This window comes from Chelmon rostratus, chromosome 14 (assembly GCF_017976325.1).
Source record: "Chelmon rostratus isolate fCheRos1 chromosome 14, fCheRos1.pri, whole genome shotgun sequence".
NCBI lineage: Eukaryota > Metazoa > Chordata > Actinopteri > Chaetodontiformes > Chaetodontidae > Chelmon > Chelmon rostratus.
The window spans coordinates 23291919-23413814 of NC_055671.1; the positions used below are offsets into that span (position 1 = coordinate 23291919).

At 43.6% G+C, this 121896-nt stretch overlaps 1 protein-coding gene across 1 annotated transcript; it reads left to right on the top strand.

Moving 5' to 3' along the window:
• The first annotated feature begins 19893 nt into the window (after positions 1-19893).
• On the top strand, positions 19894-120291 carry tmem132e (transmembrane protein 132E). Its single transcript, XM_041952599.1, has 9 exons — positions 19894-20321; positions 20926-21892; positions 67513-67653; positions 77475-77667; positions 84940-85083; positions 92309-92514; positions 102348-102627; positions 113345-113539; positions 117774-120291. The coding sequence occupies exons 1-9, from the start codon at positions 20243-20245 to the stop codon at positions 118842-118844; spliced, it is 3276 nt and encodes a 1091-aa protein (XP_041808533.1). The 5' UTR covers positions 19894-20242; the 3' UTR covers positions 118845-120291.
• Positions 120292-121896: the final 1605 nt, after the last annotated feature.

Here is a 121896-nt window from a genome sequence, read left to right on the forward strand (position 1 = left end):
GCACATTTGACCCTTTGAACTTGCATCAGATATTTCACCCAAGAGCTGCAAAGATTAGTCAATTAAAAGAAAACTAGTTTGTTTATCGATGAATCATTTAAGTAATTTTCAGGCAAACACGCCAGACATTCAATGGTCCGAGGTTCTCAAATATGAGAATTTGTTGCATCGATTGGTCTTATGTTATTGGAAATTTAACATTTTTGGGGTCGGAATAAACAAGAAATTAGAGAATGCAACCTTATGCTAATCATCAGATTAATCAATGGTGAAAATTATCGTTAGCTGCAACCCTGTAACAATGTGTGTGTCTTAAACTCTGCAGGGATATGAGAACCTTCGTCAGTGCTTGGAAAGGATGATGCTCTCTATATCGCAAAATCCTGCCTCATAAAAAGATCCTGTTTGGAAGTTTTCTTCAGTAATGTTATTAAAAGTAATCCAGCGATTAAACTGCTCCCAACTAATACACAACAAAACATTAGCATCATGGGAACTCTAGTTTTTAAACTCAGAGTGTAATCATCCCAAATAGAAGTAATAAAAGAGCAACAACAGGAGTGACTAAACTACAAATATCTATATTTTCTTTACGTTACGAAGGCTGGATAAGCCCTCATCCCGGTTTTGAGAACCCTAAATATGCTATCTGGAGTAATCCAATAAAAGTCCAGGTTTTTGACCTCTGTCCTGGCCGGCTTGCAGGCGCATCTTCAACTGGAGTTAAGTGGGTCCAACCTTTTATGCTCTAGGTCTGTCAGCACAGAAATGCTGCAGGAATGCTTTCACTAATAATCACAAACCTCGATACTGTTGACATCATGTGGACAGAGAGATAAATTAATACGTTTGTTCCCTGTAAAAACTACACCTGCAACCAGCAAAACTGGGATATTAGTGTTAACACACAGTAGAAGTGCTCGCTGTAAGTTTTGCAGTAGTCGTGTTGAACATCACTGCTGCACAGAACATTGTATATATTTGCAGAAGAGCTGTTGCCATCAGGAAACCTGAAAAATGGACAGATAGATGTTATTTACCAGCCACAACGCTGGTTCTTAAGGGGACAAATTTGGGTCAGTTCGTCTAACGGTGCTTTCTCGTCTTATATTCAGTGCTGCACTTGCCCGGTGTTACAGTTTTCATTGTCATGGGCACGAGAAACAGCAGAGGCTAATCTGTCCATGACCAAGAAGATTAAGCTTACAAAGCATTTTTTTTTGTGCATAACAGGAGCAGAATTATTGTTTGCAAAGTGCGAAAGCAACAGCACTCTGACCTTGGCTGAGTGTTACTCACTCGCCCTCTGGCACAGCGTCAGATCCAGCATGTGTGTCTGCAGCTGGATGGCTAATTGATCTGTAAGAGGAAATTACTTTGGGATGGAATCTATCATTTTTTTCACTGTGAGTTTGCCAAATAGGCCAATACTGTATGTTGTGACAGCAGGAGTACAATTAATTAAATGTGTTCTTTTTGACAACACAGTGAATGATAATGGGCCTTGTGGTGCTCCTAATTATATCAGAACTGTGTCATCTCCAGGAACAGTTGTTGCTTCAGGCAATAATAGACTGTGTAACATCTGAAATTTGTGTATCTGCCTTGTTTGCATGGAAGCGCTGGTGTCATACATCAGTCCTGCGGATTCTGTGGCAAATTCTATGTAGATGCAAAGAAACAACACGTTTCATAAACCAGTCCTCATGGCTACGATCTCATGTTTATACAACCGTTATGTATATTATATTTTGTTATAATATTTGAGAAATGAGACATTATGTAAATATTGTGCTTTTAATATGTATTGTACCAACAGGGATTGATCTAAATTAAGATTAGGATCGATGATGAGATGTCAGTTCATCTACGAGGTGACAAGAACATCTTGTAAACTGAACTAAACCTGTGAGATCTTAGTGGGAAAAAGAGTCATTTCTAATAGACTTCTGTTTCTGGCTGAATGTGATGGAGTGATTCTTTGCTACTGATGCTTCTCTTTGATTCGTCCGGCCTCTGCACTGGTGGGTCCCGGCTTCAGGAAGGAGCCACATGCTTGACCTCTAAAGTCACACATGACCTTCAAGATTCACCGTTCAAGATTCTTTATTGTCATTGAGCATGACATGTCAATGAAATTTGCATTGCAACCCCCATGTTAGAAACAAGATAATAAGAAAGATAAGAAAGATTAGAAAGAATAAAATTAAGATAACTAGAATAAAATAAACCAACATGCAAAAAAAATATTTGTAAATGCAATTAAAAATATACCAGAGTGAAAATATGCTCAGGCAATAAAAATATACTAAACAATAAACAATAAAATATACCCGTGAAATGTACCGACAGCAGCTGAAATATACTAAAATGTATATAAACAGTAAACAATAAAATATACAAATATAAGTACACAGAAGGTGCAGGTGGTTTTTCCATCTACTTGGCTGTTATATGTTAGCAACCTACCTGTCAGCCATGTAAACTTACCTTAAACTGCGTTACGAACTCTCTCGTTACTGTGTGACAGTTTGGCTTTAAGCAGTCCAGATGGTGACTGACTGAATCGTGTTGTCCCCTCGAGGCTTAACTCGGCTGTATGCACTCGCCGCTGAGACCGTTCAGAACTACAGACCTGTATGTTCGACTCGGCCCGACCCGACTCGGCTCTCGCATGCTCACAACTCTTGACGCTGCTGTGCATGCCCAGCTTCAGCCTGTAGAATAAGGAAGAATACCGAAGGGGCCTGTGGGCTCGTTCATGTACCACAGTCAGGGTCTTTTGGATTTATTCTCTCTTTAGTTTTCTACTCTGGAACAAAGTGGTGCAAAGTCAGGCAGAATGACATCGCCACCTTTTGACACTTGGTCCTTACATGGCTTTAGTTTGCATTTTGGCATTTCAGTGCAGGTCTCAGACTGCTGCTAAACGAAGGCAGCGCCGTACATGTGATGAGCTCTGACCTTCTTGACTCTCACTTTAACAATTCACACATTCTTTGATGCGTTCACTGCGTCGGGCCATTCTGCTGCTCTTCTCTTCTTAGACGGCCGAGGAAAAGTCACACCGCCGCCACTAATCTCCCATTCACATGTTTTATCGCCACGACAGAGAGGGAGTTGTGATGGAGCGCGCTGCAGGCCGAGTAATCCTTCTGACACATCTGCAAGCACTGTTTATTCACCGCCTTTGACTGCAGCACAGAGCAGAGGCTTCGTATCCAGGATGGGAAGCACACACTGGCAACCTGGACACATCGCTGCGAACAGCAGCCTTGACTTTTTTTTTTTTTTTTTTTAGCCCTGTCTTGTCTATTGATGTATTGGTGTTTTGCAGAGTGCTGGCAACTTGAGTTGAAACGTCTTGATCCGTTGTCCCGCACTGAGGTTCAGATAAATACTGTGATGTCATTTTTGCCGAAGGCGTCTAAATCAGGCTTGTTTTATGTTAGACTTGTTTGGCTTCAGGAAATATCTGAGTCAGTATGTAGAAGTTTTCAATGCCAGTTTCAGTACGTGACAGTTTTTGATAGATAGAGAATAAAAAGTCATTGCAGGTCGTTGCACCTGGATATGAACTCCAGTATTAGCACAATGGAAAGCAGCTATCCACAAACCAAAAGGTATTCCTCCCCTCATGGTTTTTCTCCGGCGCAGTAACAGTCGAAGCCCTCACGTAGGCCTCAGACCCATTTAATGGTCTGAAAAAAATCCGTAGACTTCCTCCTGCACAGGGTCCATTAGAGAACAATGCCGAATCTGACATTCACAAGGTCCACTTAACCAGCGTCCATGTTTGCCAGGCTCTTCGTCATCCACGTATTCCTTTGTCTCGGCTCTTTGATCCCTAAACAAACAGTCTCCTTACCCTGCTATTCATATTTCAAACCCAAAACCATAATATCTCCCCAGACGACGAGCGCTACCCCCATACATGCTTCTGCAGTAAGTGGAGAGCTCCAGTGCGTTCCATTAGCCTCTCGAGCTGAGTGTTAACCTTAGCCTTTGCAGCGTGGCGAGGAAATGGCTCTGGAGGGACGACTCCGTCACCGTTCCTGCGCTCGCTGTGCTTCTTCGCTGCGTAGAAGTTCCATTCACTCCGCGGGTGCTTTTAAAGTCAAAAACCTGAGACTCTGTTGGTCTTTGCTCTCAATCAATAAAACATATGCCTCCACATGTTGGGGTTTCGTGAATATTTAATCTTACCACTTGTTTCCTTTTATCTGCCGAGTCACTAAAGAAAGATCAGAAAATCTTTCCTCGCCGGTGACTTTGAATTGTTTCCTTTTATACGCCCCATTTGAAGCAAGGAAACAATAAGCTTAGAATCACAAAGGGACTGGAAAAGCCTGCTGGAAGTGCTGTTCTTTTGTCAGGCGCACACCACCCTGCTCCATGTTTCCATCAGCGGCTCAATGTAAATGCATATCTACTGTTTGCTTTGGTTCACGTCTCATAAACAGAGAACTGTGTTAATGAGATGTAAATGTATTTCAGTTCTGCTCTCTCTGAAACATCTACGCAGCAGTTCAGTGGAATGAAGGTCTTAACCTCAATGTAATCAGTGTGAAATGTGAAATTACTCACAATTTCAATTTTTCTATTATGCCAGACTTTTGCAAATAAAGAGATCAATGCCCGAGCCTGCGGTCACTGGCAGATGCATGACTATTACACAGCGGTATTCATGGGAGGGAACAACAGTGGAGATAAAAGGTACAGTGATGAAAAGGCTAATGCAAAGGAATTTAGACTTTTCACTGAGAAAAAAAGATCGTAGTTATCGAAGACATGTGGGCAGATTGATATCAGATTCAATCACCTTCTATCATTCTTAATCAGTAGTGGAAATATTACAGGTAAATATGTGTATTTATATGAACTGTATGACATATTAGTGAAAGCATCAGTCATGCTGACAGTTTGGATGTCATTGTGCAATTGCTGAATTTCATATTTTGCAGAAATCCCCACCTTTATGCAAGCTGTCAGCAGCCAGTCTACATCGCTGCTTTCTCTGAAAGCGTAAAGAGACTCAAGAGTACAGAAAAAAAATGAAGGATGCCTACTTTAAAATGTATTATCTGGCCCCAGTTTGGCTACCAGCAAGTTATTTTCCAACTTTAATCTGAGGACAGGAGGAATAAACTACTAAGCAATATTAATTATTGCAGAGGCAGTGCTTTCAGTACACAGACTTTATTTTTCAAGCTCTACCTGTTCGAAAGCTGGCTTCCCGTCTTGGCCATATTTTCAGTTATCCATTATATTATTGCCCAGGTTTTGCAGCAGAACTCATAAAATTGTAAATATTAGATTAGTGTTGGGTCAGCTGGGTTTAGTGTCTGTTCAGAAAATGCTGCATCACATATACAACTACAAGGAAAAATCTCTCTTCATGGACTTACTAATTATGCAAAAGCTACTTGTGTGCAGTTTCTGATCTGTAGAGTGCAAATTCATCTAAGATTCCTCTGTTCTATAAGCAACAGTATTTATGGTCCTTTCACTGTGAAATAAGCACAGAAAGCTCCCAGTTTCTCCACCTGAGAGTCTGTAATACGATCCGTTCACTGGCCTGTCTGACGGCATCCCTTCACATCACATCACCTGATCGGAAGCTCTCACATTTAGCCACATTAAAGCTCTTATTATGCTCCACTGCATCCAAACCTTGCACATTCACCTGCTCATTATTATGAGACCTCTCTGTCTTCACTCCGACGAACAAGATTCAAGTCACTGTTAATTAAGGCAGTTCATTGTCATTTGTTCTAAATGATTACTGTTGTCTTTATCTATTTGCACATTCGTGAATTCATTATTTAGTCTGCGTGAATCAGTATTTGTGTAACAGCGTGTTCTGATCTTATCAGTGATAAGTGTGGTTTTGTTGAGTAATGCAGGAAATCAATATCAGTGTGGGAGTGAAAGAGCCTTGTATAGGGAGCATTGCAGAATATATGCAAACTGCACATTTTTCTAATTGTCCATCGACATCCAGGTCTCTCTCCGAGGTAAAAACCCAAAACCAAGCAAGAAAGACGACGTACAAACTCCAAAACTGATACTTCCACATTGTTTTCCTTCTGTGGAGCTTCGGGCTATGCTAATATTTGTTTTCATCATTTTGACTGAGGTATATTTAACACTACAAAGGATAAATGGCCTCCAGATTATAACTTTGTGGGGCTCATTCAGAGTGTCACAACAAATGAATTCAAAACTGTTTGCAGATTCGGAGTGTGCGTGATATTATGCACATAATAAATCAGCTTTGTCTTCGGTGAATGCCCCTTTAAGCTTTTAAAAAGAAACAAGAAATTGCAGCATACAGCTCCATTTACATGAGTGTTGTTAAATAACAATAATAAAATCCACCCGCTGCCTCGTTGATATCAAATCCTTTAGCTTTAATGATGTCGGCGTGCCTTGCCGAGGAGCCGCAGCTTCCCGATCTTCAACAGTAGAGCTTTTATTTTGAAGCCTGATTCGCCCAAATTGCATGAGCTGTATCTGACCTGCAGATCCAGGTTTTGGCTTTATTAGTCCAACACAATGGATCAATAGAAATACTGAAAAATGACATTCAGCAGCATCAAGTCCTCTGATAATCCACAGACCTCGCTCCAATTGGCACCACTTTCCACCGAAGAAAAAGCCCATCTGAACGCTGAGGAAATGACTTATTTGTTAAAATGGGTAGATCAAACCTTTAAGAGCTCCATCTGCAACCTCTGTCCGGTGTCATGTGATCACCTTTAATTCATCAGCTGTCGTGACTCCACACGGTAGCCGTGCCTTTCAATAAGTGACATGACAGCACCCCGGACGTCTCCTTCAGAATAAAATCCCATCAGAAGCGGACAGCAGAAACTCCCAGAATCAACTGTCTTCACTAAGTAGGCAGTTTATTCTGGGAAGTAAGACCTTTTATAGGGATTAATCTCACAGAGCAACATTAGCGAGCGATTATATGCAAATGTCTCTTTGCAGAAGGGCTGGCAGTAGTGTAACGGCAGGATATGGGTCAGTATTATAGAGAAATAACTTTTATGAAAAACATCCCCAGGCTGTGATTCTGTGGTTTGGACGCTATGACGGTCAGTAATGTCAAGTCGTCGCAGTTTCCAGACTATGTGGATGTTTGGCGAGTTGGACTGTGCAGAGGATTTAAATCCCCAAAAAGTGGAGCGTAACATTTTCATCAAATATGGTGACGCTGCAGCCAAAATTTCACAGCAGTGATCCAGCACAGATACACGCACTGTATGTTAGTGATGAGGGAGGACTGGTCTGCTGGTGCCGGTTCAGGATTGACTCATTAAAACCACGTTGACACACTGCTGTTGTGCATTCAACACCGTGAATGTGTTTTCAAGCCTGCCTCTGATTATCTGCACTTTCTCACTGTTCTGCTATGAGTTCATTCGGCCTCTGTTGCTTCTAGCCCGTCCGCTGAATGACTAAACATTTGAGCTAAAAGATTTTATGTCTCTTTAATCTGCCGCTGAAGAAAAGACACTGTGTTACCCTGCTGGCATGGAGATCTCGCGCTCTGAGCCCCTACTCGTCCGCGAGCAAGTGCTTTTCCTGACACCCCTTTTTCCGCTTGTTGTTATAACGATTTGGCAGCGAGTTGCGTATCCCGTCACTATGGGAACAAAGCAACTAAAAGCTGTGTGCTTGTGTGACAGTAATATGAAGGGAATCTGAAACAAAGATATCCTTTTGTCCTTCCTGAGAGCACCGAGGCATTCCACTCAGAGAGCTCCAGTCTGGCTCCGCGGAGGCTGTGAAGGGCCGCCGTACAATGGACCTCCACCACAATGGACCAAAGGCTGCTGTTGCTGCATCACAAGCAGCGGGAAAGCTGTGAAACCGAAATGTCACGTGGGTCCCACGAGGGAAAACTGGGAGAGTTGATTTAGCCGGAGCCTCTTGACCCGAAAATCAAGGGTGAATGATGTCATGTGAAAATATCCGACCCCGGTGCTGATGAGGCGTTCGGCCAACCTTTAAACAGAGGTACACTCTGTATGTTTAGGACTAGTGGTCTGCCCAGTCGTGGCTCCTCCTCCTGATGTTCAGATGATGAGTTAGTTGGAAAACATCTACTTTTCCCTTTTTTTTTTTTACAAAAGTCTTACAGACTTGTGAGAGAAAGTTTGGCTCATTCAGGCCTGCAGAGCTGCATAAGAAGCAGCAGAGGCGCCGATTACAGCACGGACCAACGGCAGAGCAACATGAAATCGAGGCGTTCACTGATCCTGTGCATGTTGCTGATTTAATTTCTCATCAGCTATCACCATGTGTCCTCCTGCATTTATATCGTCCAGCAGCGCTCACCCTTACTTTTTACTGGAGATAAAAAACAGACTTTTGGAGCAAAATAGTGGTGACATCAGTGAATGTAGCATTATTTCTGAGGGAGGCAGTGCTGTGGTCACACCGAGCATGTGTGCTGGAGGACGCCATCTTTTGTAGCACACAAGTGCAAGACTGATAGCAGAGACCAGGTTTCACATTCTGAGCACTTTGATCAACGTTAGAAGAAAAAGCTTCAGTTAAATGTTGCTAAACTAAACAGTTTATGTCTCGTTCTTCTACTCAGCGTTGATTTTTTATAACCAGAGATAAAGCAGAGTTGAGTTTAGCTGCTTTGAGCGAATGCTGCAGGAAAAACAAAGGAAGTGTGTCATCGCTCAACGTTTTGCAGACACCTTCAGCATCAAGGTTTTGGGACTTGGCGAATACAAGAATAAACAGCATGTCCTCATAGCGCTGATGGAGTTTGTGAACTCGGCAACATTATACGTCTTTCTGAATGGAGACGTTTACCAAGACCAGAATCTCTCCCCGACCTTAAAGGACACATCCAGACTGAATCTGTCTGATGAGAGGGGGCCAAAACCTACAGTCGTCCCTCTGAGTAAACAGGCTCCAGACATCCCAGTGAAACAAATCAGCTGGGTATTTTCCATAGTTACAGTCAGTAAGTCGGCAGTCCGTCACTGAAACTGTCCTGTGAATGTGTCTCCCGTCGGCCGTAAAGCACAAATCTGAGGAAGTTTTTTAAGTATTTCCGTTTCATGCTTCTGCTTCACTGCATCTCAGAAGCAAATATTGTACTTTTTACTGCGTGACAGCTTTAGTTACTTCAAACCCTTACTGACCAGTGAAAACCTCGCATCTGCAATTTCGGTGATGTGATTTTGAACATGAATGTTTGTGATAAAGTGAAGGATGAAAAATTCACCCCCTTCTTCAGCTGAATAAACTCTTTAAAAAGCCTCGTGGATCCGCTGGGAAATGCATCGTCACAAAGCTGAGAACAGGCTGGAGAACTACAAACTGAAATAAAGTGATGTGCACTCAGTTGCCTTTTTATTAGGTACAGCTAAACAGTGCAGTGTGATGCAACACTGCGGCAGTAAATCTCACCTTAATGACCTTATAATTCGCTCAAATGTTCAGCTTTTGTTGTTTGTTTATTCAACTTTGTGGACACTTTGGGGGACGTCAATGTAAAACCGAGCCCGAAGCTCCCATTTCAGATCCCACGTGTTTGGAAAAGTGAACGAGTCTCAGCGTCCCTCTCAGAGCGACCGCTGTCATGGTGCCTCAAGCAAGGAATCCAACCCCCCCGCCGCTCAGTGGTCAACAAAAAGAAGATGATTGTGTTCACACCAGGTGGCTCTCAGGTGTAAAGCAGGATGTGGCTGAAAGCATTCAGGCTCGCTAATAGCTTTCTTGAACAAACAAAGGTTACAAAAATGTTAATACCTTGACTAAATTAAATGCATACCAGAGCGGGGATGAAGAGTTTCCCCACCGGCAATGAAATTTAATGATCAGAGGCAGGAAAATCAAAAGCAGAGAGGAAATATCCAGCCCAGCTCCGCCTGCAGCTAACACGTATATCTACAAACCAATCTTATTTCCTCATCGCAGATTTTTCCCCAGGAGACAAAAACGAGGGCTCATTTCCACCGTGCCGTTAGAAAACAAAGGAGAATATTCGTAGATGCAGAGTGAGGATTTCTGCCACGGCTTCACCTACTTCTAAAGTGCATGGAGAAGGGAAAAGGTCCACAGAGGTCACAGCTACACAAGAGCGTCGTTTTTGTACCGACGCGCTTCAGCTCGAGGCCGCGATGAAGGCTGAACCTGATGAACCACGTGATGCTGGTGTTCTTAGCTGATCACAACAAATGATTCATTATTAAAGTATTAGATTAGATAATAGATACGAATCCAAAAATAGAAGTCCTGAGACGCTAACGACATAACTAATCCATAAAGGTGTGAATCTGTCAAAACAAAAGCTTTTCATCGACATATTACTTAAGACTAAAGTCGTAGAATTACTTTCATCTCTATGAGTCGACTAAGAAACAAGATTAGAAGCTTTACCAACACTGTGTTCGGGACAGAGACGGTGAATCAAAGCCTTTTCTCTGCGCACATCGAGCAGTGATCTCAGGGACGTGGTCAGCACTTATTTTTCTCCATGATTAAACGGCCTTGAAAGAGTCTTTTGTGCTTGGATTCAACCTGTTTGTAGGTGACGGAGGAGGGGCCACTGAGCTGCCCTTCAAAGCAAATTAGTTTAACAACCTAGAAAATTATTTCCAGCAGATCTTTGATATTGTTACTGCGGTGCAGAAGATGTCACAACCAACAAGCGAGATGCTTTCTGCTCAGTGAGACTCAGAGGGGTGGGAGTTTAGAGTCGTCCTGAAATAAGGAAAGTTCTGGACAGCTACAGCTTAGCAAAAATGAAATTGTACAACAAGGCAGTAAACACAAGCAGTCTGACAGCAGCTGAACTTATTAGAGGAGCAAACCTGTTGCATTTTTAGCCTGTTACAGGCCGACTTCCTGGTTCAGCTTAGACCTGTGTCTCGTTGGTAATTGCAATGTTGTCATGACCAATAGAAATCTATGAAAATATGGTGTGCTCAAGTGAAGTCCTTTTTGCCCCTGCCCTTCAAAAAGTCTGTGCACGCCGCTGTTGTTGACCATATTCTACAACTGGTCGGCCACTAACTGAGAGGTTTCCCTCAATAACCTGCTGATTACAGCTACAGTTACCTGAGTTATGATCTTAATAACCCAACCCTTTGAATAAATCCAGTGCTTTATAATGACTAGTAAAGCCCATAATATGTGTGGTTACCTTAGTGTAAAGTGTGACACTTTTTGGTTGGTTTTGGTCTCTTTTCCTTTTGTTGGCAATAACAAAACTATGGACTATCGCCAACCTTCTCCTCTAACAGGGAGCTTGTAGTTAGTTTTCCCCTGCTTCAGTTCCCCTGGGGTTAGAAAAAATCTCTATATTTGAGCTTTTTTTTTTTTTTTTTTACATTGTCTTTCCCACCCTTTCCAATAACGTAGCTTGCATTTAATCTTGCCAAGACACATTAATGGCGAACACCAGAGGGCTGAAAACATATATGGTAATGAAAAGTAGCTTTATCCAGTGTTGTATCCTGTTACAATGTTCAGCAGAGCTTTATTATCCCCAAAGGGCTGCAATTAGAGCCGCACTGCTGAATCTGGTCAAATACAATGAAAGACTGCCAATGTATAACCTACAAATCAGCATAATGTAGCATTAATTAGACTCACAGTGATTACAATAAAAGTGGGGAGAGCAGGCTTTGCAGGGCGTCACAGAGCTGAGACTTTGTGAAACGAGGATCCGTCCACATGAAGTTCACTTCAGTCTGTGAATGATTTGCCAAATAATGTGAGAGCTATCTTGTCTCAGGGAATTGCATGCATCAGCGTTATCCTCGCACTCCTCGGGGCAAAGCCATCGACAGATCGGTCAGAATGATGGCGTAAAATGGGGGTAAATTCAGCGTAATTCAGCACGCTCTCTCATTTTTATGGGTGTTACTTGATATATTTCTTTCATTCAAATCATTTAGGATATTTTTCCCTCTTTATTCGCTCGGTGCATGTGTGGCTCACTTCGGAAGCCTTGGCCTGCTCGTTTATAGAGATGTCATCGTTTTGGATTAAAATGTCTATAATGCACCATTAAAAAAAAGATAAGATGAAGCTTTATTGATCGCCATGGGGAAATTAGGTCGTTGCATCTGTAAAAATAATGGGATTTAACAGGCGAGTGAAGATGGAGGAAGGATGAGGGATTAAAATTGAATCTAAAACAATCAGCAAGACAGTAAAACAAAAACAAGACAATAAAGAAACAAACTGCACCATAAAAGGTTTATTCACACAGAGGATTTTGACATATGATGTATATGAGGGAACTTATAAACAACATAGACACCATAGAGATTAATTTACGTGATTAATAAAACAAACTTTTTCACAGCCAAAGGATGTGAATCAAAAGTTGAGAAGAGTTTAGACTAAATGCATAAAACTAATACAGTAAATCTTGTTAATATTGGAAAACCTTTTGTTACGGCGACTGTGTGAGGCTCAGTTTACCTCACACAGACTACCCCCTATGGGAAACCCTGTTGTCTAGAGCCCTATAGATTGCGTCAGCCTCAGATCGTATTGAGGCACAGATCATGCAGCCTCGAGGCATTTGCATCCTTTCATCAATACACCACTAATGCATGCGGTGCCTGCGCCTGCAAGACTCCATTTGGCAGCGGAGCAACAGAAGGCAGGGGCCATGTTGGAAGCCTCAGTCGAACCGCGCGTTAGCAAACATCTGCAGCTCCGTAGGTCAGCTCCAGTGTGCGGTTGTGGTCGCGGGGCGCCCCTTCTCTCCCACCCTCTGTGGTCCTCTCAGCCTCACACACAGAGGTTCAGCTTTCTGGTGCTTGTTGAGGTTGTTGGTGAGTCCCATGCCAACTGAATTTGAATGTAAAAGCGTCTTTGTTGACCTCTTCGGCTTCTAAATGTATTCAGAAAACTCTGCAAGGGTTAAGATATGAAAACTTTCATCCGGGGCGCCAGCAGTAATGAAGAGAAACAGGAACTAAAAAGCGAAACAAGACAATAAAAGCCTTAAAATGAACAAAGGCTCATGAGATAACGTCACTATATGGTCCAGAGTATACAGTGAAAAACTAAAGGATTTGTGTTGGACTTATCGTTTCCATCGTTTATCGTGAATCGTTTCCATTCATTTTGGTTCAGGGTGAAAATCTATTAGCTGCTGCGTCTCACAGCAAAAATCCAAATTAAATTATCATCATGAGGTCACACAGTGCTGACCTTTTAAAAGAGCCTGCATTCAAAACTGCATTACTACACAACTGCAATGTGACAACGACAAATAAGTTCACCGTGATGGATTACACAAGCTGCAGATTTTCATTCGGAAATGAACGGAAACAAACGGCTGCCTTTAACAGCAGGAAGAACACATGAAAAGATCCTGACCTGCAGAGCGTGCAGTTCCCCTCTGATTAGAGGCTAAAACCTGCAGCCACGCTGGCGTGTGCGCTCTGTCAGGACTCCAGCTACATCAGCTGACAACCCCGAAGCATGATTTCAATATTGATGTGATTATGCATGAAGGCTTGTAAAAGCTTTCATGAGAAGATTGAAGAAAAATCGCTGATTAAGGGCGGAGAAATTGACGTGTATTTGTATTTAAAGTCACTGAAAAGCGTTTGAGAGATGCTGTCAGAAGGTTCAGTGTTGGTTCAGTTTCGTCGAGAGACGTTGACTTCAGCTTTGTATGACGCTCACCAGCTCTCATGATCCAACAAGGAAGGAGGAAGCAGGAAGCAGGAAAGGAAGACTGTGACTGTGCTGTGCTTCTCTTTTGCCCTTCAATACTTCCTTTCATCAAAGCTCAGCTTTTGACTAATTGCTTGGTAAATATTTCATACCAGACAGTTGTGTTGGTATCTGTTCTGCTCATCAGTGAGAGTGGAGTGATAGATTCTTCTGGTCTTTATTCAGAAGGCTGCTTTGTATCCACCTCGGCTGTTGCTTCATCCAAACAGCCTCTTCTGGACCAGATAAGGGCGACTGATAATATAAATTATGGATGATTTTGTGAGTGCATGTAAGGGATCAATAATGAAATGTCCTATTTCCCAATGGTGGTGTCACACTGGTTATATATTCTTCCTTTTTAATCTGCAAATCATGTCTCATTAAAGCTGCACTACCCATTTAATGTGGAAATGCAACGTCATTATCAGCCTAAATTTCAGAGTGAGACTTTAGCAGAAAACCTTCTTTCAACAATCGAGAACCTGCAGATTGACCAAATTACATCCTTGTGTCAGACGTTTCTTTGCCACAGGAAGCTATTGATTGAAAATTGAGGGCGAGCTTCGAACCGTCTCCTAAAGCCCACATGGGGATCTCTTTATCCAGAGGAAGCTGGACTCGCCAGACTCGGCTCATTAACCCTTCACTTCCTTTTGCTATCTCTTTGTATTGCGAAGCAGTCAAGGCTCAGTTACCCCGAAGGCCTTCTGAGCTGGTAGAATATCTACAAGTGTCTCTCGTAGAGAGTTGATTTCGTGAGTGTTTCCCAAAAACACTTTCCTGTGAGTGCCAGAGAGTGGTGGTGATGCTGCACACGCACCCACATGGTCATCCGTACTTACAGGAAGCAGAAGATTAAATGGCAATTAGTTGCAAAGGTCGAGCGATGTTTGTGGACAGACAGGGGATAGAATATTAATGAGGGATTTGTTTTTAAAATCAAGGAGACTAAGAGGATTACTAGTGAACAACAGATAGCATTTAGAAATTCTACAGATTAAATCCAAGTTTTTTTTTTCCTTCAGGGAGAGACCTACATTTAAATGTGTTTAATTCTGTTTTTTTTTTATAGCATTTCCGAAGCACTGAATGTTTCAAGCACACATCTACCGTTCCAGCTAGCGAGGTTAGCTAGTCGCCCAGATCACATTTGATTGGATAAATGTTTGAACGCGCCACAAAGTTAAAGATGAGCCATCAAAAATAGCATATTAATAGCAGTTTACCAGAAAAAAAGCACATTTAAACACACAATATAACATAATTTTGGCGTAGAACAATTGACAGTTGGTTTTTTTTCTGTTTTTTGGGGGACTGTGACGTCTCCTCGTGCTGTTTAACGATCAAAGAGATGCAGCTTTGAACCCGTTTCCTGAAATCAAACAATGACTGGAAGGAAAATGCATCTTCATCCGTCAAATGTATTTGTCTTGTCAGATCTGTGGCCGTAAATTCACTGAAAAGACCAAGTGAAGACCAAGTCAGTCAGATGAGATAAGATAAGATGTGTTACATGCAACAGACAATGAAAGAGAGACATAGGAAGATCAAAGAGTCAACAGCAGATTTGTGATGTTTTACAGGAAACAGCATCAACACAATCTTATGTAAAGTAACGCTGTTCTACAGTAAACTAGCATTAGAAAGAGAAAAACATGAGAAGAAAGCGCCTCAAACGAACTTGTGGACGCTGCAGGTGGACCTGATGTGACGGCACAGACGCTGCCTTAGCTGTCCTCTCTGTCTGCGTTTCTGCTTCACTGTGATGTCAGATGCACATGATGCGATTGCTGACACGCTCATTCAAACCTTAGATGTGTTTAATCTCATGGAAACGTGTGAGACGTGTGTCCCCGCTACAGGGCAAACACAATGAGGCAGAATCTATGACAAGTAGCCTGAGCGATCTGATTGCATGCAAACACATGGACTGGACAAACCCTCCCCAGTGTGACTGAAATTTGAATATAATTTCCATATACATGAAATTTGATGAAACATAAATCCAGGCACAGTTTGAGTGTGTTCGGGATAATCCAGCTGGAGTCCGTTTGTAAAGGTAATCCAGGTCTGGCTGAGATGGAAATAGACATTCCTCAGAGAGGGGCAAAAATAGGACTCCACCAGTGTTTCAAGTGCTAATACAGCCTTCATCCCCGGGCTAACATGCCTTTTCATCTGCACTTTGTGTTGCATTCATAGCTAATTGAATGATAATGTGAACCATTTTAGATTTTGGGCCTTTATTTGCATACAAGTCTCAGCAAAATTGGAATCTGAATAAAGAAATTAAAAGTTGACAAGAAAAAGTGCAATAGCCGCCGTTGCTAAGTGTCGTCTCATGCTGGGATAGATTGTGATAACAAATAAGTATTGAGTTGAGAGGATTGAAAGGTGTTATGTCACCGCTCCAATTGTAATAGCAGAGTAGTGATACTCACAGCAGAGTAATAGAAGGGAGGGAAGGAAGGGTAAAGGGTAAAGATCGATAGGGAAGCCCTGGAACATTACTAATGCTGTAAGGATGCTCCATCTCTCTCTAAACCCTCTCAACAATTTTTCCTGACCTTTTACTTGAAGAGACATTTATACACTTCTCTTTCTCAAGATCAAATGTCTGCCCTCCTGACATCCCCTCCATATATTTCCTCTCGACTTGGCAGCCGGCTTTTGTGTTTGACAGCTGGTGTATGGGCAGCGAGACGTACAGTTAAGTGTTTCATTTAACTATGGAGCACGGCTTTTTCGCCTCAGTCTGCTCAGTGCTTTGGAGGTGAAACAGCGGATACTTCTTCTAAGTTTGAATGTGTAGAATAAGCCGCGTCCCTAAGAGGGTTGTACTGGTGGATTATTTGGGTTTTTGCCCCACCAGTCGCAGGCATACGTCTGCTCACAGCCACTGAATTTACTAGAATTTGAATTTCAACCTGCTGCTTTTTGTGCAAATGAGTACAAATTTGTTGCACGAAAGCTTTCCTGCATTAGCTTCTGAGAAGAAAAGCTTGTCGTGGATGTACTTCAAAGTTAATCTAGTTCTAAAATGCAAAAAAAACAAACAAAAAAACTCTCCAATAAGTGGATTGATGACTGAATTCTCCACTGGAACAAATCAGCGGTATAATTTGCTTTTTTTCTTCTTCTGTTAAGCGTCTGTCTTTGCAGAATGTTATCAGCGTAACAGCAGAAGTAGAACAGCACCGCCTCACCTCAGACTGGCCCGATACTTTCATTAATTGACATCAGACAAAGTAATCTGATGAATGCAAAGTGCCCTTAGACTAGACACCCACTCATTCCCCCGCCACACACACACACACACACACACACACACACACAGAGCAGATGTTTCGCGTAATGGGAGCACAACAGGAAGAGAATTCAATTCAATTTGGCCCGAGGTCTAATAGGACATCAAGTGGAAGAGGAAGGCGATAGGGTTTCACACTGGAAGCCCATCTGTGTCCGCGCTCCCCTTCAAACCCACCAACCCAGCGATGTTGTTAGACTGAAATGAGACAAGAGCACCCTGATGCATCGTAGGCCGTAATCACCTTCTCGAATGACACCATAAGGCCTCGGGGTGGAGAGGAAGGGGCAGGATTTGTTTTGTTTGATGGCATTCAGTGCATGTATTGTCACTGTACAGTTTCATTGCATTTAAACGGGATTAGGAGGCTCCCGGGCCGCGGTCAGGTGACCTTCAGGCACAACATGAGCTCACTCTCGATCATGTGCCTCCGCTGGAACGCTCGATGTGCATGCTAGCACTGACCCGTGCAGCAGGATGGACGTATTCATCAGTAAGAGTGGCACAAATCGCATTTCTCAGAATAGAGATTTGTTGCTGTTATTATTAAAGAAAAGGAAAAACACACATTTGTGGACTAGATGAACACGCTGCTTAAAACGCATTCATCGCAGTAGCGGGAGGGGAAATCAGCGTTTTTCCCGCAGATAAGTGGGACTTGCTGGGACTTGTTAATGCTCAGATTTTGAACGACAGTGCTCATAATCTGTTAAAAGCGTTAATACTGACTGAGTCAAAACAAATGAAGATGTTCGAAACAGTCCCCGCCAAAGCCAATGCAATTAAAAACGCATCTGCATGACCAACGCAGTGGAAAATGGGTTGATGGTGTTTGGAGGATTTACGTCTTATTTAAGTAAATATTGAGATAATATCTCGCATCAAGCCAGGATAATTGTGCAAAATGCTAAATGAAGCCAGCCACAATTACTCCTCTGTGAAGACGGATCTGCTCCCTTCGAATCTGAGTTGTTTTTGTGTACTTTAGTAATTTCCTCCGGTAGCTGCCTCACATTGCCAAACTTCAGCTCCTTACATTCATGCTCCTGCGCCTGCTGCACCCTGCTTGAGCTGATCCAACAGCTAGATTATATTGCACATCACCAGTGATACAAACAATCACACATTGTGTTGTTGTTGACTTGCACATGCTCAGATAATGTGAGCAAGCTGTTTGAAGTCAGTTTTACCTCAAGCTCCCTGATGTGGCCCCGCAGCCGCCCGGTGCTTAAACGAACAGATGCAGGAGAGAGAAGAAGTCACGGGCAAACTGCTTTAAAAGCTGAATCACCATTAAAAACAGCAGCGAGCTGGAAAGCGTTTTGTTTTGGGCTGTTTGGCCAGCAGCAGGTGCTCGTGGAACACATGGAGACGCGTTCCTGTAAGAGCCTTGCTCAAGGACACCTCGGCGGTCGTTTTCAGATGCGGGGGAGAACGCTACGCATTCGGTTTTAAGAGTCCCAGCTGGTCTGGAGATTCAAGGTTTCTCCGAGCTGCAGGCTACCGCTGCCTGGAGACACGGAGCGAGATCGAGCAGAGGCGTCTGCAGTGGCGTTCAAATATCTGCGCGTTTCTTAAACACGGCAATAAAATCATATCGAGCTGTAAACGGCTGAAATAAGATGCCTGTTTAATATTAACATTGGCAGGAAATGCTAAGCATGCATCCTCATACCGAGGCCCGCATTCGATCCTTTCCCGAGGCTACGATTGGCAGCAGAAGCTCACGTTTCTGGGATGTTGCCATCTGACTGGTGAAATATACGGTGACGCTGGGAGGTTTGAATTGTTGCTCCGCGTTCGGACCCGGGAGAGGGAAGCAGATGGCGCTCTGGTGGAGGAGCCCTTAAGGAAGGTGGTGGATTGCTGTGCATATTTGTTGCTTTTCGTGTTGATCAAGGCGAGGGCAGCACTTCTTTGCACACACACACACACACACACACACACACACACACACACATTCCTGTGAGGTAGAGAGCTTTTTGGTCGATAAAGATTAGACAGCCTCTAAGTAGCTTCTCTCATCATTATACTTCCTTCAGCCCTCTCTATGGCTACGACTGCTCATTTGTAAGTGCGGGATGTTTCCCCGGCTGGGGCTTCATCTTTTGTTGCCCCCACTGTTTGCCATTCAGTTTATGGGGCCCACACACACACACACACACACACACACACACATCCATGGATCCCTCTCTCTTTTATTATGGGAATTCCAGGCACATGTGAGCGAAGCAGGGAGGCCGTTCCAGATCCCCCTCCCCCTCCAGCCGGTACCCCCTCATTCTCATGGATTTCTCATGGGGCTAAAGCAGACGAAAGAGGGAGGGAGGAGGAGGGGGAGGGAATGCAGGAGATGGAGGAGGAGAAGGGAAGGGGAGCTAGGCTAATTCATCAATAATCTTTACCTAATCCCTCCCTCTCCCCTTCTCCTTCGCACTCTCTTACTCTCTCTCTCTGCCTGGAGGCATTCAAGCAATACATCCATCCCCCGCCCTACCTCACACACACACACACACACACACACACACACAGCCCTTATACACACACTTGCATGCACACACATAAGAGTCTGCCCGAACACGTCCAGAGGGAGAGGATGAATCGAGCTGCAGAGTGTTATTTCTTTCGCCTCCATGTGGGTGCCGGTGTGTGTGGTGTAAGTCGAGTCCTCTGAGGACTGTGTGTCTCGGCTCTGACCGGGAGCTAAAATGGTGATTATAGACCAGAGACTAGGTGTGGCAAGATGGGGCGGCGTCAAAGGCTTTGTCTATAGTTCCCGTTCAGCCCACCAACCGGGAGGAGGCTCTGCCTGTCTATCAGAGTCTGTCCTGGAGCCTTGCACAGTCTGGGATTGAGAGAGCTGCTGCGTGGGGCTGAACCACACTTAAACCAAGACCCAAGCCACGGGGAATTAGACAAGCACAAGTTCAAGAAGCTCGGTGGACCCTTTGTAGCCAGCAACAAGAACGTGGCCAAGTGAAGAACCGCTGGAGCTATTGCTGTTTTCTTTTTTTCTTCTCCCCCCTCATTTATTCTTCTTTTGCAACTCATGACAGAGATTTTCTAAAGAGAAACCAAAAGAAGGAGGCAAACTTCAGCGGAGCGAGGCTGAGCAACACAACGTTTTTGAAGAGGCTTTCCTTTTAAAAAGATCATCTTGATTTTTTCACATTTAAAGGATGCGATTTCAATGATAAAACCATTTGGAATATGGGACTTTTAATCTATGATTTGGACCATGGGGACAGGCAACTATGTTTTTGTGCTCAGCTCTGGGTAATTTTGATAAGTATGTCACTTTTATTCTGTTTGTTCTTCGATGGTTTTGCCCTACTTTGATTTCACTGTAGTAACTTCAGTGTGAAGCAGCGTTGATTTGTTGTTCTCAACAAGTGCAGTGCGTTACGCTGGATGACCGTGTGAACGCTATTCAAACGCAGGCTGTCACTCACGGCTACTTTCATGTCGCTTGTGAGTTTGTGTCTTTGTCCTTTTTGAAAGACTCGTGCGTGAGTTTTGTGTGTTTTCCAGTTCAGCTTGTTGAATAGCCGAACGCTGATTGAATGTGTTGTCGCGTCGCAGATAGAGATCACGTGTCGTGCACCTTGACAATGTGAACGACGTGTTTCATTGGACAGCCTGTGCTCTGGATGCTTGACATGTAATGACCAGTTATCGTCTGATTAGCATGTTCTGACCTTCTCCCCTTTTCTTCTCCACGGCTGACTGAGTAACGCAGACCTCTGTGACTTCCTGCTTATACCTCATTCATTTTGTTCACTTAGTCGTCCTCTTAGTGCCTCCTTCTCCCTCACAAACTCTTATTTCCTCTGAAAAAAAGCTAAACTTTATTTAAAGGTCCAACCTCTCTCTTCTCCTTCCTCTCTTCGCAGCTCTTGCAGGTAAAATCTCTCCAACCAGCTCAGATGCCCTCCTCAGTTCCTCACCGATGACAGCCAGCCCTTCACCACCCAATGTGTACCTCCCCGCCAACTTCAAAATGTCCAACGCACAACTGGCTTTCTTTTTGCGGGAGGCTCAGATCACAGGACAAACAGTTGGCGGCGGCAGTAAGAGCAGCAGCGGTCCCAGCACTGGACACCCGCTGCAGCGCTCAGAGAGTTTTGTGGTTTTCCAGACAAAAGACCTCCCTGCCATCAACATAAGCTTTGGGCCTTTTGCCCGGGACCAGGCCCTGTCCAAGGATCTGCTCCAGCCAGCCAGTCCACTGGATATTCCCGGCCAGCTGACGGTCAACTGGAAGGTGCGCGCCTTCATTGTCCAGGCGCGGGTCTTCTCCAACAACCCCACAGTCCAGGTGTTTTTCTACATCGCTGGCCGCGACTGGGACGACTTCAAGGCTCAGGACAAGCTGCCCTGCGTCCGCCTGCACGCCTTCCGGGATGTCCGTGAAATTAAAACCTCCTGCCGCATGAAAGGCAACCTGGCGCAGTGCTTGGCCCAGCTCGAGCTGCCGCCGTCCTGGTTTAACACCAATGTAGCCCCGCTGGGTCGGAGGAAAGGCTCCAGTGACGGGCTCTTGGATGGGCTAACCAGCGAAACCCTCCAGGCTGAGCTCTACTACAGGCTACACGGGCCTAATCTGGATGGGGAGTGCGGCGAGGGCTCGGGTCACAGGGGTGGTGGTGTTTCCAGGGGAGAGCCTCTGCCACAGCACCCCCTGCTGCGCATCGGGAGCATCAGTCTGTACCAGGCCAGCCAGGAGCAGCTGCTGGTAGACAAGCAGTTAGATAAGAACATGTTCCTCAGGCTGCCTGAGAAGCCCCTGAAGCCTGGAGAGACCCTCAAAATCTTCCTCTACCTGATGCCCAACTCCACTGTCGAACAGTTCACCCTCAAGTAAGTCATCTTTAAAATGTGTGTGCTGATGATGTGCTCTGTGTGCGCTGATCGCCTCCAGATTCATTCTGTTTTCTTCCTGAATCTCACATTTAATGTGTTTATATTCACACATTTACTCTGTGAAAAAAAAAAAAACATGACAAAACTGTTTGCATGCAAGCTCAGCCCGTGATTTTTCCTGTTTCCACGCAATCGTGTACACAAGAATTATTGGTGAATAGATTATTTGCCTTCTCTCAGTAGATTTCAGCCAACATTAGTTGTTTCCCTCCTGTCATAAACTACAGTCGTATATCTCCCTTTATAATTAGGCTCACACATAATCGTCTGCAATTTGTCCAAGGTTGAGGCTTAAGGCGCTAAGACTGCGTGTAAACAGAGCTGTGCAGTGAACAGGCGAAGAAATATATGATATGCACGTCCAAATAGCCTTCCATTAATGGAACAATTACCACTGCACTGGATGTCTTCAGTCCTGTCTCGATAAGCAGCTTCATTCACAGTGACATAATTAGATAAAGGTGTTTGACATTACCTCAAAATTAATTGTAGCATTTTATAATAGCAGAAGATCATGATGTGCATGTAAGTGTGGCCAGCGTTATATAACTGCAGTCCGTGCTGCTGGATTCTCCGTCTTGGGATTTCATGCACATGTGTTGCAGTACCATTTATGTTCATTTTAGGTCTAAGAGCCAAATGAGCATGTAATCACATATTTCATCCTCCTCATTAATTTCTCCTTCACACAGCAGTAATTAAATTCAGGTAAGATAAAGAGGGGAAGACAGGGTTAAAATGTAGCAGCGCTGTGCGGTTCACCTTTTCAAGTGGAAGCTTAAAACCCACAGATTTCTGTTTTTTTCTCTCAAAGCAGTTCCTGTACCAGCCCCAGCACCAGTGTGACAAGTTAATGGCTGTGCTTCACATACTGAAATGCCTTGCTACAGCACGCTGTGATATGCAGTGTTACTATAGACCAGAGCGAACTGAATCCACGATGTGGTCAACAGCACGCGCTGCTGATGCAGACAGTAACACACTGCATGTTTCCACAAACATACACGCTGCTTAAAATGGAAAGTTCATCGTGTTTCAGTACATATGAATCTCATTTCAACTTCAAAAAGTCCCTAAATCATTAAACTCTGTCGTCATAACTTTACATTCCATAGTAACATCTAACATGAATTGTTTTTAACTGTGATATAGCCTTTAATTGTGTGAAATCAACTTGGCTTTTTGAATATATGCAGTTTGTTCTCGTATTACCAATGCATTCCAAGTGTCCTCGTTCATTAGCATATAAATGGCAAAAGCCCATCAAGCTAAAATAATAGAACTTGATCTGTGTGCATACTGTACATCCATGTCCATCGTATCCGTGTGAGACTGAACCAGGCGTGATTGTGTACATTTAGCGTGATTTGCTGCCGTGTTTGCTTCACACAGATCTGTGCAATGGAGTATCATCAGGGTTTGATCATCACCGTCGTCTCTGCTAACTCCTGAGTGAAATATCCAGCTTTTTAGCTGCTAAATGTTCCACTGTGCTCATTAGCTAGTTGCTAACTGAGTCTGTCAGCCGTTCGCCGCCTACAGGTGGTTTTTAGAGCGTTTTTCGCTGACAGCAGCTGCCTGTTGACGCCGCTGTGAGAGCAGAGCGAAACAAAACAGTTCAGATGTTTGTCAGACGGCTGAAGGATGAGCTGAAGCTGACTTCGCTGCGAAGTCCTGCAACAACTAGAGGAGCTGCAGTGTCAGAGCTTCTCCACTGCGAGGGACCCCTTTCACCTGTCGTTTTATATGTTTTCATTGAAAAGAAATCGACTATAGTGGCTTTAAACGCTCATCGGGGCTTCCTGGTTTGTGTGTCAATGAGATTTTGACACAGTTTTTTTGGCTATAAATTTGCCAGCTGCTGTATTCTCTGTTTTGTTGGCACGTCTCATCACTCTTTCCACCACACAGCCATCTTTGCCATCTCTGAATTCCAGTTTTCACATTTCTGATATTCTTTTCATATTCTACAACATTAGAACTGTCTCAACTGTCTCCGGACCACAGCGGCTGTTCCAGTAAATAATATTTGCCGATGTTAAATTGTGAGATTGACCCTCCTGCCTATGGAATAGAGCTGAGAGGACACGAGGCTCGGCTCGGCTCGCTGGTCTCTGCACGTCTTTCCTCTCCTCGGCTGTCAACACAGTATTCAGGGTTAGAGAATAAATGATTATTTGCACTTGACAAAGCTTGAGGAAAGTACGTTTTTCTGAGCGCGTTGGCGTGAAGGCAGCGGGAAGAATAGAAACGCCGACTACTGGCTGACGAACAGGGGCGCAATGATGAAACACACTGTAAATAAGACTGTTGTAACCTTAACTGAATCTCTTACAGATCTAAATTTAGAGATTTTTGGGGGTATTAATTAAGCCTCAATGACTTATTAACCTCCAACAGAAAACCAACATCATTTCTCCCTGCAGAAACGGTTTATTCTTGTAGATTCATTCTAAAGGAAATGACCCAAACAGATCAATCAAATTTTAATCAGGATGATTCCAACATACATGTGATGACACACAATGACACAGTTGATGGGACATCTCCACAATGCTTCTATTTTTACTGTATTTTAGGTTTGATTTTCCTCAGTTTACCCACACACGAGCAGAAAAACAGTTGTTGCATCACCTATCTTTACACCTTTGCAGATTAGGTTCTACCTCATGAAGCCTCATCCAGTATTTTACCATCACATCCTTTGGGAAATGACAGTATTTTATGAACAATGCCCAAACATTGAATTAACAAGTGCAGTTTTGAACTTTAGCTTTGTGATTTCACTGCACTTCTCGGTTGATAATAGCTGCAATGCAAACCTGCCCTGTGTCACTCTCCAAACGTGTTTCTATGGAGACAAAAGTAATCATTTGATGTGAAACACTGATTAGGAAAACCAGAATAATCTACTGACTTTGGTACAAGTCGCTTTTGTGTAATTTCATGACTAATCAACAAAATGAAGCAGACGTCTTGACTGTGGCGTGATGTGATTACATCTGTTCTTCGCAAATACAAACGCTCATAATGCATTCATGGGCCAATCAGAATCCAGATGATGGACAGTTACAGTAAAATGAGTCTAAAATGAGTTTATTTTGAAAATTTTGAAAAACATTGACCCATTTCTGACTCGTTCGTGTAGTTTTTGCTTCTGGGGGAGCTAAAAACTGAAATGAATTTGTGAATTACTGCTTTGGATGGTGTTTTCTGTGTGTGTATACCCTCACAGTCCTCCATCTTGCAGCCAGAGTAGAGTGTTAGCCATTCACTATCAAAGTCCCAACCCCCAGGAATCCCAAACATTTGTCTTCACGCCGTCAGAGCAACATTTCCACTCCTCAAGACTCCCCCTCCTCTGCAAGACCCATGATCCAGTGTCAGTCATAATGCTCTGCTCTCACAAAGGCCTCCGCAACACAGAGCCCCCGCCTGCCGGGGCTCTCCGCTTCCACTGAAGTGTGCCTTAATCTGAAATCTAGACTACAAAATAGTTTCATTAAATCAGAGAAAAGAGTGGCTTTGGGAGTCTGTCAGTCAAGGCGTGGTGTGACAAAGTTACAGCAAGGCTTTGTAGTACAAGGGGAAGGCTTTGTCATATCCCCCGCCTCTTGAAACATTTAGCTGACCATGTTAGCATCCGTACGCCGCTGCAATTCTTCGGCAGCTTGCCTCTCCGAGCCCCTCACAGGGATGGAAATGAGCAGCGATAAAACAGGAGGGTTAAAAAAAGAGACGGGGCAGGGAGAAGAAAGCCCGGCCTGAGCCTCCTGAGTGACTCGACTCAATAGGGTGTGAATTCAATAGCTCTGGAAGCCAACTGTCGAGTCGCCCCTTCGCATCGAGGAAGATGATTAAAGATGCAATAAGGAGCGTCTTTAAAGATGAATCAGAAGGCCTCCTCTGACTCCCCCTTTGCCTCGTTCCTTCCGATTTTCCTCCTTTTCAGCCGCCCGGCTTTGAAGGTCTCTGACTTGTTATTGCAGATGACGGCGTGCCAGGCAGACAGAGGGCAGAGTCCGGGCCACTTGTGGAATATGCCCTAGTTTTCCTGGCGGCCGCAGCGGCGCCGTCAAAGGCGTGCGTCGTGTGTGCCTGCGTGAGGACGTGTCAGGATGGCGAGTGGTGGTGTGTCAAAGTCAGTTACCATGGCGATAATGACACGCGTTGCTGTACATCAGGCGTGTTCTGCTCGTCGTGGTGCAGAATGATTCGGCTTTCCTGCTCTCTAAATGTCATTTAAAAATAAAGCCTTTAATCATTTGAAGTGTTTTCTACTCACCATCACAGCTGATATACGACCACAGTAGTGACTCCATCAGTACCCGCAGCATGAAAGAAGCTTTACTCATCACCCTGTACTGTTCTGACAGGACATAAGCCAGGTGACGGATGTGATAAATGTCAGAAGGTTGAAATCATAGTCAGTGGTTGGAGATAGGCCCTATTTTTACAGGAGTATTATTACCTGGAGTGTTCATGTTATTTGTAATAATTGTGGAGGTCTAACTGTCAGAACTCCTCGTATTTCTCCAAACACAGAGGTCATGTGGTAACATTATGTGCAAATCAGCAACTCTGTGATTTGCCGACTTGATCGCGGCTAGTAACATGTTGAACAGCAGTCAGAAGCTGCTGTGAGATCGACTCGATCAACGATCAAAATGAGCGATGGCGGACAACAAAAAGTTGTCATGTTGGAGCGCGGCCACAAATCATTCGCTGCTTGATCCAAGTGAGCTGCAAATTCATGTGCTTGTAACGCATGCAGAAAGTGGGCAAAACAGCTCGGCAGTGTTTTATTAATGTGGCCGCTGCAGATCAGACGCTCGGCTTCTGAAAGCGCTCATGTTACACAGAGCGTCGACATCATATCCAGAGGATAGTGTCAGTAAGGTTCAGACTGTGATTCCTGAAACACATGACGTTGCCTGGTAATACGAGTCCCATGTGAGCAGGACTTGGCTCAGTACTGTCATGAAAATCAGCTTCAGATACTGGTTCACTTGTGGTTTTCCATTAATCAATATTTTTCTATTAGCAATGGCTCAAATGACTACATATAATGAGAAAGGCGGTAAACCCACAGAGAATCGTCGCCTGACTCCGCAGCTCTATGAATCTTTGTCGTGAATTTATGTTTTCCAGCCTCCACTCATTTCCAACTGCAGGAAACAGCTGTTTTTAGCCAAAAAAACAGACCCAAAAGCTCTGATAAAGCCACTGTATGTTACCTGCTCAGCACCAAGCAGCAGACAGGCAAAGCTAGTGGCTAGCTGGTGAACAGCAGCTAAATATCCAGATAGAAAGCGTTTCTCTGTGTCTGCAGGATGTGTGCTAAAACACTTTCCATAACACCTTTCTTAGCTTCTAGGGTTTGTTTGAAAAAAAAAAAAAAAAAAAAAAAAAAAAAAAAAAATATATATATATATATATATATATATATATATATATATATACACATCAATGCCGCTTCACAGAACAATAAAATGATGCTGTGGAAGAGAAAGCACTCAAATCTGTGAAGGATAAGCTGGTCTTCTTCCTCTGCTGCCACTGTTGGGTCGCAGCTTCAAGGACACATGAACAGTTTTCCCAACGACCACACAGCTTTGGCCGATAGATGATTCTGAAATGCTTGTGATGTCTTTACAGCATCATCTCATTGCACAGCATCACTTCTCCCTGTGCGTTCGAACACCACGCACAAAGGCAAACACCTACTATCGCTAATGACATGATAATTATTTCCACTGTACTTTAACTAACCCCGCTTTGCCACAGAGCTGCAGCGCACAGTGAGTCAGAAATATTGTGTTCATTGGTTTATTTATAAGCAGACGTTGTTGTGGGATATTAAAGGGTCATGTAAGAAGCTTAACCTGAATAAGATTTTAAACAGCAGCTAGGTCACCGCACGCATGTCGAATGTAGTCAATGGCGAGCCGCCTATTTACATGTTGGTGACTCATTCCATTTTCTCTGAACGCGGCCTCGTTGCAGCACGCGCACACACGAACTGTATTCATATTATCCTCATCGATGTGCGCGGTGCACGGCTCTTGGAAGCGGCGCAGTACTCCGGAGCCCTGGGTACAACATGCAGTATTCAGATGCCCTGGCTCCAAATGAAGGCTTGAGGAGAGAAGGCGCGGTGGAAGCCAGGCAGAGTGACCCACATTCAGCAGAAGTGGCTTCCACCCCGGCAGCTACGCGGCTGCCTGCGCCTCGTAGGGAACGCGGCAACTTCCTGACCTCAGCCTCTGCTTCCTGCCAGCTCTGCGGCCTCGCTCGCCGTCCCCGCGTCTCATTGCCGCTGTCAGCGCCGGCTCGTCTCTTCCCGACGCTTTGATGGGAAATGTCAGCACCTCTCGCCGCGGAGCGTGCACGCGCTCTGATCGTACGACTCAGGGAGCGATGCCTCCGCCGTCGGGCGTCTTGTCACGACACATCGGGCGACACAGAGAGCCGCTGTTTATCAGCGCTCATCTCTGATAACAGAGGAGGAGGAGGAGGTCAGGAGAGTCCTGCTGGCCTCAAAGTGCTTCCACTTTCAGCATGACAAAATAAAACCGAACCTCACTATTAGGCCATATTGGAGAGCACCACCACTGCTACTTCCTCTGCTTCCTTTCTTTCTTTCTCTTTCTTTCTTTCTTTCTTTCTTTCTTTCTTTCTTTCTTTCTTTCTCTTTCTTTCTTTCTTTCTCTCTTTCTCGGCTGTGAACAAGTAATTTGAGGTCAAGCAGCAGGGGAGAAAGTATTTACCATTGTGAACTTTAATGCGTGCGGATCTCCTCTTAAAGGCCGTTGGCACAAATCACAAAAGGGAGATATGCTGCATGTGCCAAGATTTTAATGAAATGGGCTGTTTTGAGCTGGAGTTAGTTTTTTAATGCTTAAAGAAAGTTGCATGTGTCAGCTCTCCACGCCGGGCGAAATGCAGATATTTATGCAGGTTTATTCAAGCGCTTGGCTACTACTAGAGTAAAGCAGCCCTTTTCTAACCTTGAACGAGCCGGCTGAGGAAACTTTGTTTGGGGAATTGGAGTTTATGCATTTGAAAGATTCTTGTTTTAGGCTCATGTCTGTTGAGGGCTTTCGGGTATGCTCAGCACGCCATCGAGTGTGGGTTTGGTTTTGAGACAAACGTTGACCCAAGCACAAGTAATTAAGTTAGGCATTCTGTCTAACTCCTCTCAAAGCCACAGAGTTCATGTGAGTCAAGTATGCAGCTGTAAACTCATTTACACATATTATATCTGCATATTCGTCCTTTTCCCGGCCTATCACCACAGCCTGTCCATGCTCACATTTGTTATCACGGTCCGCCAGAAGAGCCTCAATTTTATCGGTGGACCAGTAATTGTCAACTGCCGGCCCGCGGCCCAAATCCGGCCCACCAGTAGTATTAATGAGTTCAGAAAATGAGCACGTCTAACGTTTCTGACCAGTGGAAGAGGCCCAGACGCTTTATTTTTGTTGAGATGAGGACTCATTTACTGGAAGCTAAACTGTGGCTTTTGTATTGAGCTCTGACTGCCTCCTTGGTGGAGGTCTGAGAGCATTTTCTAGTTCAGCATCTCGCTGTAATCTTGGATTTTCTGTGTTGTTTAAGGAGTGTGTTTACACTCATATTGGCTCATACAAATAACAGTAAGTGAAAATGTGAAACAATAATAGGCTAATTAAGCCTAAATGCATTCATTAATTCTTATCTGAAAGTCTGGCCGCCGCCGCCGCTTTGTCTCCGTCTGGCCCTTGGACAAATGCAGTTGAGGACGCCTGCAGCAGACGCATCACCCTCTCTTCAGGGCACACGACCTGCCGCACTGTCACCATGAGCAGCGTCTCACTTCAGCTCTTATTCATTAACCTCTTCAACCCTGCTGGACGTTCCGGTGAGCTCATTAGACAAACATGCTCTGTCGCCGCCAAGCTGCTTTAAATGCCAGCAGAACCAAATATCAGGCTAAATGATATGAAAATGTCCAATACTGACTTCTGCGGCGTGATAAAAGTGCTGCAGGAGATGGAATAATCAGCGGCGGTTCTCCCCGTTAACCACTTAATCAAACTTCAGTGGTCTGTTTGACGGCGTTGATTGTGCTGGACCTTTGTGATGTGACCACGCTTTGTGGGAAAATCATTTCACATCCTTCGCACGTCACGTGATTTCACAGCTGTATGTTTGGAGAGAACGACGCACAGTTTCACCTCCGTCATCTACTCCCACTGCTCGCTATCAGCGCAGGCCATTCGTGGGCTTTCATTAATCCTTTTTAATTCACATGTTGTAAAATATCACCGAGCTGCTCTCTGCTCACTTCTTCTGCATCACTTTGAAATGCTTTCACTTAGAGTTACTTCACAGATTGTGGTGTGGTTGTGACTGGTGACTCGTGCGAATCTTCATCTCATTCATCATCTCATCAGCCTCTTTTTAACATTTTGTGCCATGATCAGGTTTTGTATCCATATATGCTTTCTCATTGATATGCTGATGTATGCCTCGTGTCAGCTCATCAGTTATCTGGCAGGTGTTTGTCTGACAGATGGATAAACACGGAAAGACCTGAGGATTTTCTGTACTTCCCCACTTTTTCCAAAGCCTATTTGAATATAGCCAGATCCTCCCGCAGACTGTGTTAGCTTATGGAGGGAGCCTGAGAGACAAATTGACAAAAGCTCAGAGCTCCTCATTTCCTTGGTCTGCAAGGTAATCAAACAAGCAGTCCTCAGGTAGAAAACGGGGGTTGTTTTTTTTTTTTTTTTTTTCATTTGACTGCACAGGCTTCCGTTAGCGTTTTTATCTTTGTAAATTCATTTTCCTGTGCTCCAAATGAAACGGCAAATCTTCCCGTCATCAAATGTGTTTGTTCTCTTTCCAAACACATTTCTTTGTTTTCATCTGGACAGCTTTATGTTCACTCTCAGCCTCCCAGAAAATGTGTTCGGCTGTGCTGTCGCTCAAATCGTGAAATGCTGTGATGTCTCTCCGGGAGCGTAGATTGAAGGAATGTTTTAGTTCTTGGTCTGAATTTAAAACTGCACGTTAGTGTATTTAGTCTTTGACATCTTCATCTTTAAAAGACATGTTTACATATCATTAAATAGTCCTGATGAAGGTGGCGGAGATAATCCTCTTAATTAGAATTTGTGACTCCATTATAAAGGTGCATCTTTCATGTGCTGGGAACTGCACCGTCAACACAAAGTGAGCATTTGTGGACAGTTTCGTACTACTTTCTTTGGCTCTTTTGATTCTTTTGATTGATAAAATTCTGTAGAATCAGTGGAACTTTCTCCTCTTGGCTCCATTCTGCTGTCAAACCATTCTGGTGACAAATGTGAGTCATGGAAGAGGAGCTGGGTCCATACTGCGATACGTATGCCAAGTTTACCAGAAAGAACATCAACTCTTGACGGACAGATTAGTCAAAAGATTACGTTTAAAAAAAACACACACAAATGAGCCGTTAATACTCAAAAACTCTGATTTACAACCGTGGACCGAATCACCCCACGCGTCTGGAAGAGACTGATTAATTCATCCGAAGAGTTTGGCTGCAGACAGCGTGCTAAACGCGCCGCAATCAGCCACCGAGTTCAGGGAAGTGTTGCTTTTTTACACTAATGAAATGGCTGTTGTGAAACTTGATTCGAGGAGGAAACGAGTGACAGAACGTCTTCGCTGTGCGTCACTTTTTATCTCAAAGCATATTCCGCTTCATGATTGGATGACAGTCAGTGAGGGAAATGCAATAATGTGGGAAATCAGACGAGGGGAATACAGTACGTGTAGGCTGATAGGCAGGTAGTGAGGCATCTGCCCCGAGAGGTTATCGTATTTCTCAGTCAGCATCAAATTTCTGTCCCCCTTCCTCCTCCATTAGATCATTTTCTTCCCGCACAAAGCCGCCCTCCTCCAACACATATAGCCTCATGTGGTTATCTTCAAAACCTTTAGGGGTTTAGGAGACAAGACTAAGATAAGCCATATTTTCCACTGCAGGCAGCCTCCATTTACCTGTCCCTCCCTCTTTCATGTTGTCACACACAGAAATTGGCGAGGTTTTATTACTCTCTCTCCCTCCCTCCCTCCTTCTTTCTGCTTTTTTTTTTTTTTTTTATGATGCCTGCCAAGAGATTTGCCGAGCCAATCTGTAGTAATAGACACGGCTCTACCCAGCGTGAAGGATTGTACTGCCCAGTAGGCTGCAGTTTCAAAGGAGGCAGTGGTGTGGAGAAGATGCATCTTCCCACCACAACTAACTTTTGATTTTAATGATGTACTCTCTGCCTTGAGTGAGTGTTCTTCACAGCTGTTATTTGCAAAGCTGAACATCAAATCCGGTGCACAAAGATCAAGAGAAGCCCTGTTTACTGCCGTCCTGAGAGCGGGACTCTTTGGGTCATATACAGTTGCATTAAAGTACATAAAGCCGTGCGGGTTATTTGACAAAGACAACAAAGTTTTTCCTTTGGTTTTCAGGAATATCAAACGTTATTTGCAATGTTTCATCTTTAAGGCTGCAGGGATGTTAACATGGACCATTTGTGATGCCACATGTAGTCATAGCGGTGTGTTCACTGTAAACACTGCATGGTTGGAAGTTACAGCAGAGCTCAGAGGGTGAGAGAGTGAAACACGTCAGTCATAAAGCTGCACACAGGCCGGCCTAATGAAGGCAGAGCTGTGCTGTTCCGTCACCATACAAATGCACTTTCTCTGCCTTTTATGCTGCATAACAGGAGTAATGGTAAATGAATAATTCCGAAGATAATTCATTGTTAGCACATGGGACACTAGCCTATCTCAATGGAAGAAATTCTGATAAGACATGATTGGGTTAATGCATATTCATAAAACATGGCAGCCATCCAAGACTGCCACTCTAACGATTGTAAATGCCTGAATCGGTTTCCACACTCCCTTCTGGTGGCACAGTCTGCATCATATGCCCCGGCACATTTTTACTCCGGCCACGTTTTCATTTGAAACAGGGCAATATTCATTCTAGCATCTGCAGTGATGTACTTCAGCTGCAGAGAGCTTTTAACTCAATGTGCGGCACTCCCCGCCTGCCAATACAGCATATTGTTCAAGTGTCCTGGCGTACAATCGCAAGAGCTGCCACACCACCTGAAATCTAAATTTTCCATCGCACCGAAGGACAACAGCTTGTTTTCACTTTCATGTCACAGCACTGAAAAAGTCACATTACTTTTCGTCTGGTGCAACCTGACGTCAAGTTGTGTTTGGGGCCAGAAGCCTCAGAGTGCTGCTGGCACACAGACACTCTTTTTAAGGAGAATTTTAAATGACGGTCTATAGTAATCATCTGGAATCTGACTCTGGCAATGCAGCGTTTGGCTGGCCAAGACACTGCTGGACTCCACCCATCAATCTACAATATTTCCCAGGTGGACTAACCTGCAGCTATGAGATAGGCCAGATCCCTGTTTCCATGAATGCCAGCAGCGGGTAAACATCACTCCTCTGCTGGGCTGCAGGAGCTACTCTGATATTTCCACACTGCCTCCATGACAACAGCCCTCATGGTCATATGCACACGTTGGCATGCATATACAGACTTTTCCTCATTCACTGATTGACGCACTCAATGCACTTGCATAGGGAAAAAAACATTCGACCAAAAAAAATACCAAAGAAAAGACGGAACAATGAGTTAAGCAGTGCAAAAATATAAAATAAACAATATACACAAGCAACGATGATGCAATAAACAATTTGTACAATGAAGTTTACAATGTGCAGGTACTTCTGTTTACAGTACATGTTATAAGCTGTGCGTTAATGGATGATAAATGGCCGATCAGTGGATGTTTTGGTGTCAGAGGCTTAGCATTAAGGGAGCTTAAAATGTTGTGCAGAAAAATATTATCCATTTAAACATATTTATATTTGACAGATGTTTCAAATATCACCGTACCGATCCTTAGAAATTAAATACCCTGCAAACTCGCTGTTAAGAAAGCATGCAGTACACACCTTTGACCAGTAGGGGCCTTTCCTTTAGTAAACATCACGTATGCAGTGGTGGAGCAGGTTCACGGGACTCAGAGAGATCTCCACAGTGTGGCGCTCTCTGCCGCTGGCTATTACTGCTGTATCTCTTTAACAACAGTGGGGTGACGACTAACAATTGCATTAATATGAGGTCAGTATCATCTGCTTCTCAGGCTGCATGCAGCAGGCCTGACTGCATGCCCCCCACCCACCTGCATCTCCCCCCACGCAGCGAAGCCCAGCTCTTCATACCACCACGTGTGAAACCTTCTTTCATCTCTCTTCTTTGTTCTTCTCGGGGGAGGAGTGGGCTCCACGGTGTAGGTTCCCGCTGCTGGAAGGTTGTGATGTTAGGCTGATTTAAATTAGAATCATTTTGAGCACACTCCTCAAAATTGATGCCTCCCAGCAAACTAGGACAGATTTGTTATGGCCATTTGCAATGCCCTCCCATGCTCTTTAATGGCTGTTTAGCACTCCAGCCTCACAGCTCCGCACCCGGTCGTGAACTCTCGCATTTAGTTTTTTTCTTTTAAATTTAAGGAGAGTGGGCAGCGCATCCTCAAATCACTTAGATTAGATGGCGTGGAGGAAGCCAGTTAAAATGGGCATACGTGAAACTTTCCTTTTTAAAGTAGTCCGTGTGAAGTGAAGTGGTATATATCCAAGAAGCATGATTCTCCTTGGTGGTGGAGGACTGTGGTTTCCTTTGTTTATTCCTCTGTGGGAAGTGTTTTGTTTAAGAAAGCAATTCTTCTTGTTGCAGCACTAGAAAGCGTCCTGCAGCAGAGGGACCGAGACAGACTGAGTACACTGTTGTTATTTCAGGCTCAGGCTCGAAGGCTCGTCTCTAATTTTTTTGTTGTTATGCTTAATGGAAAATTCGGTTTGTGTTTTCACACACTGGATTTTCGCTGCACAGTTTTGGTCATTATCGGCTTCATTGCTAAGATTTGGATGCACATAAATGGAGCAAAGAGCAAAGAGCAAGGTCAAACTGGTGGTCAGAAAATGATGGTTCAGCTTTGTCCCACTGTACTTACCGTAGTCGTGCACATTGTAGATATAACTAACATTCAGGATGTGCTCATTATAGGTTTCTCCTCCATGTAGTTGAGATAATATGGTTAAAGTAGGGGTCTGTTGACCCATAATTTATAAACGTTATAATCAGGTTGAAACAAGAAAAGCCAGAATTTCTTTTAATTGTGATGTTTCACCCTGCAGAACATACAGCTCGTCCTTCCATCATTAGCAATGAGGCAATGGAGGAAGAGGAGGTCAGTAAGAAAGTTGCTGTAGGAAGTTTCAACCACTCGGCCTATGTATTGACTACAGTTAATTACTTCTCCAGCAAGATAGCCTCCATTAGCGCGCTACCCACCCACAAAGCAACAGTTAAGGACCACAGTAATCACTGAGTATTACAGCCCACAGGGTGGAGGCTATTTCAGATGAATTAGACACCGACCACACATTTACATCTTTAAAGGTTTGTGCATGTTTAAAGGAATCCAGACAGTGAGATACAGAAAATACATTTTTATCCTGAATGTTTCTCAAACAAATAAGCTCATAATTAATCAGTATTAACATGGGCGTTATTAAATAAACTCTGCTGCATCATACATTTTGCCGCATTTAGTGCATCTATATCGCAAAAACAAACACCTGCATCAAAAGTTTCTGGTTTTCCATGTAATCATTCAATCTGTTGATCAGTGAGTGTTTCATGAGTGTGTGATTCACTGCTTCCTGTGTGGGGCAGTGACCCCGCTGGCCTGTACGTCCTGCTGCTGATTAAATGTTCGTTGACACCCGTCTGTCCTTTGACTCTCAGCACACGGATTAACCTTTAAAATTTCATAATTGATGGGAAATCGATGTAACGGCAGCAGCAGTGATATGCGATACGGCATGAATGCCGCCGGGGAAACACCCCTCTGCTGTGATCCCCCCCCGCAGCACTACGGCCCCCGACCCCACCAAACCCCCTCCCCCACGCCTGAGCCTGACATGTGATTCGTCATTCACTTATACAATACCTGCCACTGCCTTGGAAAGCTGATAGCTTAACCCTATTTGCATCAACCTTTAATCCTCTGAGATCCAGGTTTGCAGATCAGACGGCGTCGTATTTACGGCGGTGAAAAATCATTTTGACAAGAAAATCATCCATTTGGCAGAAGAGCGACTCAGGAAAGGTATTTTTAGCGAGGTCTGCAGTGTATGAGAGACAGTGAGATGGAGGGAGTCAAACAGTTGAGTATTACAGCAACAGGAATCAAAACTGCAGTTTTTTTTACTTTTAAACCACAGCGGCTCCAGACTGCAAAGGAGTAAAAGTGAGAGTAAAAGTGAGAGTAAGTGTGAGTGCTGGAGAACTGGAGACATCAGCAAAGGTGTTAACAGAAAACAGATTGTACATCGCCGTAAAAGCTCCAAATGAAACTCTGTATAACAACAAACAGGCTGTCGGCATTTCTGTTTTAACTCTGAGCTCTGCTGTTTGTTGGGAATTGATCTTAATTTTCCTTTAATTTCCTTTTTTCGAGGAAAGGAAGCTAAAAATAAAAACTGAATACGCAAGTATTTTAATAGCAGCTTTTCATGTGCACTTCAATGTACAGTAATTATAGGCCTGCACTGCCCATATATAGAACCAAAGCTCTGAAAGTGATGTTTTCCTACAGTAAAATGTAGCAGCACTCTAATTGAAGCTGCGTATAAGAGCGTCATCACACCTATTGTTTTTTTCTTGACACCATCCCATAAAAAAAGGTTAGATTGACATGACACCTGTCATGAAGATGAAGGAATGTTTCTGCATGTTTATGACTGTTGTCATTAAGTGTCATCCAGTCAATTCAAACTCCATTAAAAATGATATAATTGACTGAATGGCACTTGATGACACGAACAGTCATTACAGACTCCCTCATATTCATGAGAGGAGTCATGTCGTGGCTGCGACGGTGCACCAGCATGTGTCTGAAATACCGTTAAAAGAAGCCCAATAATTCCATATGATACCACATGGGATCACGCAGAGAGTGGGACCGTTTTGCTTTCCCGTTATCAGATGATGTGGGATTAGAAATGCAAAAACGCATCGCCTTCAGATCAGGTCAGGATTTACCATTCTTCTTTAAAACACTGTTACCAGGCAACAAGCCTAAGACTAGTAAGGTGCCTGAACGCATTTGTTCTGAATATTAGCACCTCATTTACTTAAGGAAATTGCTGCATGTCACCAGAAGGGGGGTTAATTATTCTCTCCTGCTGAAACCCGAGATAGACAGAGGCATTGAAATTGAATTCATAGCGAGTGGTAGAGGATTGTTTGGCTTCAGCTCATCTTCTCCCTCGGCCACAGTGAAGGGGCTCATGTAGTTATTCAGCTCTCACTGGCCAGAACATCACAGAGTCCCTTTTTGCAGCAAATGACATTTTGGTGCCCGTCTGCTGTCACCAATGAGCGTTGAGAAAGATGAGCTGCAACACAAGAGCGTCCCGTGATGTAAAAAGGGCAGGATAACAGCTTCGGACCGAGTCTGCGTGATGACGAAGTGCAAAAGCAGCAGCGTCTGCTATGCCAACTGAAGCACTCTTAAGTACACAGCGTGTGCGTTAGCTTGTTAAGCAGCATCAATGCTTCCCCTTATCATTTGCCGCAGTTAATTGAAGCCTAATGAAACCAGCAGACCGAGGTGGCGGTGGAGCTCACGATGTGGAACCAGCCCTCAAACACTCTTTTTCTGTCTGTCAACCGAGCAGGCGCCGCTCCACTCGCCTACCTTAGTGGACCTCGGAGAGCTCGGTGTGGGAGAGCGAGCCAATTGGAACTGACAACAGGTCCCCAACACCCTCGCTGCCCACCTCTCGGTGTCGTGGCTGTTGTGTGCAGCCTCCCCCCGGGGCCCGGCGTTATCTGGTGTGGAGGACAGCGATGGGAACAGTTTGTGTTTACAGAGCTCAAACACCTGGGCCCGGTGTGTCTGCCGCCCATCATGATTTACAGAGTTAAAGCTTCACTGGGCAACGGTTTAATGTGGAAATACATCCGTCAGGCGGCACAGAGGAGCGTCTCTCCTCAGCTGGTTGCGATGCCGTTGACGCTTTATTATTTGGCTTTGAACTGATCACTTCAGCGCTGTTCATCATATTGATTATCTGCCTGGTTAAAGCCAGCTTGTTCGCTTGCCTGCTCCAGGATCAGCTAACTATCACTGACTTGTTGTGTCAACACATCTGATTTGCACTAAATTCCAAACTGGCGTTAAGAAGCAGGCATAAATAGCCACAAACCGCTGCATTGCTTTGCTTCAGGCATTTATCTCACAGACTGTTGAAAACTCTATCAGATACTTATTCTTTAATCAGACATTTACTCCTTTTGCAAATTTTAGTCTATTTCATGCATCGTAACACTTCCTACACTACGCAGAAATGACAGCTAATCTTTTTTAACATACAGCTAAGACAAAAGAAACACGAGACAAACTCTGTTGAAGCAGCACAGGTGCTGTTAGCAGGTCAGAAATGTGTTAATACTGATACCGTCAACTGTTGCATGCAATTAAAGCACCAGGCTTTTATATATCTGAACACCGAGAGACGCTGACATGCTTTAGAGAACTGTGAGAGGAAGCTGTGCTACCTTAGTCTAAAACTGCAGCTAATAACACCTCAGCAAAGAGCCAGGTACTGCAGCTCTGGCACTGATATGTGAAACAAGATACTCAACAGGGTCTGCAAGCCTAATTGGACTGAAGGCATCTTGGGGTTGTGTGTGCACGTTCTTGTTTGGCTGCTTGAGTTAAGACAACATTTAGCACCCGAGAACTTTAGGTCCTTCTGTCAGATGGAAAATAAAAACATGTTTATGTTCCTCGAAGTATAAAAAAAAGTATCAGTGCCAAAGCTCAGGTATCGCATGCATCGGCTCTAGTTGTTGAACAATATCAAACAAACCTTTTTTAAGTTAATTTTTTGCAGCTGCAGTTCATGTCGTCAGTGGATAAACTCATTCTCAAAGGGACTTATCTTACCTTATCTTACCTCAGGTGTTTCAGAGCAGCTCAGTGGAGCCTGTACAGAGGAGAAGCAGTGCACTGCACTGACCACTAGAGGCTGTGTCCACACACACCATTACAGCAGGCGTGATCCAGGGTTGGTGCTCGACTACACCCGGCTATAACGTGGCTCTAACAGTGCTAGCATGAGCGTAGTTACTCTTTAACGTCATCTTCTTGGAAGGAGATGCTCTTTTCTCCAACACTCCTCCTGCTGCTAGCATCTTCTTGAATGTATTACAAACCGAGTCAGATATCCGAGGAAGAAAGAAACAGCAGTTTTTGTGAACCGGAGGATGCAGACAGATTTATTTCCTCAGTTGTTGGGATAACTGCACGGCACATTTAAGTGACACAAACGGCTCCTCTTGATGCACAGCAGGTAACATTCCCGAACGTGTCGCCCGTTCAGTTTAACATTCATTAACAAACATCTATTTAACGTTGATGCGCTGCTGCAGACAGCAGTTCAGCAGAAAGTGTCTTCTCAACGGCCACCAAATCAAACAAACTGATTCATCCTAATTTGGCTCATTGTGATTCATGAAATACATTTAGTGTGTGTGTGTGTGTGTGTGTCAGCACTCTCTTAGTCTGATCTTTTCAGCGAACCGCGATGCTTTCACCTCTTCCTGTAGTCGGGGGAGCAGCGGACCATCATGGCCCTTTCATGTGCTGAAACGCCTGCAGCGGCATGTTGTGTTGCTGTACCATCATTCACGGCGCCGAGCGTGAGCGTCCAGGTGAACAACGGACGCGTCCGTATTTGTGCCATATGTGGAACGTGGCTCCCTGCCAAGAGGCCCGGCATCCGGCTTTATCTTTAGCTGCCTTCACCTCGGCTGCGCTTTGAAAAGGAGATGTGAACTTTCCTCTGATCGAGGTCCGGGCACACAAAAGAATATGATGCTCTATTTTTGCACACTACCTCCGAATACCAAAGCATCCAGCTTGTTGTGAGAGAGCTAAATGTAGGGCCACTGGTTGCAGAGGCTGTTGGCGAGTGCTGTGACGGCATTGGGATGTTCTTGCAGCTCGCTGCTCTCATGTTTTCGTGCTTCGCGGGGGTGAGGCCGCTCGCCGTTCTTGTCACTGTCACCGTTAATATCAACATGCTTCATGCACACGGGATCAAACCAGGAGCAGATCCGCTCTGTGGCTGCCTGCGTGTCGTGCACATGTGTGTTTTTCCACAAGCTGTTTGGAGCGTGCATCAGCTGGACGTTTGGGGACAATTGAAATCCAGACCCGGCCCCTACACAAACCCCCCCTCCCCAGCCGTTACAGTCCCGGCCTTGGCTGATACTGCTGAGTTTCGCATTCCTGTCTGAGATTTATTATCTCCTACCCTGGCTGGTATTTTACGCTTTAATGACCAGCAATCGTTCCCATCATCAGGGTCAGCTACAATTACATCCACTTTGCCTCTGCTCAAGCAAATGCAACTTAGCTTCCTGCCTCTGGGATCCTTCTGGTTTAAAATTCCAGAGCGCTCCAAATTTGCTGTGACTGCAGATGAGAAATTATAAAGAAAGATTCAAATCCAGATTTTCTAACCCCCTGGCCTCTTTATCCAACTGGTGGGTTTGTTTATTTGTCTTTGAATCTGTAACGGAGGCACTTGAACTCACCACTGGCTGATATTTGCAGCAACATCAGTGACATATCACCATCCTGTATGAATTAAACAATGCATGTGAGTCAACACTGTCCTCTCGCTCTTCAGTGACTCTCTAGTGATTATTAAAACTTCCCCGCTTACCCCAAAGTCAGAGCAGAGTCGGGTAAAAAAGCAGCAGCTGTAGGTGTGTTTAGTAAATTAGCAAATTCTGCTCGCTTTCAGTCATTAAATATACTTTTAAAGGGACATTCTGCAAAGTCTTTTTCTGGAAAGCGTCGCCATTTGTTGCTCTCCGTCTGCGTCCACATTTAAAACTCACACACACATTTATCAGCCCAAATCGCCTGCGCTCCTCCCGCCGCAGCGACTGTCCGAAAATAAAAAGTTGTTTTTTTTTTTGATAGATCGTCTGGCTGCTCATCACTCCTCACCTCTTTCTCACCTTCGCCACATCTGTTTTCCACTCCTCTACACCTCATCTCGTCCCCTCTCCTTTGACCCCCACCCCGCGATCGCCGCCTCTCTCACATGGCGGATCACAGCAGACTGCTGTAGCTTTGACACCGGAGCTGGAGTGACAAATAATTTCCTTCAGCGGCTACATTCCGACTCATTCGCGTTAATTTTGTTTGGGAGGCGACCGGGGGACGTGAATAATGAGTCAGCCCTGGATGACCCTGTTTTCCTGCTGTGGAAGCCAAGCTTGAGGTTGTAGAAACACTTTACTTTGTATAATTTACTCCACAAACTTAATGCGCTCAGCGGCAGCACACACGCACAGCATGAGAAGGCCCACATCACCCACGGTGGCTTTGATGAACTGAAATGAATACAGTCCAGCATACGAGTTCAGCTCTAGCAGCACACACACACACACACACACACACACACTTACTGCAGCAGCTGCTTTTAAAGGAACAGCCCGACGTTTTCTTTGCTGTCTCACCCGGAGTCGGACGGAAAGATCAATATCAATTTCAGCCCTGTGTGTTGAAATTGTCAGATTGAGGATTCTTCTTTTAAGCTACGAGGGGAGTAAGACATCCACCGGCTTTCCTCCTTGAGGAGCTTCCTGTTCCCCCAGGTCTCAACCATTACGAGCAGGATGCGCATCTCTCGTTCTGTTATTGCTCTGATATCTGAGCGCAGGGTTCGAGAAGTTCTTTCTTTTTATATGAGATATATAACTGCAGGAAACCGCAGCGCTTCGATTTTCTGTGCATTTATTGACTGCAGAGAGTAGCCATCAGGTGCTGCAAGGAAAGGAGTGGGTGTACACACTGACTACAGTACATGTCAGGTCTCCACAAAGTATCTCTTGTATTAGCCCACTTTTTAAAAATCAGTGTAGGAGGATCCTTAAATGTTCACTTGAGAGCTGGATCAGTGTGAACAATAAGCCAGCGCTTGACTGATCTGAACCCAAAGACAAGTGGGGAGTATTTGTTGTAGCGTTCAGTCTGTGTAAGCTGATGGAGACGTGCTCTCGAGGTATCCTCCTGTTCTTCTTCACAGGCTGGTCTTAAAAACTTGCTCTGTAGCCACCTGCACAGCAGGTACTCTGGAGCTCTGGGGCTGCAACCAGCACGACTCCATAAAGGAGGACACCTCTGCAGGGTGAAGCGGGTGAACAGCACAGCTGCAGCTGCAGCTTGTGTGTGTGTGTGTGTGTGTGTGTATAAAATAGACCAAAAATAATATGCACCAGTTTGTTTACTGGAAATTCATTCAAACCAAACCCGAGACAGACACCCGAGTGGTTTTCAAAGGAGATAAATAATATCTGGATCTATTATGAAATCTGTTTTTTTATCTAAGTGAAGTCAGAGAAACGTGTTTAATCACTCATGAAAACATCGGATAAACCTCCAGAGGGGCAAGCAAAACACCTGACTCAACACACTGCTGCATTTACTTAATATGAATTAAATCTTTACATTGTATATATCACAGTTTAATAGGTTATCTTAAAATTTAAGCGTTAATTCAATAAAATAACGAGTGTTCAAGCTGCAGTAGGGTGTAACTGGCCATTCGACACCAGACTTTCACCATCTGAACGCATCTGCTTTTGTAGAACAGCCAATAGGAGAGCTCTCTCTCTCTGTGATTGGCCAAAGTCTTTAACACAACATGGCAAGATTTCTCGTCATGACAAGCGTCAGTTTACGAGCCCTGTGCAGTATGACTCTGGAGAGGGAGGGTCGACCAAAGGTGCATTATGGGTAACGTAGATCCAGTTCTCGGCCTCTGCTGCCTCACTTTTTACCATTAATCTGCCTCTTAGCTAATGCTAAGGCCAGTTAGCTAATGCTGATTATTGGGTTAGTCTTTTAAGAGGCTGCAGAAAGTGTCAGAGGTTAGTCAGACAGTGCTAGTGCTCAGACACTCTCGTGACTTCATAAATTAAGGCCTTCCTAAAGGTGAGCTTGACTGGAAATCAAAGTACGCCCTCCTTTTGATTCACCACCACCAGTGGATGAATATACCATATATATGCTGGCTGATGAAAGCATTATGAGCTCATGTCTGCAGCATTAATACAGAGAGCGTTTCAGATGCGCTTCATTGGCTCCTCTTTCCAAATTCTTAAATACACACAAACTATTCAGCGATGTGATTTCCTCAGGGACTTTCTGTGGAGACCAAGTGACATTTAGGCAACACGGCAAGAGCAGGGGCCAAGTCAGCCAACGTTTGGTAGTAAAAGCAAGGATGACTTCCCATCAGTAAATTAACCGCCGCACATGTTGCCTTCTCATTCTGGCGCCGCAAGACCCAGCAGCTCAGTGACGCCAAGCAGCCGTGAAAAAACAGCCGGTGTAGGACTGTATTTTATCAGATAAGTGAATGTGTGAAATCTCATCTTTATAACTTTCAAACTTTAAGAGTTAGGCAGCTTTTGACCCTGGGAACAACAGGGGTTTGTTTACAACCTGAGTTCTCCGTGCTTTTCAGTTAGGCACCTTTAGCAGCTGTGTCCTTTGCTTTTCCGTTCCTTCCTCACTGTTTACCCTTTAGCAAAGTTTCCAGCACTGTTTGAGACAGGTACGTTTATTGTAAATCTTTGACTTCTGTGGAAGGCAGACAGAGAAAGAGCTTCTTTTTCCCGTAGGTATCAGTAACCCAGTATGCACATCAGTTGATCCATGAAAACAACACTGACACGAGGTTCGAAACTGCAAAGATGTGGGTGCCAGAGACCTGACTCTCGTGGGACGCTGGAATATGATTGCACGCCGCCTGTCACAGGCGATGGTTGTCAGCGCCGAGGAGATGGCATCTGCATTCAGGAGCGAGCTTCATTCATCTCTCCGCTCTTTATTTAGCTTCCCTAGCCGAGCCGGAGGGCTGGATAGGGCAGACTCCTCATCAGCTTTTAACTGGAGGCACAATTGGTCGGCTCATTTGGCAAAGCAAGGCAATTAGAGTGGCCGGGTGAGGACACAGAAAAGGAAGAGCGAGTGAACAAGAAGAAGACAAAGAGGGTGGAGGGAACTGGAGCGGAGTGATTTAAATGGAGCCTGGGGAAGTACATTAAGGTGGGGTTGACACGAGGACAGGTCGGCCAGTATTAGAGCCGGGCGAGAAGAGGTGAGAGCAGTGGGCCTGTAATGATCAGAGCGTGACGCGAGGTGGTTCACTCCGCTCCCCCGCCATGCGTTTGCTCCACTCGTGGCCTTTATTAGAAGCATCGCCAAAGCAAGTTGAAATATTACCGATAATGATCAAGAAAGAAAGACGTATACATGTGTTCATTCATGCCTCTCCTCAGCCCTGTCTGATTGGTTGCTGTCCAGCTGACCTTTTGGACTTTTACATCATAAACTCGTCATTTTCTCACATTTAAAGCTTCTACTGAGGTTTTTCTAATGAAGCTTCGGATGTCTGTCATCATAGTTTATGATGTCATCACCCTAAAAAAAAGTCTTCAAACAAAAACCTCAATTTGAATAAAGAGATTAATTCGATTAAATGATTTTTTTTAATTAAATGAAGTTAATGAATGTAATGAATCACTGCTACAGTTAATACAGGCACATAGCTCCATTTGTGTGCCAACAATAAAAACATCAACAAATATGGACTGAAGCAGAATATTGTAATAATATTTCAATAAAAAACATTTAGAAATGATTGCATCTGTCTGTTTCCAGTAGACTTCGACTTCTGGGCTTGGCGTTATTGGAAACTTGATCACATGAGTCAGAAACAATCCTGCGCAGCCACAGATGGGGACTAATTCTACAAATGGCATAATACTAATAATATGTGCGTAGTCTAATTTTTATGATGCAACTGTGCAGAAGTACCTGGTTTGACAGACAAAAAAAAAAACTGCATGTTTCATACAGCATGTCGGTGGTTTATAATGTGCAAAGTCAGTGCTAATTATTGTGGTATGGCTTGCATTTTGGTATTTGTAGGTGTCTTCGTCACATTTTTTGGCGTAAATCTGAAAGTGTACGGCTCTGGCTGTAGGACAAACCAAATGTGACTTACAGCAAGGTTGTAATACTTTACAGTTTCTGATAAAGGCGAAATGACAAGATCTTTCTATGTCTATCACTATCTTAAAGTGTTAAATTAGATCTCGGTTCACCCAACAAGAAGAATCACGATGCCTTGAAACAGCTGCGGCTCCTTCACCGTTGACCCCGACTTCACAGAAACTGAACCCAGCACTTATCAACACATCTACAGCTAATGAAATATTGGCTGAAACGCTGAGTTCACTGCACAGAATGAAGACGAGAATATCTCCCTCTCTGCTTTTTTAAGCTCTCGGTCTCCTCTACAGGTGGCACCCATGTTAGGGAGCTTCAGATAGCCTAAAATACACCACATATTTTCTGTCTTTTAGACAGATGGTCTTACATTTCATGGGGTTTGCATGAAACATTAATGATGTAGGAGCCGGTCTGGTACAGGCACTGAACAAATAGCGATGCCATTTCGAGACGCAGTTATTTCAAAGGCCATGCTTTTGCAACCTGGCGATCTGTGCTAACTATTCCAGCAATGTGTTGATTACACGGAGAAGCCATCGGCTGTACCTGGTGAAGGTTTGATTAAATGTCATTGCATGTTGGAATATGTCCGCTAAAGTGAAGGGAAATGGAGAGTCAGAGTCTAAAAAGGAGAATCCTCCAGATATTTAATTGTGGATTTAAATACCAGAGGACTGTTAGCAAAAACACCTTAAGATTCCTGCAGGTACGATCAGAAAACAGGATCCATACCAAAGAAAATATGGTTCTCCGGTCATTTTTCTTTTCATCACACCTGTGCTGTTCTTCAGTCGTGGTATACTCAGTATGCAGAGGATGCAATCTGATATTTCATTGATTTTCAAAAGTGCTCAACCTGACATTTATATCTTCTTGAAATTAATCTGGCATCCATTGTTTCTGCTCTTTGGTGAAAGGGCAGAGAAATGAGAGTGCGCCCGGAGATGGATGGAGAGGTTGTATAGACTGCACAAAAGAAATACAGTTTTCATGGGAACTAACTGCCACAGGGTCGCAATCCTCTCGTGTCCCCAGTCGTCAACAGCAGCAACTGAATTATTCTACTCAGTTACGATCGTCGTACCAGTTGGTGAGCTGGGACCTCCGAACTGAGTGGGAGCTCATGGAAGAAACGGATGCTCAGATGGCTTTAGGAAGGAATAAAGGTACTTGTGCTACATGTAGGAGTTTAAGATCAATAAACAAATAGCAACATTCACTTGGTTGAGACATTTGTGTAATTATCGCAAGCACACAAATCCATCACCAAGCGTTGATTGTGTGCCACCAGGTCAGGTTTGGTTGGAAGCGTGCTGGGTTACTTTTTTGAGATTGATTTGAGGCAGCGAGGAAAATGTTGCTGTTCTTTCACTGCAAACTGAGCTAAATGTGTCAGAGCTAAAGGCAGGAATCGGACAAAAGATCAGCATACTGCGCTAATAGCCCCGAGCAAGTTCAATCGAGCAATGTTTCGATCTGACGGAGATCTCCATCAGGCATCGACGGTTGATGGTGCCTGTCGGGGGTTGTCAATCGTCAGTCCGACGGTGATCTTCGCCTGATGCGTCAGGTTGAAACTGCTGGGAGCTGCTGGTGCAGTGTGCTGATTCTTGCCTTCAGTTGGCTTTTTCGATCCAACTCCCGAAGACGCTCTGTTTGTCTTTCCACAACGGCAGAAGGTGGAAGGAGCTAAAGGCCAGCGGAAAGCCTCATTCTGACATTCAGCCTTTTAGCTCGAGACAAAGAGAAAGCCTCAGACAGAGAGAGAGACAAGTCTGTAATTTGTGCAATTTATTTAATGATACCAGAGTATGTACAGTATATATTTACTTTGGAGGTATACTGAGCATCTTCCAGACTAATATTTTATCATAATTTGTCTTATCAATGTTACTCTTGTGCTTTTTTAGCAGTTTTTTGGTGTTACTAAATGCTCTTAAGTTTAGGAAATCGTAAAACTCCACGAGGTTGTTGACTTGCACTCTGCTGAGAAACTGCTTTTGTGTTCAAGGCTTCTCAATCTTAATTTCCTCTAAAAAAAAAAAAAAAAAAAAAAGGTTGTTTATACCTTAAGCTCTTAAGCTCTGTGTGTTGACCTGAAGGCCTTTGTAGCATAATTCTCTCCTTTATCTTTATTGCACGGATCTAGCTAGCATCTAGATTATTTGATCATTATGCATGATTCCTGATAACAAAATGCATAGGAGAGGAAGAGTATGGTGCCGTTTTTAGAGATAGCGGTACACAATCACATCATTTGCATTTTAATGAGATGCCCACAGGGAGTCATCCACAGCGGCCTGTATGCTATATGTGGGAACTACTTTGTCCCTAATTGACTTTAGAAGTTAGAAGTTATAGATTGCTGCTAACCTTGCAACTAATTTCCCAGCTGCAGCAGTAGAGGTGGTCTTGTACAGCCAGGCCTCTCCATGCAAAAAGAACTTTTTATATTTACATATGCAATAAGTGTAGATCATATTCCTTCAACTACATTATCTAATTTGTAGAAGTCTCTATTATAATATCCTTTTGGACTGAGCGTGAGTAAGGAAGGCTCATTCAGCTAATTAGCAAACACTTTGGGTGCATTTAGATACCACCCAGAGTTTAATTATTAGCTACTTTTTCTGAATCATTAGAGGTAAATAGCGCTGATGGCTGAGTGGGTTTATAATGGCACAACAGGAGGTCAGTGTTGATGGGCTGGCCTTTGGCGAGCAAATGGGTTTTAAAGCTCTTTTTCTGCCAAATGATTGTCTTTATATGAAATATGGGGACGGCGTTAAGTTTCATTTCATGTGCTGCCACTCAAGAAACCAGAACTTTAACCTCGGCACGGGTGCTAATGCAGTTTAGCTTGTAATAATTGAAACTGGTCTCATTCCCAGAGCATCAAAACACCAATCCTCTGTCAAGCCCCTCTGCCTCTCGTGCAGATGCACAAGATCCCCTTCAGGTATGAGACACCCCGGGCTTTAAGCTAACTCAGCCACTGCGATATCAGACGTTCAGAGCGAGCTGACGTAGCGTAAAGAGTCTATCCCATATACATACATAAATGACATGAAGACGATTGATCACTTTTAAATGTATATTGGACATAATAGTTGACAGTGTGACTCTTGTCCACTTAGTTTAACATCCCTTTCTTTGGCAGTAGTTTCGTAGGGCTCAGACTTCCTCTGGGTCCCATGTAAGCTGTAAATACAACTGTCGCGTTATCTCTCACAGCCTTATTGCAGCAATTGGGGATTCAGTTCAAGGTTGGATGGACAGTTGGGTGCTGCAGTTGGACTGTATGTTTGTAAGTGTTTTGCTGCAGTCCAGTTAGTCAACTCTGTCCATTTCGGCTCGGCTGTTGTTCTTCTCATCCGCATGTCACTGCCCACATCCAGGTGCCACAGAAGCCAGTTTGGAGTATTTTTAAGGAAAGTGTGGAAAGTTGAGGTTCAGGTCTCTTACAGCAATTTATGACGGGTGTTGAAACGTGTCTGCTGCAGGCTCAGGATGGAGCGAGGTTCACCACCTTGTGAACACATGATTGGATAAAGGATGCTACTACATGGACTCAGAACACTGCGTGAAATTGTGTTTACCGTCAGCTGTAAAGGTCGTTTGCCGATGATTGCTTTCTGCTGTTATTTACATTTCACACACACCTGTCTTGGAACTTCACGGCAGAGGTGTGTGATGAAATGCTGTTTGACGCTGTTTTTAGTCGTTTTTCAGGCGTTCAGACTCATCTCTCTGAAATGCTGCAGGGTAGTTCTCATCATTTCCACCTCACACCGAACATTTGCCTCAGTCGATTTCCCGAATCTTTGTGTTGCTTTGAAGTGAATAAATGATTGATTGATTAAACTGACTAATCAGGAGTGCATCTTTTAGTTCTCACACCTGGTAGCTTTAAACATAAGAAAGAAAGCATAAACCTGTGGATCTTCTGTCAAGGTGAGACATCAGTTTGTTGTGATGGTGAATAATAAATATTCCCTGGAATCTTCTGGCGTGGCTGACTACATATTGCAAAAGCCAAAGATCATGTTTACTGTTCATGAACGTTGCTGAAATTCTTATTTTGGCTACAGAAGCATGTGCACCTTTTGGTTTAAAGAATGGAAGAAGGAGTTATGCTGAGGATTAGGAATGTAGTCTTGTTAGTGCGGTGCACAAACTGAAGGACATCTTGGTCTCATGGCAATGCTAAATTCTTTGAAATAATAAGGATTTCAACCTCAGAGCTGTGCATTCAGGAAATGATGGTTTGGCACTGGAGAAACCTCTGGATAAACTGAAGTCAAGGGCGTAGAGGACATGGACTCTCCCTGCGATGGCACAAGACCTTTGTGCACTCTGTGGGATGTCGCTGCAGAGACAAGAAATTTACAAGGCTTTAAAATAAATCAACAGACGCGGATGTATCCTCTGCCAGGAAACTACTTCCACAGTCGGCCGGTCTGCCTGGAGGCAGGCCAGTGTATACTTTTCGGCAGATAATGACAGCTGTATGGGAATGTGATTTCTTTGTAATGTCATCTTTCTCGAAACACCACTTCAAGGTGTCTCAGATTCTCCTTTTAAAGCTCATGTGGAGAGACGTCTGGAAGGTTTCACTCACCTCCTTGGGCATTCCCCTCCACAGCTCTGTGCAGAGCTCAGGCAGCTCTGCATAAGCTCAAAGGCGTCTCAATGACGTTCAAGTGGAACCTCTCTCCTTCTTGAGCAGATTATTGGCTACTTCAGGCTGTATATTCATGCTCCTTTCTCGAGGGATGTCTCTCTCTCTCTACCAATTTGATGTACAGTAGGTGTGCGGGGAGGAATTCCTGCGCCTCGGGGAAATAAAGGCAGATTTGCATTTGAAAGAGTTAGATCTGCAAGGTAAGGGTATGTCAGATAGCTCGGAGCCATTCTCAGGTGCATTGCTGTCATTTGTTGCGGGATAATTGACATCACTCAGAGCGCTGCTGCCAGAACTATGTCGGAGGAGTTCTGCTTGCCTCAGATTACCGAAGATGTTTTGAAAATCTATTGTAGGAGAAGTAAAAGAAAGCTGACTGCAAATAGCTGTGTGAATCAAAGATGGATGGCTTCACTTGGCTGTAGGTTGAGCTGCAGGTCCAATGCGAAGCAGCTGTGGCTCTTCTGTTCCGTCTGCTTTTCATCCTGTCTGCAACATGACCTGTCTGGGACATTGATCATCTAAGAGCGTTACCGTTCTCCGAGATGCACTGCTTGAAAGAGTGCCAGCGCGAAGTAACTTTAAAAGCCGGGTCCACAATTGGTTTACAGCACCCGTTCAGCCCCAACAATCACATCCTGTAAGTTTGTTTCTCCGTCTGGTCGTATTTTTAAGAGATTGCATGGACTTTTGTTGACGGTATTCAGGAACGGACGGATAATTCTCTCTCCAAGACTGAAAAAGCATGACCTTTAGAGTGCAGCACAGGGTTGCACCAGCAATGCATGAGTTCATCCGTAGCCTTGTTTTAACAAAATTTCCAACTTAGGGTGAAATTTACATGCTATATCTTACACTTAGCCCTTCTTAAATAGCGGTTGACATAGAGCACTGGTGTGAAAGGTGGGATAATTTGGAGGATGAGGAGAAGCAGCGAATTATACCGGCTGCTTAGCATCAGCAACACGTTTCCTGTTACATCACACAAACTTAAAAACACAAACATTGCTTTACACTATGCAGTAGTGCTAGCAAAGATGGTAACTTGCCGAAACTTTACATTAAACAGTAATGTTATCGTGTCGGCAAGCAACTAACTGTTTGCCAGTGCATATGTTACAACGTTATGATTTCATCTGCCCAATAATAGGGCACCATTGTGGTACCCTGTGTTGTTGTTGATGGTTTCACCACCAGATGTCACTGTTGTTATGTTGTCGAGTCCTAACCTAATTTTAATGCTTTGTCCTAGATTATGACAGTTTTTTTTGTTATTTGGTGATTATCATTAGCTACTTTTAGCTGTTAGCCTCTTCGCTATTGCGTTAAGAACAGTGATTTTCACTGATTGGCCGCAGGAAGTGGAAATGTGATTTTCTGCTGTAATATTTTGGTTCGCTTGGAATTTACGTCAGAGTAGTTAAGATGAACTTTGCGTCACTGTGCAGCTTTAGTATTAAACTAATCAGTTTCAACATATCGTTCAGTGTCAAATAGCTGGTACAGCAGGCCACAGGACACTTGAGGACGTCTTTTAGATATTATACTCATTAAGAATGCAGCTATAGTCCACTTTTCATCATGTCCAAATATCCTCCTAATGTCTTCGGTTCAAGAGGCATTTTGCATTTTGAAAGGCCTAAATTGGCCCAAATTACAGGTCGTTAACTTTCAGTGCTGGACGTCCTTCAGTGTGACTTTAAAATCCATGGCTGTCATTGGTTTTTTTATAGTGTTATAGTGTATGTAGTGTTTTTATAGTGTATGTTTTAGGTTTTAGGTATTCTATTCACAATTGAACCATGCAGTATCAAAAAATCAAATGAAAGCATGATTATTTATACAAATTTACAAACTTAGATTTATCATTTCAGCACAATCGTCTCATTTGTTTTAAAGTGAACATTCTGTATGTCTTAAATTTAACGTGACAACCTGCAACACGTTTATGTTCATTCATTTCAAAGGTAGTTAAACAAGTTAAATCCACGTACGGTATGATCATTTCAAAGCTTCATATGACATAATGCTGCGGGCCATTCCTTTGTGATTTTTTATTTATTTCTTGCCGAGGCATCATTTCTGTTACTGGATGAGTGTGTGTGTCTTTCCCCAAAGAGGGATGGCATTTCTTCTACACCGGCTTCTGTGTGGGTGAGGATCCCCTGAGAGAGCTAGTTTTACTCTGAGCTGTCCAATTTGAAATAGAAGTTCCTCAGGGGAAAAGTTGAGAACATCAGGAGCGCTGACACCACCCCCTGCATGAAAAGATCTTTGAATTTAATCTCCTTTGGTCGGTGTCTTGAAGGGAAGCTCAGCCGCCCACTTTCACTGTATTGTATTCGCTGCTGCTCACAAGCTGCAGCCTCGCTATCTCGTGATCCGATGAGTAGTAGTAGCATACACTTTTGCTTGATCACCGAGTCGATGTTGTATACTGAAAGCTAACACTTGCCCGCTGCGCCATGAACTCTGAATATCGACCCTGAACTCTGGCTGAAATATTATTATAATCACTATGTGTGCATAGTGATTTGAACTCTGAAAATGTCAGCAACTAGGTTACAGCACGGCCCCAATTTTCTTCCCTTCTGCATCTGTTGGCAGGTCTGAGCTCCACTCGCCTTATCAAATAAATTGGACAGTGGCTATTTCCCCGATTGCCTCCTCAGAAAGGTTCTGGCTCACCCGAGGGTCTTCTGCTCATGGCTCTGGCTGATGGGAAAACTACTTAGAATAATTGTCCTCCAAAAGGCTGCCGAGCCAATGCTGTCGCCTCCATGCTGCGACATGTGCATCCTGTGTGTGTGTGTGTGTGTGTGTGTGTGTGTGTGTGTGTGTGTGTGTGTGTGTGTGTGTGACTGACAGCGAGAGACACAGAAAAAGAAAAAAAAAGGGGGGGGGATACTACTTCTAAGGTTATGTGTCAGGATTTGTGTTCAACGTGTTCACTCCTGGCACTGCCTTGTTATTGGAGCACTGAAAGGCCAGGTCAGGTTTATTTGTAGTTGTCGCAAGTGGAACTTTTTTTTTTTTTTGTCTTGACAGCAGTAACAAAATGTTGCTGTCTTTACTTTGATCTATAAATTAGGAGATGTAAATGCAGGGGATGTGGAGAAGACGTTCATACAATATGAATGAATGAAGCCTTTTGACTACACATTAAGTTCAGTGTATTCGTGGGGAGTGGTACTCTGTGAAACCAGTTGTGTCATGCCTTCTGTGGCTCCAGAGGGAGTTTCCAAAGTCTGGCTCCATGGTTGGCTTAATGGATCGCAAATCACAGTTTCAGTTTGTCCAGTGCGTTGGTCTATCAGTGGATAGCTGTAAAAGTAATGATCAGCCTCAGCTGTGCTCTCTGTTTAGTGCTATCCTGCATAGCAAAGATGTTGAACTTTGCCTGGCTGGCTCGTGCAGAAAATGGCAAATATTAACTGTTCCAGGGTCTAAAGTACAAGACTTTGTTGCATTTTGGTTGTAAATTAAATACAAGTAATTTGAACACCTCACATTAAATGCTTTACGGCCTAAATGATGAATCAGTGAGTCAAAATTGATCATCGATAGAGGAAATGGTACTCTCAGCCATAACAAACTGTATGTGGTTAATTCGCCATTGTGATCTAACTAGAAGCAAATACAAAAGGTCTTTACGGCGCATTTAAAGCCACAGGAGGAGATCGATAGAAGCTGGTCAATCAGCTTAATTAAATGTGCAATTCTAAGGTTTTTCTCCTGTGTTTGGTCCAAGTGCATTCTCCCTTCAGACACATCCCTGCAGGATTAAATTAAACATGGTGGAAGTCTAATGTGTTTACTTCCAGACAGCCTGAGCACTATAGACAGCATGTCCGCTAAGGTCACATGTCGTCGCACCATGAACATTAGTGTTATCGCACACAGAGTTCCAAGCAACATGTTGACCAATAGCAGCCATGGCTACACAGTGGACAGTAATGTTGTGATATCAGGTCACATGAAGCATTTTAACCAATCCCACCTCTTCTGCTCCATCATATGACGATTAGATTAAATGTTAACCAGCTAACCACCAGGAATATTTCCAGGGATGTCGATCAATAGCTTAATTTGCATACATGCATGCTCACACATGCTAAGGCCTTCGCTTATCTGGGGGTAACAGCTTCCTCAGCCTGGGGCTAAGTGCAGTGTGAAAAGCCAGTGAGGTAAAAGATGCTAAATGGAGTTCAATGTGGGAACGTTTCCTCCAGAAAGGCGACAAGGTCAAGTGTGACAAATGATGAGACCGAAATGCTGCCAGTCAGTGTGGTTGAGGGATTCAGAGAGCCAGGTCGATACCTCAAATGCCATCAGAAGCCATTGTGACTAAACACATGAAAACCTAAAGTCAAGCTAGGCGAGCTAGCTCTGAGCACCGACTGCTGGACATCACAACTACCTGTCACTTCATCAGCGCTGGCTGGGATGCAGTCCAGTGTGCCTCTCAGCTCAAAATTAACCTGTTGCAGTTGCAGTCAGTAGTTAGTTGCATTACATAATTACAGCTGGATAACGAGTGCTGTTGCATTGCCATTGCAGGTTTTGTATTTGGTCGCATGAATGAGCCTGACATCCTGCGAACGAGAGCCGAAAATCTCGATGCTGTGTCCTGGTTTCACCTGTGATTCTCATTTGCATTTATGTGTCAGGGATGAGAACGTGTGCAAAAACGCACACTTCCTCCCAAATCAGAGGTTGAAAATCAGTGGTGACAAATGCAGCAAACGATTGCCCACACTGTCTATGGTCCATGAGCACAGATTGCATGCAGCAGCTTGGAATTGCCTGAGGGAGACTTCGCAAACCCCTCAACCCTTTCAAGGGAAAACCCACCAAAGGACCCACAACACCCTTTTCATCTGCTGCAGAGACAAACAGCCTCTGTATCAAGGCCTGTAATTGAGTTCTGCAGCATGAAGCCAGAAACCCGTCAAAGCAAGTACGAACACGACTGAGATTTCAACTTCTAAGACACCTAAACTTGAGAAGAAAAAGCTGATCCTTTTAAAACCCTCTCCTGTACTTTATGTATAATTATATTGTCTAGATCGTTTCCACAGAAACAGACATCACTGGACTTGGCACAGAGAGATCTTCCCCATGGCTACAAATATTTGTTTAGCCTACAAAAATCCGGCTTTTCTTTTTCATTTTCAAAACATTGCATTTTTCTGTCTTTTGGGTCCTCTGTTCCAGTGTCTGAATGCGGCCTTATTAGATCAGTAGTTATAAGTATCTATCCATGCAGCTCCATAGAAACCTCTCATCAAAACAGCTAAATGATTTTCCTGCTTTCCACTCCTTTTTTCTCCTCCAGTGAATTGTCAGATTCGGCCACATCCTGACTGCCGGGCCATACTGCGCTGCACATTGCTGCCTTTTTTTATTCCAGTCAGAAATGACTGAATTACTGAGTGTGCTGATAATGTCCCCATTGGCCGAGCCCTCTCGCGTGGCCTCGCCGCTCTGTTTACTGTGAGACGGGCGTTCTTCCGTCCGACTCCATAATGAGCATTAGCTCTTTTTTGCAGCACTGTGCATCTCTCTGCCAAGTGAACATCTGCGCCGATGGCTGCTCCGGTCTTCATGACTGACAATGTTGTGCAGCCCCCATATTGACATTGACACCTCTCTTGTCTCGGGGCTATAATGATGAGCACATTGCACGAGTTTTTTTTTCGCTGAGGCCAAGCATTACTAAGCCGAGTGCTCATGTTGAAGTTAGAGAGGCTGTTATGGGATCTTAGGGACCCACGAGGCTCGAGAATTGTCATCATGCATCCAAAATAGAGATGGAATTGTGCGTCGAGCTTCGCAGCTTAAAAAAAGTGATGCAGGCATGAAGTTCTTCAAGTGTTGTCTGTCATTCGTGCTAAGTGCTCATTACAGCATCTCTGCACTGCATTTCCCAGACACTGTCAACTGTCAGACTTATCCGGATGTCTCTGTACTGTGGCAAGCGTTGTGACATCTTTATTTTTGCATTTTCCATTGATCATCTTCGGTTTCTGTGCAGCACTTAATGGTCTTCTGTTGAGCCATGGCGGCTATTTCACTGAACTACTACACAGTTTTATTGTTGCTTCATCTCAAATACATTAAAAAACAGAAAATGCATCATTTCATGTGAAGATCTAGCAGAGTTGAAGGGGCTGCAACCCCCCTAGATTATTGGCATGCCCCCCACAGCCACACAGACACATACATCACCCTCTAACTGGCAGACCAGGAAACACAAAACTCAGACAAGCTCCCTCCCCTGCCAGTCTTCCCATGCTCTCTGGTTGGCTGACCAGGCGGCACAAACCCAGATGGTGGCGAGCTCCGGCTCTTCGACGCCACTGCAGAGAAGTAACACGAGGAAGGATAATTTAGCCGCGTTAGTCAAACATCATAAGGATATCTGTTTGTAAAGCTCACACTGAGTTTTGGGCATCGTCGGGGGAAATTCAGGACGAACCAGGAAGAGCCGACGGGCATCTGCCTTCATAAATAACATTACACAGTTTCTTCATTCAGCAGCAGCGGTGATGACTGTGCACATATTAGCTCTCGTTGTAAACATGGACTATATATTGTATATACTCGGATTAGATAAGACTTTATTAATCTCACAATGGAGAAATTCACTCTTATAGAAGCTCTTCAGAAAACACAATTGGGGGAGGGGGTGCAAACAGCAAATGAAGGTGCAAATAAGAACAATCGGAACAATAAAGGTGCAGAATAAGAACAATCGGAGCAATAAATTACAACTGTGCAAACCACAAAAATAAAAAAAAGTAAGGTATCCTATGTACAGTAAGTTTAAGAAAAAATATAGTGTCCAGAAAGTGTCTTTTGCAGTAGATGGATTTGGATGTTTGGATGTTTGTAATCAGAGAGGAACAGAGGTCATTGCACATAATAACTATACATTCTAGTTGTACAGTCTGACTCTATATATTATATAGAGTATAGGTTGAATCATGTGTATATTGTAAATGTCAGCAGTAGGGTCTGACTTATGCCTCGGTACAAAAACAATGATAATACAGAGCCTTACATGCAGTCACAGAGTATAGAGGATGTTGCATTCATTTCCTCTGTGTTTTCTTCACATACAGCTGCAGTTTATCTATAGGTGAGAGCTTTCCAAAAAAAAACTACCTGGAGGTGCTTATGCGTCGAATGTTTACATTGTTCGCGGCCCTCCTTTTAAATTACTCTCTGTTTTGATGGCGGTGGAGAAATGATGAAGCATTTGTTTTGAATTTGAGGTCGATGGAACGGTTCAGTGAAACCAGCAGCAAACCTTTTCTGCCTATAAACATAACACGCCGAAGCTAAAACATGGTGCACGGCGGCGGATGTAATTGAATCACATGTCATTGGACACATAAAAGCACCACATCCACAACTGGCCAAGGACAAATAAAAATCTGCACTTACGTTGAATTATACATATCTTCATGTAATGGAATTTGTTGTGTGTCTGCAGTCGTGCAAGTGGCCCCTCAGAGGAACTAATGGAGCTTCTGCCTACGGATGAGTGGGGGGAAAAAAGACTTTGCCGGCCAAATTTAGCTGTTGGGGAGAGGCCCCGTTTCTGCCGGAATGCGAAAGGGAGTGCAACTAATGCCTCTGAGACATTCAAGTGCTGACATTTTAGTTGTTTATTTACTTTTCCGCCTTCATCTCTGCGCCGCTAAAGGGACAACCACGGAGCCCGACTCCATCCATCAGGGTTTCTGCTCGCCAATGGTGGCACTACAAGTGTTCTGTGGGCTGTTGTCACCGCCATCCGCGATCAAATGTTTGTTTACGACGTCCCGCTCGGCAGCATAACATGCCACTAGTGAATGCCAAATACCAGTCCAATCTGTCTGGGGCTGGCAGACGGAGAGGAAGGTCTCGGCCGCTTCATGTGATAATTTCACGTGGGAATTGTAGTGACGCCCTAATGAAATGCGCACACCAGAGAGGAAGGAGAGCAGGAGGAGACTGAGGGAGTGGTCACGCAAAACTCATCAAAATCAACATTTTGTTGGTGTGCTGGCAAAATAGTTTGACCTTTCATGGTGAATGGAGGGTTGTAATTAGCAACTGGTATTCACCTCAAGGGGAAGGACGTTTTTAATGATTCTGGCATTGCTCCGCTTGTATTGGTTTTAAAAATGTTCTAAATGAATTGGCAACAATGACAAAAAGCACTTTCTCTCATCCTGTTATAAGTTATGTCTGCATGCGGTTAATTTATGACACAGCTACAGGCCTCGTAAGCTTTTTTAATGGATAATTCTGCTTTATTATAATGTGATTCATATTTTGTAGTTTTGGCCATAATGTCCATCTGCTGTGATGAAAACTGGGACCAGGGAACATGGCGTCAGCGCTTCAAAAAATGAATGAGTTAGGACTGAAAGTGCATCCACCTGAAATGTGATAATCCTTCATTTACCCCGTCTGACTCTTTAACGCAGTTAATTTTGCAATTAATTTGTGCAGTGCAGTGTTAGCATCGCTTACAGGAATGAGGGCCAAAGCTGCAAAAAGAAGACCCAGTTTGTGATAAACTGCTTTTCTCCACCACAATATATTCGTTTTCAAATAAACTTGTGCGTGTCTCGTCATCAGTCGTGACATTTCTGCAACGTCCTGCAGTATTTTCCAGTAATGATTTTTAATTTGGAATGATGAAAGCCTCGCAGGCTGCCTTCAAAAAGCATGCTTTCATGTTTGATATTCAGAAAATGTTTCACCGTATCAAGTTATTTACAAAGCTAATGGAAAGGTGAGAGAGCCGGACAAGGTGATTTTTTTGTCTTTTGATAATGCATGGCTAAAGGAAAGCTAGTTAATATGGAGTGTGCAGTGGTTTGCTGCACTCCATCCTAATAAAGATGTCCTTTCTATTCTGCCTATTCTAATGGCATAAATCCATTACTTTTTTTGAGAGAAACTCTCTCAGTAAATGATAAATAATATTCCCCTGCCTCGCTATTCTTTATGTTAGAGAAATGACATTATCGGCCATCATCAGTGATTATTTCTATTGATGGACTGATGAGGAACTGCAGCTTTTCTTAATGAGCTTCAGAAGGTGAGGCCAGTGGGCGCATCTCTTCAGTCCAAAGGCAGAGAGAGAAAATGTTTGAAAACCAGTCGGCGCTTAATCCAGTGGAAGAAAGTCCCACAGTGCATCTCGGTCACGCGCTCGGGCAGCCTGTGAATGCGATGAAGAAACGCAAAGATAATGCTGGCGTTCAGGCATGTAGCGTCACAATATACTTCATTTTCTGCTTCTGTGCACCCTTGAAGACGCTGATTTGCAGCGAGCCATAAGCCAGCTGTTAAACACTTACTCAAAGGGGCAGGGCAGTAGATTTTTACCACCTTGTCATGATTATACGGTATCCACTGGGTTTGATGGGCTTATTGATCAGTGCCAGTGATTCTAAGATGCCTCCATCACATCACATCACATGCTCAGATTTCTGGCTTTTACAGAGCTGGTTTTGAAAAGGTGATACTGGGGATTTTCTACGTATTGCTTGTGTAGCCAAAGCCTGCAGCTTTTTTTCCCCCTGTCTCGTAAAATATATTAAAAACACACAAATGAGCCTCACTGTTAGTGTTGTGGGCTGACTTTTCCTTTGTTACAATGAACACGGGCACTGCAGGTCATTTTGGTTCCAAAACAATAGAACACCAAATGTGGATTAATCCGCCGCTGAAAATAGTCCCCGACAGATTCTCTGCTGCTTCCTGTTTGAGCCGTTTTAAACTCTGTATCTGCGACATCTTCACCTTCTTCCAATGTGAATAATGCAGAATAGTGTCGGCCTTGTTGGAACTCTTTTGGAACAAAGACAGTGAGCATGAGTTTAAAAGTTTAAGCCCCCTTATTCCGTCCAACTCTCAGCGAAAAGCGTTTTGAAATGCACGTCGAGCCATGCAGGAGCAGCTCATACAGACTTGAGACTCTCGGGTTAAAAAGCATCAGCCTCCAGACAAAGAAAATGAATGGGTTTTATAATAGCAGTGTTTAGCACGGTGCTGTAATGTCTTACCTCAGCATTAGATGTTTTTGTTGGATCTCTGCTATAATTATTTGGCCGACTCATCTGTTCTGTTAGAATGTGACTTTATTGTTTGTATTAATTGCAGAGCTCTGTAAGCTGGAACAAAGCGCTGCTGCTGTTACTTGATAGCCGCGCAGTTACGGCTTGAACTTCTGGCTGTTTTGTAAGAAATGTTTAATAAGCGGGGACGTGCTGTTGTTGACTCTGCCATGCTTTGCAGAGGCCATATTTATCGCCGGGCTGCATCGCTCACTCTCACCTACAAGACATAAATCTGCTCGGCTTTTGCGGACCAGCAGCTGCAGACTCAAATTTGTAATCTGCTCTGTGATATTTCCCCAGCTTCTCGTGTTCTAATTTTCGGTGCCTCCCATTAAAAAGTGTGTCCCTGGCAGGTCTGTCCCTCCCGTCTGGCTTTCCAGCTGTACGTCTCCGCGCTGCTGTCGAGAAAGCCTCAGAGCTGTTAACTTGTGAAGATAAACACCGCAGAAAGCAAAGTGCTCGAGATGATTGATAAGATTGCTGCTTGTGATCCAAGGGTGAAGCCATGTTTGTCACTCGAGAGTTGCCGTCTGTTGCAGGGCGGCCATTACGGCGCCATGGAAATTTGTAAGTGGTTATTGACGTTTTTTGGAGGAAGGAGTTAGATGGATTCTCTGTGGCGGGCCGCGATAGAAAATGTACTAACTGAGGAAGCTCCACAGGTTAGTGTCCAGTGTCTCGTCTTCCTCCATAAGGCTGTTCAGCCATGTTACATTAATAACAAAGCCTCCTCCAGCTGTGAACTGGTTGTACAGCTGTGTTTTCATTGGCAGCCACCAGTTGGTTCCAGCTAGCCACAGAGCCAGAGGCCCAGAGGAATACTCATAGTGAATGCTATTTAGCTTGTTCTCAACCTGCTGCTGATTGTAGAGCTGCTGGCAAACACCTGCAAACTCACTGCAAACCCATCCAAGACGGTACATGTGCACAATTAAAGAAGAACGTGAACACATTAGATTGTACTTGGAGGATTGTCCCAGAGGTAAAAATATTAGGCCTAAATTAAACTATTCGAAGATTTTTGTCATCTTCAAGTCGAAGTGTAAATAGTTGCTCAATTGACACATTTGACAAACTTTAGGTGTACTGAAGTACAAAAACACACTTGCAGTTCAATTGTATTATAACATCAATGTGTTGCAAATATACTTGAATATACTTAAAATTAAGCAAAATTAAAGTACACTTTAATTAAGCATGCTAATAATGTAATACAAAGGACTTGAAATAAGTACAATTTATTACTAATAAAAGTATTTTGAATTTAGTTCACTTTTTTAAGGTACACTTAAGTACAGTTTATAATACACTTACACTGAAGTACAGTTTTTCTAAGTACTTTAACTATTGCAGAAGAAGTATATTCATTTTTAATACATGTAAGTAGAACTTAATGACATCTATTTAAAAGTACTTTTTGAAAGTAAATGTCAAACATACTTTAAATTAAGCACAAAAAGCAGTAAGTGTTCTTGTAATGACTTTTCTGTTCTTAAATTATATTTCTGATTCACTAAAGTAAACTACTTTTTTCACCATGTGACACTGATCATCTCCACTGATGTAGCTCATTAAACCTCAACTGATTAAAGTGAAACCTGAATTTATTGCGTCACTCTACGTTTCTCCCGTCCAGGACGATCCCCTAACGTTGCATCAGACCTTCACTACATATCCTAATCTAAAAAAATGGATTTGGGTCAACGTGCTCCTCTCTAAAGAGAAACGGGTGATGTGTGTACAGGACAGGACAGAGCAGTGAGCGTCTTCCTAGTCTCAGTCAGTCCTGTGGTATCATTAAGACAAATGTCACACTGGTTGTGTAGCCACGCATCAACACACCCGCCACTATTGTTTCTGTGTAATTTGTCTTGTATGAGTCCAACACCTAAGCATCCACCCACCTCAACTCTCCAGAAAAGCATCAGTTTCTTTTTTGCTGCTTGAATTGGCACATTCCAGCTGCCGTACAGCTTCCTCTGTCTGCGCGACGCATCTGACGCGTCCTGCACACTGCGCTCACGTAGTGTCGACCATTCAAGTTTTGTTTCATTGTGAAGATTTAAAGTGATCAAAGTCTAAAAATGCATTTTTCACACTCTCATTACGCCGTGGAGAGATTCCAGCTTCGCGACTCTTCTGCCTGTGGGGACGTTTTCTTCGAATCTCTTCAATAAATACTCTTTTAAAGGGCCATTAAGGAAAAATTAAAGTCTTGGGAGCTATGGTTTGATTTAATCGTGGTTTGCATATTTTATTTATTAGCAGCAGCCAGTTAGATTAAATTACAGTGCGGGGTTTGGCAGTTGACATGATTTCAGGCAGCAAGTGTCATAAATGGGTCATGAGGACGCGGGCCTTGTGTACAAGCTGCAAAGAAGAGACGAGGACGCTGCAATTAGACCGACGAACATGTGAAGCAATGAAAAGGACGATTTTAAAAAGTCTGAAGCAGATAAAAATGTGACAGATGGATGTTAAAAAGTGTCGTACAGCTCCGAAGTCTTCTTCCAAACTCCTCGCTGGCTGCTGATGGAGCCATTTTGGTATTGATCACGGATTGATCGCGCCGTGTTGTGGTCATTTCATGCTGAGGGACAGTGTTTGTTGAAGTGCTTAGGGAGAACAAACAGGAAGCCTGGAAATCTGGCCTGAAATGTGTTGACCGAAAGCTCTCCTGTTTAGCAGTCCGTCAGCCAACTCCGACTCTAATAGGTGTTGCCATGGCAGAAGGCGTCTGTGTGGAATGAGTAAGTAATAGCTCTGTCTTAGCTGAAGTGGCTCACCCTGCCGCTCCAGCATCCCCGTGCAGCAGCAGCAGCAGCAGCAGCTGACAGACTCTCAGAATATGGCTGTGTATTATTGCTGGTTACTGCTGCACAGCTTTTTCATTTGCAATGCTCTTTCATTAATCAGTATTAGCACTGTTCAATGGGGAGCCCGATTCATGTGGCGCTCCCCTGGGTAATGCTTCATCCCCTCTCATTTGTGGCCCAAAAATGAAGAGGAGCTGATGAAAAAGGACCGTCTGATTAAAAACATTGGTTCTGTACAATATGCAGGCTCTGTAAGAAAAAAAGATGAATGTGTGGAGGCTGTTATAAGCTGCTGGGGAGTGTAGGTAATGAATATAAAGACAAGTATTACTCATCAGGGTTGCATCCTTACCAGGAAGTGTTTATGCCCTACAATAATGTGTAATTATCGTCTCTTATGATCAGTATTTTTACAAGCTACAGTAATCAAGAAGCAACTGGGTCACCTCATTTAGTGAGAGTCTGAGGGTATTAAGTTTCCCCTTTTCAACTCACATCAAAGGCAACACGCTCAATCAGGATGATTTCTTAAACATTACATATTTCTGTTTCATCTCTCCTTGACAGCGCTGTGTCAGATAATTACTGTATTTTCGCTAATGTGGAGGATTTGATGAAAGGAGACAATAAGAGCTGCAATAGCGAGAAACAATGTTTTTAAAAGCTGCAACGTGCCGGCAGAGGCTCTCCTGTTTGTTTCAGGCAGACTGGGAGGGTAAAACATGTCGATTGTGATGGGAGAATTTGTAGCAGACACGGTGTGTTTACGGCAGCAGATGCAAGAACCGTCTTCAAGTTCAGTATTTATAGCTTTAGTCAATACTGTAGTGGGTATCTCGTGGTCATGAATCATATTTCCCTCAGCACAGCCCCGCCCCCAGAACAAACATTTCACTGGCCAACAAAGAAGTCAGTAGAATTTTCTATCATTTCACATTTTCAACTATATTTTCTGCAAGTTGATCGAAATAATCCCAACTCAATGACCATTTATTATCTTTTTCAGAGCCTTCAGCTACATCTCACAATCTCCATCAGTAATTGGACCGACTCGATCACATGACCTAAGTAGTCTTTTTAATGGCTCATGTGATGACACCTGAGCCACTTTTATGCACTGATGAAGGTCGTGCGATGCAGCTGAAACCTCCAAACTTCTTATTGGACCTTAAATTGAGATTATTATGTCACACGAACATTAATCAGAGAGTGAGCTTCCACGCTCCAAATATTTACTGTAAATTTTATTGTGTGCTACAAAAAATGGTGTTCAGAGCTTTTTGCAGTTTCAGGAATCTAACTTTGTCGGAGAAATGCAAAAATCCCTTTTTGTTTTTTTGTTTTTTATTGACCTTTAACGATCAAATCTGAGAACATTGACTCTGACAAATATCATCAGAACCACTGTGTGTAATTCATGTGGACTTTAAACGCCTCCTCAACTTGTTAAAACTCCTCAATTCCCATAAACTTGACCTCAGTGTCCTGATACGTTATAAAAACAAGCTCTGTAGAATAATATCTAATTAATTCTGTGTCTGTCTGACTGTAAACAGCTGGAAAACAACAGCAGTGGTCAACCACCATCATCATCCTCGCTGTCCTTCTCCAACCTCAAGTTTGAAGGACTTGTTGAAACAGTTCCATGAACTGTGTATAGACACCCACTGGCCACTTTATTAGATACCCTTGTTCAACTGCTCTTTAACAGATATATCAAATCATCCAATCATGTGGTGGCAACTCAGCCCATGAAGGAGCGTAGACGCAGTTGAGACGATCCGCCAAAGTTCAAACCAAGTCCAACAGGGCAGCTCTGGGATGAGGTGGAGCTGGAGGTTTGCTTCGTGGATGTGCACCCCAGCAAGTGCATGATGCTGTCAAGTTAATACGGACCAAAATCTTTGAGAAATGTTGTTGAATCTATGCCACGGAGGATTAAGACAGTACTAGCAAGGTGCACCTGGTTCATCTGATCACAGAGGACTTTTAACTTTATGGCTAATGATGAGTTAAAGTTGGTTAGAATTATCTTGCATAGTTTCCTTGTTAAATACTATCAGCAGCAACCCGAGGACGGTAGCGATTACATTCAAATAGAGTCTCTTGGAGCTGTGCGTCTGTTCTGGCTGAAGATGGGGAGACGGCTTCAGCTGAAAGTCAATTGCTTTCACAAATCACGGATGAGCGGTCGATGCACTGAGCGCAGGTTAGCGTAGCAAATGGAAACACCTCAGCGGGACATCAGAGTTTTTTATCTGTCAAAGAAATAAATGGAACGATCTGGGAGATGCTGCAGGAGCCTCAAACTTTCAGGCGAATGTAAATGAGAGAAATGTGATTTTTAGGTGAAGCTTTCAGTAAGTTTGTCCAGAAAGAGCTGGTGTTTGTCTGGATATGTGTCGATCGGCAGTGATCTCATGGCGGGAAGAGAAATACAGCACTGTGTTTTCCTGTAAACAAGACAAAATCATTTAGATCCCCGGAGTCTTTGCAAGAAAGGAAGCAGCAACGAGCACTCGCATTTTCATTACCAACGTGACAGCGGTCTCCTGTCTGACACTCAATGTTTCATTTTATCATTTAAGACAAAATTTAACACATTTTCCACAATTTATGAGCTAATGTTAGCTTAGCCTCCAGTCCAGCTACTAATGAATTGTCTCGAAGGCACAAGGCAGACACACAAAAGCCAAATATTGTAGGTTAATAATTCATCTGTGTCTTGTATTTCATGAAAATGAGACCATCAGATCAATGCTCTCCGCTGGGTCTGCATGTCTGTGGATGAGCCGTTTGTTTCCATCATGCGTCAGCGCAGGAGTCGGCTGTGGTCAGATAACCAGAATCACAAAAACTCGGAAGGAGAGCGCTTTGTTTTTGCTTCTCCTCTCTGCTATTTTGTATTCAGCCAGTAGACGTCTTAATAGCACGTCTAGGTGAAGTCACAGAGGACAGCTGCCAGAACTGCTTTGTTACCTGGCTGATTGAAAATTTCTAATCGTTCGTCACCGCTTTGAGGAGCGGCCGCTTGGTTTAAGGTGGAACTGTCGTCAAGATACACTTACAAAGCAAAGCAGATTACTGACCCAAAGGTTTTCTCCCACGTGATCTTAATTTTCTATTAGTTTTAGCAGCTATGAACCATTCCATTGTCCATTCAAAATCCTCATTTAGCTCATTTTCAATATTTGATATTTTCAATAAATATTAAACTAAATGATGTTTCAGATTCAAGGTTGGAGTCCACTTCTATTTGGATGCTGAAGCTTAAGGTCTTAAAATTGTAAAATGTAGATGTTAAGGATTATAAATCAAGGCCTGACTGCTCTTTAAGAAATGGAAAAGTACCTGCTGCATATTGAAGAGGCCAATTTACACCACAGCTGAACGTCCTGGCCGTGTTTTCTAAGATTTATTATTCCCTTTCTTTCCATTATTATTTTGTCTTTTGTACTCTTTTACAGCCACGCTTCTTTCTACTCTTCTTATCAAGCTATTTATTCTGTTTATTATCGCTGTATTTAGCTTCAGTTGTTCTCTTCTCTCTTCCTTCCAGCTTCTTTTAAGGCTTCCAGCTGTACATGTCGACGTGCACACACTGCAGACGTGTTGGGAACATGAACACCTTTGGGTTTTTTTGCAATATTTGTGGAGATACTGCGTATTTATGCCTCTGTAGATTTGTTTCGGTTGTGTGCTGTACAGACACATGCATGTCAGTATGTGACCATACAGAATATCTGCAGGCTGTGAATTTGTGAATTTGTGTACATGCATGCGTAGATTGAGGTTGGTGAAATGGTGCGTGTGTGTTTGTGTAACTGCTTAAGCTTGTGAGGAACAATTTAGATGTTAGGAAGATATACACAGATGTGCATTAGGTTCTCTGTTATTATATCTTTTCTGCATATAGTCTCCAAGAAGGATTTGTTTTTATGATGTGAATACATTTATGGCAAATCGGATAAAGACATAACAGCAAATAAATAGATGAAATAAGCAGCAATAAAACATTGCGGTGCACATCATTTTCAACTCAGCGCTTCTCGGTCTTTGGCTTATTTAATGTGAACACCTGGGATGTTAAGAGGCAGCCGGGAGTTCAAACACTCCCTTTTGAAGTGTCCTTGAGCAAAAAATGTGAATTCCCCTCAGCTCCGGTGTTCCTGTTCTGTAGTTTACCCCGAGCAGCCTGCACAGTGTGTTCTCCCTGAGGGTTACAGAAGCCGGATTTCACCTCAGAATCAATAAAATATCATGATATTGTGTCTGTGGGAAATCCAGCGTTATTTGATCTGTTATCAAATGTCTCGTTAACTCTGTGTCTCAATGTTTTCGCGAAGCACGTGAGCTGAATTTGGAGGTTGTCAGGTGTCACTGGTTATTAATACAGCACAAATGCCCAGTACGTGCAGTACGAGGCCTTGTAGATTTAATTTCATATAAAGTGTTAGTGAACACTGTGACCTGAAGCTGTCCTAGCCTTCTGGCCTCATGTATCATTGTGCTGTCATCTTCATTCACCTCTGTTATTGATTCATCTGTGGAATTGCTTTTGTCATGACGCAACACAAGGAGGAGGACTGCTGCACACAGAGGGTGCTCACCTCCGACCTCGCACATAAATCATCCCCTCTAATAAAATTGACTTGTCCCATTCTTTTTCCCTCGCCATTTCCTGCAGGGTCAAAGCAAAGAAAGGGGTGAACCTGCTTCAGACCAAGTCCAAGAGCGCCCAGTGGAAGGTGGACTGGGAGGTGCAGTCCGGCGCCAAGCATTCCATCACCACCATCGACGTGAACAAGAACAAAGCAGTCAAACAGGGGTAAGTCAACAGCCCCGGGCCTAAACACACTGCGTCTGTCTAACCAACTACTGCAGCTGCAGCTGTTGATTCCTGTCCTCGCTGCTGCTGCACAAAGACAACAATATTTCTCTTTCTTAACAATGGACACAACGATCTCCAAAACGGTTTCATTGCGTGTAACAGTCATAGTTCACTCTCTGATCAAAGGCAGCTTTTAGAGGCCTCTGCCAGTCTTCGTAAATGCCCCAGGAGCTACAGAAAATAAAGCGCGGCTCAGGCCCACTAAAGCAGCCTCCGCACAAAGTTAAATGAATGGAGATGTTATCTGCTTTGTCTCACTACATCTGCTGCTAATTCAGTCTGTGAGGAGGGGTGAGGTGGACGATTCTGACTGCCGGCATTAAAATGCCTTCGACATGAGAGCTCGTCTGAGAGTAGTAATTATGCCAAAGTCCTCAAAGGGGTGAAAACACCAAATCTCAGTCCTGTAGTGTCTGAGGGGACGGTAATGGACTCTGTCCCGCCAGATCTCGACGATAAAAGCAACTTTATGGTGATAGTGAAACTACAGTCGGTGAGTGATTTGCAATGTAGTCTCTGTCGTCCGTATTTGTTAGCCTGCTGCTAAGAACACAGCCGAAAAAACTCAAGTTTACATTTAATGCAAATATTTTAAATAAATATGACAGGAGCGAAAGAGGAAATGAGGTGACAAGATAAGATAAAACATTATTGATCTCACACCGGGGAAGAATAATGAGAGGTCAATAAAAAGGTACAAAATAAAATCAACTGTTTATACTGAATTGGTGAGTTATATACAAAAGAGTATAAAAAATAATGCTGCTGAGTGAAGGACGGCTCAGTTTCACTGTGGAAAATTTTGAATTACTCGAGTAAGATGTGAATAATAAAATACACTTGCTTTGTACTGTTGCACAGTAAAAAAAATATGTGGCACAGTAACACAGTAAAAATATGTAATACTGCACAAGATAATTGCACAGGTATGATGGATATTAGCAAATTAACATAAATAATAGGGTCAAACTTAAAATAATGGTGTAAGAACATACATAATGGAGTAAAAATATGAATAAAAGAGCATAAAGAGCAACTAAGTCTGCATATGGAGGAGGTGGGTGGACTGTTTGTGTCCCATGTGCGACCAAAAGTCAACGCTCATTTAACTGAACTTAATGCGCACATTAACTTACATAACATGCTTAACTGTCATCATGTCCACATCAACTTAGATTGGTGTATGTGAGTGAAGTTAGCGGTCGAGGACGCCTGTCGCTGGTGCTGCACAACAGTCATAAATGTAGTTTTGGGGATCATTAGCAAACAGCTCTTTTGTTCAGGCTTGACGATGTTTTGGAATAATTTGCTCAGTAAATGTAGATGAGATGATGCTGAACATGCAGATTCAGTTCCTGGTTCTTCTTCTGCTCACTTAAAGGCTCAAATTACCCAAAAAACACAAACATGACAAAAAGTGGAGGTTTTAGGACAAATGAGAACAAAATGTCATCGATCAAATGCTTTCAGCAATGCATTGAATTCCATTCACCTGTGTTGTATTGAGCTGTATTGAAGTGGTGGCAGAAATCTACAGTCTCTAAATAAAATCTAAATTATCAGCATGGATACAACTATGGAGAGGTCAGAAAGGGAGTTTCTTTTTGGAGCAAACTGATCTCTTTCTCCATGGACACCGTCTCTGAGCCAGTTCCACTGAGGGAAAGCAACTAAAAATTTCCAACCATAAATCAAAATATGTGATGTGCTCAATTCATTAAGAGCTGTAGCACTGGGAGGCGCACTGGTTATCACCAAGCCTCGGAGACATTAGCAACTGCTGGTCTAAATATTGGCCTCCCGATGGGTATGACTGCAGAGAGAGAGAACGGCGAAGAAGACAGAGAGCATCCTTACCTGGAAAAAAAACAGCCTCCATTCCTCGCTTGTTTATCTCTCGGTGCCTTAGTGGCAGCCTCTCTGGCTATATTTAGTGACCCATGTCATGTAATCTTTGCCACCCTGTCACCATGTGAGACATGTCCAGTAGGGGGTCAAGCATGGATAGAGAAACAATGTGTCACGCTGTATTTTGTCAGAAACTCAATCCTGCGAGCACCTAAAGCCAAACAGCCAAACATGTAAAGTTCTAAAGAGCGGCGTCACGGAAGAATTCGGCTTCTGATGCTTCATTGCCATCGCGCTGATTGAACGTGAGCGTGAAATCTTTTGATATGAAAGGCACTCGCGCCTCTCGAGAGTTTCTTGTGGAAATGTGTTGTTGTGAAATTGGTTCACGATACTTGTAATTTGGGTTGTTTGGGAGTCTGCGTGGAGTCTTTATCTGTGTCAAAGTGGAATGGAAACGTAATAAATTCCAACAAAATCCACCTCAGTAATGTGTGATGTGCTCTGCTGCGTGGTGTTATTTGTTGTTGGGAGTCAGTCCTGGGTCCCGTGTTCCCCAGATTTATATGACACATGACTGGAACGTGACAAAGGCTCCTGTGTTCCCAGGGTGCTCCTCAATTCCACAATCGTGCTCTCCCAGGTTCCCTTAATCCTCTGTCCCTCAGATTTATATGGCACATAATGGAAAGATGGTAAAGATTCAAGATTGCCTTTATTGTCATTGAGCATGGACATGTCAACGAAATTTGCATTGCAACCCCCTAAGAAAGATTAGAAAGATAGTAAAATAAAATCAAGATAATAGAATGAAATAAACAAACATGCAGTCAAAATATGCGTAAATGCAATAAAAATATACCAGAAATAAAAATATACTAAGACAGGTCCTATGTTCTCAGAGCTCTAGGTTCCCCAGCTCTACAGTTTGGTTATTTGACTCAAAAACAATAAGAGGGTTAATGTGTGTTAACATCATATTGAATTTGGCAACAGAAGTCTCTGAGAACAGACGACCCGGGGAACATATAGGACCTTAGGAACATATATATGCTCCTCTTGTTTTATTTGACTTTAGCTGAGGGCAACTTCAAGCAGATTTCTTTTCCTGACCTTCAGTAGCTGCCGTAGTGTAAAGCTGCTCGTTGTATGTGTGTCTGTGTTTGTTGCGTCATTTAAATTCCAGCTCGCCGTTTGTGGAGAAATAATTCGGTCCTAGTGATAATTTGGGCAGATGTCTTCTTCACGCATTCATGCATTATTCTGTGCCACAGTTTCAGAACAGTCATTCTGGACTGCAGTGACACACAATCTATTTTATCATTTAAATATGAGGACGTACTGCCTGTGGGCAGCGTTAGAACAAATTGATTTTTTTTTTTTAAATCTCTAATATCTGTTTGGCTCAGAGCCCTCAGCCCAAACGAGTCCAGGGGTTGAAAATGTCTGCTAGATTGTCATGCAAATGCAATATTATGCTTTCATGTGCTTTAAATTTCTACTTTACTTTGGCAGAGAACTAGTGATTTGCATATATTTCAGACTTGAATATTCCAAATAAATGCATTTCCTACCAATTTAGTTGCAAAAGCACGGCAGGATTCAAGGGAGTCACAAAGAGGTGAATGCTTCCTGTCGCCTCTTTCATCCTGCAGAAGTAAACTGATGAATATAGACCTGCAGTTCGTATTACATGTATTTTAGTGGTTCACAATGAATCTAGCGAGTTTTGTGGATAGTTTCTGTTATCACACATCAGCACCTACATTCCCTGTAGCTTTCTTTTTTATTTTCTTCGTCTTTGTTTTATCCAGAAAGTAGATCCAACCCTGTTTTGTCTCTAGTTTGAGTGCATGAGCTCACACTGCAGGACGAAACTATGCACAGCAGCCTAGCACTCCACAGTAATTAGCCCAAAAATACACACATTCTCAAGACGATTCTTCCCCAATTACCCAAATTCAATGCAGTAATAAAGAGAACTCTAATATGTTTTCTAAGTTCAATAATTGTTCTCATTTATTTGTCGTTTTGTGCAAGATTTAAGCAGCAAACAAGTAACTGCTCGCCATTTAAACCCCCTCCTCACACACACACACTCCCCTCTTCCCCCCAAAAAGAGAAACACAAACCCAGCAGCATCATTTTGCATCTCACTGGTGGATACATCTGAGTACCAATTCTGTTTGAACATCTGGTTTTGTTTACTCAAAACTACCTGAAAGTGCGGAAATGAGGTGGCGCCGCGCTCCCTTCGGGGCTCGCTGTTGATCTCTTCATCACTCTGCCGTCTTCATTATTCTCTTCTTATCTCGGATTCTCTCTTCATCAGATCGCACGTTGGTCGGCGCCGGAATTATTCAGCGCGCTTATTCTCCTGCAGCCCTCCATCTGGAACGGTCCCATTCTAACAGCAGCTCGTCGATAACGCCGCGCGAACCGATGCATTATTGATCGCGGTCAATGGATTTCGAATGAATAACGTTTCTGCAAACGCTGCGGCCGCGCCGCCGTCACAGGCAGGGCAGCAGAGAGAAGCCGCTCGTTTGATAAGATGATGTTTGGTTCATTTTTCCCTCTGAATAATTCAGCGTCAAACAAGGCAATCGGAGCACATCTTTGATACACAAACTTACGCAGGACTGACAGACAGACTGACAAGTGCTCTGTTTCCAAAGCTGCTGCATCACCACTGATGTTTGAAGCTGCATGAAAAGGAAAATGTGTTTTTAGCACAATAGATGTTCTCTGGGGGATGTTTACACAAATTGTTTTCACGGTCATGTTAAAAATCATTTTTTATAGCTATATATACAACGTGCATTTTATTTTGTAGGATTTTTGTGCAGCAGATGGCACAGTGGCTCATTATTAGCGGTTCTTCAGTCGTTTGAGCTGCTTTTTTATCCATATTTGTTTGTTGGTTAAGCTTTTTTTTGAAAGAATTGGTATTTTTTGGGGGGAAATTGTGCTCCTTTGTTTTCTGTCTGAGTGAGATGAGAAGCTGGACTCTGGACCTTTAGGTGTAACTGAACGTCCATTACATTCAAGCAGTTTGCCAAACAAGTTATATTTTGCAGAGTTGTTAAATGTGAAGGTCCTGTGCTTCACCCATGCAACCACCCCAACCTCCTCCAGAGCTGGACTTTTCTCACTCTTCATATTACCTCATTTGACACTCACTTTGGGAGTGAGAACAGGCTGTCTGTAGAAGTCTATCAGGCTGTCCTGCACACTGAAAAATGACACTATAGTGGTTCCCAGTGCCTTAAAAAGTGACGCCAAGGGGTCCCGACCAAGCATCCATATGTGATGAGTTGGGAGTGAGAACGGGCTGCAATTGCTTTTCACTCTCCCAGAGGGGGATAGAAGTTCCACGCTGCAGGTTTAAGCACAGATCTGGAACCAGGACGTGGTTAGCCTAGCTTAGACCGGAAGCAGGAGGCGTAGCATGAGCAGCAGCAGCAGCAGCAGCAGCAGCAGCAGCTTTGGTCCTCCGGCTGGGTCTGTGCAAGATGCATTCAGACACAGTATGGAGTGAAGGTCAGCCATGTCTTGGTAGCACTCACGGCTTAATGCATAATTACTGTAGTTAAGCATGTGGAATGGAAGCAAAAAGACTTCGGGTCACGTATAGCGTAGTGAGATCTGAGCTGATATGTGGCCTGCGTGGACAGTCGTGTTGATTTAAATAGGAGCGTATGTGTTCAATCTCTGGCGCTCCAGACAGACGACTAAAAACGCCTCCTGGGTAGACGAGCCATGAGACCCGGAGCCCAGAAATACGTATTTGTTTGACCTGCATGAAAGGAAATGTAAAAACAACAATTTGTGATTTTAGGGGCAGCTGCTGTAACCGTCTCTTAAAAAAACAGCAGTTATCTCAGTCCATCTTCGCTTCGCTTCGTGTGTTATAGACTAAAGTGCTGTGGACTTTGCAGTATGGACTGAAGCGTGTATCATTCTAAGGCCTCTGTTCAGCATCTCTGTTCTTCTGCTGGTGAAACTCGAGCCTGCGGTGCTTTGATCCAATGAACTCTCCCTGTTAATCAGTTCAAACAGGCCTCTGATCAAAGAATGAAATCCCCCCTGAGCTCTGAAAAAGCCCCAAGCTACAACTTTTAAAATATACACTTTGTGCTCTGCAGACTGTACATCATTAGCTTGATGAAAACAAGGCCGCACTTCTTGAGCCGTGTTTACGTCCTCCGTCTCCTCCTCTGGTACGAAATCACTCATTTAACTTCTCACCGCCCACTGCTTTGTCAAAATGCCTTTATGTTGATTTTGTTTGTCCAACATCAATGTTTTTTTTCCTATTTGTTGCTATCAGAGCTGAGAGGTGTCATGAGTAGTTTCATGGAAGACTTTGATTGCTCAACGAACATTCCCCTTTGCACTTCTTTCCTCATGTGTTCTTTTTCTCTCTCTGAAACCTTAGAAAACCGACTCAAACGACATTAATTAGCCAACATATACATAATTTAGTATTTTCATGAAAAGGTCACCGTATAATCTCATTGAGATGTCCTGAGGGAAATGTAATCAGACGTACTGTAACACAGCAGCCGTGAGAGCAGCGGCGAGAAAAACTTTAACTGGGAGCTGTCGTGGATTCGGTCATTCTGGAGCGAATTCAGTCTGTCTTCCAGTGGCATCATGATGCGTTAAGTGGCTGGATGCACTTCTAAAGTCTATGCAGTCACAATGCATACACAGATGATGCAAAGTAGGCAGAGGATCAATAAGGATCCTGTTCAGGGCATGTGCCTAAAATCTGCTCTCTCGGAACCAGATCTCAAAAACCTTGTCAAAGTGTTGAGAGTTACTGTAGGTCACTGAATGCAGCGTGAAGGAGAAATCTTTTTTCCTGCTTTTCTTCTGCTGCTTTCACTGACTTTTTCACATCTTCTGCTTTTCACCTCGATAAGAAAGAACGCCCTCCAACCCGAATCAGTGCGTTGTGGGCATCATTTTTCCCTCCTCTCCAGCGCGGTGGCAGTCGACACTGTATTGAGCGCCCGAGCATGTCCTCACTCCAGTGGGCCATATTGATGACAGCTTTAGTGTGTCGCAGACAGATGGGGGTGTTTGTTTTCACTGAGTGATGTCGAGACAAATAGGCTGAGATCTCATCACGGCGTTCCTGAGAGGAACCTTTTGCGGCCGCGGGTTCTTACAGATAGCTTGATCGGGCTTTCATTAAAAGGCTCTCAGACTGAACGGTGGGACGGGTCTCTGCTTTTGTGACGGGCAGACAGCGAGCGCTTCACTCTCAGCTGAAGGTGAGCTTTGAGCGGGATGATTCTCGTCACGGGTGGAGAGAGATTTAATTTGCCCCTTCGCCACCAGTCAGGCGGCTTCGTGTTCAGCTTGTTGAACCTGAAGATTACAAGCCCAACAAGCCGGATTTTCATAACAGGAGGGCTGTTATCGCTTCTACATCAGCGGCATGTTTGCGATAGTAAAACTGAGATCCCAGCTGAAGCGTTTGGTGTCTTTACACTGCAGGGAGAAGCCAAAGAGAGAAGGCTCAGATATTTCATGTGCACGGCCATCGAGACAATCAGGTTGCCTACCAAAAGCTATTGATTGGTCAGAAATCTGCAGCTGCTGCAATTACGGTTATTTGGGAGTGAGAGGCAGAACCAAATTTGCAATCTCCTTGCAGAGGCGCTACTCAGGCCTTAAGGAAGAAGAAGAAAACAGGCCACTAAAATTAGAGAGCAGATTGTTTATTGATAAGACCTGCACAGTGTTTTCATTCAGAGACAATCACTGATGAATTCACAGCGTATGATTACCTCATCTCATCACTTTTAGTGTCTCCAGCAACAACATGCAGAAGTGGAAACATGTAAATAGGAAAATAAATTAGGTCACATTATTTGTGCTGCCTGTTGCACTAGCAGTCCTACCCAGTCTCTTTGTGTGTGTACGGCCAATTAACTTTGCAAATGCTTTCTGGAAGTGATTCACCAAAAACGTTTTCCAAACCAGGAAGTGAGACTTGAGGCTGGATGGTTTGGTGTACAGAGCTCAGGGTTAGGGAAAGATGGTGGCCCTGGTTGAATATTTAATAAGTCAATGCATTTTGAGTCAGTATTTAATCGAGATCACAGTCTTTCCCTGACTTTATGCAAGTGATTCAAGTTTCCTAAGTAGAACTATACGGTGATTAGAAATTAGAAAACTTTGTCACTTACTGCTGGGATATTTATCAGTTTACCATGTTTTGGTCGGTTTGACCTCAGGTATGCAAATATATATACATTCATTTACACTAAAGACACTAAAGATTGGAAAAGGACTAGAAAATAACATTGAACATGCTAGTTTAAACATTACAGCAGTATCTGTATTATTTAGAAGTATAAAAAAAAAAAAAACCTTAACTGTTCCCTAATTGGCTGGACAGGATATTATAAGAAACAGACAAAACAAAACAAAATAGCATATCAAAATAATCTTGAAGCTTTTTTCTGAAGCTTTCAACCAAACAAAAAGCTTGTTAGTGGATTTGAGTTAGAATTATTTTGTCAAACTTTTATTTCTAGAATTAACTTAAATTTGTAGATATATTCAGCACAGATAATTCACTCATTACGAAGAGTTAATTCTTCTGTCCATATGAGACAGAGCTTGAACGTGAAACGGCGCCCACTGGTGGTGGCAAAAAGCAGGGAGGTGCAGCTCAGACAGACCTCAGTGGAAGATGGCGAGATGTGAGACGGATGTTTGTTCGCAGCTGCGTAAAATAAGATCAAGAGACAGATTAGCTCAGTGCATTAATGCATCATTAGCTAGAGTGAAGTCGAGCTCAATCCAGGTGCCTAAAAATCCTTTTAGCTTTACAGAGCGAGCATTTCGCATTCAGGGTTTGTGACCAGACAAAAAGAAACAGCAGTTTATAAAAGGATTACGGCTCTGAAGGATTAAATTGCAGCATGAGACAACAGTTCATATTAAAATTTGCTTCAGCAGAGTTTCGGCTTGTTCACCTTGACTTTATCCAATCAGGAAAGGTGTGAACGGAGCGCTTCTCCTCATTGCAGAAAAACAAAGTTACATCAACCAAAACTACTAACAGGACTGGTCGATTGTGTCTCTACAGCTTCGGAGTCATTCCGGTTGCTCTTGCTTTCAAGCAGCGACGTTAGTGAGAGTAAATCACAGAAGAATTTCAAAAGGGAAGTCAGTCGTGAGGCGTCAGGTTGTAAACGTCACACTGTGACCTTCATAATCTTTATCTGCCTCGTTTCTCTCAGGAAGTCTGAGATCGACCAATCAGGCAGACCGATGACTGAATGAAACGTTAAAATGGGGCCTTTTCACCAGCGAATGAGTCTGATACCTTTGCTAAATGCACACCATTGATTACACTCCACCAGGAGCCAATAGCTTCTGTTGATACTGAAATCCTCTCGAGGCATCTTATTGGATATCGACTCATTGATCGAGCAGAATACTGTGATCAATCTCCAATAAAGTTATGATGCTGCTTTCTGAAGGTGATCAGCTGCATAATTACATGCTGTCTTTGAGTTTTCATGTCTCACAGACTTCAGATGTGCAGATAACTTTGAATATAGAACAAATGCTGAAATCTGACGAGTGTCTGCTCATGGCTGCAGTGCTTCACACGGTGACGCCTTCATGAATACATTATTTCTTTTTTCAACCGGAGGCTGCCTTAAGAAAACTTTAAAAATAACTGCGGCGCAGTGTGTTGACAGCTCGCTAAATGGAGCGTTTAATAATTCAAAACTTCCCCGTCAACAGTTTCATTACCAGAAAGGAACGCGTTGCCAAAGTTCTTTGTCTTGTTGGGTTTTTCATGAGTATGTTGCTGTAACTGAGATGTGGCCTTTAACTCCGGGTGTGTTTCGTGTGTTTCCGTGGTCCGGCAGGGATGTGCTGGGTAATGTCGAGGTGATGCAGCTGGATTTCGAGATGGAGAACTTCACCAGCCTCTCGGTGACCAGAAGGATCAACTGGAACATCGACTACAAGGGGCAGAACCCGCCTCCAGATTCGGAGAAGGTGGTGACGGAGCTGACGGTGGTACAGCGGGACATTCAGGCCATCATCCCGCTGGCGATGGTGAGTAGACGACATTTTCACTCAAAACTCAAAAACCATTTCAAAAATTTAAATTCTCATTATCACCTGATTAAGATAAGTTGCCTGATCATGTCATCATGTTGAACTTTGTTGAATAAACCAAAACACCAGAAGAGAAAAGCTTGTTTTAAATTAAAGTTTTCATTTACATTTTCACCTTAAACTTTCAAAAGTAAGACAGACGATCAATGAGCTGTCAGAATGCGCATTGACACAGTTTGCAGTGGAGGACATCAGCAGGTCTGGTGTTGCTCCTTGTGATGAAATATGATAAAACTTTAAACTTAAAAGTAGGAACGAGTGCAAATATATAAAGTGCAAATATAAACGAATTAAAAGAATACAGATGATCAGTAAGCTGCAAAAACCAAACGCTAAACGACCCGTTGTGTGGCTACGGAGTGCAAGTACACTGGCATCATGACTCCGAAATCAAAGACCTGCAGGAGCTTCCCAAGTGATTTAATCCCAGTAATGATGCTGACATGTGTTGAAGCAAAGGTAGCAGGACTCCCTCTGTAGAGGCCTTTTGTATCCACACCAAAACTGTAGCTTTAAATATCTTTAATCATGTATATAAGGTTCATGTGCAGAGCATCAGACATGCTGCAGGTAAAACAGACAGGTACTCTCATTAGAAATAAGTCTAATCAACACCTACACTCCCTGCAATGACTTGCTGATTGTTAAGAAAGACAACCAATCCCAGAACACTTAAGTGTCTATTACTCTTTTAATCAGGGCTCTTCTCCTTGCCTCATGAAAGGTGGCAATTAGTGAGGGTAGTAAACAGATTATGGGAACAAAGGGAAATTAATCAAGCAAGAGGTGCCGAGTACCTCTGGCTACGCATTGCCTGCCTACTTCCTCTCTTGTGGTCCGGCTTTGCTCACCTGTCTGAGTGAAACCTGCAGTGAAAACGTCCAGACAACGTGATATCTGCCCATTAAAATTTACTGTACATGGTAAATAATGTAGAGGACTGGATGCAGGTGGTGAGTAGAAGTCTGGCAGCTGCTGAATGAGAGGGTTCCTCTGAGCACGGCGCAGTGCTGCGTTTATGGTGGACAAAGGTCGTGATCGTGGCTCTGAGACGCTTCAGGAGCTGTGACGTTTTCGGTCGGTATTAAATCCATAAACATGACCGACAATCTTAAACATGAACATCTCTATTTGAGCGTTCCAGAAATCTGGAGGCCTTGATGCTTTGATCACAGCTGTTCTTCACCTGAAGCTTCGTTAAATACACTCGAGCTGCATTTATGACTGTGTGTACTCCGCATCTGGTGTAACATAAGGTTCACTTCATATCGCTGGTCCCCTTGAAAATTGGGACTCGGTTGCATCTTGTACCCAGATGTGTTCAGCCGCGTAGCAAAGTTAGATTTCTGCCTGTGTGACTTTACCTTGTAAAATTAACGTTGGGAAGCAACATGGCAGGAAGTGTTGGTGCTTTTCTATAAGCATCTGCCACCTCTGCACTCTGCATAGTTTGATCAAGGGCTAGAGGTTATGTTGCTGTATGATTTTAAAGCTTTTTAGCTGCTGTCTCAAGGCACAGGACTCTCTCTACTAAACGGAACAGTAAAAGGGGGCTGATACTGTCATCTTTTTCAGTATTTTTAGTTGACAGGGAATTTCAAGGACGACAGTAGTTCTTCTTTGTCACTGTAAAAGAAGACTTGGCTACATTTGTCTGAAATGGAAAGAAAGGGAAATGATCTTTGACACAGTCAGGCTTGATCAATTCAGAGAGGTTTCACACTCTGGGAATACTCCGACTGCTTCCAGTGAGTCTAACAGGTGTCGCTGACTTTGAGAAAATGATATAAATAGTCAGACTGACCCTGAAAACTTCCCACGTCAGGCAGCATTTAGTGTTTTTCAGATCCGAGGGAGTCCTGCAGGTAGGTCACCTGCGGTCGCCTCCAAAGATGCGCTTTAATCCATCATTTGAGTCGTGGTGACTAATGGGATTGTAAATTCTATCAAAACAAAAAGGAGACGTTCCCTCTGCAGGAGAAGTGACACAGTTTAACAATGGTAACACGCTGGATACATGATGGATGAACTGAAAACAGGTGGTCTTATTAGAGCAAACAGAAGAGACCAGCTTCATCATTATGGCAGGTTGTTGAGAGGCTTAATGGGGGGGTGTGTAGTGGCGAGGCTGCCTGTCGTACAGTTAGTTAAAGTTAAGAAATGACTTCACTGACCCTCTGACGCGCCGTTTAAACCGTAGAAGCACATTTAATTACTTATATGATAAATTTATAGAATTTGTAAGCATGCTAAATTGTACTAAGTTGATGTGAGTTATGTAAAAAGAGCAAATTAGGCGAAAAACTCTCGCCTTAAGTCTCAGATTGCTAAGGGAGACGACAGTTTGGAGACCTGTGATGCTCTTATTTTCATCCTTTCCATCATTTGATTATTATTTTTATGAAGTGGGTCTAATTCTGCACCTTATGAAGTGGACCTTCGACTGGTTTTTGCCATTTGTCATTTGAAGGTTTGTGGCAGATGCAAACCGACCAGCACTTTTCAGCTGGTGCCGCACCCGCTGACAGCTTGTGGAACAGATCAGCACTTTCACAAACTGCTGATATCAAGAGGTGGGAGGTGTTTCTGTCTCCGAGTACAAACATCTGTGTGACAAAGCAACAGCGATGAAGGTCTGAGGTGGACCCCTGCAGTAGCTTTAGGCCGAGGGACGTGTGAGGAAGGAGAGGAAAGGGGGAGAAAGAGGAGCTGGTAAAGTAAAGAGGATGAAGAGGAGGGTTTTTATGGGTGGCGGACCACAGATTGTGTGCCAAGTACAGCTGACCTGCTGCAGATAAGGGGAGGAAGGAGGAAGAGAAGGGTGGAATTACCAGTGAATTTACAATGTGAAGGGAGAAACAATTCCAAAATGCTAAGGTTAAATCAACCCAGAGGCTTATTACAGTTTAGGCCACTATTAACACAAAGCCAGCGAAGCCCTCCTCCACAGCACGGTCGTATTACTTTGAGAGAGGAGAGCTGAAAAGGCAAGAAAACAGGAAGGATGATGCCGAGCAGAGGGCAGCGGCGGTGCCAGAACTCCATTAGCTGCTCTGAACCACAGCAGCTACCAGATGCTAAATAAGACATGATGCTACGTGTAGCACAAACCTCACAGCTCCAAGTCACGCATTACACGTGTATGCATGTATGTGCCTGTGCGTTCGTTAAGATACGCATCTGGCACGATGTATCGTTTACATTATTCAAAAGCAGGTGGAAGTTCAACCGAGTGTTTAAGTCTCACACGCTACGACGCTAAGTAACCTCGCCTCAGTGCGCGTCGAGCCGAGACCCCGTGGGCAACGAGGCGCCACAGTAATGGATTACTTTTAATGGGATGGCGATAACCTCGAGCAAATCGCTTCTGTAATCTGTAAACACAGTAAAGACAAAGACGGAATCATTTGTTGGTCCAGTAAACTGAGACGCCACACACACACACACACGCACACACACACACACACACACACACACACACAAAGTAAAAATTATGATTATGACATATTTGCCAATTCAGTAGTTGACAAAAATTACATTTTAAAAATAAATTCTCATTAAATTGCTGCTTGAATGCGTATACACTCGTATTAGGAACTCATAAATGCGTTTGAACCTTAGAATGAGCATTTTTCCCGTACGTTAGTCATTATCTCTGTCGAATCCTCTGGGATTTTTTCGTAAATTACATTAATTTGAGGTGGTGAGAGCTCAGCTCATACTGTACCTCACATAGACCCTGCTTAAATAGCTGTCAAGTGCTTTATTTTGCACTGTAGTGTTAAAATACATTCAGTGTAGCCAAAATAAACCAATTTAGTTCAGCGTGATACTGGAATTCTGCGTTTTTGTATTACCATTAAACAGGGTAGCTAATAACTGTTTTGCTGCTTCATACAGAACACAGTAATTATGTGAAATGATAGCTCTGTGCAGTGATGACTGATTTTTGTTCCAAGCTGAATTCAGGTAAATGTAATTAGGGCTCCCAAAGCAGCACACATGCAATTGCACAGTGTCTTGTGTAGTTACCAGATATAATACTTACCAGATGCCAAAACAGCAAAGAGAGCTTAGGGATGATGTCTTTAATTAGGATTTCACCCCAGAGTCCAGTCAATTATCCACAGAGGTCTGCTGTGCTTTTCTTCCCATAAACTGGCCATGTTTCATAAACTAAAGAAAAAAGCTGCTCTGCACACTTTTAGTAACAAAGGCAAATTTAAGTAAAATACAATAATTTAGTTAAAATAATGAAATAAAATACTCAGAATTAGAGCAATTTGATTAAAGGGTTCAGTCAGAATAAATGAATTTGCTTTTCTAACAGAAAAACAAACAGCTATGGGACATGTGACATGCGATCAAGCACAATGATTTACTGATATTTCAGATCATTTTCAAAAGATTCACAGAGCGTGGGGCCATGTGATGCTCTGATTGGCCGAAGGAGCTCTGGTGGAGTGATGGTAATGGTTTAGAAAGCTTCAAAAATCTAATTTCCCCTTGAGGGAGAAGAAAGATCTGAACCAGGAATCTGATTTTATATTCCAGAGCATACGGAGTGATGGACATGTTTTAAAGCCTCCGACAGATCCATGTTGAAATTGTTTTAATCACCATTGAGTATTCTGTTGCTTCCTGAATGTGAGGACGTGTTGTAGTGGAGTTAATGACATAGTTGTTGGTTGAAGCGTTTTGAGGCCTTGTCAGAACTAGATGCACAAAAACATGGCAATTTATTATTATTATTATTTGATAGTAACTACATACAGTGTATTTTAAACATCAACCTACTTATGAGATTCCTCCAGCATGTGTGACTTCCAGCTGTTCATGAGATGTCACCTTTCTAATTACAGGTTCACAGAGCTTTTATGTATCACTCTGGAATTTGCACTGTTACTGCTGCAGGTGAAGGTCGTGAGGGTTATTGATTCCCTACTGATACAAGCAGCAGAGGTCTGCATCCTTTTTATTGATCTGTTTCAAAGCTAAGCAGAGGTTGACTGACAGAGGAATGTCTGACAAAGCATTCGTTTAAATGCTTCTTTCAGATAAGACTCGGCGTGTGTGAAAGCTAGTGCACTCCACCTCCATCTATCTTCGTGTACTTAATGGAGTCCCCCAAGGCTCTATACTGGGTCTTCTTGAATTTTCTGCTTACGTAAAGAATTTAAGAGTGAACCTTCATACAATACTTGCTGATGACATAACTAAAAGCTTTCTGCTCCAGACCTTTGGAAAAACATGTGGAAGAAACTGAAATTGTGACTCGGGCTAAATTAAAAACAATTGTGAAGTCCATTATAAATGACTCTGCTGGCAATTGCCTCTGTTATTACCAATGACATTGATATAGATTTTGCTTCACATGAGGCTTTCTGCTGGTGTTTGCTGCAAGCTCACACTTTCTCCTCTTTGTTGTTCGACCTCAAAGGGACTTACCTTGAAAGAAAGAAAGAAAAAATGTGAACATGATGTAATTGTATCTTCGGTCGTCTCTACATCGATGCACCTCAGTGCTGTTAAGTCACCTTCAGAGATAAAGTTCAGTGTCAGGCCTAAGGACCCTTCAGCTCTGACTACCTTTGTAATTTGCTTAAGGCAACACAGAGCAGAGGCCTCAGACTCAGTGCTGAGTCTGTGTATAATATTCCCTCTTTGAATAAACAATTGTGGACCTTGCATTTGAGTGGGAACCCATAAAAACTAGAGGGGGGAGAACGTCTCATTTTTCATGCTCTACACTCATATTAAGTCTTTAAGATCAGTGTCGGGCAGAAATTTAAATATACTACTTTTGATTTCAGGAAATACGTGGTCTCAGTTGCTCTCCTGGCCTGCTCGTCAGCTGCAAATGAGAAAAAGTGTGACCCTCTTCCAGCTTACATGATCTGCAAAAAAAATAATGAATTGATTCGAACTTCAGCTGAGGGCCTGGTCTGTATTTTAATTGGCTGTTTGCATTCCAGTGCATTGAAAATAAAAATGCAGATGGGATGACAATGTTGGCCTTGTTCATGGCTAGTTAATCAGAATTCAAAGATTATTTTTATCACTGTGTACAACTAGCTGGATTTATTACCGTTTGATCCCTTTGATACTCAGTACAATAAACAATAAAATGTACCAACTGCAGCTGAAATGTACTAAAATGTATATACTGCGCGCAAATAGCTGACAATTTAGTTAAGCGTGTAGATACCAGGCACGTTATTAAAAGAAGCAGAAACTAAAGGCTTTTCTTTCATGCATAGCTGTCCTCATTCAAGTTTATCTTTGTATATTAGTTGTTCATGAGCAGATTGATTACCAAACCCCAAACTGTTGAGCAGCAGGCAGGCATTATAAAGAGATCCATTAATATGAAAAACGGAGACATTCTCCATGTTCTCTATGCTTATTTGGCCTAATTAAACTTATGCCATACTTCTTTCTCAAATCCCCTCATGGCAAAATGATTCACATTAAAATAATAATACAGCTTCCTGAGCGGAGTAATAAGCAAAAAATGGGTAATAAAGGTGCGCCAGGTTGGAGCGGAATTTTGTAAATGGACGAAATCATGAGAAAAAACTCTTTTATGTGTTTAATTTGAAAAAGCTTTGCCCTCACACATCAGCGGGACGGCCACACGTTTTCAGCGTCAGAGTCGTCGTGCACTTAAGGGAAACGTTTCTGAGAAGTGGCATCCATCCCTATTGAGATTCCTGCTGGGACAAAGCTCGTCTGTCCTAACATCCAGGGCGCATTTCCACTTATTTTCCCCACCTGAAGTCGCTCATTGGATAGCCGCATCACATCCTGTCCACCGGTGCAGTAAATGTCACGCCTGTTACGTAGCCTGGATTTCGAGCTCGATGCTGGGATTCACGTAGTCAGACCCCATTAAGCCACGTGTGATTCAGGTGAAGATTATTACTTGTCTTCAAATTATGTCTTTCTCATTTCTATTTCAGTAATTTCCAGTTGCTCGCCAGATGAACAGAATGCTTAAAATGAAAATGTCAGTTGATGAAATCCAATGAAAGACAGTGTCAGTGTCAGTAAAATGAGTTCTGATCTGCCGCTGAGAGCATCACCTGCGAGACTCAGCGGCCCTCTGCTAGTGATTTTAAATATGGACATCAGTAATGCTGATGAAATATCAAGGAAAATCGCTCTGCCTCCCACCGTTTCATGAATATCTCTTTTTCCCGTTCACAGGACACCGAGATCATCAACACAGCCATTCTGACCGGGCGCACTGTGGCCATTCCTGTCAAAATGGTCTCCATAGAAATGAATGGGGCGGTCACTGACGTCTCAGCCTTTGTGCAGTGCAAGTCCTCCAATGAAGACATTGTTAAGGTACAGTAAACCTGATTTCCTCAATCTCTGTGTCTGGGAGAAGATGTCGTTTTAGTAATGTAATCCCTTTACTCTTCCAGTAATACTGGGGAGTGGCCCAGAACCACAGTCACAACGTCAGGATAAAAACTTCACTCTGGGCTGCTTCATACGTACTCGTGATTTGATTCTTGCTTTATGCCCCAGATAAAATCAATGGATGTTCAAGAAACTCTACATATAAATCAGTGTGGTCACAAGGGAGTAGTAAAAGCTCCATTATATGCTTTTTGAACACCGCACCCGCAGTGCCATTTGTCAAAGACACGCCTCGGTCACAGAGTTCTGCTCACCTGATGCGCTGCAGTGCAAAGCAAACCAAGTCTTGTTGTTCACTTCGGCGCGATGGCTGCAGGCAGATGCAGCACCGGCGTCCCGGGATGCAGCGAGCAATCATCGCTCGCGCTCCCAGGGAATCCAAGCTGAGAGGACAATATCAAGTCTGGTGTGTTGATTAAATAAATTAAAGAGGGATCACAACAACTTGCGCAGCACATTAGAGGCTGTGATTACACTGTTATTATTTTCTCCAGTCAATTACAATCATAATAGATTGCACTATAGGCAGATTGCATAATTGTATAGGCAGCACAGTGAAGTGTTGCAGTGCTGCGTTGCGCTGTTTGTCATATGAAAAGTGATCAGGGGTGTCAGGGGAGACGTGACCTTGAGTGAAGTGAACAGCATTTACTGTATATCCCTACACTCAAACAGCTCAGATGAGGCTGCCTCAGGTTTCCTTGTGTAGCAGTTTCCAAAAGCAGACGTTCACATAAGAACAGAAGCATAAGGAAAGGTTTGCAGAATGCATGTGTGGACAAAGAGTCTGCACACAGCGAAGTGAAGCTAACAAGTTAACACTGAATGAAGCGCCACAAAAACCAACTTCTTGAGTCCACATCTCAAATAATACCTTGGCTCAAGGCAGGTGCACCTTAGGAAAGCTACTTAGTGCGTAACAAAGCCTCAGTCCCACGTTGTGAGCAACATGGGAGCAAAATTTTCTTACATTCGAAGTGAATAAGCAGCTACAGTAACTTTTAGCTTGAGATCATTCTTGTTTGAGCCGTTTCGATTTGGTTTTGTGAGACGGAGAACTGCAGAAGACTCCTCAAAGGTGTGTCACATACCTCCAAACATGTTTCCACCCATTTCACCGACGCTGACTGGGTGTTGAACAGCAGCGTTTGTTGCACGACCGGTGAAAACGGCAGCACACTGACAGAGGATGCTGATTGTGCATTGTTTCTGACCAAAGTGTCAACCATCTCATTCCGCCCTATCAGAGCACCTGCAGGGTGTTTTAACCTTCGTCTCTGGGTGAAGGAGGATTTAACCGGGGAATCTGGTAGCAGTATTTTATATGTGTATGTATTTTTCCAGCTCTATCTGATTTTCATACAAAGGTTGCTATTGACAAACTGAATACAGCAACATCTGCACGTGAATGCTCTGCACTCAGAGGGAAACAGCCATCAGGGATCAGACGTGACTCGCAAGTGTGATCAACTTTCACTCCTGAATAACAGAAATCTTTCCATTTGACCACTTTATCTTCTTATATTTGAAGCATCCAGTGTGTGTCGAGGAGCCTTTTGTTTACCGAATGATAAAACTATCATATCAAGCCACACTAATGAAATCCTTTTGGGTGGTTTAGCAGCACCGCGAGGTCAGGTGAGGCAAAACTGTACATTTTACAGACTGAGGCCAGGAAGCCATGAAGCCAAATCAGATACTGACTTCAATCATACCGGTTGTGACTGGCCGGTATCTGCTCATATTAAAAGACCAGTATCTGTCAAATATACTTTCACTCTGATATGCTGGACTAATCCTAATGTTTGCTGCAGTATAATTCTGATACCTGGGGGAGAACAAATATAAAAACTGTAATGTCACTCACAGCAGGGTTCAGATCCACGACTTTCCCGCATAGACGTGTTGCTTTAAGACGGGAGGGTTCCAGTTGTGCTGTATTGCATCGTGCTGTCAATAGGAAAGAACAGGTGTTGCACGGGGGTGGCTGGTCTCAGCGTGTCGTTTATCATTTTTCATTATCCATTAAAGACAAGGCGCTGGGCCATGTGATATTGAGTGGGCTCGCTTCAGCGCCCCTGCCATTGAACATTCGAGGCTAATTTAAAATGAGCCCTTCAGGCCCAGGAAATACACGATTCATGACAGTTCAATAAAACGTCCCCCAGAATACAGAAATAAAAGATTCACCGTCGGCCCGGCAAAGGTGGAACACTCCATTACCTCCAACTTATTGTCTTCTTTTCATACCACACACATTACCGTCATGCCACAAGTCACGCCGGTCTGTTCTAATCAGATTGTTTTGTTTAGTTGTTTTTCTGTGTCTGAGCGCTACAGACGAGCGGTGCAAGACGCACACACCTCAAAGCTCTCCAGCGCTTCGTCACATCTCCTGCCGGCCGCGTGACTTGGGACTGCAGCTCAAACTGCATTTAAACTAAAATTATTTTCAAGACTTCTTCCCTGAATAAAGCTTTATTTTCAGCCCAGCGTTCTTCTTATTTAGATGTTTGCCAACCCACAGGCGGTTGTATTTTTTTATTTTTTTCTCAACTTTGAGAGTAAAAATAGGTGAGAGGCTGTCATTTTTCTTTACCGGAGCTTTTTTTTTTCTTTAGTTCTTTCTTCTTCGGAAATAACTAAGCTGCAGTGTGCATCAAGAGCCTATAGCAGATAAGACAATCCTGTGTGTGTGTGTGTGTGTGTGTGTGTGTGCATGTGCAGGAGAAATTACTAGGGCACCCTAGTTGTGCAAAGCAGGAAAGGATAGAAAAAAGGAGACTGTGAGAGTATGTCAGAGGGTTGGGGGGGACTCGCCGGCCATCATAAGCAACAGAGAGCAACCCCCATCCCCCACTGATCATCCTCTCCCCTGGCGTTGTGACTCACATGGCCCATGTGAAGGCGGAGAGAAGGCCTTGTGTCTGCACGTCACATCTCGTGCCTGTGGTCATCCTGCACACACACTGTACCTGACTGAAGGCTGCTTTGTTAGTGCCTCACTCGCATATTAGTGTGGCGCATTTACCTTCAGCGCAACTCCAGATTTAGCATCTAAAAGACAAGAAATGAGCCAATTGCATGAGCTGTGTGCCTAAACGTCCCTGCAGCTCAGGGTGGAAGTGGTTTTCATGATTGCAAACGAAGAATGTCACAGATGACATCCAGAATCTGATGAGGTTGTAAATATGCACAACCCTTATTTTAAAGGGTCTGTTCAACCAAATAGCAAAAAAAAAAAAAATACTTAATCATTTGCCTGGTGATCCAACAGTCACCCAACACCCGTGTTTGACCTCACTAATGCTCTTGTGGTTGGATGCAAGCAAATCCCTGCAGCTATGGACCAAAATCTCACAAGAGGTTTTTAATGCAGCATGTTGATGGCTGTGGTTTTGGGATGAGATGTTCAGGTGTCCACAGGTCTCCGAGAGTTCTGCCTACAACGGAGGTGAAATTTCTGTTCTATTCAACCCTTTAAAGAATACAGATCACTGCTTCAATGAAAATATAGTGATTTTTTAAAATTACCCCCAAACTGTTTCCAAGAGGCTCCAAAGTCTCAGCTTTTCAGAACAACATATCATTCTCGCACTCGGCATCATTAATCCTACCAACAACAGGCTAATGGGGGCTGGCTCATTTAGCTAACAGAGCTAAATGAACTCATTGGTTGCACTGCTCTTGAAGCCAGCGCGCATCCATCACGTGAAGAAAAGCTTCGCAACGGCTCCAAGACACAATCCCAGTAATGCTAGCCATATGTCAGCTTTCATTCAGTGTTCATTTAATGCGCGTGTGTTATCCCTAACTGGAAACTCAATTTGGCCAAATGCTGCAGCAGTTAATTTGGTGAATATTTAAATCTGAAAATCAAATCGGAGATAATTGCGGTTTCTGTTTGGAGGATGTCGTGTCGAGATGCCTCTGCGCTGATTTATGCTTTGTTACGAGTGTCGTTGACACTGAAACGCAGGAGAGAAAACCATTTGACTTTCTGTAGTCTGCCTGATACACTTAGAGGAAATCAGAATTTAAGGAGCAGCACTGGATCAAGAGCCCAGCCGAGGGGCCGTTTCTGTCCACCTCTGGGATAAGTGCAACCCCAGCGTGGTTTTATTTATTTTTGTCTTTTCACCTTTTCTGTGCTTTGGTTTGACCAGGTGGTTTGTAGATCTGCGACACATACCATGTAACCATGGCAACTGGGCTTCCTGTCCAGTATGTTGCGCATCATCCCCTTTCTCTCTTGACCTTTCCTGCTGTAAAATAAAGGCGAAATGTCCAACCTACTCTATAAATTAAAAAAAAATATACTGTGCTGTCAGGCCGACTGCAGGCACCGACGGCACATAACCCTCCACCACAACCACATAAAACCTCACAATGAGACCTGAGATTGTTCTTCTTTCATTGCAGTGACACATTCCCGCTCATGTCATTCATTCTTTGTTGATTTTCTTCTTATTTTACTTTTTGCTATTTAGACAGATCGCTGCTTTATTAATGAACTATTGAATTATGAATGACAGCCATATTCCCCACCCTCATAATCAGTAAACATAAAGCTAAAATAGAGAGACTATTAGATTTAAATTTACCAGGTGGCCCGAAACGTGACTTCAAAATGGATTTTTGAGAGTTGCTCTGTGACTCCTGCATGTATAAATAAGCTTACAAGTTGTTTCTGCTGCTCCCATGAGGCCAGAAAATCGGTTATTGCAGGTTGAACAAAGTCTGTGCTACAAATGGAAGGGTGTGGGGGTGTATGATGAAGAGCTGCATTATGTGACGCGGAAGATCCAGCGTTTCTGGGTGTTGACCCATGCTGAATATAAAAAGTCAGGATATCTCTGCCTCTGCTGCATTGATTCTGACCATTATTGTTTTATCTGTCTCTCGTAAGTCTCTTGACTTTGTGGAAGTTCAATACTAAATTACCGAAGGCCCCCTTCAAGGGGTCATGTGTAAGTAATGAGCTGATGATGTAATGGCAGTAAATATGTCTTCGCGGCCTGACTGCTGAAGATGGAACAGAATTACAGCTCAAGTTCCAGGCTGGATTATGTGAACAGATGTGCTATTCACACAGCATGTGGATGACCGGAGAATTCGTCGGACTGTGAATGTAGTAAAAACGCCAGTGAAGCTGCTGCTTTTACTGGGACTGTCGGGGAAATCAATTTAGTTAATGCTGCGGACTGAACGTGTGAACGGTCTGTAGGTGTCTTCACCTTTATTAACCCAGCCGGTCTGTCAGTCCGCATCACGTGACCGGCGCTCGACCAAAAGCAGGCAGCACTCGTCCCGGTGATCCGTCTCCACCCAGGCAATCTGCTGGCGCCGTGGAAGATGCCACGGCGCATTAGCAGCAGTGTGACGGCATGTGGTGGCTCAGCATGTGAAAGCCCTCCTCAGCAAGCCCCCACAGGGCCACTGATACCCACAGTTGCTAACAGCTTTTGACTCGCAATTAGCCGGCCAAGTTTATCAGCAGCAATAGCCGCAGGAGCTGAAGCGGCACTGCAGCACGGCCTCGTTTTCAGCGTGTGTGTGTGTGTGTGTGTGTGTCTTTAGGGTAGAAGGGAGTACATGTCAGGCAGATGTTCTCCTCTCACTCTCATACAGCAAGCCGTGCTGTGATTAATCAAGGTGGCCGGGGTCGCCGCGTTGAGTTGCTGCTTTTTCTTCCTTTTGTAACTCGCTCCACGCCGATAAGACTGCACACGGGCAGACGGAACAATAACACTCAGAGGCTGGATACTGTGGTCGCCCATAAGGTCAAACCCTGTAAAATTGCATTAACCGAACCAGAGGGAAAGACTGTCATCTTAAGAAGTCCTTCCACCACCCACCCCTCCTTCCACTCTGGCCTGTCTGCATGGAGGGGGAATTATATTACCCAGACCTCCTCCCAGTTATGATGAATCCCCAGCCCTGAGAAGACCGGCCAGCCCGACCTCCATTTGCGGGAGATTAGATCCTCTGATTACAATGCCAGCTACCTCCCACCACTAGATAAATCTTCGACGGGAGCCCAAAAGCAAAGCCCTCCAGATCCATTGCAGTTAATAATTTAGTGTTAGAGGGGGACAAGTATTTATGATAATTCAAATTGAGCTGGAGCTTCATGACTAGATGGGAAGGCTAAAGAATGGTTTTAAGTTAAAAATGGCATTTGCAAAGACTTAAATTTAGAAATTTCCACACGCTGAGTTCGTGCCCGGCGCCGCTGCTGTGTCACAAACTATATCGCATTACACGAATGTCTCGCGAAAGGTGAGACGTGTGAATATGTTTATTAATGTGCCGCGTAGGTGTTGTGAACTAAAGTTCATGTGAAATGTCACACTGCTGTCAGCCTTCATGTGATATGAATTATGTGTTTGCCTAAAAGCTTTTGTTGGCATATTATGTGTCTGTATAACTGTTCATAGATCATTATGCTGAGAATGGGCAGGAGAGGCGGCGGGGCTGGGACGTGGATCGCATGCCTAATTTACACTGTGCATGCTTAACAAACACTGGGTTACTTAGAAGCACTAATTTGGCTGCATAAAAGATGCAAATCAGATTAGAGAACAGCCCACAGTCAGTGCGCATTGTTTACAGCAGCGGCTCTCAGCACTGTGCCATCAAGGCCGGGGAGTCTGTGGGTGGAATGAAAACCTGCCGACTCCGGAGCCTTCGTGGCGCGCGGTGTACAGCGTGCTAAATGTTAACATACAGCCTGATTTAAAGTGTTGTTTCAACCATATTAGAAACGTAACAGCAGTTTCTCACTTGTTCCTAGTCGTATTCAGTGATGGAGGTAGTTTTGGTTTTAAGCACGCAGGTTTTGAGATACATCAGTGAGTGAAGCAGCTCGGCAGGGTTTGCTTTTTATATTTGGGCGATCGGATTCTTTTGGTAGAGATGGTTTATGTGCCCTGAACTTTCACATCACATTCACACACCTAACAGGTCCTTTGCTGTGCATTTGCTCTGCTGAAAGAATCAACCTTGAAATGCTCTGTGATGAATTGTGGCACTGACAGCTGCATCCAAACTGTGCTGTATATCATCTCATATCACTTAGATCCTCTGCCACCAATGTGACCATTACCATATAGATGGTCTGACTTCTGACCCTGATCTGTCCCAGGTGTCCATGAATTGCGACTACGTGTTCGTCAATGGGAAAGAGACGCGGGGGTCCATGAACGCGAGGGTCATCTTCAGCTACGAGCACCTGAGCGCGCCGCTGGAGCTGACCGTCTGGGTGCCCAAACTTCCCCTGCAGGTGGAGCTTTCCGACAACAATCTCAGCTTCATCAAAGGCTGGAGGGTTCCCATCCTGCCCGACCGAAGGTGAGGCGCTGCTCGCACGTCTTTAATGCTGCTGGGAAAGTACACGTTCACACAACTTGGGTCTTTGGCTGTGGATTTTAGAAAAATGGCAGCAAAGAAGTCAGGTGATCAGACAGGTTGTAAACAATTGATTTAGAAGAAAAAACTGTGTTCATCACAGTTCACAGACCGACTTCCTGCTCAGCTTTGATCTGCCGTTAGAACCACAGCTGTGTGCACGTAGTGTTCCTTTGCAATGAGGGCTTATAGCGCTCACTTCCTGTTTTAGATCCAAATAAATATGGTTTATATAATCTGGCTACACTGTTCTATATGTGCTTGTAGCTGACAGGTTCATTTGATGCTTCAGATATTTATTTCTCTTGCACTTTTATTTCGCTTGTCTCTGCCATTGCACTCTTTGATAGTCTCTGATTACTTTTGCTCACAGATAGAAATGTTCTTACTCGTAGCTAATAATGCATTGCTGTGCACTTGATTTGGTCAAGTTTTTTAGAGCATTATAGGAGTTGCCATAGCAATTTGCACACCTACACCTGCTTCTATGTGAAGTCTACTTAACCTGCAGTTCAAATATATTGCTTTGGAATGCTTTTGGATTTAATGCATTTTCTTATACCTTTTAATAATAAGTGTGTAACCTTACACATAATGCCGATAACAATAATAATAAGAAACAATGAAAAGAGCTCTGGTGTCAGTATCAGTATTGACTGATATGCAAATTTAGCATTTGGATTGGAGCTGAAAAAATGTAGTAAAAATAACACGTTCCTCAACCGATCCATAGGACAAATGACCAACACGTGACCACGACATATGAACTACAAGACCCAAGCTGTAATAATCCAGAATCACGCTGCATGTTTCATATGATCGCTGTTTCAAGGGATCATTCTGACACCTCTTTGCTCTTTTTCTTTTTCCTGTCTATATGGTAAAAGCTGCAGAGCCAGAATGCATTAGGTGCAGTAGAAATTTCAGATGTGCTATTTTAGTACATGATTACCGGAGGACTCATTATCCAAAGAGCATGGAACCCCGCAGTCTCAAACATTAGGTCCAGCGTTCTGTCTGTTATCCAGGATTTTATGTGTACTTGCTTGTTTTGTTCCAATTAGATTCTCTGTCTCAGGTACACGGCAGAAATGTACTCTGCAATATGAGGCTCTCAAGTGCAAATTGATCTACAAGGTTGCCACATTTGTGTTATACCCATCTGAACCCATTTTACACAACAAGTCCGAGGCACAGACTTAATGTGACACGGAAATCTTTCCCAAATTAATACTGGTTGTACTTTCAAACAGATAATGATGTTTTTGCACTACGAGGTAATTTGGTTTGTTCCTCAGGACTCAAACTGATGGTCAGAGCTTAACAGCTGTTGTCGCTGTTGATGCATTAGCACAACCAACTCTGCATTAACACAACATTCACATTTTAACAAACAACTGAAAATACATTTCATAATGTCAACATTCATGTAAATAACAGAATGTGTTAGTGAAGAGTCTTGTTAGTGAAGAATAGCAGAGAACATTTAAACACAGCTGAATATGACACAAAGTTACCTGAACTTTACATCCAGAGATGACAGAACACACGAGTTCAGTGTCCAAGTAAAGCTGGCAGTGATCCATACACACACTGAACACACACTGAACACACACTGAAACACACACTGAAACACACACTGAACACACACTGAAACACACACTGAACACACACTGAACACACACTGAACACACACTGAAACACACACTGAACACACACTGAACACACACTGAACACACACTGAAACACACACTGAACACACACTGAACACACACTGAACACACACTGAAACACACACTGAACACACACTGAACACACACTGAACACACACTGAACACACTGAACACACACTGAAACACACACTGAACACACACTGAAACACACACTGAACACACACTGAATACACACTGAACACACTGAACACACACTGAAACACACACTGAACACACGCTGAAACACACACTGAACACACACTGAATACACACTGAACACACACTGAACACACACTGAAACACACACTGAACACACGCTGAAACACACACTGAACACACACTGAACACACACTGAACAAGCACACTGACACACAAGTTCAGTGTCCCAGTAAAGCTGGCAGTGATCCATACACACACTGAACACACACTGAAACACACACAGCATCTGAACACACACTGAATACACACTGAACACACGATGAAACACACACTGAAACACACACTGAACACACACTGAATACACACTGAACAAGCACACTGAACACACACTGAACACACACTGAAACACACACTGAACACACACTGAATACACACTGAACACACACTGAACACACACTGAAACACACACTGAACATACACTGAATACACACTGAACACACACAGTATGAACACACACTAAACACACATTGAACACACACTGGAACACACACAGCGTCTGAACACACACTGGAACACACACTGAACACACACTGAACACACACAGCATCTGAACACACACTGAACACACACAGTATAAACACACACTGAACACACACTGAACACACACTGGAACACACACAGCGTGGACACACAGCGTCTGAACACACACTGAACACACACAGCGTCTGAACACACACTGAACACACACTGAACACACACTGAACACACACAGCGTCTGAACACACAGTACAAAGAGCCTTGCACACACCGTGCCAAGCCAACAGCCGTGTGTGATTAGCCAGGCTAATGTACTTGTAGGCTGATTTAACTCCAGTGTTTTCAGCCTCAGGAGTTTAGAAAGTTTGGAGGGTACTTAAGACTGAAAGTCAGGCCGAGCAGAACGCAGCGTTCAGCAGTCACACTATCGAGAGCACTGAGGTTCCCTCGATGATGCTGCTTATTCAGCTTTTAAACGTCCTCGTGCGTATGACTCGCTGTAAGACACACAAATGTAATAGACTGGAATTATTATGACTCCACGCCGTCACATCGATGTGATGAAAACACAAATTAACACATGTCAGGTGATTAAATTCAGGTCATGCTTTGTTCCTTTCTTCCTCTTTCAGTAACTACACAAAATATATTCAGGTCTACAAAATAAAAGAGGCGCCGTCCTGTAAGATAAAGCAGGCTACAGCGTGTTAAAGAGGCGAGGCTCTGCGGTCGGAGTAAGGCCATGACTCCATGTACCGTTCAAATGTACAGTCACAGATGATGCTTCCATACTGTCACATTGTGGAGGAGATTCAAAGATCAGAGTCTGGACCTTTTCCCAAAAACTGACTTTCACTCAGTTTCTCAAGGCTGACCCTTTAATTTCGCTAGCTTCCCACGCTCACACACACTCACACACACATAGTCACTGCAACCGACATCAAAAATAATGTGCTTTAACCTAAAGTAAAAGGTCTGAACTCGTGCTTTGCAGCCGGGTGGTGTAACTCTACGTCAGTCAGTTCCTACACAGACGACCTACGAACAGGACAAGCTGTGAAATCTTAAGAAGAAGATCAGTTTATCTGAGCTGATCTACATTTAAATGGAGGCAGTACGAGCCGTGCAGAGTGCAGACTAAACGTCCAAAAGTCCAGCGCACGACCGCTGAAAATACTCCTTTTCAATATTATGAAATGTTCTCCGCGCTTTGAGGGAATCGAGCCCAATTGTGTGGTCTGCGTGTCAATATTATGGGAGCTTTTGTCGATAGAAGGAATCCAGCAGGCGATAAAAGACTGAATGAGCTGTTGCCTCCGAGCATTAAAATTATAACACCTTTAAGATGTGGGAAAAATGGCGCTGGTGGGAGATTAAGGTCGTTGGATCCAGGGCCCTGGTGACAAATGTGGTCTTAGGTTAAGGGACCTGAGCTCATTAAAATATTCCACCATTCTTGTCATGCGTGGCGCTGTAACAAACAGGCCGACAACCCTTCATTTAGGAAATGTTTAATGGCAGCATTACCACTGACGCGGGCGGCCGCTGTCGTTGCTGCTGGAGTACATCACCGCCGACCAGATCCATATCTACCCGGCCTGAATACAAACAGCGTGTTTAAGCAGTCGTTTGAAGAATTAAGGAATTTCAAATGACCTACAGTGCTTGGAAAACATCTTGCATAGTCTCATTTTTCAAAGATCCCCAATGGGCTGTAATGGGCTCGAGATGGTGTATTATTTTGACGTGTAAAAGGTGTCTTAAATCCCCACTTTAGCACCATTCATTCGTTTTATTCACTCATTGTAAAAGACGCAGCCTATTAAAGCAGGAGCCTGCAGATGAGGAATCATATATGTGCTTCTATCAGGTTTGTGAGATGTTCAGACCTTGTTATTCTCCGCGGCGGTTGTCCAGAGTCTACCCGGCCCCGGGGTTTGCCGACAGCCTTGCGCGGTATAACTCTCCTGTAACGATATTGTCTTTGTTTTTCGACGTTCCCTGAATATCAATAGGCGGACTAGTGGTTTCAAGCAAATTGGCCTGGTGTTACAGTTTGTTTCTCTCAAGTATGTATCTCTACAATTCTTGCAGCCCATTTTCTATGCGTATAACTTCCCTTTTGCCTTCATGAAAACAGTCATCAAAGACCCCTCGTGAGCTATTTTAGTTTGCGATGATTGCCACGCAGCCAGGCCGGAGGAATTCATTTCGCCGCAGCTGAAGCACTTCCTTCTTGCGCGCTGTCATACACTGAGTGCATGTAATTTTCTTTTCCCTGTAGTTCTTTGCAGCGTGATGGTGCCACATGCAGACTATTGAAGCTGCTGATGCCGACTAGACTGGCCTTCCCACAGGAGGCTTTGTTTTGAGAGATATTCCTGGTGGTAGCGTTGGACACATCTTTTGATGAGTGCTGCTGCCTGATCCGTCGCTGTAGGAGTATCACACATTGTATTTAAAGCAGAAATAGGTTAGAGATGTTATACAATCTCAGGCCTTAGTGTAATAACCGTACAGCCCAGAGGTGTGGGCTTAAGCCGTGTGAGCTTGCTCTGATACCGTCTGCTTGAAAAGACACTTTACCCCACAGGAAATAGATCAGTTCCCGCTTATTTGTGTGCCTTTGGTTGATCAATTCGGTGCATTTATTTTGTTTTTTTCTTAAACAGCCGACATCTCATTTCAGAGTAATTGCACTTTGTTGCCAGAGTGTCGATGCTGAGGCTATCCATGACTCACCCAGCCTGCAAAAGAAATGAACCCCCCTCACAAAAAAAGCACATTTATCACATGCAGCCACGTGTGGTTTTCAGATATTTCACATTTTAAATGCAACAAATCACATGTGAACACATCAGACACGGGTCCGATCAAGCTCTACTGACCTGCTGGTTCTGGAGCTTTTCGACCGCATGGCCTGTCTGACCTCATGGGTAGAGCCTCCGAGATGGTGATTAACAGCTCGTTTTTGAAATTTCACACAGGGACGCGCATGTTTTTTTGATGTTTGCTTGATTTTGTCCTGAACAAACATTTCATATGTTTGTATGTTTGTAAGACCTTCCTGAGTTTGAGTTCAGCGGGAGGAGCTCTGGTGGACACCGCCTCTGTCTCTTCACTTCCTGTCCACTCTCTACTGCAGCTCATTTAAAAAATACCTCCAGAATGGAGGGAGATTTCCAGTATGGCAGCCCGGTAGACGGTGGCAGGTGGACCGGAGCCTGTTTGGCATGAACGCAAAAAAAAACAACAACTTTATTCTCATTTTTGTTTTTCAATTTTCAGACTTTTCAGAAGTCTGTTAAACACTTTGAAAAGCTTCCCTGACATCGTCTTGGAACATGACGGGTTCTAGCTGCAGATAGTACCAGACTGAAGAAGCAAACAGTCCGAGCCAGCGTGGTTGATCCAGCAAACATCAACATGACGATGCTTTTGGCCGAAATGTGCACAGGGAACAAGAATGTTTCCTTGGAAGCAAAGAATGTCTTCACTGAGGTGAAGAAAATCAGATTGAAGTGACTCTGTTAGGAAAGTGGATGACTGAGACTGAGTCAGTAGCGAAGAGGGCGCCAACGCTGTCCTGAGGGAGAAAACCAAGACGGCATGAAGAAAATGGAAATTAAAGTTTGCAACGTGGAGAAAATGCCTTCAAAAAGGACATTTCTCGTGTGCAAAGTGCAACATTTCACATGTAAAAACCTTAATTTCATACGTGTCGTTCTTCCCAATCATGAATGATGTTCATTTTATCATAGTACTACCGTTTCCTGTATTGCTGTAGACTTGTTTGAGACTCAGCCCCATAGTTTTGAACGTGGGACTTGACTTGAACTTGAGTGTTGAGACTTCTTTGTGACTTATGAAACAACATGGACATCTGCCATTAACAAACAGAGTTCACTGCCAGCAAGTGCCTAAAAGACTGGCAAGTTCTACTGTAGCGAGACGCCAGGGAGGCAGAGAAGGGACAGACAGCGGCAGGATTTACGAGACGTCGTCTTAATTTTGAGGACTAACAGTAGCTCTGGCATGAGATGGCAGGCTCTGTTTGTCCTGACCGTGCTCTTGGTTGTTTGCAGTCATTATGGAGGGCTGTGATAATGAATTAGATGATGTTTTCAAAGGCTTTCAAAGCGTTGTAAACAATCCCACAAAGTAAGACGGGAAATAAGAGGAATGAATGTGGCTCGTTAGTCATCTCCAACACACTCCAATAACAGCAAATCATGATGATTATCTGCACCAGACTTTGCTAAAGCTGCTTTATTTTGCGATTTGTTAGACTGAATTATTGTCTTTTCATTAAGTCCTCTCAGTCCTCCCGTCGTTTACTCTCTCTCGCTCATTTTCCTCCTCTTACAAGCGCGCCGCCTCTCCTTTACACAACCTCTAACCTCCCACACTTTTTCCCTCAGCTCCTCAGCTCTTTTATTTTCCTCTCTGTTCCAGCCTCTCCATCCTACATTCCTTCACCTCTGCAACGTGACACATTGTGAACCTTCATGCGCAGCTTGGCCTGCAGTGGGCCTTTGCCACAGTGCAGTAGAATTGCTCACTGGCTGCATTATCCAGTAACATGCTCTAAAAAAGGAAAGAAAGTGTAATCGGGCGGGCAGCCTGTGTGCACTGAAGCTTCAGCTTGTACGGTTGTATCAGAGACTCTAATAAGAACAGACATTATTCTTCTGGGGGAGAAAAAATATCAACCTTATTTTCAGGTACGGACTCAGGAAGGTAAACTTTTGCTGACCTGAGCCAAGAGTTGTGAAACTCCTTGACAGAGACAGAGAGAGCCTGACTGTCTCATTGGGTTTTTCTCTGCCTTTAACTGAATGAGTAACTGAGTGTGCAGTCTCAGAGTCTGCCGCGGAGTTAACTCGCTTACCTGAGTCCAGCAGTGAGTGCATGTCCTGAAGCCACATGTCAGTCTCCAGCCCACAGAGGCCCAGAGTATGAAGTCCAGATGATGTCCAGGCTAATGTCACCTGGAAGGAAGGTGCAGCAAACCTCAGATCAGTTGTAGCTCAGCTTCTTCTGTGAATCAAATGACTTTTAAAGGTGCTCAGAAACATCAGAAAAACAATTGCTTTTGACCAGGTTTGACGGTCTTCTTAAAACTTCCACTTTAGTTTTGCAATTTTTTTAATTTTGGGGACAGTTTCTAAAGAGAATGAATGGTCAAAGCCTGTTTTTAAGCTTTACTTCTCTTATCCCAAATATGTACTGAATGATGATTGAGTGCTTTTGACATAAAAATGGGCACCCATGGGTGAAAAAGATCTCACTCTGAATGGTTCATGCTGAAACGTGTGGACAATTTCCATGAGTGTTTTTAGACCCACTGTCTGAATTTTAAAAATTCATTTAAGAGCGGCCGTTCATCCGACAAATATGCAACTTTCAGATGCCTGCGAGTTCATATGAGGGCAAGTAGTTTTTGAATTAAAATCGGACTCAGTGTTTGTGATAATGTTTTTCTGCTGCTGCACAAAATTCACTTAATTAGCCCTGTTGCCGAGGAGCATCACAGGAAACCAAAGCAACAAGAAATAGCTCCAAGAAAACATGCAAACTCCACACAGACAGACCCCAAACTTGTTGTTGCTAATGACGGCTCATTAATTAAATAAAGTTATAAGTGTAAACTGAAAACATTTGATAATTTCCTAAATATCTTAATTAATAAAACTCATTAAAGGTCATTCATGCTGCAGGGTTAAAGCTAGCAGAAAATATACCCTGCAGAATTCTGCTGATTGTTCACAAAAACTTAACAGATTAATATTCCAGATAAAATCCATATGCATGATTATTGTAACCCCCCAGATTCAGTCAACCTTTATTTGTAAGAGAGGAGACCACACTCATTCACAGTGACGTGGAAAAGGAACAGCATCAGAGAGATGTGCTGCAGTAAAGCTGCAGTGTTGTATTGCTACTTGCAACAACATGCCAGTCTTTGTTGTTTGTTTTGTTAATATTTTAGTTGCTTGCATGCAGTTTGTACTAATGCAGTTCATTGTTGCACTGACTGATGCAATCAGACAGTCGCTCCACATCTCTGTAGCTTTTACTTGTCATGGAAATTACTTCCATAGTATTGAATTCATGGTGGTTTTGTCACATTGTGACAAAATCACACAGTGACTGTGAAAGTCATTTGTTATTCATTCCAAAGTAATAAATTCAACCAACCATAGACACAGAAGTGATAAGTCCATGACCCGAAATCAATCAGAGCGAAAGAGGTTCATGAGGTGATGTTAAAGTTGCTTGACTGAACAACTGCATGCGGGTACCTCCAATGACCCGTGGGAGCCTTAAAAGAGGCCCCTTTTATTCCTAAACATCATTTCCAGTGCAAAGTTCTGAGCAGCGCAGAGTGCTGAAGTGTTGGCGGGAATGATGAGGTGTGGAGAGGAAGCATGCGAAGATGAATTAATAATCAAACCCGGTAGGTGGGACAGGTGGAAACGTACACGCAACAATGCTTTTAGCTGTTGAGTGAGTGTACTCTAAGCTTTTATGAGACCTCAGGACAGAAGTGCTTAGCCTAATAATCAGACCTGTTCCTTGAACCAATGTGCAGGATATATACTGTGTCGGCGGCTGACAGCCCCGCTGCCTCTCCTGAATCTCAAGCCGTTCAGATAGTTAATTCAAAGCAAAGATTAAGCAGAGGAGTTCTTTTTAAGTAGGAACTGGCAGATTGTCAGGCCTGCTGAGGGAAGCTGGGTAACTCATACATCTTGTTGTAGAGCAGATTGCACTCGGTGGGGGACGCACCTGGCATGTTTAACCCCGCTGCCCAGGGCTCCTGCGAAATAAGAAGGGCATCGGTCCAAAACTCGGCTTTTTGGAGCCTATCATTCATCCCCCGCTGGCTCGGAGGACTTTTTCCTCATCGCCGCCACATCGGAACGCACAATGTGATGAATTTGTGTGGAGTGGTGCCGAGTTCCTCATCAGTGTTATTATGTCAAATTATAAAATGAGTAGAGACCCTTAAGAACAGAAGGCACAAATTGAGACGTAGCATCATGCCGCAGCGCTGAGCATAATGTAGCAGCAGCTGCTCCGTTTAAAGAAGCGACAAGTCGTGATTGGTAACGGTTTTAACTTTCTAACGCCTTTTATGAGGGGCTCGCAGCCTTTTCATGGTCAATTCCAGACACAAATCTGGAGTTAATATCGCATTTAGCTTCTCCAGCTCTGAGCTGCGGCTGCCTTTTTCCAGGAAACACCTACAACGTGGTTTCCGATGGCACTGCTTCTTTATCTGCTGCATCCTAACGCCGTGTTGAGGAGTGTTTAATGCATTTAAATTCACCGTTTTGGTTGTGTTTCCCCTTTTCTCTGAAGGAGCACCAGAGACAGCGACACAGAAGACGAAGACGACGAACGCCGGGTGAGCCGAGGCTGCACCCTGCAGTACCAGCGGGCCCTGGTCAAGGTGCTGACCCAGTTCCACACCACCTCCACAGAGGGCACCGACCAGGTCATCACCATGCTGGGGCCCGACTGGCAGGTGGATGTCACAGACCTGGTCCAGGACTCCCTGAAGGTGGCCGACCCCAGGATAGCTGAGCTGGTGGACAGGACGGTGTTGGTGGGCCTGGAGCTGGGATCCACTGTGCTGAAGGTAAGCCGTCCTCCTTTACGCCTCGATGCCGAGAATTCACATTAATCAGCAGAGAAAAATTAAGTGTCTCATGATGACAAATGATGCGTCTGAGTGAGAAGCGTGAAAGCAGACATAGTGTTCCTTGAATGTGCCCTCCACAGCTACACACACACACACAAAATGAAGATCGAGTTCAGGGATGAAACGGAAAGATTTAAAACTTAGAGCTCATCACTCTTTCTGAGTTTACAGCAGCTCTTGGGCTCTGAAGAACGTGTTTCTTCGAGAGGTTGCTGATGTTGTTATTAAAGGATAATGCAGGTTTATTACAGCTTCAGTTTTATTTTGATAGTTTTGCTCATTTCCATTCATGTGATAACACTGTACTCAACAAAAGATGTCGGGGAATTTGGGACAGGGCAAGAAAAACGAGCAGTCAGGCAATCAGACAGGTCGTAAACAAGCCAACAGTTTAGCCAGTTTATCTAAAGTGAGTGCACCTGAAAAGTCTGGAATAATATTTCATTACTCAGGAAAACTAAGGAAACTACGGTAGATCAAAGTAGAACCTAGAAGACAGTCGCAGAACTATGATGGATGATTGCAGCAGCCAGTTTGGGTTGTAATTTAACTCTTCCTCTTTGTTTTCTCTTCAAAGTAAGTTTGTTTAAAGCCGGTCTGATGGTTCGATGGCTGGAGTTTCTTTTTGCCGTGTTTCCAGGTCTTAGAATGAACGCGGGGAATGCTATATTGTAATCAGCATTGGCAATGATGGCCTTAACTGTGAACATAATGGTCTCACCTTCTGTCTGTGTCTGTTATAAAAGAAAAACCTCTCGCTGTCTCTGTAAGTGTATGCTGCAGCTGATGTCCACCTCTCTGAAGCTAAAGAGCTCCTTGACGTAAAGCGCATATAAATGCATCAGCCTAGACAGGTTCAGAAGTCCTTATAAAGGAAGCGGCACAAGTTATGACTGCTGGGCAGTGATTTACCGACGCTCCACCGGTCATTTATGGGGACAGAGAGAAGTAACGGTTGGTGAGAGTTTTGATCACCATGAAAGATCACAGTTTCAGCCTGTCAGGAGGAAGAATAGTTGCCTGATGGATGCGTCTGATGATGGCCAAATAGGGAGGAAAGATATAAGTCACCAATCCATCATTTTAAATGAGCAATGGATCATTTGTAATCTGTTGAAAGGTATGAATAATTATACATCAATTTACCAGCAGACGTAACTTGCCACACTGACTCATAGCGATTGTAAATAAATAAATTAATGAATGAATAAGGTTTTCAGAAATGGTTTCATCCATCAAGCAACTTCATAATGGATTGCTGTAGAGCAACATGCTGGAGCTGGTCTGGAGATGTTGGATTAGTCAGAGATCTACAGATACCGATGTGGCTCTTCCATCAGATGGCCCTCAGCCTCCCTTCTCGACATGATGATCACCTTGTCAGATATCAGCTGAGCCTAATTCAAAGACCAATTAAGAGATAAAGAGTCGACAGCCGTGCTAGCGGCCCTGTGAGGCTACAGTACTGCTTTGAGCTAAATGCTAATGTCAGAATGCTAACATGAATGTGCTAATCCAAGATATCTCACTGGAAAATGTTGACGTGCTGGTGGCGCTAAATCAAAAGTCACAAACGTCTGCTCAGAAAGTTCATGGCAATCAATGCAGAAGCTGTTGAAATATTTCAGTCTGGACCAAAATGGAGGAACGACCGACAACCTGCTGTCCACAGAGCCCTGCGGCTAACATGGCTAATAAAAAAAAGGACATTTTATGTGCATTTACAGGTGCACGTCATTCCTCATCTACTCCATCATAAATCAAACTTCCCAGCAGGGCATCACTTCATTATGTTTAAGGCAAACGATCACGGGTCACTGAGACCAAATTGAACCTTCAGCTGCTTCCTGCAGCTGCAGCTCAGTCCCTGTAGGTGTGACCGAATGAACGAAATCTGCCAGGCAACTTTAAAAATCCCTTAAAGCCTCGTGTTAAAACAGATATTAGATCTCTGCCTAATCTCCGTCCTTTTAACATGAATGACTGATGCCATTCAAAAATCAAATTACAAAGAAGTTACAGACTCCCAGCTCGCAGAGCCTGTTTCACAACGAGCAGTCAAATTATTACGCCAATTGTCTGAAAATGAACAGTATAAAGCTCAACAATGGTCCTCTTGCTGAAATCTGTAGCCCGTCAGAGGATTTGAATCAGTGTTTGAGTCTTAAGAGAATGGTTCAAATAGTCCTCCAGCTCATGAATATGAATAAAGAAAAGGAGCAGCTTTTGTCCACTTAGGGGAATATTCCAGAGACTCATTTGATTTTTGTCATTTTGGACGGATGGTTCCGGATTATCACATGAATTAAGTATTTCTAATTTAAATTTGTCTGTTTGACTGAACACACAAAAGAGGAAATATCTGAGTTTTAAAGGTTAAACCATAAAGATAGCAGATCTTAATTATTCTGTAAAGGGTATGCGTGTCCTGTGATTACAAGGCACAATGATGACTTTCGAAGAATTCGCCAAACCTGCTGGGAGTTGGGGGGGGGGGGTTAATCCAGGGGATTACTGAACAGTGGCTGCTTCTCAGAGTGAAAAGACAAGCTCGGACAGAATTCACCGTTCGTCCCCTGATCACAGATTATTTCATTAATATCTGCAAACATCAGCAGCTGATCCAAAGACAGACAGCAGAATGCAAACAGATTTCAATCTAATCTACAGAATCTTTAACCTCGCAGGAAAACTACCGTTCAATATTTACTTTACGGTGTATAAAGAGTGCAGGAAGTATCTCAGCAATGTAATCTCTGTTTAAATGTCAACCTCACTGGAAAGTTTAAATGGAAATATGGAGAAATGGTGTCACTCGAATTAATTAAAACACAAGCTGGAGGTTTGTTGAGGTAATGTGCAGTACAGCAAGTTCCACCCACAGCATAGGCCTATAGGAATAATATGCCATCAGATCAGACATATGTCCTCTATTAAACTCCTCACATGGTCAACAAATGATCAAATGCAACTTTTGAATTCTGCCTGTTTTAAAATATGCATGCATTTATGCGCTGGCCTCTTAATACACATGTACCAACATCAGAATAAAGGCCTTTACATGATGTGGCTCTTACAAGCCTGCAGCTGAAAATACATTAAAGAGCATGATACGACAGTAAAGTCCCAAAGTCCTGGACATTTGTCACGTGTCATTACCCCTCTTCCTGTCTCCCCATACTTCGATCTGTCTAATAAAGTTGAACATGTCCCTCAAGAAGGGAATAGTTTGATTGCAGCGACTCTGAGAGACACGAGGCAGACTGTTCTGCAAGGCTCTGTGGCTGTCGAGGGAACCCTTGCCTTGCAGGGGGTGCAGAGGTTTATTTTGCAGCTGTTGCACCCACTTACTTTGCAATGTGGGAAGCTGTGTAATTGCCTGAAAGTTTACAGGACGGTAAAAGTTGAAAGCGAGGGTCATGTTTTCATTTTTTTTCCACTGCGTTTCAAGAGGTATTACATTTGTATTTCATCAGTTCATCCTCTTGGAAGAGAAGCACTTTGTGTTCGGTGCAAACAAGCATAAAGAGGCAGGATGCATCTGGGTGCTCGTCAATGTTAATTACACTGATGGAAAGTATAATGAAAAATGCCCATCATTTCTGCGAGATGAAGGCTCGAGCTTGTAGAAGTCAAAGCGTAACCAGACTAAATTGATCTGTCACTTAAGACCCCGAAAAATGGATCACAGTTCAATTTGCTAAAGCTCTCCTTCTGAATAGTAAATTGTGTTTTGTTGGGAGGTTTCTTCATTCGTGTCGTGCACAGGTGCTGTCCGGCATTGTTAACTGATTCTGTCTGTCACGTGCTTCATACGTGTGCGTCTCCATTTTAGCAAACAACAAAAGGCTGTTGAACAGGAAGGGGCAAAGCCATCAAGGTGAACAGCTGAATGAATTCACTGTAGCACAGAAAATCAATTATACACAGTGTGTAGTATTATTTAGCTCCGCTGTCTTAATTTGTACTTCCAAAAATGTCAAAAAGTACTAAAGCACAAAGAGCACATTTGAAGAGTAGAAACAGATCTAAACCTGCACTGTGCCGCTTCACACTTCGGCGGTCCCAACTGGCAGCAAGACACAACCGTTCAGCAGAGGTGGGGCGCTTCCAGTGTGCTGGGTTCACATAATGTCACAGTCTGTGACGATTTCCCACCAATCAGGCACAGGACATTATTTTTGGGGCAAACTGTGTGAATCTACAGTGTCTGAATTAGTGTGAGCGACACGCTCTTACTGCGGCTCAACTCTGAGATTTTAGATTAGATTTTCTTTAACATAAAATCTCACAGAGGGCAACTTTCAGCCGAGAGTTTCTTCTAGTGTAATGAAGCATAATGAAAGTACTCTTTGATAGCGGAAGGCTTAAATTTCCTTCTGCAGATCCCCGACATCACTACAGAGAACTGGGGCGTAACGTTCAATGCAAAGAAAAGCTATTTATGATCTCCTCTAAAGGTCTGGTTAGAGTGGCGCTCACTTCAGACTGTGTGATTTCCTGCGGATGTGTGAGGACGCTCCGTTGCCTGAAAGGTGACTTGTTTTGCTCAGGTGTGTTTCTGCTGCAGCAGACAGTATAAAGCAGCCATGAAATCCACAGCTTGCGTGAATAACTCTTCACTGATATCCTGTTGCACCGCACAGCAGAAGTATGATTTATTGAATGCAAGGTTTGAGATGAGAGGCGTGCAGTGTAGCGGGGGGGGGGTAATGCAGTGCGATGCAAGTAATATGCACTAGCATGAGAGAGTGCTCACCCATGTTCAGTGCCGGTCAGTGTCAGTCTGCTGCTTGGACTCATCATCGATCTTCTGTTTGCCTTAAGCATCGGCAAAATAATGTCGCGGCAGCGGCTGCTAGTGGAGCTGCTGGTTGGAGAACATGTAAAGTGTAACTGCTTTCGTGCTTCGCTTCACCTCCGCCGCCTGCAGCAGCGATGACAAATTCAGCTGGGAGCTGGGCTGGAAGCAGCTCCACGGCTACAGCTGACCTCTCCTCGCCGGCAGACACAAGACACACACGGAACACATTCATCATTGATTACCCGCTGTAGTTACGAGTCGATATTCATTCCACATTGTTAGATTTTTTGAAGTGGAGAAAGCATTTTCAAAGGAAAAGAGCATGTGTTTCTCTTTCATCGGCTTTGTCCTCGTCCAGTCAGGATTGTAAATAAAGATTCTAGCTGTCGGTGAAATTGGCCAGTTGAACGTAACATTTAGGATTCAATTTTTTCTCTTTTGAAATTGTAAATAAAAAACAAAATCAGATAAAAATGTATACAAAAAACTCATTAACAACACAAATTGAGAGCTACGTGTTCCAAAAGGAGGAGGAGGGAGGATAAACTTACTGTATTACTGTATTATTACCCCCTCTCCGCTACCCATCCACTAATTCATATATATATGGGTAGCGGAGAGGGGGTAATATATATATATATATATATATATATATATATACACATACCAGATACATACATGTATACAGATTTTAAGCAATTATGCAAATTCTATAAACAACCTAAATACATCACAAAGTCAACAGAAAATACTTTTTCATACCTCTTCTTGCACTGAAGTACACATTCTCTTCACAGCTGAACAGTTTGTAGATCACCTGGAAGTAAATGTACAAGATTTGTGCTGTGAATTCCACAAGAACCATGAATTTCACAGCATTTCACTTTAAAAACGGCGTGTTTACTTGTACTATTGCACTTGCATTATTCCCATGGCCCTTTTTTTTTTGCCGTATGCATAAAGGATCGAGGGTGCTTTTGTGCAGTCGTTTATATTCGGTCATGCAAGTGAATAATTATCTTGTTTTTAAAAGCACAGAAAAAGCAGTGGACACATTGCAGTATACTGTGTGTAAAATGTAGCACAGCTCTGTTGAGCTTGTTAGGGAATGAAGGAGGGCTGCATGTTTGCGGGTGGGAGGCCGGTGAGGGATCGTATGTGTGTGTGTGTGGTGTGGATGTGTTGCACTCCCCCAGTGAAGCTCATCACTGTGGAGAGAATCAGCATGCTGATAGTCTCTTCAGCCGGGCCGGGCCAACGCTGGAGCTGCAGTGACTGCTGCTCATAGAAGACTGGGAACCTCAAACTGGGGAGAACAGAAGAAATAATTCCAGTAAAGACATTAAATAGAGTGACACTTTTTTTCTTCAAATTAAGAAATACGACCTGGAGTGTTGTTGATCACTTGTTAGAAATAGCACAAAGCAGTCAGAATATAACATCTGTGGCAGCTTAACCTAGCTGCACTTTGTGTTTAGGGCTAGTTAGCTAACATTAGCATGCTAACATGCTAACTAAGATTATGCAGGACAGAAGAGACGCCATTTATCCACCAATAGACCAGAATCCAATCCTCCTTTACAGCCATGATCTCTTGCTTTTTATCCAGTTACCACTGATGTTATCAAAATCAGCAACACTCCCTCCACCCACACAAACCGCAGGCAACACGTCCCAGAACGTTTTGCCACTGATATTGTGGGAAGCCGAGGAAGTCGGAGACTGTGGTAAAAGAAAATGAGGCAATCTGCGGGACAACGAGAAAAACAAATTGCAGCGCTTCACCAGCAAATACATCCTGGAATACATCATAAACATCACAAATTGATAACAGTCAGGGAGAAAATCTTTCTCCTGGGTTTTCATTTTTAATGTGACAAGAGCTTGTTTGAAGCTTAATTTCCATCTGCAAGTGCCAGCAGTTGTCTCCCCAAGCATCGTTCGAACAGCTGAAGACGGCATCAGTGCAAATTGAATAAATGATCATCTGTGACCGTTGCTGTTGTCATTTTTTCATATGACTTTCTGAATGTTTTTCAGTAGTTGCGATACAGATCCGGACCCTTTCCACGAGGAGCCTGTCACTGACCGATCTTCCTCTGCTCTTATTAATAGCTTTAAAGCTGACAGTTTCAACCAGCTTGAAAACTTCCAGCATCATCAGTCAGGTCCTCCAACTGAACTATTTTCAGCTTCAGGCTGCGAAAATTAATTTGTCATTAAAGGCAAACTCTCAGATCACGTTGGCTAAGCTCGCCCTCGACAGAAATGATTTCATTTGCACGTACAAAAAACAGAAGTGTGCATGCGAGACCATCCTCTATAGACGCTCGCTGAACTTAAGTCACAAACCATACAGCAGTACATCATGATACAGATATGCTTTTCTAACATCGCTGTGCTTTAATACCAATAACAGCTCCGGCTCAGGCAGTAAGACTGATGCGTATCCATAAGTCACATTATCACAGAATTCTTGCCGGCTGCAGTCACAACAGTTGCATGTGAGGGAACTTAAAGCTGCACCGCATTAGGAGATATGCACCTGTTTAAAGCAACAATATGCAAGAACTGGTATTTTTTGGCAGCATGGCGGCCCCACAGCGTCGGAGTGCATTTCTGTAAAGTGCTGTAGAGCTGCAGTGATGTTGTTATTTTAGGGTAAAATATTTGCACATTTTGCCTTAACTTGCACTTTATATGAAGGAATAAATCCTGAATCGCTCTGTGGACTTCTAATATCGCTTCAAGTATTTTTCCTCCACATTCAAGCTTCTTTTTATACTTTAACTGTGGATGGAAACTCCTGGGAGACATTATAGATATATATATATACAATAAATATCACTGAGTACAGTCATGTCCCAGCGTGTGCTTCACTGCCTATTGATCTCAAATAAAATGTGCTTTTTGTTATTTCATGTTTCTATTACGTTTCTATAATTGCGTCTGTTTTATTAGAAAAAATAGTCGTTGTGTTCAGGCAGACTTGAGGTGAACAATCTATAGACAACTATAACATGCATGAAACAAATGCATGTGCTTCTGTGACTTTGGAGCATTGTTACCAAACTTGCACTCTGCAGTCACAAAGTCGTTTTTCTTAAACATACCTAAAATTGGAGACGTGACGGCTCAAGAATAAACGTCTAAACAACGTGATGTGTTTCCAGCGTGGCTCACAACCCCGAACAAGACTAGTCTCTGTGATTGCATTTTTTTTAGTTCAGACAATCAATGTACAATGTGGTGTATCTTTGAATTGTGTTTTGACATTTATACATAGTCACTGATATTGATTTTAATAGTATTAGATTTTCTTTTTTAGTCACTTTAATTGGCCTGTGAAAATATCAGCCACAGTGGAACAGAACGTGAAACAGCAGAAAATCAATTGTCGGCAAACAGTTTTCACCGGCGGACTTGCACTCGGCCTGCCCTCAGCAGGATTTATGTTCAGACATTTTTTTTACACAGAAGCTGACTTGTTTTTGCTCGGGAGACATCCTTCACCTCTCTGTTACTATTTATAAAATGACATGTGGTCTTTATCTGTATTATCGTCCCTTTAAACTGAGTCTCCAGAAATAAGAATTTCCGCAATCGAGCTAATGCAAACATTTTTTGTTGTAACAGAACAAGCTGCTTTAGTGAAAGCGATCCATCATGCAACTGAGTTCTCCTCATGAAAACTTTCAAAGTTTATTTGTGCATCCATTTGCTGTAACGCCTGAGGGTTTGCATGCACACTTGTGTGTATGTATGTATGTGTGTGTGTGTGTGTGTGTGTGATTGCACGTGCACGTGTTTGTGTGGTGCCCAGTGAACCATAGCTCTCCTTTCTGGCACATTAATTCATCACGCTAAACAATATGCATATGGATGTGGAACCTGACTGCAGAATTTTATCACTGCATAAAAGTTTTTCTCCTTCTATTTTTAGCATTTACCAGCGCGGGCGATTGCTTTCTAATCCTTTTGTAGCATTTTCAACAATCTTTTTGTAGCTTTGTAAGACTTTACATTGATATTAATGCAGCGTGCAGACGGCGATGCAGCGTGCACAGTGTGTTGTGTAGAAATGGATACAGCAAAAATCAAGGACAGGCAGGTCGAGGTGCTGGAGGGGAAACACATTACACACAGATACAGAAAAATAAGGCTTGCTGAAGAATTAGCAAGGAGCATTTCACCAGTCTGGTAGCTGCGCAGCAAAGTGTGACAACAACCCTCAAGCTATAATATCATCCAGACTGCCCGGGATAAGATGCGGTCAAAAGCTGCAGAAAAAGCCAGTAAGGGAGCCTTGAGTTTGGAGTATTGCTTGAACATTAATAAGCACGCAGTGATTAGGGCTTGGGTCCCTTCGAGAGCTCAATATGACTTCCTGAGGTTTGTGTGGAATTACACATCAAGGCAATGCAGGACTTCTTACAGTGGTTACAACAAGTACTACATAATACTGTGTAAAAATGTATGAGGAGTCACCGGCCTGCAGGATCATTCTTGACCTTTGAAATAATAGCTTGACAAAGAATCTGTTGCTGATAAAAACCGAGAAATGCTGTCAAAAGCTCTGGAAAAGAGATTGTAAGTTAACTTCGGAACATTCAATCAACTACAGCCTTGAGAAAAAAAACTCTCACATACAATAGATGAACAGAATGTGCTCCACAAAAGCTCTTCTGCTGCCACGACTATATTTATCCCAAAACCTCATTCTATAAATGAAATAATAGAAAAACTGAAGTTTGCGTCTCATGTCATGTTGATATTGTTACTAAACAGCGCAGAGCAAGAGTGCAACCTACAGGGGCTTAAACTGAAAGAGACCACTGCACTCTGTGGAGACTGTGTCTGTGCATGTGTGTGTTTTTTCATTCGGGGGGGGGTTATGATTTAGAGCACAAATGAACAAAAGCAGACACCTGCAGATGCATCTGTTTCCGCAGGTGATTTGGCTCGAGCCTTCACGTGACAAATTACATTGCTGCACATTACGTGACAAATTATGTGGCACTTAGATCTGAGTGAGTTTCTGTCACAGTCATGCTCTGTATGCAGTGTAAAGAGAGATATAACAGGCTTCAGGTAAAGAACCATGTGACATGTAAATGTCCCAATTCCAACGTTTCTCAGTAACGCTGTTTGGAAGCAGAGCTCGTGCAGAGGTGACGCGGCTGCTCTGCAGTCTCAAGGTTTCAGCTGATGATGATTGGGGAAGCTTGTCAGAGCACCGAACCCTTCGCTGCCCCGGCATCGCACGCTTTATTTGACGCCAGTGTTATAAAATGCTCGAGACGAAGGTGGAAAAGATTTCCCCGTCTGACTCTGAAGACAAGGCCACCGCTTCGCTCAATGGCTCTTTACTTTGTTCAAGTCCCTCATGACCTCTGGTTGCAATTGCAAAGTGAAATGATGATCTTTTAAAAGTACTGGGTGGAGAGGCCTGTCAAAAGGCTGGGATTACTCGAAGAGACGCGAGCGGCGTCAAATGGTTTGGGTGTTTCATGTGGTGACACTTAGATGGGCACAAGTGTTTCTGCTAACCGTCACTTTGAAAGCTTCGGATTGTACCTCGTTGTCTGATTGCTGATGGATTCCGTCTCGAGTGGGGTTTTTTTTGTTTGTTTGTTTGTTTGTTTTTTCACTGTGATAGACAGAGAGGCATTGACACATGGATCCAAGACACGCTGGAACAAACAACACCACAAAGCACTTTAATCCAAAATTGGCTTGTCATGGGCTTTATGAGCTTCAGAAAGACAATAAAGCTGTTGTCTATTCTGGAGCTAAACGACGCCCCTCCGTCATGTGGAGAGACAATAAAAGCGAATCTTTTCTCTGCAGGTGGAGTCTCCGCTGGCGGTGGACGCGGTGTTGGGAGAGTCTGCGTTCTCGGTCACGGACGACAAGGTTTCCATCACGGAGATGCGCGTTCACGCCATTTCAGGCCTGACCCTGTCACTGCAGCCCAGCCCCGGCAACAGCCACACCATGGTAGCCAAGGCAACTGGCATCCAGACGCTCGCTGCTCCCAAACAGGTACAGCAAAACATATCACACAGTGCAGAGGAGAGTGATGATATTCACTAGCTGCTCCATGTTAGTGTGTGTGTGTGTGTGTGCGTGCGTGTTTGTGTGTGTGTGTGTGTGTGTGTGTGCGTGCATGTATGTTCTCCAGTCACATATCAACTTTAATTTTACACAGGTGAAAACAGGTGTGAGGCTCTACCATGTCTGAAGCTGCGTGGAATATTTACATTGCAGTTTAGTCTGCGAAACATACAACAGTGTGCTGCAGGCACAACAACCCATGCTACATATTTAGCAGGCTAACGGTAAAGTTTGCAGAGATCTACCTGAGGTCAATATTAACCTGATGCTGGAACCTAGTCTGCCTCGTTTCCCTGAAAAATTCATCGTGCTTGGGGACATTAGCTGGTGTGTCGCTGCACATCTTTACTCGAGCTCTTCTGACAGTATGCATCGTTTTCTGGCCCGCTTCTGATTCTTGAAATTCTTGAAATTCTGGTGTTTTTTATGTTCAAAACCAACATGCTTTGTGCAAGTCAACATATCAGATCCTTTGGAATCTCTGCTGGAAATCAGACTGAACTGCAACTGAATCAAATTAGCATTGAATCACAGTGTAGTGCTGCAATTTGTATTGTTTTGTAAATAAATACACACTTCTACATGAGGCCCAAACGCAATACCATTGACCTCCGCACACTTTGAGGTATCCTGTGTAGGATTTAGGGAAATCTATTGACTGAAATGTGTTATAATATTCATTAGAAATAACTGTTTGTTACCTTAGAACGGTCACTGTAGGTTCTTCTATATGCTTAGAAGGGCTGTTCAGCTGATTGCATTCTGGAACTTCACCAGCAGATGTCACTAAATCCTACACACTGGTCCTTTAACTGTGGCCATGAACCAATCATGAATGACTAAACACAGTAAGCGTGTACGTGTAGCATCCTTACGCCTTACTAAATGTAGTTCTCAGTGTGTTTCCTTATTTCTGCCGCTGGAGTAGTGAAATGCAGTTTATTTGCAAATCTCTTTAGTGGCTCTACATCAACAAGCGGCACTCGTGTCACTTCTGAGTAATACAATTATTTCAGAGCTAAATCTTTTAAGCTCCAGCCGGCATTGTTAGCAAGGACACCAGATGAAGGCGGCTGCAGTGAACTAATAAGTATCCTTGGTGCTGTTTTATCACAACCTCGACATTAGCCAAGCCTGGCAAAACACTTCTGATTTGTCCAAATACGTTTCCTAAAATGGATTTTATAGCTCAAGTGTGAAGTGAGAAGATGTGTTTGTGGGAAAAAAAAGCAGTGTGCTCTTTCTTTGCCGCTGTCTGCTTCACACCGGAGTAAGGATCTCTGCAAGGAATTAATTGGCAGGCTTGCTTCACCTAGGGGGAAGTGTGTGTGTCTGGATTCTCTTCCTGCTTTGCCCTTTCATTGGCCTGCGAGTTGCTAAAAATGCAACGACAACCCCATCAAGCATCAGCGAGAGAGAAGCAAGCATTAAATTCCAATTTTTCTTGCTTTCCGCTTCTTGGCCACCTTGAAATTTAATTATTGTAATGTATTGTCCTAAGTGCTCTCCAAGGCCGGGCCATAAAAGGCAGCCAATTCCTCTGCCGGCAAAGCTCTCAGAGGAGTACTGGAGCTATTTCAAGCCATTTGATTCTGTTTCACAGCAAAACTTTCTAAATGTCCTCTATTACTCTGGAAATGAATGAACACATAAACTATGGATGGGGGAGTTGGACAATCAAGGTCTCTTTGCATCATTCTCTTTTCCACTTGACAAAGTTCAAGCTTTTCAGGACTGAAAGACTTCAGTGCTCGAAGGTTCATCATAAACCATCTCTGTTGGTCTGATTCTCACTGTTTCTGCTTAAATGAGCAACTTAGGAACGTATTTATGGCTCTGGATATTATCATTACAACTCAAGTTTATGCAAATGGAGGAAATGCGCATGTTTTATAATCCAAGCTGTTTATGTTCAATTTACCAATGACGAAGTAATTCCAAATATATTCCCTGATGCCATGAAGCACAAATCAGAGGGAGTGGGAAAGTCAAAGATGGGAAATTTCATCCTAATGCAGATTACTTTATGGAATTGCACAGATTACATTAGCTCTGGAAACTGCGTGTCAATGGTTTGGCAGGCTAGAGGCATAAAAAAATATCGACACAGTGCAGACGTCCTTCTGGGCAGCGCTTGATTTGTGAATCAGGAGGTCCCTGAACACAGAGTGGGTGCTGCTGCAGCAGGTCAGAGGAGAGAAAGAGTCATGGAACACATTAGAAATCCACAGACCGAGGCGCTGGCTGTTAAAACTACACAGTGACGAGCAAAGCGTTATTTATTCGCAGTGATCACTCAGAATCAGCAGGGGGAGGCGTGTAGAAACAGCTGTTCAGGGTTGACTGTCCCTCCGCTTCCCTTCTGTCTGTGGATCGGTACAGTGGGGTGAAAATGGAAAGCAGGCTCAGAAACTGAACCAAGTGACGTCTCTTCTAACGATCCTCTGCGTCTCATCAGGTTTTCGTCGCCTTTTTCGACGCTTAACGATACTTTGCCCACAAAACCATCTCCTCCTAATGCATAACTTTTCCCTCTATTGGATCCGCATAGAAAAACGAGCGCCCATTGTTTTGCCAGTGTTGAAACACCCACTCGTTGCCTTTTATTCTTATATCGGCCTTTTTCAGTGACTGCACGAAAACAGATATGCCACATTCAATGTATTATTTAAATCATCCCCATCAAAGGCCGCCTTTATTCTGCCACGCTGAGATGATGGAGGTTGTCTCGTGGTGGAATATCGTCACAACACAGCAGTCTTCTCCCAAACCAGACCGACGGGATTTCTGCCCTGAAAACACTGCCGGACTCTGCTTTAGAGACAAAACTTTCCATGGTTGGTTGCTGATGTTTAAGCAAGCTGAGAACAAAGCGCGCTGCCAAACGCCGCTTTGATTACATGGACACCGGTGTTGCCATTTGCTCTGCGGCAGATGAACGTTGTCAGGTAACCAGCATGCAGGGGTTCAGCGTATCCGGTTCCTCTGAAAGGGAAGTGGAGAGTGATAGAAAATAGAAAATGAGAGGACGACACACAGCAAACAGGAAGGGACGGGCTGGAGCTCGGGCCTTATCTGTGCTGCTGAGCGGAGCTGCGTCGCAGCCTTCAGCACGACGCAGCCGCTGCTGCCTCTTCTTCCTCCTTCGTGCTTGAAAGCGGTCGGCTGGTGTGCACATCAGAGGCAGGCCGCCCGCTTGTACCGAGCACAGGGCGCTGCACATGTTCACAAAAGCTCTGGAGATTTGCGGATTGGAGCGAGTCCAGAACTTCAAAGGCTCAGCTGGGAACAGATTTTCAAATCACGGTCAATGCCATGAAAGAATGGGATCGGAACCATTCAAATCGTCTTTGCAGCGACATAAACACAAGGCAGAGTCGCAGCTTTTTGACTCTTTCTCTGCTTTGATATTTACGCAATATGTTGCAGAAAATATGAAACATACATGTGTTGCTAGCAGCTTTCCTGCCTTCCTTCACTCTATTTCTTGCCCAGCGTTTCTCTCTCATCTTAATAAGCCAGATGTTGATGCTACCTGTTTGTAGACATGTTCAACTTGTTTGTTCTCCAGATTTTCCATTACGTGCGAAGCTGGGGGAGCAATCTAGACTCGAAAGTTTTAAATCATTCACCACAAATAGTCCAACTAACTGTAATAATAATGAAGCAGCTTTAATTGGAAGAGTTGGGGCAAAATGTCAGAGACTAATTTTCGCTGCCTTCTGATGGACAAAATGTGTCAGATTCAGAATTTTTTGAGGATATTCACCACTTGTCAGCATGTTGAGACTTGACATATAGCTTTTGCAATGACATCACCTCCAGCACAAATAATTATTCTGTTTTCAGCCTGATAATCAGTTACAAACTGTTTTCCCCTCCATTTAGATGCATAGATAGCTCTTGTCCATCTCGACCCACAGACAGTGGGACTGTCTCTTGGACCTGTACCGTCTTATTTTGTCCTGTTGAAGTCATGCATTTAGCTACTTCATGAAAAGATGTTGATAATGGCTACAGACAACCACTTTACAGCATCAGCAGGGAGGTTAATGTACATTTGTTGTGTTGTTGGAACCTTTTGATTTTGTTTTTGAAGTAAACTGAAGTTATTTTGTAGTGTGAAGAATCTGAACTGTATTTCTCTCTCTTTGTCTGACAGGAGGCCAGTTTGTCCATCTGGATGCTTTTCAGTGACAACACAGCCGCCACTCTGACTTACTTTGATCCCAAAGACTACAACCTCAACGCCTCGGCGCTGGATGACAAAGTTGTGTCGGTGTCCCAGGAGCCTCAGCAGCGCTGGCCTGTGGTGGTGGCAGAAGGCGAGGGATCTGGCGAGATGGTGCGTGTAGAGATGACCATCTGTGAGGCCTGCCAGAAGACCAAACGCAAGAGCGTCATCGCATCTGCTGCGGTGTATGTCAAGGTCCGCTTCGGCCCAGAGGAAGACTCTGAGGAAGAGGCCACCACAGAGGGAGAGATCGAGCTGGCGCCCGTCACCAGGCGTCCAATCGTCGATCCGAACATCAGCGGAAGAATTTATGAGACATCTAATGAGCAGCCTGCCAGCGTTCCCATTGATTACACCAATTTCCCCACCATTAGCAACCAGGAGCAACCAACTGAGAGCGATGAGGAGGAGGAAGACGACTTCGTGCACTCACCGCGGAACATGACCGACCTTGAGATCGGCATGTACGCTCTGCTGGGAGTCTTCTGTCTGGCCATCTTAGTCTTTCTCATCAACTGCATCGTCTTCGTGCTTAAATACCGCCATAAGCGGATCCCGCCGGAGGGTCAGGCCAACATGGACCACTCCCACCACTGGGTGTTCCTGGGAAACGGACAGCCGCTCAGGGCCCAGTGTGATCTGTCGCCACAGCAGGTAGAAAGTCCCAGTAACCCTTTGGAGGGCGTACAGACTTGCTGCCACGGCGACCACCACAGCAGCGGCAGCTCCCAGACTAGCGTTCAGAGCCAGGTACACGGGCGGGGCGACGGCAGCTCCGGGGGCTCTACGAAGGAGAACGGCGAGGAGGCCAGTTCACCCACCTCCAAGCGCAAGAGAGTGAAGTTTACCACCTTTACCACCCTTCCTACAGAGGAGCTGCCCTATAACTCCATCCCCATAGCAGATGAAGAGGACATTCAGTGGGTTTGCCAGGATATGGGCTTTCAAGACCCAGAGGAACTGCATGACTACATGCGCAGAATAAAAGAAATAGCCTGAGATGAGAGGTGCAGCGTGAAGCACCCGCTCAGCTTTCTAAAGAAATGTTCCTTTCTATTTTTCTCTTTTTCACCTAAGTGAAAGCTAATTTTTCACAGACTAAAAGGCCAACTGTTGTTTTGGTTAGGGTGTGTTCCATTTAGTTTGCACAGTGCTGTAATCTCATACACGCTCACACTGAAGAGAATGCGAGGAAGCCAAAGACTTGACCAGAGGATCTCAGTCTCTAGAGAAATCTGCGAATCTTGGCTACAGGAAACGTGTTTCACCGGGGAGCTGAGCCACGGCCAGACGTGAGAGCTTCTCCGGCTCTCTCGCTTTCAGGACCTGATTCTGGACGCCTGATGTGGACAGGAATGTAGAAGAGGTTTGGTTTTGGCTGTGTTTTTGCTGGCTCAGTGGGACTCTGCGGTACTGTACCTACTCCAAACAAAGAGGCCTTTGATGAACAAAAAAACTGTCAAAGACTCTCATGAAAGCTACGTTAAAAAGTCATTTTGTTTTTGCCAAAGTAGGAAAAGCGTTCTTCTCATGGCGAAACTTTCTTCATTGTTGTTCTCGGTGCAGCACAGTCATGATTTGTACTCATGTTCATTCCGTACATTTTTCTACATTTCATAGGTAGTCGAAAGCAGTGCCCTCCTACTAGTCGTCCTGGCCCTGAGCGAATCTAATGCCTTATAAAAATGGTCACAGTTCACTTCTTATATCAGCGCGGACACCCTGTTTTCTCACTGCGGCTAGAGACGGTGTAGCACCACGTAAAAGCCTACATCCGGTCTCGAGCATGAGGTATAAATAGAAAAGAGCTTGTGTATTGTGAGGATCTCTAACGTTCTCTGCATGGAAGGGGATCTTGAGGCACAATCAGCAACTTTTTCCAAATTTGTAAATGTTTGTATTGTAATTATATAATCATTCATACACATTACTAAAGTAAATATGTTATCATGCATTACACGCATGCCATGTCGGGCCTACGTACGAGCAGACATTCCTCTCTAGTGTATGTAAATACCGTATCGAGCCACGGGCGTTCAACGAGTTACTTACGCCGGGCCAGACGAGCGGTACGCCGGTTGAAGTCTTGAAAATTTTATAGTCTTGTGGTGAGTAGAAGGTGCCCCTCGGTAACGTCGTGACACACCTGTAGCTTTCTAACAAAGTGGTATCCTGTTAGACTGTTGATCATGGGGATTTGCTATGCATCAGAACTGTAACAGATCCAATCTCCTGATGATTTATTTCCCTTCCTCGCGTTCGGCCGGCCTCCAGCCTTTGGGAGAATAAAAAGCTTAAAGTGTACAAACATTCGCACTGAACACAAGATCCTCTAAACTCTGAAATCGGAAATGTCATCCGCCCGGGGAGAAGATTGCTGAATTATTGATTTCGCACCATCGTTTAAATCATGGCATATCCCATGTTGTCGTGCTGTTGTTAAAAACACACTCTGCTATGTATGTAGTTCCTGTTTTCTTTAATCCCTCCCAGTGAACTCACACGTGGATCTGCTGTTGTCTGAACTAAATGGACGGCTGTTAGCTTTTCCCCTTAGAATCCGCTTGTGTTGCTGCTGGCAGACGAGCTGGACGCGGTGGGTGTGGTCGAGACAACACGTGCGAGTATCCCGGGATGCCGATTGGCTTCACTGACTAATCAAAGTGATCGAAAGCAGCGCAGCCAGTGGGTGACGTTCGCAGGTTTTGTTGTGCGGGAAGCGCTAATTGCCGTGTTGAGCTTTTTCAGGTTTGCTGACACGGATTTTAAACTAGACTAAAGCAGAAAAATGAAAGATCTGGCAGGTTTAGAAAGAGCATAAAATATCTCAAGTGGGATTTCATCCAAAACATTGCGTGGCAGCAAGTGATGTAGTAACTGAGAGCATGATGACAGCAGAGCTAATAGTATTTTTAATTGCAGTTGCCCTATTAGCGTAGTGTATGCTTTTTAGTACTAGAGTGGATGAGTGGAGATGACTTCTGAAGGTTGATGTTATTTCAGCTCTGATCTCACATAAAACAAGTTCTCTTCGGGACTAATGAAGCATCCATGAGATAAAAATTAGCTTCCGTGTCACTTTTCCTTTAGTTCTGTACTGCATCTAAGGGCTTGGATTTTTCTTTTATGTTAACTGACTGACTGATTTTAGCGATCCTGTGAGAAAACTAATGTTTCCTGTTCCCTCTGTAGTGATAATGAACGTAAGCTCAAATCTGTCACTCAAAATGTACAACGTTTTGTTGCCGTCTTTGCTGCTTCTCAGCCCCTACAGCCTTATTCAAGACCCAATCCAGAATCGTTGTCCCTGAGGCAGACAGCTCTGCGTGGGACAAAATATTAAATTAAAGACATGTTTTGTATTTGCTTTGAAAATCTCCTGAGCTCCTTATTCGTAGACTGACCACACGCTACGGCTAAACACAAGCGTTGGATGCGACCTGAAGGTGGAAATGGTTTGATTGCAGGAACATTGTAAATACTGGAGCAAAACAGGCTTTAATTTTCACTTATCTGAAAGTTGCCATGAGATTATTTTCCATCAGTAAACCATGCCTTTCAATATTCTCCATGTATATAGACCTGCATTTGATACATTCATAAATCCTGGATTGGGACTTTAAGCATTTGGTTTACTGCATGCCCTCTCTTCGTTCAGTGTGGTTGAAATGAATAATGAGCTGATTCTAGTGTTTGATAATATTCAATCTGTGTTAACATCTAAAGAGATGAAACTTTTTTAATTTTTTTTTTTTTTGACACTCCAAGCCCGTCCTTCAGCCACAGCATCAACATGATTTGCCATGAAATGAGGAGAAGCAGCAGCCAGCTGGAAGAGCTTCAGTTTTCTCTCTAAATGACGGTTTCTCAGGATGAATGTAGGATTCTTCGCTAAACCTGGCCGTTAAGTGTTAACGCGTGTCAGCCCAGTACAACAGATTAAGTATCTAATAGCAGCTTTACACACTGTTTTCATCTGCTTTTTCAGTTTCTCCCTGTTGATTTGCCCACACTGTATGTAAATATGTTGCCCACCACATGATAACATTTC

Bases quoted from the DNA above. Each gene is read 5' to 3' on its own strand.
- tmem132e (XM_041952599.1), top strand. From the start codon at position 20,243: ATGGGACTTTTAATCTATGATTTGGACCATGGGGACAGGCAACTATGT. The intron at 85,084-92,308 runs GTACAGTAAACC...GATCTGTCCCAG, and splicing joins CCAATGAAGACATTGTTAAG to GTGTCCATGAATTGCGACTA. The intron at 113,540-117,773 runs GTACAGCAAAAC...TTTGTCTGACAG, and splicing joins CGCTCGCTGCTCCCAAACAG to GAGGCCAGTTTGTCCATCTG.